We start from the raw sequence: 144,179 nt of genomic DNA, 5'->3' as shown, positions 1-144,179 counted from the left end.
AAACAATATATGTAAAAAAAATACTTCAAGATTTATATTTGAAACTAAATGTAATAGATTTCTTCCCAGCTCTCATCAAAAGTATAATTGCATGTTGCCAGGGAGTTCTTTCAAAACAGTCTTCCATGTCTTTGTATATTTCCTTCCCTTGATACTCTGCAATTCTCAAAAATAGTACAATCATGTCAAAGCGACCTGCCTGCATTGGTCTTTTTGACATGGCTCCTCAGCGGTATAACTTCACATGTGATTTTGTGTGCCACTGTGTGTGTGTATGTTTTTTTATGCATGTCAGGCCTGGATCAGGCTAGGGAGATCGCGTGTGTCGCTCCCCTGACACACCTCACAGGCAGAGGCGAAGGACTACAGCAGAGCTGACAGTGCATGACTAAATGCCCCCCATGAACCTGCCTGAATGAAGCTGACTGCTCCAATGAGGCAGGGCAGACAAGACAAAGCACATGTGGGTAAGGGACCAGAGAGCGATGGAAGAGGTCGGACTGGATGTGTCAATCTTCCTCGCCAAGGGACAAGGAGACTTTGTGTTGGGGCTAAAGGATGGGAAGCTCGGCATTGACCTGGCCATAGTAGGACAGTGAGAAACCGGAACTATTGTTCCTGATTTGGTTTTGAGGGCGTTTTGTTTCTTTGGAGAGATGGAAAGCTTGGTGACAATAAGCTTGATGGATGTCCGCGCCTCTGCCCTCTAACATCTGTGGATGATTATTCTTTGTGCCACGGCAGTTTTGTGTTTTGTAGAAAACTGCTGAAAAGGAGAGGTTTGATTCCTCATCTGATGGGCCTATTGTTCACAGAAAAATCCTGAGAAAGGGTTGTTCTCACAAGCTGTGGTCTGTTCCTACATTATGATTTCTTGGGAATAGTTTATTCTACGGTCCAAAAATCATGACGGCAACCAAGAAGATAAAATGAGGGTAAGTATTTCAAAATTCCACCTTCTCTGCATCGTGCAAAGTCAAGTGGTAGTGCTTGAAACCAGAATTTGGGCAAGCCCATATTGAACTAATCAATCACCTAATTCAGTTTCTCGTTGAAATTGGCTAATTATCCGGCAGCCCAGAGGAAAAATCAATCTCGCTGATGACTCTGATTGGGCCAGCCACCCTCCAGCTGATTATAAAAGGGGCTTGATTGGGTAAGAGAAGGTGTCGACTGCCTGATGCAAGTGGGAAAAAAATAAAGAACACTGGGCTGTTATTCATGGTCCAAAATACGAAATGGCACTTAAAACAGTGCATATCTATTTCTTGTGCTTAAGTGAGGAAAATTACAGCCACAGAAACACTTAACTGCTGAACAGGGATACAGCAATTTAATAATTTGGAACTTTAGGACATGAGGAACATCTCCTCCATCTTAATGTTTTAATTGAACTGATGAGCTGGTGTCAAATAAACAGAGTTAAAGGGGCAGGAAACTGGAAGACTGTCATCAGATCTTCACAAGCAAAAAAAAAAAAAATCACTGAATTGAACAATGTCAGCACTCCCGGAGTTTTTTACTATTACAAAACAAAAACATGGTTTCAGTAGATAATTTTTTGCTCAGATGTGTTCACGATCAAGGTTAAGCTTGTCGCAGTCTGCAGGGTCATATGTCATTGTATTTCCATGTCACCAAATAATACAATTGGATTTTTTCCCAGAGTCCTGTCATCGTGCTTCAAACTGACAGGCTGCAATCTCAATTTCATTAGTAGAGAAGAAGAGGCACTCATATTATTCTGCATGCTCAGTTGGCAGTGGGCATTGCATTGCCTTTAAATTTTGCTGTTTTTCTTTGCATGCATTTTGGTTTATTCATCATTTTGAAGCAAACAACCAATTATGCAAATAGCACTCAAAAGCAACCCATTCAGCAGATTTCAAATGGTATTTTCCCTGTCTTCTTTCAGCATTTGTTGTGCTCTTTGTGTATTTTTGATAAATCAAGAAAAGCTACAGGCTATGCATCACTCTGTGTCATCTGTCAGCGGGAAATGAATGGTAACTTGGAGCTTTACTCGTTGCTTTTGTATCCAGTTCCCTTGGAGGACGGCTAGCATGGGAGAGCAGGCGAGCCGAAGTGAACAACAAAGAAAAATCTGATTTAGAGAGTCTCCCCTGACAAATTCATCTGGGATATTAGCATGTGATATCAGAAACATGACTGCGTGTGTGTACATCGGGACAAAGTACCCTTTAAATTTTCCCTGGATGTGCCACTGATTCTGGATGGGTAAGTAAAGCAGAGAGAGAGGAAAATCAATGCTAAACACTGGGGTCTGTCGCAAATGAGGGAAAGGAGATTCATACAGCAGTCCACTAAAAATAGATAAAAACCAACAGAGTTGATAGGAGCCAGGCAGCTCAGGGCCAGATTCTCCAGAGTGGGGCGGTCGTCTTAGGCCTTTAAATCCCTGATCATGCAGAGCGGGCCAACGGCAGCCGCCTGCAGTGTGCCACTCCCGTCCCTCCCCTCCACCTTATCGTTTATTCCCACTCTTGTCCTTGGAAGGTCGTGCGATCTTCACATCCAAGTCCTCTCGCTTTCCCTCCCTCCTCTCCCATCACTAATCCAAGAGTCAACATTCGCCTTGGAGCACTTGTCAAACACATAGATGGAGCCTGCACATATGGCGAACAGCACATAGACGGAGACAACACATTCATGCACACACACACGCAAATGCACACAGATGGGTCATCTGACAGAGCTTTCAACATAAAGTGACCAGAACATATGCCTGTCAGCACATACTGACAATTAAGGGCCAGATTGCGATGGGAGACAGTTGGGTTCCTTTCTTTTTTTCTTTAAACCAAGCTCTGAAAGATGTTTCCCTCTTAATTAGACGTTTATTTTACAATCGATTCTTAAAAGGGCCCCATCCCTCCATTTATGCAGATTAACCATCAAAGGTATAGCATGAAAACGCTGTTAAATCCAACTTTAGAATTCAAGGCTCATTCAGAAGGCATTGCACTTTGAAATACGAGCTCTATTATCCATTTTAGGCATTTTAATCTAATGCCAGGAAGCAAATCGGAGCTGAACTTGGTGCTGATTGGCTCCTCTGGATTGCAAAATACTTCCAGGTTTTCAGTGTTTGGACAGAAAAGCCTCCGTTCACTCAGTCTCATTTAACAGATGTGGAACACCTGTGTGGCATTCTTCCTCCTTAACAATTTCTTTTCTCATTTCCACTGGCATTTTTCAATCAATACAGAATCAACAACAGCAACCTTATGAAAACGCCACACAGATTTAAAAAAAAAAAAAAAAAACTCCTGAACAAGCTACATAATGAAAAAAAACTGACCCCAAGGTGATGGGGTGACTTAAAAATATTCATCGGAAACTTTAATGCCATAACCAGAAGCGTGCATGTAGATGTTCAGGCTCCTCACTGACAATTCTGAGTTTAAGCAAAAGACCATTAATGAAATTAGTGGTCTGGGCAACATCAATATTAAAACATGACTTGCTTTTTAAAAATATATGATGAATACCTGTAACCAGTAGCACTGAGCACATCCCTATCCCTGGTGGGAATGATTATACGTTGAGTTAGACATGTAGAGAATTCTGAAGCAATTTTATTCCTGACCGGACAATCTATTAATATAAAGTCGGCAGATATTTAATTTTAAAAATCATTCAAGAAACTATACACTGACATTTAGAGGTATATAGCAGTAGCTCAAAATAAACCCAGATACTTTCAAGATTACAAAACACTAAGTAGCTGCAGTTTAGTTACAGTATTATTGCTGATGTAAAGTACAAGATGACACCACCTCTGCACCTATTTTTGTCTTTCCTATATTATATTTATGTGTTTTAAGTTCATAATTACCAAAAGTTACATCTAAATGTATCTCCAGAAGTGTGTTGAAACCACTGACTGTCTATAAAAATGGACAAACCATCCATGACATCATCCATAGGTTTGCTAAAGAGCAGTTTGGAAGTTTATTGTGGTGGTTCTGGCCATTTTGGCAGTGACAGACTCTTCCAAACTTACAGCTAATCAAAAAATAATCAAACCGATGGAAAAGGAATGGAGATGAAGTGGGCCAGTCAAACAAACCTAAAGTCCCAGTGTCCTTAATTATGCATAACTTGACCTTTTAATACTATTGAAATCGGCGCATTACATAAAAAATGGGTAATGTGAGTGGGTAAACTTACGATAAAGTCTGAAAGTCTTTTTTGTAACAGGCTCTAAACATGTGTATTTCTGCTGCAAAGCTGGTCAGTTTAACAGGATCTGTGGGTATTGACTCACTTTTGAAATGAACTTCAAGTGGCCATTTGAAGAACCACAGTGTTAGACACTTGTCTTTTCAGGCCAGAGGTTGCCACTTTGGTGAAGTGATTTGTGATGAAAAAAAAATTCTAGATATTGTGTTTAAGGCTATATATGATCAGATGAATTAAACAGACAATCTTTTACTGAATATTCAGGTGTGGGACATGAGCAAACAATAACAGCAAAATGCTAAAAATGGCACCTATGGAAAAAAAAAAAACAGCAAAGAGACACAGAAGTTGACAAGGTTACATGTCTGAATCACACATTGTGCATCCTTGGTTTAACAACTGATTAACTGTAGTTGTCCTGAAATATAAAATCTGTCATATTTCAGGACAACTACAGTATGCCCCCTCCATCTCTAGCTGCCCTCAATGTGAAAATGACTGAACATACAAAATGGATTTATTGCAGAATGTATATATGGTGTACATGTGTACAGACATATTTACTTTGATGCCCATTTTTGATGCATTACATTCTGTACTTTGTGACTAGAAATGAATTAGGGAGAGCTAATAAGCTGTACAGTAGTACATACACACACTCTCACTCAACACAAAGTGTTACATTGAAACTGGCCCTCCTAAAGACAGACGTACAAACACCAAGACAGCAAACTGTCTGGAAACCAACGCAAATACTGCTACCACATAATCCCCCTGTGCTTTTTTCACTGTAGTTAACAGAGCTTCAAGGTCTCGAGAACAGAGTTTCATGCATACATAAAATATGAGCACTAATGACCAGTTTCACCATTACTGCAACGTGCAATTACCATCATAATGATTTGCCATTCATTTGCTTTCGCAGCAATGTGAAGAATTGGGTTTAATTAATAATTTGCTAGTGAGGAATTAATTGGAGGATGCGGCTGTCGCAGCTGTGTGAATGTCCCCTGCCTTGCACGGAGGGCACAATTAAGTGATGATTGCCAGGGCTGCATGTTGAAATGTGACCCGCTTTGAAGACCAACAAGAAGAGGGAGGACGGGAGTTTGGGAGAATGAAGCGACACTGACAAACAAATGGAGGGTGTTGGGTTGAGGAACTGTCACTGTGTCAGCATTCAGTGACGCTAGCTGCTGGTTTGGGACAACATGCTGAATATTAATATTTGTTAAACACAGTGATACATGCATTTAGATGTCCTTCACCCTTATTTACATTAGATTTGCATGATGAATCAGTGTAATTTATAAATGACCCCCGGCCTCTTTATTTCCACCAGCAAGGGAATGTTTCTGCAATCCCCAGTGGCCTTTAAAATTCTGAATTGTGTCACTTCTTTCATTAATTTAGAAAAGTTTGAGCTCTGTGCCCAAAACTTTCCTCTAAATTTCAAGACAGAAGGAACACTGAGAACATGTTTCTCAGGGACAAAGAAAAGAAATTGCCCGCCTAAAAACAAACAACAGGCTGATTTGCACAGGATTAGTGTTGTCATCTCCATCACTGTCACCAGCAGAGAATGGCAGATCATTTTCTGTGGATTTTTTCCCCCACATATTCAGGGAGGATTAAAATCACTGTCCACAATTATCATAAATTAGCAGACATTTCTAGGTGAGTGCAAGTTATTTAGACTGTTTTCTCTCTCCCTCTCTAACACACACACAGTGGGTGCTAATGCAACACTAAAAGATGGCTTTGGGCTTTTTATTAACTCTTTGAAGCCTTATTTTCCCCATTGATGACTCCTTGATGATACATTTTTACAACACTGTTCAATGTTACGACACATTCTGTAACTGCTGACTCAAACTCATAGTTGTAGTAGTTATGCATACCCTCACAGCACAGAAACAATAACTTATCTGGGAGGTTTTGTAGTCTATACTCTGGGGCCTCAATTCATTTGCGCAATTTTGAGAACTAAATCACACAGTGCCATTACAAAACAGCATCCAAAATAAAACGTATGAATTTTTTTCAGGCTTCAGAAAGGGAGCATACAGAAGGTAAGCTAAGTATAAATGATGCTAGCAAAGTTTGGTGGTGAGTTACCAGTCTCGCTCTTTACCAAGCACCAGAAATCGCCTCAGCATGCATTTCAAGAGATTTCCAAAATATTTAACCTACATATCAGCCATTTATGTTCAGTATATAGTGTATGTTTCAGGGCACTAAACTGAATGATAGTGTTCATGTTCCACATTTAACTGCAAGTGTCCCATGCAGTGTGGGACAGATCTGGTTCTCGCTTTGATCCGGCCTCACCCTGCCTTGGTCTCTGTTCTATAAAGTCTTGGTTTTGTCTCAATAAACTCTGGTGTTGGTGATGACTTGGTCCTGGTTTACGTGGTCCTGAGTGTGATAGAACCTCCTCCATCTACCACTGGTCAGCTCGGGCTGAAGTGCACATTGATATTGCATAAACCTAACACCACCTTGCTGACCTTTGGCTTCAGATCACTGATTGCATACGGTAAAGCCGACACATAAAATATAGCCATGTATCATATGACACCTTCAGGACAAAAATAAACACAGATTCAATCAGAATTTTATTAAAAGCAAAGAAAAACAGCCAGATTGTGCCCACCTGCTGCCGAATGGCGGTCGCTGACCTCAGCACAGTCAAACACAGAGGTAATAACCAGGCACATTCCCTGGAGGTCTCCTCTCTGTCCTCTAATCCATCTGAGACAAGCCGCATTGCTCCAGTGGAGATGAATAACCACAGCACTCCGTTCAACACTCTCATAGGGGTCGTGTGTCAGGATCACACACCAGCAGCCTTTCTGTTTATTACATGAGTTACCCCGGACAGAGCAAGAACAAAGAGAAAAAAGGAGAAGAGTAAAAAAAATGTCAAGAAGTGGGATCAACAGTTCAGAAGTGGACACGCTCCCCTGGACAGACAAGTTGGAATTTGCCATTTTGGTCCCAATGAAGGACTGGAGACGCCGGAAGTGCTGCTTGGGCACATTGTTTATTTCTGCCACTGGTCCGAGTCAGATAGAAATTTAAAAGGATTATGCACCTATCCAAACTCTCCTCTGTAATCCTTAAAGAGGACAACAAACACCTGAGGCACTACGCCTCCACAAAGTCCACAAAGATGAGTGTATACAGCGCTGACAGGATGTTTGTGACTTAAAAAGCTGCTTTCCTCATTTACATCTTTTACAAGTTTTTTTTTCCACTCAAGGTCGGACATCTTCCCGTGGGGAAACTAGCAGTAGCACTGCAGATGAAAACAAGTCCAAGTTGTCTTCTCTAAAAAAAAGCTGTCAGATATAAGGGCCAAGATTGGATGAACATGTCATGTCTTAGAAGAGAGTTTCGTGAAGACATTGTTTGCTTTTCTGCTTTTAGAGCTCTTTTATGTGCTTGAGTGAATTAACACAAGCAGAGATTTGATGGGTAAATATTCTTTTTCCGCCATTCTGCAAGCACTTGAAATTGAATAGGATGTGTTTGGTGTGAACAGACACATTTGTGCACACGCAGTAATTGGTATGACACTGACCTGTAAAAACATCTTTGCACTTAAAAACCTCCACTGGTGTGGAGACACAGTTGCCCTTGTAATTTCTCTGATGTTTCCTTTTAAGCAGCTTGTTTTATGGATCATTGAGAGGCTGCCGACCCAAACAGCTCCAGATACAATCAAGGGAGTGCACTCAGCTTTTCTTTTTTTTCCTGACTATTTGTTGGAGGTTGAAGTAGTGGTCTGTGCACTCTACTCAGCATCAAATTAAGGTAAAAGTAAGTGGCTGAGGCCCTGATTCAATTTTGACAGAAAAAAATAGAGCTGAATTCATTAAATTTCGAGATCTTCCTGACCTCTGAATGTCCCTGCTGAAACACAACGTTCAAAGTGGTCTCACAGTGACCCATGTTCCCAGTGCAGCACGGCACTGTACCAGTGCAGGGCACTGGCCTCTCAGAAACAACTGTCATTCTGAGACAAAACATTCTGAGCTTGTAGGTGAACAAAAATCCAAAAAGCAGATGAATGACAACATTTAAGCTTTTCACACAATTATTCCAAACCACCTGCAAATAGCCACAACAGCAGAGAGTTGCCATGATTAACCATGAATAATTAATGACATTCAGATCAATACCATTGAAAATGCCATGACATTTTTTTAATTGAGGCATGCTTTTAATTTTAAAAAAAATGTTTCAGTTCAATGTAGGAAATGTTCTTCTTTTGCATCCCAACATAACTGCTGCGTTATGACGTCAGCATTTTTTGGTTCGAATCACTGGTCAGTTACACGCAGAGCTACAGACTTAGAAAATAGCATCAAAGTCTGACCTGTAGTACTAGTAGGTAGTTTATACACTGTGCAAAGTTTTGAGACTCAAGTCTTGCTTCACAAGATTCTTTTTAACTCAAAATGTTCACTAAGGTGCAGAAACAGGGATATTTTAATCAGAAATACAAGCATTCAATGGAACGATGGAGTGGTACGATATCTCTTTGTTTCCAAACACCTGCTGTCACAGCAAGAAGCAACCAACAATGCATTCAGGCAAAACCACTGTCAATGAAGATGAAGCTGCCAACTGCTTTTCCATCTTTCATCACTGTCCTCCTCTCTGTCTTTCTTTATGTGTTCTCTCCATTTCTATTTTCACACATTGACATTATCTTGTTTGCAACAGAGCTAAATAGCTGGTATGTCACATATGCAGCTGCAGTGGGCAGTGATGTATTTAACTAAATGATTTATACCTAATTTTAATATTGGTCATTATTGGCTACTGCAGGTTTTTGCTAAAAGCTTCAAGGAATCTAAGTCTCTAAACTCTCCATGGAAGACAACACTGTACTACAGGGGAGATGCACTGTTCATTTTAATGTAGCAGGTTTAGTTGTGTATTTTATGCAGTCTTAAGGTATCTACTTTGATACCTGCAAACTATCCAGACATGTACAGATTGCATTTAAGCAGTTCACAAATAACAACATTTGTCACATCCTTTCCGTTCAAGAGGAGCAACAGCAAGTTCTCCATGAGAAAGAGTGGCATTTTTAATTAGACAGAGCAGATGGTGTTGTGGCAAATCTGTATCACTGTTGACTTGTGGCAATTTTTTTAAACACGCAAGAACTTACACTGTAACACGACTGAATGCACAAAGCCCTGCTAGTGCATTCTAAAGGCTGGCGCACGCTTTACACCAAGTAAAACAGTCACAACTAGCTTGTTGACTGCACTTTTGTTCACTTGTAGTGCAAAGAAGAGAAATTAGTTCAACTATAGAAGTAGACAAATTGTAGTCTTGACTGCAGTTTGCTCATGGTTTCAAGTAGTATCATCAACACACATCTTTATAATTATAATGGCTTACCAAGTGGTTTTCTCATTTTGTTTTCCATCAGGTGAATGAAGGTTGGCAAAACGGCACTTTTAAATTGCATTGTGGCTATTCTGAAGCAGCTTAACCGACCACTTTATTCCAGCAATAGATTCAAACAAAAGAATGCTTATGCTGAGCTTTTGATTTGTTTTTATAGTTACACCATTAGGAGTAACCATGTTCATGTTTGCACACAAAAAAGCTTTGAGCTAGGCAGATGTATGTACCGAACTAATATAACCACTGCACAGGTTGTACTTTGGCTAAGGCAGATCAATGACCAACTAGAGTTTCAATGCCTTGACTATTACAGAAGTCTGTTAAGGAGCATTTCAGTCTCTCAGTTAACTACGATGACACAAAGACAGGTGGGTCAGATGAAAGCTACATGTCAGCAGTGCTCAAGTGCAAACAGGTGTCACACTAATGTGAACATCAGTGGTGGGAAAAAAAAATAAAAAATTGTGAGCGCCATGTAAACGCAGCGTCAACTGCCCTCTGGTGTTTAAGCAGCCTCTTGCTCACAATTCAGACCAAGCCAAAGCAATAACAAATGCAATGGATGTTTTTAAAGCAGCAGATACACTACTGTTCAAACGTTTGGGGTCACTTTAAAACGTCCTTATTTTTGAAAGAAAAGCAGTTTTTTCAATGAAGATAACATTAAATTAATCAGAAATAAAATCTAGACAATATTAATATGGCAAATGACTATTCTAGTTGGAAATGGCTGTTCTTTAATGGAACATCTAAACAGGGGTACAGAGGAACATTTCCAGCAACCATCACTCCTGTGTTCTAATGCTACACTGTGTTAGCCAATGGTGCTGAAAGACTAATTGATGATTAGAAAACCCTTGTGCGGTTATGGTAGCACATGAACAAACGTTTTACATGGAAAACATGAAATTGCCTGCATGACTCCAACCTTTTGAACGGTAGTGTATGTGACCACACTGTACCGTTCAGAACATGGGTTTTATACATATGCTGAAACTAATCAAACCGCATTACAAAGTTCCCTCTCATCCACATTTTCGTCAGCGAGTGATACCAGCCCTTTAAAAACATAAGATACGGCTATCCACAACTAATCTAATGCATCTGCTGTTGGTCTCACAACCAGTGGTTGGACATGCAGGGCTACTGAGAGTTACCTGACATTATTCGGCGCAGTGCAAATAGGTTTTTCTCCAAATGCTCAGCTTTGATAGATATTTAGCATTTTTATTTGAAGGAATAGTTCTACAAGAACAGTTCATCTTTAGCACAATTCATTTTCTGAAGGCCTCTATTTAATGGATATTTATAATACTTGTTTTGATGAATGCGTTTTAAATATTTCACTTTACTAGTTGGTTGCAGCCACTTACAGCTGTATTGACAGACCTTTTAAAGAAAGACAGTCATAGTCTGTTTCGTAAAGCAGTTCAGTGTTTTGTATTACTTGTTTTTGTAGGCCTATATGCTGCACCATGATTTTCCCATACCAATACATCTCAATTATCCTCTGTACAGGAGTTCTTAACAGACCTTTTGGTGAGTCACTGGAATTTAAGAGGCTGAATTGCCAGCTACAGGGACAGCAATTAATCAACCAATCAATTACCTGCAAAAATAATACATATTAAATCACCTATGCTGAAAATCTATTCATTAATATATATATATATATATATATATATATATATATATATATATATATATATATATATATATATATATATATATATATATATATAAAGACTTTTTTGCATGCTTGCCTTTATTAGATGGTGATAGTAGCAGGAAAAAGAACAGAGGAATGGCATGTATGTATTCAAGGACCAGCCAGTCAGGAATTGAACCAGGGACACGATGCTGATGGCATTTGTGTCCATATATGCACCCTTACCATTTTGCTGTCAAGTTTGTCAGTTTGAATAATTGAAAAAATAACATTAACATTAAATTTCAATATTTGCTTTAGTCCTCTGTAACATTAAAATGAATATCTTTGGGTTGTGGACTAAAGTCATTTGAGGATGCCATCTTCATTTTCCATTATTTTCTGACATTTTATATGCCAGAAAACTAATTGAATAATTGAAAAAAAAATCTACAGATTAATTGACAGTGAAAATAATTGTCAGTTACAGCCATAGTGCCAGATCTTGGTGTAAACTCTAAATTCTACTGTTATACGCATAGGAAGCCTCTTTGTGACAGTGCCAAGTAAATGTAGGAAATGTAATAGGATGCATAGCAAATCTTGTTACCTATGTACTGAGAAAAGGGGCTTGCATCAAGTACACAGCAGTGTATCTTTTGCAACAGCAGTCATGTAGGATTATGTCACAGTGTGCACCATTTCCTGTTCAGATGTTACTTTAAAGTACCACTCGGGATCCTGCACTTATAAATGCCAGAGAGATAAATGATTTTTTAAAAAGGCAGGTATAACTCCGGCGAAGCTCAAACAGAAGAAGTGGAGCATGTAAAGCAGGAGAAGTAAAGGTAGAAGCAAGATGTCCAACTAAATGCCTGAATATATGAAGCGAGGCACCCAGCGTGTCCGTGCTGCTCCCTGTTTCCAGAGGCCAGTGATGGATGGAAGTCAGCAGATTGTTGCAGCCTCGACCAATTCATCCAGGAATGTTGTGACATCTATTTCTAATGGCATCCGTGTTCCATGAGAATCAAACCTAACACCGTCTGACAGAAACATATGTCTCCATTGTGCCTGTATGACTCCGGCTCTCCAGGCTCAACTCTACTGTAAGGATGAAAAGGGAAGCTTTGTTTCACAGGTACTAGTTCAGATGTGCCGTAAGTGCTTCTCTGATGTGCCTGCTGTTCAACTGCTGACTCCTTACTACTGGCAGAAAGGGGTTAAGATCAAGAATCATTTTGCTTTACTCTAGATATTATAAATTAAAGCAACTAACGCTACAGCAGCTATTGCAGAACTGTCTCAGTCAGACGCTTAAGGAGGTAAATATTAACTGAAAAATGATAAAAAATGTAACTTTGGAGTTTTTAAACTGGTGGGACAGCTTTAAGTAAAATACATTTATTTGTTTTTTTTTATATTATACATCAAGACACAGGACCTTTGTCAGAACAGCATGGTTTATATCTGGGATTGGGACTCTATTTTTCTATAAATTACTTTGGAAGATGGAAATGATATTTACTCCCTGAATGTCTCTCCATTTATTAACCGTCTTTCATTCTATTATCACTGCCCCACCACACTCACTGTAAACACAGCTGCACAGTGAACAGTTGTTTGATGTGGAAGAATATAATTTCAAGGTGATAATTTGTTTAAACTACTTTACTCCAGAGTCGCCTTTCCTGGGAATTGGTAAAATGCTAATTAAAATCATTTTATGGATTTTTTGTGGGTTTGAAATCTGTAATAACAAAAATGATGAAGCTTGGAGGTGAGGCAGCAGTGTCATCTGAGGTCAGCACAGAAAAAGCTTTAATTTGTGCAATTACATTAAATGTATAAAAACTGAAATCCCAATGGCTTCTATGGTGTACGTATGTAAGATGTTTGTCTTGCAATAGAAGGACTTACTGCTTAGTAGCTGTTCAACATGATCACCATTTCAAACTGGAAAAGTTTCTGACTGGACATGTATTCATATGTCCATAAGACATACAAGTTTGGATGAATTGGAGTGAAAATGTTTTCAGACAATCATGGTCCTGAGAGGATGAATCTGTCTGACTCCGGTGATCCTCTGACACTTTGGAATATCTCAGGATCTAACAGATGGATTGGCCCAAAATTTGTAAGGACAAGCACGGCAGATTAACTCAGGCTGTTAAAGATAAAACCCTGTTTGTGGCAATTGTCCTCATGTGTATCTAACCATCAAAAGCAGGGTTGCTCACAGTCTGGACCTCAGTAAACATCGAGACTAAACAGCAAATCAGTCCACACCCCGCCCATACCTCCTGCTATAAATAGGCCACATCGTGCAATGAAGTGAAACATTTTTCTGTTTTAAAATTAGTTTTTAATCATGATGAAAATAGTTTGAGAAAGTTGACTGTAGAGTGTAGATGGAGACTACTCACATCAATCCTGTCCCCTGATGAATGTGGATTTAACACAGACTGTGAATAAAATCTCTGGATTTCAGTGTAGCTGGTTTCCTTATTGTTGATGGAACTGTCAGGGGAATGCTGCTACTGAAGAGAATGTTGTGTGAAAGTTCACACTTTAACATGAATTTACTGTCAACTCCTAAATCTCCGGTACAGAATGTGCAGTATGAGTCAGATGTAAATATAGACTAACAGAGCTGTGCAAGCCTTCGTTTCATTCTGGCTTAATCATCTGTGACTTTTGTGGTGTAAACAGAGGTCAGGGGTCACACTGAAGCAACGGATGACAAGCAAACAATGCCATTTTCAGTCACTAGACTCAAATGTATCTGACTATTGGTCTAGAACTTGAATGTGCAGTACCTATGATGCCTCGGAAGGAATTACAAGCTTGTTCAAAGAGACTGTGCATAGGGAACTGTTGCCTAGTCTTCACCAATAAAGTTTTATGGGAGAGTGGCAAAAAGAAACCCACTGCTGGGGGAAAAAAAAAAAAAACTCATCAGATCCTGACAAGAGCTCACAAAAGGCATGTGGGAGACTGCAAAGTCAACTGGAAGAAGGTTCTTTGGTCTGATCGCACCAAAATTGAGATTTTTGGCCATCATGCCGGACACTATATTAGGTGGACACTAAACACTGAGTCATGTCTAATGTACCATCCCCATGATGAAGAATGATGGTGGCAGCATCATCATGTGAGGAGCCTCTCTTGCACCAGGTCCTTAAAGGCTAGTAAAGTGTAAAATGAATGCAGCAAAGCACGGGGATATCTTCGAGGAAAACCTGATGCAGGTCTGCAAGAGAACGGCAATTTAGGAGAAAATTTGTTTTTGAGTGACCCTAAACATACAGCATACGTCGCTTTGGATAAAAGCGTCTGCTAAATGAAACGGTAGAATTGTAGCCACAGCTACCCAGAAATGGTTTAAAGAAAACTAGGTGAATATTCTGGAATGGCCGAGTCAGAACTCAGTGACCAAATATAAACAGCTGACTGAGACCAGTGCAGACAGGCTCAATGTTGCATCTACTACAATGAAATCTATTTGTTGTCAAAAAAAGGCCTTGTATTACTGATCATGATTAAAGGTTGAAAATCAGTACAGGGGGAAACTTCCAAGACTGGTGAATACTTGTATGCACTCTATGTTGTTCAAAAATGAGAAGTGAGTCAACTGAATGTTATTTGTTGCTGCCAGTTCTTCTGGATCTCTGAATGAAAATCAGATGCAAACCCTTTGAGAACCCTTGCTCGAAAAAATACACACATATAAATAAAATAAATAATAGGAAACAGTGGTTTGAGGTAAAACACACAGAAATGTCTTACTACATCACAGTGTTATTCAGCTCATTCAAGCTGCAAGTTTAAGCCAAGTAGAATGACTTTTCCATATTAGAATTAGTAAAAATGAAAAAAGTTATTTTTCTTTTCCATGTAGCTGTAAAATGTTAAATGTCAGATTGGGGAGTTAAGGTCATATTTGTTTTGCCACATACCTGAATTCATTCTGCAGTGGCAGGAAGTGACATTTGAAAAGCAGGGAAAGTGTCAGGGATCCTACAGATCGAAGCCTGTCTGCTGTGAGGGACTGCAGAGGAAGAGTGCTGTGTCTGAATGATCAATGCTTTGTCCTGAGCCGCTTAGAGAATGCAGTCTGATGAGGTATCTCTAATGACTAATGTTTAATCTCTCAAAAAATGACCACTGATTTATCTTTGAACGACACATTCAAGCCCCAGTTCTGTCCAGTGGAGTTATTCAACAGTTGACAGTTGAATACTGCGTTTGCTGCAAGCAAATCCCAGGTGTTAACACACAACCACTGCGTGTGTACGTGTCTGACTGTATTAATGAGATTGCGGGGTCTTGCCTGTCTGACATGTCCCACACAGGTAGCCATCTATTTAAGGATTTAGACTCAGGTTTTCTGATGGGCTGAGGAGGTTTAGGGCTGTGTATGTATGCGTAATGCCATCAAACTATTTTCCCACATGCTCTGTCAATGAGGGTATAAATACTAGAAATTTCAAGGTCAAATGCGTTGAAGACACGAAGCAGTATGCTTCGAAATACTGACCTAAAATCTAAAAAATAGGATTGCAGTCAACCAAAAAAAAAAAAGTTGTTTGACTGAAATCTTACCAATTTGTTAACCAATTGACTGGTTGAAAACAAAAAATCTGCACATAAAACCACAGTGCTGCTGGAACACATTGGTCCAGTGCTTTTGCTTCAATGAAGGAAGTTGGCAATTTACATCCAGTTCAAATTCATATACACTTCTTTTTTTTAAGATAGGAGATCAAATCATTATTAAAGCGAATGTCAAGCATGAGAACCAATACAGAGAAATGGTCTGAGGTGAGGTAGTCATATGTGTTTCTTGCATGCACTGAGCAACATGCAAGAAATAAGGTTAGAAAAAAAAAAGATAATAGTAATACAATAAAAAAGGTTCTAAAATGTAAGGGTTATGTATGCCTGTTTACATCAGTCTTTACTATTACACTGGAGTCTATTAGTGTTGCAACAAATGTATTTACAAAAGTAGCTACATTAGGTTGTCTGTGTACATAAATACATACACAACAGTTATTTCAAAGGTTAAAAGATACCCACAGAATATGGACATAATCCTTTAGACGGGAGTATTAAGCTGTTGTTTTTGTAAACAAACGGGTTGCATAATGATTACTGCATTAACTATTCATGAAGTCAATCTACAACTCCATGGTGTGGTCACTTAAGCTCGACTAATACACATAAATCCCCTGCACAGGATCAAAATGATGTGATATTTTGGTCTTTACCACAGGAATATCAATTCTGCTGATGTTTCCTTTTTTTCCTCAGAATATTTAATGATTGTTTTGAAACACAGACTCCACTCTGTCAAAACTGCTAACAGCCAGAAAATTCTTGCCTCCTTTTAATTACAGACAAGGAACGAAATTTGAATAGTCTCCTCAAAAAAGCTTGACGCAGACAGCATGACGTGATTTCTATGACAGCTGCATCTGTATTCACAGAGATAAAACACTCTGAGAAAACACTGGTAAGTACTGTCAGCATAATTTATTATCTGGAGTGAATTCTCAAACTAAAATAACGGTTCTACTGACTCACAGGCAATCCTAATCACCAGTTGTTAATCTTGCTCTGAAGAAATTGTCATTTCAGATCATTGAATGTTAAACGTTATCAGTGTGCTTGGTCTGATTTTTCGATTTCTTTCTTTTTTTGTATCCGACAGCTTTTCTTTCTAAAATGAGCATCTATTCTTGATGGTTCTTGTTTTATTTATGTAGACTGCGATAACCATTTTATCAATGTTTGTCTTCTCTTTTTTTCCTGCAAACCCCTTTGCAAGGAAAAAAAAAATCATTTTTCAGGTCATTTTTTCTATAAAAGATTAAATGAAAGCAAAGTTGCTGTTCAAAACATTTTTAATCTAATTTTTCCCCTCTTCCCTTCGCAATTCTCATTATAGTTGTATAATGCATTTGAGATCTGGCTCCACACCTTTTCCTCTGAAAAGCTCTTTATTCATTCAGAGAAGTGCCACCCCCTGCTCCCACTTTCCCACTGACTCAGCAAGGCGGCATGAAATAACACTGCTTCAATTTAGACTGCTCCTCCAATAACCAGATAGAGTTCAAAGGGTGCTTAATCTCACCTGTCACTCAAATAGCTGGGAAGGAAGTCCGACATGAATGAAGAACAAAACAGCAGCTGAAAGTGTGTGAGGGATGAAGCACGTCGAGGTGAGCCAGAGGTCTATGATTACTTTTCACGGTGGACGTACGCCGTGGATTCATCGTCCTCTTTAGGGAACACGGCTTGAGTTATCGGGTGATTTTTAGCTGCCGAGTTCATTGTCCGTCCATCACTTCCTGTTGCAGGACACAAAAACAAGAGAAAAACATGCTGTGAGTGTAATCAACATGGATTGTAACGCATGCATGATGTCATTTTTTTTTTTTTAAAAAAAGAACACAACAGTGAAAATATGGATATTTCAGTTGATTGAAGTCTGCATTTGCCTCCTCTAACAGATGAAAGTGTTCTTGTTTATGAGAGAGAACATTCATATTCAGAAGACTAAGACAGTGATGCACTGAACTAAATGCTAACGTCAAAGGAGCACTGGAAGAAAAAGTTGTGTGATCACCGAAGTCATACCTTATCCACTGGAGACTATAATGTCTGTGCAAAATTTCAATGACATGTGTCCAGCTGTTGAAATATTTCTGTTTAGAACAAAGCTGGCAAAAAAATATGACATTTTATACTATGCTATTTTTTATTTCTCAAACATTTTAGTTGCCATGTGAGAAATAAAAAAGCAAAATTGCACAGATTTGCAGGTCAGATGATACAACAGTACAGTAGTGTCTGTAAACTTCCACTTAAAAGATCTGTAATAGAATGGTTTAAAGGTCCCATATTTTGCCTCTTTCTAGAATTTAAGTTGAAGTCCCACAAGCTAACATAGCATGTCTTACAGTTTTTATGCTCAAAATACTACAGAGAGATGGTTCATTTTACTTTTATTGTTTAACTTCTGGTTTTAGGGCTTTTCTAAATGGGCTGTTTTGCTCTGAAAACCAATGAGCTGTTGTTCCCGTCCTCTTCAGGAGGACAGTTCATGATTGACTGTCAGACTGTGATTGATACCTGGAGCTCAATCTGATCTGGGTCAGTTTGATTTTAAGGACTATTGTTAGGTGTTGCGTAGCACCTGGATGGAGTTCTTACCCACTTGAAAAGCAGGAAAGTTAATTTGTTGTGGGGGCTTCATGAATGGCAGTGGTAAATGTCCTCATATCTTGCGGCTTTATTTCATACTTTCAAGTGTGTACAGGCCATAAAACACAATATACATGGATTTTCATCTAATGGGACCTGAAAGCAACCCTTGTTCCCCTGTAAATGTTCCTAAAATTTGAACCAAATTTCCATAAAATCCTCAAAAAAGTGCATTATTTTACATTTTCTAAGCAATTGTTGCTTCATTTCCATTGCCATCGAACCAATGCAATAGAAAGGCACTGCACGATTATTTCAAAAAAGCACCAATAAAACCTCAAATGCCAGAAAACTATGCTTGGAACATGATTGAAATGTGTCATTTTTGGTTGTTTCATTTATTTATTTGAAAAGCATTTCAGTCTCCCAGTCACTCCACACTGATCTGATATTTTCATTAGCTGCAATTTTCCACTGACGATTCAGTGGATGGGGAAATTACATGCCTCATATACATTCTAATTAATTCAGTGCATGTCTGTTTTCATTGCACTTTGTTGCCTTTCGCTTTTATCATCGCACCAGTCGTTTGACATCAGCCAAGGTGAGAACATCTTGGCAATATTGCAGATTTTTTTTTTATGCACTAATTGAAAATGCGCTCTGAAACTGTTGACCTAAACACCCATGCTGATCTCCCCTATAACATTTAACCACAGTGCAACAACAACACATGAGCCAGTCAGACAACAGTCACTATTTGCTTGACTGGAGAATGGATTTGTTTAGATGCCGCAGTTTTTCTGGATAATGTAGTCACCGCTCAGCATAATTTACACCAGTTTAGTGACTAATTACAACCACATTAACATCTGCAAATGAACTGAAGCTACATCCGGAGTACATAGCTTTTTAAAATTCTGATGTTACAGGCAAATTAGGGTTTGTTTCATTGTAATGAAAACAACAAAAGAGGGATTTTCAAACAGCCTTATACATAGTGCTTTGCAAAAGGGAAAAAGAACTGACTAAATAATATCTTCCTTTTTAATCAAGGCTTATTCGTGACCTAAACGGGCCCTTTCTTTAAAGAGGAATGTCTCATCTTTTCATTTCTAAAATTGGTCTGTCTTTGCCTTCGCATTGAAAGGTTTAAAGGTGAAGAGAGAACCATTAGTACAAAGAAAAACTACGTTTATACTGCTCAATTTAAATTTCATTCAAGTCAAAGTGACAATAGCTGTCTTGAAAGCCTTTCAAGCAAAAGTATTTAAGTAGTTCTTCTTACGTGGGGTTTAAGTAGGATGACCATGATCACAATGAAAGGGCTAAATATGATGCATCCTAATGGTAAGCTTGTTTTTATGTAATCTTTTCATTATCACCGACCACCTTGCAGAAGAAAAGACACTCAAAGCAAGCAGGAATGAAAAATAAAAAGTGTTGTATGTCATTCAAAATAAGGACTCGAAAGCAGATATGGAGACATGCAGTTATGGCAAAGTCGGATGAACTTTCATGAAACTTACTGGAGATGAATAACAAAAGCACTGCAGGGTTCTGGCAGGCAAAGTCCAACAAAAGACCTGGCGAGGCTTAACACACCAAGGTAATGGGGAACAAGTGGAAACAATCTGGGAATCACAGGGGAGGGAACACGGCAAAGACAAGAAGTAAAACTACCAAGACACACAAGAAAAGTCACTTTCAAAATAAAGCATTGATTTAAAACAGAGGGTGAGTAACGCAGCTACAGGGAAGCCCAGAAGACATGAGTGCTTGTGCAGCAGCTAAAACTGTATACTGCTTTGTAATTGCTTTTCTAAAAGTTAGATCTAATGAATTAGGTGGGCGGAAAGTGAAAGCTAATAATAAAAACTAATTGCCGCATCAAGAGTAATAATTACCACCTCTGAAAATGTGTAAACTGACAGATCACATGAGCATCCTATACCTCTGGTACTAATTTTATTCTTGCAAATAATAAAGACTAAACTGTAAAGTAGAGATTTCTGGGTAGGGTGTGTTTTACCTATAAATGCGTTTGTGTTCCTCAAGAATTTGTCATTCAACTCAGGATCCGACTGATCCTCAAGCGGCATTCAAACCGACAGTTGCCTTGTGTGAAAAATGCAACTTGCTCATTAAATTGAACTTTGCCAATGTGGCAATGCTGTGAGAATGCTAAAGCAGACGGCTCCAGCAAAAAATACAGGATTGACCACAAAGCAACATTATCCAGAAAGTTGCTCATGGCCACTCAAACACAGACAAGCAACTATGGCAAGCTGTTTGAGTTTGACTACCCAGAAGTAAAAGTACAAGCCAATGTCATGTCACTAATTAAATGGCGACTTGTCAGAATTTTTTTTCTAGGTATCTATAATGTCATAAAGATAAATATATCTGTTATTCAGCTTTTAATAGTCAATATAATAGTTGCAGTTATCTCAAATGTCATTATGAGTAGTTCAAACTGTTGTGCATGATACTGAAGATAGAAGGCTTCCCATCGGATACTGGCACAGCGAAGCAGCCCGTTGTTAGAAGTAAAGGCAGTTGCTGTGGTGAATAAGATCATTAGAAAATGCAATGGGGAAGAGGAGTTTGTGGGGAATGAAAGCTTGGTTTATTAGAGACTTATTGCAGAGATTTACAAGAACTTGTGCCTCAAGCTGCAGTGAAACACTGTCATTTGCGGTTACAGTTGCAGCACAGTAGTATGTCAGAAAAACCAACTCTGCCTCCCACTTGCTGTAGATTCTGATGCAGCTGCAACTTCATTCACTGCAATGAAAACTCTAAGTAAAGACGTACTTACACCTTGATGAGGCAAGGTCTCTGTCTGAGATATCTACAACATCATACTGACTAGTTCAAAAGTAAATATACTGAATTGTAAGAAATTAAAGCTATTTTGAGGTAGAATTATGCATTGTTAAGTTAGATTGTAGATATCTGGAACTGAAATTAAAACTAATTCAGTCCAATTCAGATGCAGTTATACAGAATGTGAATTATGAATATCTGCGTGAAATCTATTATGAGAAGTCTCATACACATGAAAAACATGGTAAATGAGGCATCATTTATCTGAGAAAAACTGATTTTGTGGGTATCTGAAATTATATATTTGATAAAAGAGAAATAATTTACAACCATCTCCAGTACATATCCAGTCTAACTTTTAAATGTTAAGGCTTGCCAAAAGCAGACACTCCTTTATAGTTACATTGGAAGAGGAATGCTGCATTTCTACAGCTAATCTTCAGTGAAAGATACATAACTGCTGCCAAGATACAGACATTTAAAAAAAAAGAGAAAAAAGCTACCTCAAACCATTATGAAACTATTCTGAACTTTGGCATGTGTTAAACTTTAAAATTAATCAATCTGTTAGTCAGAATGGACAACCTGAATCTCATTCAGTACATGAAGCAAATCATCTCCAGCACTGGAACCCTGCACTTATACATAATTAATGTATACGACCATGATGTCAGTGAATGTTTTGTAGATGAATTACATAGAATGGGGAGATTTGTACTGAATTATAACAAAACCACTGAAAACAAAAAGGTCAAAGTTGAGACTTCTTTGGAAAAGACTCTGACGGCCACATAAAAGTTCAATCAGTCAAACATTTAGCATTTCAGAACTTGAGTTATTGAGTTTTATCGGCTTGAAACTTCTGTCTAAGCACAAATAATGAATGCTCTAAGGAGCAGTGAAGCGAACAATAATGGTATTATATTTCACTGCAATTTTTATAGTCTTGCAGCTGTATATATTATCTCTGTACCAATGAGCTAAAACCCCCAAGATTAAGGGTGGAAGTTTTCTAGACAACCCACATTTTTCTCTAATGGACAGCCTATTATGTGAAGTGTAGGATCTGCATTAACAGAGCCATACCTTTGTCTCAGTGCGTGCCTCAACTCCTTAAGACCCATCATTCCTTTTTGTCGCACCCTGATAAATCAGGGCACCTAATCAGTGAATAAATATTCATGAGTCCAGCTCAGAGTGCTTTTGAAGGTGTAACTCTTCACAATAGCTTGGCGTGCAGCCTCCAGTGTGCCACAAATCGTGCATCCGAATGGCAAAGTTGAGAGGTGAGGGAGTGGGATGGGTGGCTGAATTCACCCTTTTAGCATTTAGAGTTTTTCATATGTGAGCACTCTAAACTCTTTTTTTTAAATAAAAAAAAACCTCACAGGCCTACTTTCCTCTCATTCATTTCCAAGATTGAAATATGAGGTGTCAAAACATGAACAATTATGGAAAATCATAAATTTGTGACCAATTTGGGAAAGGGAATGAGGTTGTCAGCTATCTGAGATGTATGCGTTTTCAATTTGGCGTTTCTTAATGCCTGCCAGCTTCTCTCACCGTACCGTTAAACTGCCATTTCTCCTTGTACTAATTGAACGCTCCCTCCCGTTCTCGGCCCACACCATCATGTATTGCTCATCTATCATTGTTTGTTGGGAGCCAGTGTGGTTGTCCTTTCCACTGACTTTGAGAGAGCACTTCATCTTATTTGTTTGTTCCCTGACATAGGCATGATGCACTCGACCAGGCTAGAAGCTGGGTACCGTTCAAGAACAAGCCTCCTTTACCGTATTGCGTTACCCAGCACATTGGCTTTATAAAGGGCCTGCACACTGAGATCGTTTGTCATTTGTAAACTAAAAGTATTTACCATTGGCATCTAATTTACTTAATAGATAAGCTACAGAAACCCCACTCAAGTGGCACAGAACTGCAATACATAAAGGACTTGAACTGGCTCAATTTCTCTGGAGCAATTTGTATTTTAGCGATGCTAAGGAACACAGACAAGAGTATAAATTAGAAAGATAAAAGTTAAAGACAGACTGATATATTTCCCCCCGAGGGCACAGGAACATTACTTACAAAGTAATGGTGCTCATATTGACCCAACAGAGAGGCATCAGGGCTTTGTGAATTCAGAACAGCCACAGAGGATTTGCATCGTGCAATTTATAGTAAGGCCACTAAAACCCTTAGATGAAGTTAGTCGTGAAGACCATCAACTCAGCTCTGGCATTTTCATCAATTACCTCTTGCTAGGTTCAGACTTCAGCAGTTTTAAAATAACAGATTATAAAATTGGGTTGCATTACACGCATAAAGAGAAACTTCACAGATATTCTTCTTCCCCCTCCTCAGACATTCAGACACTACAAGATCAGAAAATATGAGTGTATCACACAGGACAGGATATTATTAGGATTATCATACTAGAGGGAGCAGTAAGGGAGCAGAGTGCTACCCCACATCATCTCACAGGGACGCAGATGTAAATAAAATAGAGATAAAAATTTGCTATAACACTAATAATATATATTTTTAAAATATAACAAAAGCAGAAGGTTCAATGAGTGTGGATGAGAAAATGGTTGGTGAAGATGTAGTCGACTAATGTTAGCTTTAAGGGGCTTGAATGTTCAACATTGGTTGGGAACAGTGTCTGCTGCTTTAAGCTCCAGTGTAATAATCGATATCATCCAGATTTCAACTCAGAAATAACCTGGCTTATGTAACAATAACAATAATAATTTTCAGTATTTGTGTTTTCAAGACATTTAAAGGCCCTCCTCAAAGTAGACAAGAATGCAAAAAAAAGGAACAAAAAGGCTGTTTTAGTGATATGTTTAAAAGGTCAAAGGAGAGTCAGAGACAATGCCTCCATTTCCTTTGGGAGGGAAGGTGAGTGCAGTGACTGTATTTCGGTGATACTGTTGGTAGGGGTTGAATAGGTGATAGCAGTGATTGCTTTCTCGGAGCTATAGAGTTGAATGTCATCGGCAAAATGGCTGATTAAGTGGCCAAGGGGCAGCATGCAGAGGATGAAGTGGATGAAGAAGAGGGGGCCGAGAACTGAACCTTGAGGAACACCAAGAGGGGAGCAATGGACTTGCAGTGGTTGATGCTGATGAACTAGAGGCTGTCAAAAAGGTAAGACTTGAATCAGGATAGCAGCTTGTGACAAGATTGGGGCGTAGCCGGATGATGGTCACCCCTCTCCTGCCTCACATCGCATGTTTGTGGGGAACCTGGTGTTAAATCGCTCGCAGGTGACCTGATTCTGGGTAAGGGTGCCGTACGTTGCAGAACAGCTCTCACGTTGCAGGCAGTGTTGACAACTGCCAGAAGGCCAGAAAGAAGGTAATTCCAACATTGCTCTCTGTTAGCTCAGATTTGTCTCTATTAACTCTTGAGAGAAAGACCTGACTCTTTGGCGGCAAATTGCTAACTGTATCCAAGTTTTTTTTGGACACAAATGCTGCATGCTGAAGCCAAAACCAACACTGTGAGGGCAGTCAGAGCGAACCTGACAAGTAAAATTTCGAGCCGGACAGCTAAACAACGAGCTGCAATTTGCCATAAGCTTCAGTAAAGTCTATGGGATGTGTAGGTGGTAATTTTCTGAGTTTTCATTACTATAGCTGACTCCTTTTACATTGTAATTTATACATTATCACAAAGATATTGTTTATGGTTTCTTGAAACAAGTGCCCGATCAGCCACAACATGATGACCACTGATAGGTGAAGTGAATAACATGGAACATCTGCAATGTTCTGCTGAAAAATCTTAAGTCACGACATTCATGTGGATTTTTGACATCTACCACTCACTAAAGCTCTGCAGATCAAGCAACCCCCCCAAACCCCCACCCCACATTTTGCACGGACAATTTGCAAATGCATTCAATATAAAACATTTGTGTATTACTGGAAAACCAAAAAAAGCAATCCCAATTGCATTATGCCGTCTACATCTGCAAACCATATTTGCTTGTACTAATTATTTAAATACAAACTATTTATTTATTTGGAGGTATCGCGAACCAGCTGCATTAGTTTTTTTGTGTGCAATATACAGGGTAGGTTAGACCAAACAGAGTAATTAAAGGTATGTCCAGATTAAACATTGCTAAGACAATCTGATAAAGAAAAGCTATCAACTGTAGCCCTCTAACTCCTGGTCATAGAAGAGATCAAAACCTGTCGCTTTCAGGTTGTAGAACTTTCTTACCATCTGCAGCTCTTGTTAAAAACTGTACCTCCACTAACAACTAAAGTGCAATAACAGCTGCTACTTTCTATGTTCTGAGATCCATGTTCTATGTATTGCTGGGTGGTAATGATTTGCAGAGAGCCCCCAAACTGTGACTGCCTATCCCCTTCTGAATTAGATACATTCAAAGCCTTAAAAAAGCTTTAAAGCAAATTACCAATATTTTTCACTCTCAACTTACTGCATTTCCAACCATCAGACATCAAGAAAATGTAGCACGGCACCAGGTGATGACAGCTTATTATCCTCTACAAATAGCAATCCGGCTGATTTTCAAAGCTGTAAGTATGATTGGCACCTGAGCATGGCATTTAGAAATAGTCCTGCAGCTTAAAATCCACCCATTACATTTCTCAGCATTATGAAGTGTCTGTGCATTAAGGTCACCCTTCTGATCTGGACTGTAGCTTTGGGGTTATAGTGGAGAGACAATTCGGTCATCCCTCTCGGAGTTGGTTCATGTTTATCTGATGATGTTCATTGTTGTCAGTGTTGGACAATGGTGCTTTTATTCTGACAGTTTGTCCTCTCCCCTCCAGGAGATGCTGTGGAGGCGGAGCCAGCACTAATCAAAACTGCAGGGCAGCTCTTCGCAGGATGCAATAGCTTCTCCGAGGAACAGAAGCCTGGGATGGAGGCGAGGTGACCTCCGATGAAACTAGCTCAACCTCCGACCACTGAGAGTCGCTCAGGGCAATGAAGCTGCAGCCAGGCTGAGACGGTATGAAGGAAAAAGGAATTAACTTCAAGGACAGCACAGATAAAGTGCACAAGTCAGAGGAAACATTGCTGCAGGATTTAGGTTGCCTGTGGTGAAGTGTAACAACTCTGTTGTTATATGATATTTTCTCATTAACATCCATGTATTGGATTAGAATGTGCTGAAACAGCCAGTAGCCTTTAAATCAGCTAAACAAAACATTTATTCCAATGAGACATTTTCAGTCACAGAAAAACTTAATGAAGCACTTCATAGTTTTCTTGTAGAGAGATGATACAGTAAAAATATATCACAGTAAGTGGTTTGGGGATTTTTGGGGTCTTATTGGAGTGTATTATTAGCAGTAACAAAGAAAAAATGGGATAGATTTTTTTCTTTTACAATCATTCATAGATGTCAGTAAAACAATTGTTTAAATTCATTAACATTTGTCAGTGTAGCCCACAGTACCAATTGTGCTCACCAACTGAATTAACATATTGTAGAAGATAAACAGAAATGCTAGGCTACACCCATACTAATATATTTTCATTTTCAGGTAGCGCTTCAAAATGAATGAGGGTTTTAGCAGTAAATGTTTGAAAACATAAATCACTTGACCATCTTGCACACTGGGTATGTGGCTGCCAGTGTAAATTCGATGCAGGGGGTTGGTTGCGTAGTTGTACGTACTGAGATTTTCTTGCTGCTAGCACAGACAACAAGGTAAACAACGCATGTAATTCGTTATCCAGGTTAGATTAACTCCTGGTTGTTAAGGCTAGTGTCTTTTTTTCTCCTAGAAAGAGGTCACAAGATACGAGTGCGACAAATTACAGAATTACAAATTTTACAATGAGAATCCAATCAGCAAGCGGACATTTGTGTCTAATTTTCTTTCTGTCCAACCTTAAAATTTTAAGGCTATATTGAAGTCAGGTCAGGTTTCCAAAAGACTCTGTTTTAGGGGTTCTAAACTGTCAGAAATACGGACACTTGGCATAAATGTAGGAAAGTTATGTGTTCTAAAATGAAAATATATAGTGTGTATGTGGCCTTAAAGATACAGAAAACACTGAGTGGTGCAAAGTTGAAAATGTGGGGTGCTTGATATTCAGCAAAGCGAGGAGGTGAGATCTTTTCTTTATAAGGTATAGGATGTATTTTTATAAGCTTTAGAAGTTTTAAGCTTGTATTTAAAGGTGGTCAGATCAGTGTCTTAGCCTCTCTGCTCAAGTTTCCACCCAGTTCTCTGGAGAAAACAACTCTGCTTATCCATTTTAGCTGACATTCAGCGGAAAGCTACCAGATTATGTCCACAAATGACTATTCACTAAACCCCTCCCACATTACTGTCACGATGCCTGTCAAGCTTCTACTTCTCGTGCGTAACACAATGCACTGCACATTGGCAACAGATGTTCTTTAGCATGCATACCTGAGAGCAACTTTCACAGGAATGAATAGGAGCACCATCTTTCAATGCAGTATCCGGTTTCCTAAATACATCTGTGGGGTTAAATACAGTTTAATCCATTCCTTACAGTTTTGCTCTTAAGCTCATGCACCCTTACTTCAGCATGTTGAGAATCCCAAAGCTTGGCAGGCCTACTGTGTCTAGTTATTGCCACTAAGCTGCGACTGAACAATCACTGTTTGGGGTAGCACTTTAGCAAAGGGTCAATTCTGCGGTGAGCCAAACGGGCGTTCATCCAGTTCTGTCACCCACATTCAGTTTTCTTTCTAATGCCTAAATTCCTCTGAGATTAAACAGTGTAATTACTGTGTCTACTTCAAAACAAGAAAAGTAATGCAAGCATTGTCAGTAGGTTAATGAAGGGCTGCAATTACACGCACAGAAGTAATGCAGGTATTTGCAGCGCACCAGTTAAGGTTTTATTTGGATTAAGGTCTCTAGTTGAGCCTGTCACTGCGTGAGATCCAGTGGCTGTGCTGGTAAAAGTGCAGCAGATGAGAAAATATTTAGTTTACCATCCACAAATAGAAGAGCTTGCCAGTAAATCAGCAGGAAACCAAGAAAAAATGCATGGACAACTGCCCCCTGCTTCCTGGACTGAGCATTAGGTTACTATCTATATAAAAGGGATAGAGTAATGATGCTAACAGTCAGTCAGAGTGCAGTAGTGAACCTCGACTTAAGGTTGACTTCAGTAAGCTGAAGGTGTTAAACTCCTGTTTTTGTTTTCATGCATTCACCCTAAACAATTGTTGTCTGATAACATGAGCCAGATCAGGTGATTACAGAATTACATACATCCTCTGACTTTAGTCTGGTTTAGAAATGTAACAGATTACTTGCTGGTCTCCAACCAGTCGCTTGCAGAACAAAAACTAACTTGTGTAATCCACTTGTCTGAGCATCGCATGAATAAAACAGAAAAGATTGTCTATCTTTTAGCAAACCATGTTGTGCATGAAGGAAAGCTCTTCTCCTGGTCAATGTCAGTCTTTACTCCAGAAACAAGAATGTGGGCTTGAAAGTTCATCTCAGGTAGTTGATTTAAACCTCAAAAGTCATCTCTGCGCATCAAAATTTCATACAGTACTGTTCAAAAGTTTAGGTTTACCTCGAGAATTTCATGTTTTCCATGAAAACTCAGTTTTATTCATGTGTTAACATAATTGCACAAGTGTTTTCTAATCATCAATTAGCCTTTCAACACGATTATTTAACACAATGTGGCATTAGAACACAGGAGTGATGGTTGCTGGAAATGTTCCTCTATGTAGAAATTTCATTAAAAATCAGCCACTTCCAGCTGGAATAGTCATTAACCACATTAACAATGTCTAGACTCTATTTCTCATTAATTTAATGTAATCTTCAAATTTTTTTAAATGCCTTTCTTTCAAAAATAAGAACATTTCTAAGTGACCTCAAACTTCTGAACGGTGGTGTAAATTCCAGTGTTTTTCCATGAGACTATCCCCTTTCTGCTTTAAAATGACTGAGATCTGACTACACTGCTGCTTCCTCTTGAATGCACTCATCTAGGTAGTCCCTGTATTTCTCAGTGCAGCGCTCCCCACTCACAGCAGCTCCAGCTCACTAGCTGACTGACTGCTCAAACCCTGTAAAAGTAATCTGCCCAATGCAATGGCAAGTTCTAGTAATGGAGTAATTCAGCGATCCATGTTCAAACCGGAAACCGATTCTAAAGAAGAATAATGACACTGAAAGCTGACAGGATTGGTTCCGAGTGTTACTTTTACACTCGATTTTGATTACATTTTAGTCTTTTGATGAAAATGTGTATAAGTTTTGATCAAATTTCAGTATTTGATCATTAGGTTTAATCAATTTTTACTCAACAAAAAAAATAACATTTTAGTCTACATTTCATCAGTGATATTTTAGTCTTATTTTTGCATTTTTAAATATTTGTATCATACAGACACTTTCAGGCTGTCGTCGGTATCTTTGTGTGTGGTCACCATGGTTACAGGTGTTATTCTAGTCTATGGTGAGGCGAATGGAAAAGCTCAGTGTCCATGTCCCTTTGCTCTGCAGTGATACAACAGATGGACTCAGTTAATCCATTTATTATTTCCAAACTCTGAATGCTCTCTGCTCTTCTAGCATTAGTACTAACATTACAACAACTACACGCTCTGTCCACTGAAGAGCAGCGGCTCATGCAGCAGGCGATTCACTCACTTGTTTACTAAAATTGCGGATGGACAACATTAATGCAGCATTCCAACCATAGACTGTATATATAGTGGACGTAGCATCTGGCTCCAAAAATGAAGCCCACCCGGAAGTGTCAAAAACTTGCAATATCTCGCCGTCCGCTAGGGTTGGATCCAAAAAGCTTTTTCTCCATAGACCCCAATTCATTTTTGGAAAAAATAAAATTTGATAGAATGATTTTCTACAGCTCAGGATTTTTTTCCCGTTAGTTTTCATGGTCAAAATGAGAGATCAGGTGGCCGATCTTAAAATAAATCAATACTGAATTTTAAATAAATCGTTAAAGTTGGCGGACCCAGGGGGCGTGGCTATACTTGATAGACAGCAACAGAAGCCTCTGCGGTAAAATGTGGGCGGGATAAGAGAGTCCACAGCCAATCCTGCCCCTAGTTGCTCTCTGGTCCAGTCTGTTTGATGACGCTTTTTACGTCACTGGCTCCAAAAAATCCAAAACGGCGACCAGGAAGTAGCAAAATCTGGGCTTCATTTTCTCGGCGTTGAAACCAACGGGTGATGTCACGGTTAGTTTACGCCTGATTCCAACTTTGTTTCTTTTGCGAACATCTCAAATAAGCTTTAAACAGAGTTCCATCACTAACCCTGGGACTGACACTTTCCTTCTGACAACAAAACAATCAATATCACAGTAAAATGAACTGTTACATCTGTGTCATCTCTTTTACACGTTAGTGTCATTTCCCTTCACATTCACTTGAACACAATGTGGGGAAAATGCTATGACTTCTTGTATTTCTTTAAACCAATCACAGTCGTTGTAGGGGGTGCTGGCCGAAGGATGTGAGTTTCTGTTCAGTTAAATAGTGACTGATGAAATTGTTTTGGGGGAACCGTTGCATGCAGGGTGAAAAGCACTGTCATTAAAAGAGATAAACCACTGATAAAATTCACAGGTCTGCCTTACTGCATGACCCAAATCCTCGTCATTCCTGTTGCAAAGAAAATGGTAGCACATAGATAGCGGAAGGGAAGGAAAAAGCCAATTGAAATGAGCAGCCAGTGGTGGGCTAATACTTGTATCCTACATCCAATAAGCCAGACTACACATTAGCTTACCTCTATATTATTGTCAGCTGTTGACTGCGTGCTAGTATTTCTTGACTTTGGTGCTGCTCCATAAATTTGTTTACCTTCAAGGACCACCAGATAACAGTATTGCCAGACACGATTCATTAATTCATGTAAGGATCTTAATTAACAGCAGTGCAACAGTTCAAACTGATAAATCTACTGAACAAGTCCAGTTTGGCACCTGCAGCGTGTTATTTCACAGATGCTGCAGCTCATTAGAAAATGATTTGTAGAAATATGATAATTTCATTTGTTTTATTATATTTAAGTTGGTATTCATTGACAAAAAAAGGGTAAAATATTTCGTCACATTTCCCGTCCATAATATTTAGTTTTAGTTTTGTTTATGTAATGAAAAATAGGTCATCAACATATATTCTCCATTTTTCTGAATGTTTTCCAATATTTTTAGACAATGTTTCTTAGATTTGTCCCGTGTGAAAGCCTGGAAGTCTGAATCCATGTTGTTGTGTGGCATCACTACATTGATTTTTCCATGGTGTTGGCGACTTATTTCACTCATTATGTGTTCTCGCAAAATAAAAAAGTCTTTCAACATGTTTTCATTACAAGTATCTATCTTAAGAACTCTGAACTATTACTGAACCCTGAAAGTCCTTGTTTTCTAAAACCTAGTAAAAGCACAGAAGGAATATATCAATGTTTCAAATACAAAATTGTAATTTCCTATAAATTACACATGATATTTGGGTAAGTGATAGTATCATTAAACAAAACCATTGGAGCCAAAACAGACAGAAATTATCTCCCTGTATTTTCCTCACTTGTTTCAAAAACACAAGGCCGTTGAATAAAATGACATAAAGATGAATATTCTTGCGATGTATTTTCCTGGTGATATTTACATTTTATCAGCCACTTGAGGGTAACTTCTTGGTGATAAATGTGGAAATTGACTTTACGACTTGACATTGAGCGTCTGAACGCACCATTAGTTTTCAGCTGTGCCCCAGTTCCACATTACATACTAATTCTAAGCAGGCTTTTGAGTTTGTAATGTGCTCACAGCGTAAATGTGACATTATGAAGTATAATATTAATAAAAGAAGGCATGACACATATATAATAAACATGCAGTGTGGGATTGAGAAATAGTATTTGTCTCCATGAGGTTAGACATTTGGGGAGGAAATGAAAGCTAACATGAGTCTTACGGTCCTTTAAAGGACACGTCACTGCAGAACCTAGAAATTGTAAATGGTGAATATACTGCTCTTATAAAATGATTTTCCTCCTTAGCAGACAAATCCATCATCCATTCACATACAAACTCACACACTGATTGCAGCTGAGCCAAACTAGTCATTGGGCTAAACTTACTGTTCAGCATCTTCTGGCAGAGCCTTTGAAGTAGTTCACAGCTTATTAAAAAAATAAGTTGGACCAAAATGCAGGGCACTGTCTGATTCATGAATAAAGTAATATGAAACCCATTCTAAGAGGGGGAAAAAAAACTGCCTCTTTCTCTCAGACAGCATATTTACAATGCAGCGCTAGACTCAGGCAGAGCTTTTGTTTACAAGCACCCTGATCTTAGACTAACCTGCAAGTTGGCAGAGGGAACACACTGAGAACAGAATGTAAAGGACAAGAAAAGCATGATTTTTTCCCCCTCCTCTTTTTGTCGAGGTTCTCATTAAATGTGGAAGTACATTTCTCAGCAGAGGCTTGGCTTTACATCAGAGGCACGCACGACCAAGGGCCTTTGTCTCTGCATCACTGTAACCCTCATAAGATGATTTAAAATCGTGCCGCTGACACAAAGCATAGCAGTGTCTGCGGCTTTGTGCACCTACTCATGAAGTCAGGCTGTGATCTCCTCTATACAATATCAATATGATATGCTTCATAGCCCACCGTTTGAGAATGGCATTTCTGAAAGCTGCAGTTGTACGATGCTGTTGTCACGCCATAATGTGATATGAAATGCTACTTAATGTCTAATGTCAACATGCCAGTCCCTCCAGCTTGAGGACGCCGCTCTCTCGGACTCCGTGGAATCTGGTGACATTTCAGTGGATTGTTTGTCCCAGAAATGCCTTTCCCACTGCAAGAAAAAAAAAAAACAAGATAGGTCAAGACAATCCAGTGGGTGGGAGGAGTGATCAAGCTCAGTGTTTCACGGTAAGTTTGGTTGCTGCGAAAGGAGAAGACAAATGTTGTAGAAGGAGAATCTGGAGCCCTCTACATGGATCGGGCTGCTACATGAGCCACGGGGGGTCGTCTCAGGAACATATTAGCATATGAATCAGTGTGGTATGACTGAGTCACCGCTGACTGAAATATGTGATGAACCATATGAGGTCTGCTAACGGGGCAGAAGTCAGACGAAGACCAAAAATTCAGTTTGAAAAGATGAAAACTTTGCTGCACTGTAGCAACTCCGAGTGCAAAGAACGAGTGACAAAATCAAGCATTCTGTTGATTATGCCATCGATTAATTGAGCAATCTAACAGAAATACAGGTGTTTTAATAAAGAGCAATAACAAATTATGCTCCAAAGTGATAAAGTAATTGGCGTTGTTCATAAAAATATTTTTTATCATTTTAACTACAGAATTCAGACAAGATCTTAGCTCTCCTGGCAAAGTTAGAGGACATAAAGAGGCATATTCTGACAGGCAGAATGACAGGCAGGCTAAACATCCATCATGGACCTTGAATCCACCAGGGATACAAAAAATGACACCTGTTACAAAACGTCTGTGTTTAGCGGTGAGCTATTAAACAGCAAGCCGTTAGAATTAGACTGGAGTGAATGAGGTTTAAGGCACGCTAGCTAAGCAGAGTGTCAGATAAATCTGCACTGATGTTTATTACTGATGGTGGCTAAATCAATTTTGGTACATCTGGTGTGGATGGTGTTCTGCTCTCTACATCTGCAAGGGATAGCATGATGGAAATTTTTGGCATCTCCTTCAATTTGTGAGAGGCCTCTCTGCAGACATCTGAAAGATGGAATTGTACAATTTTGCAGCTCAAAATTTATGTAGAAACCGTACATACTTGCTTGTTGCCTTCATCTCGGCTAACAGTCAAATTGATTTATACTAAATGCTTAACGTTACCTTGAGTAGGCGCTCTGTGGACTGGATACGTAGATGTTGTGTGGTGGAAGTGGCCGGTTCGGTTTTAAAACACATGGATGCAGAGCTTCAGTTTTTTTCTTTTGAAAATGATACTAAACTTTGACCATTTTCTGTTCATTGGTACATCTCTTCACCTCTGGCTCTTTTCTCATCTTTTTTTCTCTTTGCAATTGCAAGGGAAATTGTAAATAGTCATGACAAAGCTTTGATGTAAAAATCTGCATATGTGATTTGTAGGAATCAAATTACTCAAGTTTCTCGAGAAATCATTTCAGCCCTTGAGGCCTGCACTGCCAAAAGTGTAATTTTGAAATTTGTAACTTTTAAATAATGTGCATAAAGAAGCACTTGCCAATACTGTGTGGTGGTTGGATGACAACTATAAGATACTTTTCTTCCTAAAAGATTGCTGTTTATTTTGCCACTAAGGTAAAGTACAGCAAAACATCTCTATTGCAATAGAAAAAGCTAAAATATGTGCAGGTAAGAGAGGAGAATATTCTACATCCCACAGCCAATTTTCATAAACCATTATTATCATTATTTATTTTGGTGCTGGTTAATGGTTACTGGCTGCTTGCATTCAGAGCTGCTCGGGGACGTGTTGAGCCTCTGGTCATTAGCGTGATTATCAGCAGGTGTGCAGATTCCAATTAGTGCTTGCTACATCAGTACATGCCAGGAAAAGCATATTTTCCAGATTCTACAATGAATTGTGGAACTACAATGGAAAAAATACACTGCTGTTATTTTTTTTTGCACTTGTGAGCACAGAAGTTAAAAATAATGCCACAGTGATAAAAGGCAAATGTTTGTTACTACTTCTTTTAAATCTTAATCACGGTGCAGACTCCTTGTCTGTTTCCTCTCCAGATACATTTACACACAGTTTGGAACTGAAAGTGAAGAACAACAGCATCCCAAGTGAACCAAGCCTTCTATCAATAGCTGAAGCACCTCATTAACCCTGTAATTTACAAGTAAAAAGGTGGGGTGTCTTTGTAATGCCGCCATGCTTCAATACAGGAGACCTTTGCAGAGCATGAACAGACTCAGACTAGGTGTGTTTTCAATCAGAATTATCATTTTGTGATCAATGTGAAACTTTTCCCTGTGTATATTAGACATAATATAAATGCTAGTTCAGAGAAGCTTTACACCTAATCACAGTAAGAAAAAGCCCTACACAGCTCATAGTTATGACTAGTAAAGTAGAGATTAGGCTGAACTAAAGCAAATTACATATTACATATCTTATTCCTGATCATTATACATATAATATGAGAAATACTGATTCAGTAATTTGTCAGAATAAACAATCTGGAATATAAAAATAAAAAGAGAAAATGTATTCACAAATCACAAATTATCTATTTGGAATATTGGCAGAAAAATGAAGCCAAAAACACTAAAAAAACAAAACAAAACAGGAATGTGTTTTTATTTGCAAAATCACAAAAATGGCCATTGTGAAAAAATAAACCCAAGAGATGCAAGTACCACCCTGAAATTTTCACAAGGCTCCAGACAAACAGAATATGTTGGCCATTGTATCATGATTGATCTTCATTGATCATGATTGATCGATGTGCATACAGACTAATGCGGCGTGAAGTGTAAGAGTGCAATCCAGGTTTTTTTCTCAAGCTGCAATTTACAGAGAAGCCTCTATCTCTGCTTAGTTGCTGCAGCACATGCAGCTACGACACGTCTGTGGCAAAGCAAATTACTTGGAAAAGAGTGAAATAAGGCATTCTAATGTCAGATTTACCTAAGATGAACCCATGTTATTTTATCTACCTGTCAGACTGCCCAGGACTGCTAAATGTCAGGTGCACCAGAGCGACCAATGAAAATGCTAGGTCGCACTTGACAGATTTTCAGCCATTAAATTAAATTAAATTTTGTTTATATAGTGCCAATTACAATCCAAATTGTCTCAAGATGCTTTATAGAACCTAAATGGCCTGAATCCCTCATGGAGGGCTGTTGAGTGTCAGAAATTACTACAGAGAGCATTCAGAAAATCCAGTTCTCCCAGTCTTTTGGAGTCAGAGTTATGTACTTCTTCGTGAAACTCAATCTCTTCTCCTTCTGCAGTTTGGTGAGTCACGAGGTATGCTGCCTCTTGTAAGCTAAACGTAAAACAATCTCACTGGTGCTTTCCATCACACATTTCACCTATGGGTTAAAGTGTAACTGTTTCAGTTTCAGTAAAAAATAATAATAGATACCTCGTCATCCCAGCACCGAAACCTCACCAAAAACAAAACAACTGAAATGATTGAAATCTTCAAAATACCAACCTCAAATTCAGCTTTGATGGCCACTCAAAGTACATTCAAAAAAGATGGCCATTTATAAACTCAAAGAACTTGATGCCACCTCATTTCCTCCCACTGTTGTACTAAAATGTTGTTCTACACATCCTACTCTATTTCTGCACCTGTTTCCTCAACGTCCTCTTTATCAGAAACCCTGCCAAACTCAAACAGATAGCCAGTACTGTCAACAAGATAATAGGCCTCAACCACACCCGACCTCTCAAAGCTCAATTGTACAGCCACTGCACATATTGTAAATACCACACCACAGGACTTCACGCATTCATGTAACTGCCACTTCACTATCCTCCCCTCTGGGAACAGGTACAGGTCCTTGAGGTGGACAAGGGCTCCCTTTACAAAAGCCGTGAATCTACAGGCATAGCTGCCCTGAACAGGTCGACCTGTGGAAGGAATCATACAGAATGGATTTCTGTTGCCTGGAAATGGGCATATGTTCTGAAATAGCAGAACTCGGTCAAGCCAGGCAGTTTTACTTGGAACTAAAAGATTAATGTTACTAATAACTTTAATGATAGCTTGGTTCTATTAGGTGTACTAAACCAGGACTCCAGATCTGGCTCACCTAAACAGAATTCCATCTTTATCAATTTCATTAATCATAACTGTGCTTTTTCTACAGCGGTATGTCAGAAAGTCTGCCAGGAAAAGTCAATTTTCCTAGTTTCCAGAAGAAATTGCAGGAGCTTGGCCAAGAAAGGCCAAAGCCAATGCATTCTGGTAGTGTGAGAAATTAACTTGCTTTCGTACTTGCAGATCCTCGTTTCAGGTTTCGGTCTCACAAGCTGAGTTGTGCAACGGTAAATCACAGTGTTGTCCAGTGGAGCCAAATTAATGCACATTTTATAGCATTTAGAAATATCTGTGGATAAAGCATATTTCACATCAACAACATACTCCTTTTCCAATCCATCGTGAAAGAGATGAAGTAAAGGATGCCTGCATGCTTTAATTTCTACTGTGTCATTAAATGATATTTGAAACTGGGCCAAAAAAATAAATAATCAGAATTTTTAGCCACAGCAATTAGTTGATGTATGCAGGCTTTGCAGATTACTGAAACGCAGATGCAAACGACATGTAGAAATGAAATACTTCAGAAGTACACTTACAGATTTTTTTTTTCTGTTGAAACACTTCAGTCACATTCACTTGTTTCCTCTGAGAAGATTGTAATGTGTTTTTTTTTTATGTCAATGGAGTTCATTTGGTCAATTATAGTTATTTATATATAGCTATGCATATTTATTTCTACATGAAGATCGTTATTGTAAGTTGCTCCACAGGCCAAACAGGTGACAAGCTTGAAACCAGCACTTAGTAGTGCACTCTGGTAGCTTTCTCTATTTTCCCAAAGGATATGTAACTCTCTGACATCAAACAGTTCTGCATGTGTCTGTACAGATCTACTGTGGATGGGGAAGTCACAGTGAAGTACACTGTGTGCCACTGCGCATGTATGAGAGACGTACACTTTGCACATTGCCTCAAGTGTTACTTGCCACACGCCGAAGGTGCAAGACACTTTGGTTTGAAGTTAGGTGTTAAATATATGACAGCAGAGCAGATACTCCAGAGAGGGCAGAGAAACTACAGCTTCTACACAACACAGAGTTTTCTTGGGACTTGCTTCCTTTCCTGACATCCTAATTAGGGTTATCTTTGGGTTATGCTAGTGCAGACATCCCCAGGTTCTGAGGACAATTAGCATAGCTAAAGTGGATAGTCTTAAAAAGTGTTATAAAATAGACTGACTGCAAAAACACTGTGTCTGGGTTGTTAGGATATGGGGCTTCACAGACACAAAAAAATGCTTCAGTATCTTGGATTTGTCAAGGAGATCTACCCGGTACACTGCTAAAAATATATTCACTGACTGCCACTTATTCAAATCAAACAAAGAACAGTTTACATATGTTTTTAATTCCATGTAACAGCAGATTTATGTTTCTCCTAACAGTTGTTGCAACATACGTTTTGCAGATTCTAATTTTCTTGCAAGTAAGACTAATGAAGCAGTCATTGAACGTCACCAGACAACACTACAGGTTGAGGGCCATGTTCAGGTGTCCGTTAATATATCTGAGTGACTACTGGATGAGTTACCTTGAAACCCGTTCCAAAGGTTTCAGGTTTCCTGATGACTAATCCTAATGACTTTGATAAGCCTAAAACCTTGTACCATCACCAGATCAAGATTTTGAATGTTCAGTACTTAAGTTTCCAATCAAATAATAGCAAATTGTGTGCCATTCTAATCACAATCAATTGTCACGCATGCAAGTAAATTAATAAAAGTACACATGCTGATGATCTCAACTAAGATGGCGAACAAGACAAACATTTTACCTTCTAAACGTATGCATTAGCTGAGAACATATAAACATGGAGCTCAGTCTGACACAAAAAGTGTGATGGCTATTTTGATCCACTGCACAGAATGTATTATCTTTACAAAAACATGAGTAAAATCATGAGATGCTTACATTTTTTAGGGGTCATTCTTAGGGCATGACTCATCACCATAGCAACACTGAAAACAACCAGAGCTTTGTGTTTAACATTAACATGGATGCATTTTGACCAACCCATCATTACCTATACACCACTTAATCCTCATTAGGGTTGAGGAGGACTGCAGTCTATCTCAGCTGACTTAGGGTGAAGGCAGGGGACACCCTGCACAGGTCACCAGTCTGTCACAGGGATACTTATAGAAAGAAGCAAGCAGACTCGCATTCACACCTATGGAAAATTTAGAATCACCAATTAACCTGAGCATGTTTTTGGACTGTGGAAGGAAGCCGCATGCAGAAACCTGGAGAAAACCCACAAAGGCCAGGATGCAAACCGGGTATCTTGGAGCTGCAAGGCGACAGTGTTAACCTCCAAGTCACTGTGCAGCCCGTGCCTTTATATACTCAGGTATTTTTGGAGTAAAAACGAAAACCTATAGTGACTGGAAAAAGCGCTTGTATTAGAGTCTCTGAACCCAAACCGAGATCTTTTCCTCGGTATAATCAAGTAGTTTTGCTGCCTAAACTTATTAACAAAATAGGTTTGTTGCATAAACAAATGGAAACAACAACTAAAAACAACATTAGTCAACAGTGAGCAAAAATACAACAAGAACAGTGGTCTGGTACAAGACTTAAACCCCAGTCTTCTGCGTAAACATCCTGTGGCTTATGCCTCACAGCCTCATTATGGAGACTGTTGCTTTTTTAACATGTAAAGTGAAAGACGCTCACGTATCACGATATAAGAAACAGTGTGAGAAAGTGTGCACTTTTTACATTTCTATTATTCAGGAAAGTTGAACTATTAAATGTAACATGGACCAAAAAGGATCAAGTGGATTATCAGCTGAATGTTAGTCTAAAAATATATTTCTGAAACACTGTCATATGCTTGTATGGCATCACATACTTTTCAGTTGTTCCTTTCTGCTGACAGCCTGGCCACAGAGTGCTAAATCACAACACTGCCATTGTCTTTGTAGGCGAAAGAAAGCTCAGTTAGGTAACAAGTAGTGGCAGGTGAAAGCCTCCCATTCGCAGCCTGACATTCTCTCTCTCTCCGCGCCGATGGGCAGCTGGGTGACCTTGACGAGAAAGGCAAGGCGTCGAGTTAGGGGAGGAAGGGATGCGGTTGAGGAGCTGGAGCCAGCCCTCCACTGTGGTCTGTCAGACTGTTATCAATGCTGCTGAGCCGCATTCGTGGGCACGGCGGGGAGGGCAGGGAGGAAGGCAAAGACAGTGACAGAATAACCACAGAGAAGACGAAAGAAAGAGGGAAGGTGGGGGGAGGTGAGGATGGATGGCGGCAGGAAAGGTGTCTCCAGGAGATGGTGAACATGCAGGGTCGAAGGATGCTGTTTGTCCCCCTTGCTGCCTGGCTGTCAGCCGCACAATAATGAAGTTAAATGAGGGCACAGGCTTGGCAAAGAGCATTCGCGAAATGGGTGATCACCGGTGGCCAGAGGAAAAGAGAGCAACAAAGAAAATGGTCCACAGGTGATTGACAGAGTGCAGGAGACGCAGTGCTGGCTGAGTCAATCAATAACTCCTTTCCTCTCAGGCCGAAACCCCCTCACCAGCCTCATCAGCGGCTCCCATCTCCGACCTGACAGGGGTCTCTTTCCATGTGTCATCACACTGAAAGGAAAAGTCACCTTCTTCTGTCGTTTAATGGGATTCTTTAATAATGGGGAGATCTGGAAGCCACGAAAGAGACCTGCCTTTTCATTCTTTAATGGAGCCACTCCTGGTCGCTGCCGCCAGACTTGGAGATCAGGGTTTTCATTATTTATACTGTACAGCACCGGCTTTGGGACAAGGTGACAGGGGCGGACAGGAAGCTTCCGCAAAATGTAGTTTTTGTCAGCGCAAATATTGGAATAGAATGCAAAATTAATGAATAGGGGAGGTTTGTCACGGTGTGGTCATAAAACAAATCAGTGGCATATGCAGCCAGCTTTCAGGTTATGAATTTGTATTATTAACAGGCAGTTCTGGTGATTTGACTTCAGTTATACATCACCTTTTCCAAGCCCTGACACGTATTCAGACGCAGGTTTTACATCAACAGCAAATATGTCATGTCTTTTTATTTTTCTGATGAATGCTTCAGTATTATTTACAGCTTCTTCCTGCCAAGGTAGGTTCTCAGTAAGCATCGATTTACCGCATAAACAATGAAGACATCAGCATCAAATAAGAACAGAAAGTCAATCAATTTTACAGCATAGATATTATGCACAATGGTTTTCACAAAACTACAGGCACACGCGCACATTTTTCATTTTATTAAATCAGTAACAAAGTAAAGTAATTTCCAGTAAGGCACATTTGATCCAGACAGTGGGACAATATGGGCTCATTAAACTTGAGCTACCACTAATGACTATTTTCTATCAATTCATCTATCTATCTATGTTTTATCACTCAGTTAATCTAAGTGATGTTTTTTCCTCCAAAAGAAAAGTAATATGATATTTATGTATTTTGAAAAACTATATGTATATGTGAAATGCAACACAGTCAAAAATAAAAACAAAGGTTTACATATTAAACTGCAAAACGGGAGGGTTAAACTGAAAACTTCAACATAACAGAAACAAATTAAAAATACAGCATATTATTTCAGTAAATAGTGCAGCTCCAAAAGAAAACCCAAAGAAAAGTCTTGATTAAACCCCTTACCAAAGAGCAAAAGTTTGGCTTGTCAATGTATCAAAGTGCAATGTGGACACATTTGGATATTTAGTTATGTAGTTGTTCTTTACATTTGGTAGTGGCTTTTGGTTCTGTGACAATATATCTGAATTTACAGCACAGTCGCTGCATTTGACTCATATGTATGTAGAGTTTTTCTGGAAACATTGGAGTTGTAAAATCCAGATTTAGCAGTGCAGAGTAGCAGCTGGAAAGCGAGTGCTGGTTAGCATAATCTTAATGGGCATTGCTACCGTCACTATTTCATACTCGTTCCACTGTCTGACCAGAAACAGAAAAATATATAAATAGACAAGGATTTTCTTGGAATTCAGCTGTAATAAAATATGGTATATGTGAGCACAGAGAGTAGGAGTGAAGCAAACAGAAAGTCCCACCAAATATCATGTATGTATTTTAGTGCTGCTGTGGCAGCAAGTCAAACATGTCACAGTGTACTCACTGTCTTTCTATTCTGTGATAATTTGAAGTACTCATTTACTTTGGCAGCCTTTGACCTTTGGAAACTTTTACACCAAACCGAGTTGGATTCTGTCACCGCCATTATCACTGCAACGCTGACTGCAGCAGATTAATGACTGGAGCCTGATCTCATGACACCCCAATTATGTAATGATATGGAAGAACAATATTTATTGCAATAAATCGAAGCCTGTCTGTTTTAAATATTCACATCAACGCATTTTTAGCAATTGCGCCAACTAACCAACTCACTGCACAGCAGCCCTACACTAAACCAGTTTACCAAGACTTGTATTGCTGGTTTCTTTAGCTTTCTGTGTCCATCTTGTGCTAATAAAAACAAATCCAATGCACTCATTTAGAAATAAAATAATGGATGATATATTAATATATGAGCTGTGAACCACTCATTTCTTTTGTCTTGTTTTCTTTCCTCATATGGTTTGTGTCTGTGCTTCAAGGATATACCTGGACTGTTGAAAAAGCACCTGCCCATAGGCACTGACTGAACTTCAGTCAGTTTGAGCCCTTAACATCTTAACATCAAAGTCAGTTCCTTTTTAGTGTATACCCAGCTTGGTCTCAGAGGTCAGCAGATCTACTGCTGCTTGGTTTCTTCCCCTCCAATTAGTGTGGTACGGTCAGTGTGAACTTTTAGGCTGTTTAATGATATTTGGATTGTTTCAAATAATGAAAAATGTATGTGAACTTTTTAGACTGTTTAAAATACAGACAGCATTTCAGATGTATTCACGAAGCTGTAAAAAATAATCTTTCCAAACAGCTTGCACACATGAAATTTCACCTTATCGGGATGTTTTCATGTAAAACTTCTGGTCATGTTGCGATTCAGCAAACTCTTTTGGAAGATGTTCCCTTTTGATTAGTTAAATCACTGTAAAACAAACACACTAAAAAAAAACAATCAAATCACAAATGAGAATTTCCGAGAGAATGCCAGACTGCATGGTCCAGCTAAATATTTTTAATTACCTTGAAGCGCTGTGAGCTCAGTTGGGCCTGTCAAAACATCCAGCTCTCTCCTTTAGCCCTCTAATTACATTTTAATTGAGAACAAGGTTCAATTTGCACCGACAACGAGGGGGAAAAGGTTTTCTTTAGACCTTCAGGTGGCAGGTGGACAAAGCAAATACTAATATGATGCAATACAAGCATAGATCAGAGTGCACATTCTATAGACGTTTCTTTGGAAAACCTTAACCAATAATTTACAGCCATTTTCCCCATGTCTGTGTTCTTTGTTTGTTCCCTTTATCATCCTTAATTTGCCATCCATCCAGAGGTGATGAGGAGTCTCACTTCACTTGTTTCATTAACTTTATTGCTAATAATATATTTCATTAAGGCCTGTTATTGTAAAGAATATTGCAATCTGCTCATGATAGCTCACATCCAAAATTGTTAATTAAGTAAATGAATGGTGAAGCCTGAATAAATAAATAAAGAACACAAATTTGCATAGCATAATTGAATGTCACTCTTGGTTATTCTGCTCTTTGAACTGATGGATGGGTACCATCCACACCATAGGCTGTAATGGGAAAAAGGACGAGTGCTCAGCATACATGCACAAACACAACAGACAGTCACACAACTGTAGTAATTTACAATACTGAGAAATACACTCAAAACATGAGGAGTCTGAAAGCAAATAACTTATATCTGATGTGTTGTACATATTTATTCATTTCTCAACATGCTGCTTTGCTGTCAGTCAATGGAATACCCAAGAAATGTATTCCACAAGGCCGTCTGTCACACACACACAAAAAAACATCCTTGCTAACGTCGTTTAGTGTTGGTCAGGCAGCCAACAGTAGCTTTATGAATGGATGCTTGGTCACAGCTGCCTCTAAATATACCTTACTCCACTAAATATGCTCCACAGTAAGAAACTGGATAAAAATGACTATGAAAATTAATAAATGTTCTTTGGACTGTCCTTTTGTATCTTAGACTGCAGCTATTTTCTACACCCACACCTTCAATTTGCAAAGAAATGCATTTTCCACAGACAATCCTAACCCTGTGAGTATTCTTAAGCTGTGGTTCGTCAAATTACTTCATATGCCGTCGCCCGTTTAACTCAAACAATGGATTGAATTTTATGAACTCATCACCTGCTTTGAATGTGCAATCTGCAAAGTAACAGTTATAGTTCTCAGATAAAAAAATATAGAAATGCAAAGTACAATATTTCTCTCACATAGTGGAGTAAAAGTCTCACAAGATAAAGTGCTGCACCTCAAATTACTAGACTGACTGCGTGGCATAAATTCAATTCTATTATACAATCTTACCCGAATGGAGTTTAAACATGATATACGTTTCAATTTTTCACCTTTTTTATGTTGCCAAACTCTCCTGCATCCAGATGGCAGTGAGTACATAATAGCTAAACTAAATACTTTCCTTCTGAAATGAGAAAAGAATAACTACCCTTGCAGAATTTATAGGCATGCAAGAAACTGAAATGAGCTTTAAAATGGGAAATGATGCCTTGATTAGTAGCCATTTCTGCTGAAATTAAGTTGGCTCTGACTATGAATACCGAGCCGCAGGATGTGCGAGCTCAAAAAGCACATTCATTTCTTTTTTTCCCGCAGAAGTACCTTTTTCAGAGCGTCAGTATCGCCGGAGAAGATCACACCCTGTATGGCACCAGCTCCATCACAGCTCCCGCTGCCTGGCCTGGAGACAGATTTAAGAGACAAAAGCAGGCGGGATGGCCGCAAGAAGAAAAAGGGGTTCTTTGCCTGTACCTAATGAGGATAAGAAAAAAATATGGAGTCTTTTCTTTTCATTCTTAACTCCTTGAGATGCCTGGGCAGGGGTGATAAAGACGTCGAGAAAAAATGGAGTTCATTTTATGGAGCTGGCTGGCTGCAACAGAGATGCAAGTTTCCAGAAATAGAAAGGTTTAAAGGTGCTGTCACTTGGACTGATGGACAAATTTGCTGGGACGACCTTTAGGTGCAAAACTGATGTTACCGATCATAGAAAAACTGTTCACCTAACTATTTTTCTCCACCGCAACTGAATTGAAAAAAGAGTGCAGGACTTCACTTTGGTGGTTGGCAGACAAAAACAAGCATTTTAAGTAACTGGTGCAGTTGAAAATTTCATTATGGGACAAGAGCACATATAGTACTAACTATTAAACAAACAGGTATGGAAGGAATGTGCTTGTCCACCATATAGTTGATGAAGACTCATAACGGAACAGGCAGTTAAGCTCTAAATCAGCTTATGAAAGCGCCTCTATTCAATTTCAAAAACAGGTTGAAACACTGGGACACTGACACTAACGTGAAAATCATATCCCCAGGTGATGTCTGTGCGCTGTAGTTCAGAGGCTTTTTCATCAATAGATGAGAAACAAGCGAACACCAGGTTGAAGTGGCTGCATCTGTAGCCTCTCACTGCCCTTGGATGAACACACACTCCAGACTTGCCTTGTGTTGCATATATGGTGTATATTTTAGATTAGTTTGACTATCCCTTCTGACGTTCCTAAACCAAGATATCTAGATCGCATCTTTGCTGCTTTTTCCAAGGTCCTAATCCTGTGTATCCATCAGATATGAAACTAAACTGGGGGTTTTCTCCTGTCAACAGCAGTGGGATACCAGCAACTAGTGACTTATCATACCTCCACCACTGTGGACTTTAGTGACTGGCTAGACTTCAGAAATGAGTAAAAAAAAAAAAAAAAAAACTCAAACAAGACACCACCAAAGATGTTTATAAGATGTTGATCTAACATAAGTCCCAACCACTTCAGTCCTCTTTGGTATACATCAGTTACCCTCAACATTAAAATGGCTGACTGGTCAATTAATACTATTGATCATCTTGATACAATGCAATTTCCGTCTGCCACCCACGTGGATGTTAATTTATGATATGCCACCCAGACCACTCACATCCCCAATGGCAACAGTATCGCCCAGTCAGACAGTGCATCCCGCTACACTGCACAAACTGTCTAGAAACAGCTTGAGGAACACGATAAAGAGCCAAGGCTTCCAAACTCCCCAGATCCCAGTCCAAACAAGCTACTACAGGATTCAAGCCAAAACCATGGAGGACCTACCCCACAACCAATGGAACCCAAAGATCTGCTGCTTATAACCGGTGACAAACACCAGAAACCCCAAGAGTTCATGGCCTGCTGGATCTCAACTGTTTTGGTGGCACAACGGGAATCTACACAACACTAGACACGTGATTTTAATGCTGTGGCTTCTTGGGTAGATCCTCCGAATCTCTGTGGTTGTTGTTCTGTGTGGATAAGCATCCTTTATCAAACAGATATTCTCTCCTTTAGTGTTTTGATGATTACTTCAAAATCTTGTTGAACAGAAGACTCTATGTAAGAGGGAAACTGTCATAACTACAACAACTGCTCGGGGTCTTTGCTGCTTGAACAAGACCATATGTTGTTTTGGGGAACTATTTAGTTTTCCTTTTTTCAATGAGTAAAGCAGACCAAAAATTAAAACTAGAGGAGTTTAAACTTGGTGGGAGACAGTTGAACAGGTTTGACAGTGAATGTGCAAAATAACTGCTGAAGAAGTGTAACCAGATTACTCAACAGATGATTTCAGTCTTCCTCCCACACAACATCACCCCTAACATTTTCCTGGTAAACACTGTGCCGAGTGAGATACAGGTGCTGTCCTGTCACTTCCAATTAGATGCCAGCTATACAAATGTAGGGCTCTGCTAAGCAAGTGTCAGGACAACATTAACAGCGGGTCAAACTGCATTATGCTCCGGCACCCCGATCGTTACGGCCAAATAGGCTGGTTTGTCCAAGGCACACAGAAAACAGGTGTCAGTGGAAGGTAAATGAGACTTGACTCAAGCATGCGTGGAATTCCAGGCAAGAGTTCACTCATAGAGTAGTCATAATCACGCGGTAAGCACTATTTTCTCCGCATGAAGCTTAAACGTCCGGCTTCAAGTACAGCAGCAAGCATTTGAGCAAACACGTTGTCTTGTGAAGCTAAAGAACATGTTTGATGTCCTGCCAAGCCTCAGCAGCATAAGGAGTGCTTCACCAACCTCACGAGTCTCCAAATGTTTACAGGTAAAGCTGCTCACTGATGCTGGCTGCTCACTGAAACCCAGAGAAGTCAGCTGAACCAACAGGATAAGGCAGGATGCACATATACAGTGTAAGATAATTAGCACACAGCTGTCAGAGCTGCAACAAGTAAACACCAAAAAAAACAAAAAAACAACTCCTCTCTTTTACAACCTACGCTGCTCTCAAAAAGCAGTATCTAACACAGGATTTCTTTATATTTCAGTGGTTCCTAAATTCCTAAATACGACTTTGTTTAAACAGACAAAACACACAACACCTCGTATATGACATTAATTAATCACACACCCCCATACACTCACATATTTACATGTATTTATGTAAGTATTAAAGAAGAAAACTTCTCAGATATAGATATATAGACTGATCTCATTTCATTTCATAATGAGAAGAGATTAAGCATGTTGTTCAGGTCTATTCAAATTATGTGTATGCATCTTGATGTGTAGGTCCATGCTGATATATTTCACATTGCATATATTTAAATTGATTAGTGTGTGTGGTAGATGTACTATTATGCATTTCCTTGGGTTGGTTGAGTGTTATACTTTTGGAGATTTGGGAGAGTAAAGCATGTGATTAAATACTTAAAGGGGAACTTCATTTTTTTTCAACCTGGGGTCTGTTTTCATATGTCATTTCATACAAGTGAGTGATGCAGAAATGAATTTTCGACATAGCTCCAGTATTTAGCCAGGCAGGCAGCTTAGCAGCTCAGCTAGCAGCTCAGCTAGCGAAAAGTATCGGGCAACTGGCCCCCCTGCGTCAAAGTCCGCCCTAACGTGCTTTTTTCCCCCACACTGACCGACTCACTCACTTGTATGAAATGACATATGAAAACAGATCCCAGGTTGAAAAAAAACGAAGTTCCCCTTTAAATTAAAACTACATGAGTGTAGTTATTTAAGTATGTGGACTATTGTGCATCTACTAAATGCCAATCTTAGTCTGTCAACACTCTCACAATATCTGTGGCATTAGGCTCATTTTCTGTTGAAGATGTTTTCGACTTTCATCTTTAATGTGGCATGTCAGCATGCTAGTATATAAATATAATGTTCTGCTGTGGTGCTACCACCAGGAGGATTAGTTTAAGTGCATTTCATAGAAGCAAACTAGCAATGACACTGCCTTCTCAACCAAATAGCTTTTTACTAACAGAGCTCATTTATTGATCAAGTAGTGGTGTATCAATCATGCACACAAACTACATTTTAGAGAAGCATCTCTGAAGAAACAAATATACTGGAGCTTTCAGTTGAGTCTGAGAAGAACTTGGATCCCCTGGACAGTATGCCAGTCAATCATAGTGCTAACACAAAGAGACAGACAACCATGCACACGCTCACACCTATGGCCAATTAAGAATCACCAATCTACATACTACGCATGTCTTTGGACTGTGGGAGGAAGTCTGAGCGCCAATGCAGTCGGTAAACACCAGCAGGCAGCTTTTTAACAGCTACGTAAAAGCAACAGGTTTATGAATAAATTAAACTTGACAAGTAGAAAAAATAAAAAATGGAAATGTAACACGAACTCATTTTGCCTTGTTGGTACAGCTTAGCGTCTTACTTTCCTCTGGGAATTGTTTCAGTGCAGTGAACCTTCATTTAAACTTAAAGCAACTGCTACCTGAGCTCAGTGCACTTTTCAATTACCTTGGTCAACACGGAAAATGTTAACTTCAGTTAATACCAACTAATGGGAACGTCATTACTTTTGCAGGTATTTGGTTATAAACCAAAGCACTGAGCAAAATGAAACAGAAGATCACCACAATTATTACAGTTCACCCTGGCAGCAAAATGAATGTGTGCAAGGAATTCCATGACAATTCATCCATTAAAATGTCAACCCAATTACAGGTCTGGAGGAAAAAGCTAGGAGAAGAAAGGCAGTGCCAAAATTCATGCCAATCTATCAGAGACTTGTTGAGCTTTATCAGTCTGGACAGAAGTCACTGATTAAACATTACTGACCGTGACACTAGTGTGGCTAATAAAACGGAATAAAAATATAATCACAGTAACAACAGATGTCAAAGGATCGCATCATCTAAACCACAGATAGCTTTGACTTCATATAGATTTTGGTGCAGATTAAACAACGAGAAAATATGTTAGCAGACTGCATGATTGACTGTTGAATGCAGCCGATTAAAAAATAAACCATAAACTCTAAACTTAAACAGGGCAGACGACACTGATTTCAATCTTCTCAAACCACAGCATTTATTATTTTAACTTTGCCATTTTCTTTTTGCTTTCAATCAATTTTCAAATCCCACAGTCCTCATCCCGTTGACTTTCCACTGACTTTAGTTTAATTAGAAACAGTTACATCAGATTCCATGTGCTGGAAAGGGGCATACACCTATAATAACTTATAATAATCTCAAAGCAGCTATCAGTCACAGAATTCATTAGTAACCATCCCTTGATGTTAAGTGATCTGATGTTTTGCCTTGAGGCACTTTCCATTAACCTTCAGCTCTTTTTAAAACACATCCATTAATGATAAAACTCCCTCAATGCAACTTCCTATAACAAATCTATTAGTGCCCATTCCTGTATATTTCTTCAGGCACGCCCCAAGCTAAACGATTTTCAGAGCTACCATTTCTCATTACAGTAGTAAACATTTGAAACAGGATGACCTGTTAACTCGAAAAGCCTTGTAAACTGCTGTAGGGCTCTATAATTCTCTCTATTAAATCTACTACCACTATAAGGCTGCAGTCAGATAAAAACCTTGTAGCATCAAACAAATGTGATTTTCTCTATTGTGGGGAAACAGCCCTATTTCTTTTCTCTGACTGATAACATTACTGAACGTTCATCAGGAGTTCTGATTGTGTTTCATGAAACTACTACATGTTGCATTTGTGGGGGAAAAAAGGTATGAGGCAGGTACCTTTCCTCTGTGTGCCTGCACAGGAGAAATCGAGCAGTGCAACGAGAAAAACAGCGGGATGTTTCAAAATGGATTAATGCTCCCACTGTTTGAGGTTAACAGCCTGTCGCCGGGTTTCCTTATCAGACGGCCAAGATCAATGACACAAACACATCCGCTCCCGGAACAATCTGCCAGAGTATGGCTGGACACTGCAACGAGAATGAAATAAAATCATTATCCAGCAGCTCCTGAAGCAATTTTACACCCATTCGTCTTCTGAATCTTACACAGCGTAAAGAGCAACATCCATTAACCTGTTGAGGAAGACCGGCATTCAGTTTCAAAACTTGAAAACGAGATGACACCTGACATAAGAACAGAAAACAGTCTTTTTCCAGACACAAAATCTTAAATGTACTCTGCGTTTCAAATGGATTTGGGGTCTGAAAATAGCAGATTTCCCAACAAGTATTTAACCCATAAGAACCCATGGGGACACCAGTGTAACAAGCACTTTGAGTGCCCCAGTCTCTTCCTTGTAAAGCTTTATGTCTGACCTTAACTCATTAAGTCCTTTAAGGAAAAATAGGTCTGGGTTCTTATGGGTTAAGCCCACCATGTACCAAATACTAGTTACCTGTCCAAATCTCTAAAATCTATCTAAATACAACAGAACCCAACAGAATTTGACAGTTTTCACACAGACACACAAGTATCAGTATTCTGTATTAGTAATTTCTACATATATAGATGCTAAAGTACACCATTTCCTCCAAGCCTTGCATTTCAGCTGAATAAAACTGGCATCGACTGAATCTATTTAAGAATACACACATATCTTTATTCCAAACCCGTCTTGTTTCAACCCTCAGGAGTTTTTTTTTCAACTGAAAGTACAAAATACAAAAAAGGCCCTAGTTAAAAAAAGAAACAAATAAAAACTGGTTTCTGAATTATCATCCATCCATCCATCCATCCATTCTCTATAAACCGCTTTATCCTCACTAGGGTCGCAGGGGGTGCTGGAGCCTATCCCAGCTGACTCGGGTGAAGGCAGGGGACACCCTGGACAGGTCGCCAGTCTGTCACAGGGCTACATATACAGACAAACAGTAAATGTGGCACATGCAAACTATATATGACTACTACTATTGAAATACGCTAACTAGCTAAATGTCAGTAATTTGTCTGTCAGCAGATATGCTTACTGTGTTCACTAGGGATCAAGTTTTCTCCTCTGATCCAAATCAAGTCATTAAGTCCCAATCAGTGCCATTTTCTGAGATAATACACTAATTCTTGAAATTGTTTAAAGTTATTCAAATCAATCACTGTATAGGCTTGACAATTGAATAGCTCTACAAAACATTAAGAAAAGAAATTGCATTTCTACATTAACGTAGTTCCTTAATATTATGAAGGTGGCCATGAAGCTTGTTGTAAAGCTCCAGTAGGACACTTGACTTAAATGTGGTCATGAGAGCGTAGAGTGTACCTTCTCCACAAGCTCCAAATGACATCCATCCATCCATTCTCTACACACCGCTTTATCCTCCCTAAACTCGCGGCTGGAGCTGGAGCCTATCCCAGCTGACTCGGGCAAAGGCAGGGGACACCCTGGACAGGTCACCAGTCTGTCGCAGGGCTACATATACAGACAATCAATCACACTCGCATTCACACCTATGGGCAATTTAGAGTAATCAATTAATCTCAGCATATTTTTGGACTGTGGGAGGAAGCTGGAGTGCCCGGAGAAAACCCACGAATGCACAGGGAGAACATGCAAACTCCATGCAGAAAGATCCCAGGCCGGGATTTGAACCGGGGATCTTCTTGCTGCAAGACAAAAGTGCTAACCACTACAGCACTGTGCAGCCCTGAATTATCATATTTAAAAAAAAAAAAAAAAAGGTAATTATCTCATCAGTTGTACAGTATTATAGTAATCATACATGAAACAACTTGGGGTTGCAAAAAAGATCGATTTGTATCTTTTGAAGCAATAATTGGTATGTGTTTATCTTTCAACCCTATGTTTTGTCATCATTACGTGTGTTAGAGTTTAGTTCTCGGTAGAAATTACTCATGATGCAGATTTTTGGGTCTTGTGTTATTCTTTTGCGTTTTTGTCTCCACTTTAATGACACATCAACAACACATTGAAGCTCAGCTGTGAACTGCCTCAGCATCCTCATTTATCTCCCATACAACAGAAAAATATGAAGTACTTCATCATGAGAGGGAAAAAAATGAAAATCCTTGTGTGCTGCTTCAGTCCCAGAGGCCTGACCAGGACAATTCAGTGAGAATCAACAAGTGATTAACAGGTTGTGTTGTGTACCTCTTTCATTTGATTCACTGTAAATACATTGATGCAGCTTCAACTTAAATATTTTTTCTGATTATGTTAAGCTGCATTGTGTTAAAAGTTGTCTTTGCACATATGTCAACTTAAATACACCACATCACTTTGAAAATAACACGAGGCTTTTGAGTAGAGCAGGAACAACTCAACTGAGTGCTGTGATCACATCTTCAGTTTTGTGACATTAATCTTGAAGTAATTGTGTTCACATCAGTTGGTAAGGTGCTGCCCGTCTCTTGGGAAATCAAACAGGGACTCTGCTGAAGCAGAGAGTGCTATGTTGTTGAAGTGGGACGTGTAGATGAAAAAGAAAACGTTGCGAACCTTGGTAACAGAGTACTATTCAAAAAAACATCTCCAGTATTGAATATTTCAAAACAAACTTTTCCCCATTCTCAAAATATATATGCACAATAAAACATATTGCAGGTGGAAGTAAACAAACAGCACTAGTATAATAAATATCACTATATGAAAAGTCCTCATTTGGATTGCTGAAACTAGAAGTCCAGACTGTCCACACATTTTATGTGCTGGTTTAATGTATTTACATCACTGAGACTGACCTAAAAGAACGAGTGGCAGCACGAGTCAATTCAGCAAAAACAGCTTAAGTGTACGTTCAAGAGACAAAACCCCTCTAGCAGCTGTAGTACATGTGACGGAGGCAAACAAGGAGGTGGGGTGATGCTGCTTTATAGCCACAAAGTCTGGGAGGAGCTTGTGGTGGATGGACGGGTCAACAAAAGATCTGGCAAAGGCGACAATAGCTCATGTCCATTTTTATTCCAGTAATCATTATTGTCCTTGGGGTAATTTCACTGCTTTTACTTACAAGCTCCTATCTTGAATATTAAAAGCTGTTGAATCTCGTTTTTTAGGCTACCTAGATCTTCTATTATTCTGTGTAAATCCTTTGAGATTTGAAAAAAAAACACATTCCTATTATGTAATTGGGGAAAATATCCGTTGTGGGATTAGTAACCTAAGAAATATTATCCTATTAACCTAAATGTTAACATAGAGCAGCGTAGTTGCAGAGATGGCAAACCAGCCAAATGTTTATTCAAATCAATTTTGGGGATTTTTTTTTTAGTCTTTATTATAGTTGAAAGTGGAGAGAGTCAGGAAACATGGGGGAGAAGAGTGGGGGAAAGACATGGCCATGGGTTGGACTCGAACTCATGGCTGCTGTGTCGGGGACTAGGGGTAATACAAACAATACTAACAGATGTGGTGCATGGATGCAAAGCTGTGTGCAGGTTGTATCTAGAATTAAATTTGATGAAAATTCAACATTGTTTTTTATTTTTCTTACCAACAAACTTGAGCACAAACAAGTAACTAGTGTTGTTATAAAGGTGTCATGCAGTTTATTTTGACATCTGCTACAACTCATTTTATCACTAAATCTAACCCGCTTGATTCTAAACCTAACCAAACCTCACCATGGCACTGACAACATACAAAACTGTGTCATTTGTAAATGTTTTGGAAGGACAAATGATATCATCCTGTAGATATGGACATCAGATCAGAGAATGTTTTTGTGTCATTTTAGAGGGAAAACAATGTACTTGTGGTGTGATTTTGAGCACTTTTTTCTATTGTCACTTTTAATGGATTAAGCAGAAATTCCATTTGCTGAGGAAAATGGTTTGAGGTCACCTGTCTCACATGTGTTATAGATATTGCTTTCATGTCGTAATGGAACCAGTGGAAGATAGAGTGAAAATAAATCCAATATCTAGCTACCCTTTTAGCTTGGATTTTTTTTTAAATAGCCAAACAAACAAACAAACAAACAAACAACACATTTCTGCTGACCATTTCCCCACAATTTTAAATTTAGATTTTCAGTCTGATTTTAGGTTTCGACTGTTTCAAACTGTAATTCATCCAAATAATCATTTCTTGCCTTTATCTATTATCAAAGCTCCATCATAATCATCTGCTCCTTCTGCTGCTAGCTGGGATCATTTTCAAGACTCCCCTGGGTGATGTATTCGAGAGCACTCCAGCATGCAAAGGAGGTTCTTATTCTACAGGTGATTCTGAGAACAAATAGAATTGAACTCCCATGAGCAGAATCCTAGGAGCAGTTTTAAAACAACTACACGGCAGCAAAAACAAGAAATCTTTAATGTAATGAAACAGCATCAAGTCTCTGCAGATTATTTTCCACAACACAGTGAAATAAATGGAAGCCAATGACTGCCTAGAAGGCAAAAAAAAAAAAAAGACATTCCTGAGACATTTGCTATTTAGGTTTTGCAGAATAAATTGCTTTTCAATGCACAATCTCAGTCCGAGTCTGATTCTTGTTGTGCTCACCTTGTCCAGCCGGCATCAGGACAAGTTAGCTACTGAAGGGAGGAGTCCGGCTAAAAGGAAAAGGTCACCTGGGAGTGTACAGCAGTGGGATGCCTTAAAGGTTACTTCCATCGAGCTCCATCAAATTTTAACGGCATCTGAGCCCCTGACAAGGCCCCCCTGGCGGACAAACAAGTCTATTTAGCAAAGTGGGTGTTTAAAGAAGCCATGAGCATTGTGATGCAACACTTTTCTGTAGCTCTGCTTCAACTTGATCCCGTCTGTTAGATTCTCACTCTGTGCAGCTCTATTTGGAGCTTCAGCAAAGCCTCGACAATCCTGTACTGTAGCATCCATGTGGCACGAGGCGTTTTCTGATGCTGCATTCCTGAAATTCTCTTAAAAGGTCGCAGGCAGGCGGACTATGACTTCTTGCCCTTATATTTCCTGTATTTTGTATTAACTTATTGATTCAGTTATGTCAACAAGAGGGGCATAAAGGTTACAGCCAAGTGTGCTATCGCTGCACACCTGCCTTATTAACAATGCAGCTGGTCTGGAAACATCAAGCCGAGTAGTAAAAAGAGCCAAAACTAATATTTAACTGGGAAAATATGCCCATAAACAGACCCGATGTTGTTCCTTCTATAATGGAATATTGGCACAGCTCCTTACAGATATAATCTGAAACAGTTTCTCTGATTGATTCCAAAAATGGATATTTTACCTCAGAGAGGGCAAGAACGGTAAATGCCGCAATAAAAGATCAAAATGTGGATTCATATTTTTCCTGGCAAGTCACAAAACAGTGCACTTTTGCTTACCTCTTTTCAAAGTTGATTTTCACTTGCTGTAACCTGAGATGAAAAATGTTTTTATTTGCACATTATTCCAATGAAGAAATGCAGCGGAAGATGACAGATGTGAGCCAGATGTTCACGCAGAATGCAGGGGGATGCGTACAGCGTTTCTGCTCTATATCTGTCATCGATGTTATTGTTTTTGGCAATGCCAATTAGATTTTCTTTTAAGGATTCGGGCACACATGGGACTTATAAAATCATTGAAAACCCACACTGAGTTTGTATACAGTGAAAGCCACCGAAAACACAGTCACACTTTATTTACTTTTATGGCAGCGGCTCTCTGCTCAATGATCAAAATAACTGCTCCATCTTTTCATGCAATATCACAGATGTCACAGACTTAAACTGACAAACTCTCTACATTTTGACATATTTCATCCTTTATCTCCATACTTAATTTATATCTCTCTATAAATTATATCTTATATTGGAATTTCATCTTATAGTTTGCCTTAAGTACGAACAGCGCAAAGAAATCTGGCATTCAGACTGAATGCAAATCAAGTGATGCTCAGTTTGTTGCTGGAGGCTTTCTTTGCACTGTTTTCTTTTCGCATCCTAAGCCAATGCTGGTGTGAAGAGCCTCAGTAGTTGTGCATCTTGTTCGTTTGAGAATCATCTAAATATTGTATTTGATGTTTTTGTTACTTGAAGGTAGGTGTTAAGTAGAGACCAAACCTACTGCAATGACAAATATCTGTACCTTAACAGGGACTCCTCTTAGAACAGACATGAAAGGGAATTTTTTATTCACTAAATGGTCTAAGTCTACAGAAAACCACAAATAGAAAAACAACACAATGACATGTTCGGAGTCAGTACAACTGCTCACTTCATGCTCCTTTGAGCAAGCCGAAAGGTCAAAAATAGTTGCTATTTTCTTACAACAAACTAGCACCCTTCCTCCAACAACTAACACCACGATAAGGTTGTAAAATGAATATATTCCCTCCATCTCGCCTTTACCTCCAACCCATTGAGATGAACTCTGTCGACCCCAGCAGTCCTGCAGATGCCCTCATCTTCCTTCAGCTTTGATCCGCTGCTTAATAATAGATCGCGGTCAGCTAGTCAAGTCTTCCTCTTGCTTTGGGGCCCCTCCAAGGCCTTCGGTTACAAGAGTGCCTGTACTGCACCTCTCTTCACACAGCTCATGAACAGGGAAAACCGGCTTCCCTGCCCACGGCTCTACAATGTGCTTTCCTGTTGTATAGTGTATAATGCTTTCTGCTGCGGCTTGGCAAGTGAGTCGGAGGTTCATGCAGCCACACGGGAAGAGTCTCCGCAGTTCATTTCCATGTGAGGAAAATGAACCGAGAAAAATAACCACAAGGAATTGCTTTATGTAATCTTTTATGTCTGAGTCTGCATCCTCAATTTATGAAGCTGTAAACAGTATGCACATATTTTATCGCGGCGAGGCGAGAGTGTGTGTGTTGGGGAGCGTTTGTGGCTGTGGGTGCATGCGGAAGAGAAGGGAGCATTTGTAATATCACCGCAATATTAGAATGTGAATAATGCATATAATCTCCCTTTCAGTGCCAAATAAGACTGGGCCATTAAAAAAAGCTCCAAACTGAAATTGATGATAAGCATCAGAATTGCCGAGCAATCCAGCATAGCAGAGCAACAGCGGTGAGAGGGGTCTCTGAGCAGCTAGATGAAGCTGTTGGTCTGCAGCTGCGTGAATGACTTACAGTTTAACAGTGTATCTAGGACAGCTATAGCCTCAGTGCAGTGTGGAAAGATATCCCAGGCTCGCGGACATTTGTGTAATGAACTCAGCTTCTTCAGTTTAGAAACATGCTCCGAGGAAGTGAAGGGTTTCATTATCATCAAAGATAGGAGGAGCTACAACAAGAAATAAGCAGAAGGAAAAATGTTGAGGTCACTGTTGGAAAATGGGTTTAATTTAGCATCTTTCCCACATGCAGTTTTTGAATGAAATTAGGATTAGAGGACTACACATCTGATATGTATAGACACATATGTTGTTATTATTGTTTACTATGATTTCAAGGAACATCATTCAACCCTGGAGTTTGTGTGAATCTATCGAAGCTCTCTAATGCCATACATTTCGAACAACAAAAAATGAAGATTAAATTCAGGTAGGAGATTGCATTTGTGTGTAATATTACCTCCAGGGGGCGACAGTCAAAAAAGTTTGGATGCTACTCCATTTATTGAGCCAAACTATACCGTAACACCACACAGTAAATGTCACCATGAGGCGTGCCCAGTTGCTTATCCGTTCCCATTATTTTGCCTAGGGTTTCTGAAAGTTTGTGTTTAAATAGTCAAAGAAGCCATGTCTAAAAAATATACTAATGTGCATACATTTCTAAAACATAAAGCTGAATTCTGCATTTTAAAGTTTTTGTTTGATTTTGTCAACATATGAGAGCCAACGGTTTTTACAACGGGGACTTCAGATATCTTTTTATTTTTATCACTCTGTGAATCACAAAACACACTCAACAGCCAGCAAAAAATAAAAATAAAAATCAATTTTCGCCATGTTCAGAGGAATAAAATGTTCTATAAATCAGCCTATGAATGATACATGAACAAAACCCACAATGAAAACCTTCAGAATATAAAGAGGATTAAAAGTGGAAAGTTTGGTGTATGTAAGTGCTACTAAAGTGCGGACGTTTGGCTTAGAGAATGAGAAAAAACACATTTGGATTTCACAAAAGACTGTAAAATTCCAAATAATTTTGTTGGAAGGCATGATTAATGGGTGAAAAAAAAAAGATATTACCAAGGAACTTCCCCAGTTCATTACTTACATTAAGAAAATTATTTTTTTGACAAATTTTCTAAAAATATATATGTTTAAACATGCTAATGCATTTTCATTAAAAGTGATAATTTGCATAGACACCTGTATTTTAGAGGTTTTCTTTCTATTTAACTTAGAGAAGACATGAAAACAACATGTCTTAAAATCCCATAACTGACCAGATAAATTATGTCTAACTGCAATGTGTTTTGCATTTTCTTCCTGATAAATGAATCCATAAATAAGTAAAGACAGAAATAAATGAATGTGTATAGATCACTTCTCCAAGGAGTTACAACATGTTCTCTGCTTTAAATTGTACATAACAAATTGTCCAGTCAATTCAAGAATTTCTTTAATCTGCATCCTAAATCAGTAGTTGATTCTCTGATTTTCACAGTGGTTTGGCTAGCATGTGGCCGTTAAAAAAAAAAAAAAAAAAAGTACCTAACTGAATCAAACTGTGAGATTGAAAAGTGAAATGCACAGATCAGTAATGGTTGAGTCTGTGCACATACACGTTCATTTTGTTTTATATTTATAGGTGTTTATTTAACCCATGCTGGACATGATTTTCTGACTGTGCACTGTGGAAGCCTGAGTAGAGCGCATTGACGTATTGATGTACGAGTTAAGGTGAGGTTGCACCATGGGAAAATGGAAACCACATCCTGTTTACATATGAATCGATACTGTTACAAGTCTAAATGGTGAGAAACCTCCGGGTCAGAGTAGAGAGGATGAATCCGGGATGAGGCTGCATATAGTAGGAGAGTGGAGGCGAGAATGTTTGAGAGTACATGGTGTTATATATTCATAAATAGATATGAGTAGAGAGAGAACATTGTGCTCTTTGCCATCCTGAACACAGTGATGTGATATAAGATAACTTTAAAGACATAAAACAACACTGTGCTTGCTGAGCTGGATGACAGACCACAGCGTGGGGAGAGCTAAATTACTGCAGCATACACAGGCTTGTGAGAAAGCTTTATGCGAACAAAAGCCATCAACTTTTTTATCGCTAAATTTCAGAGGCAGCATCAGCTTCTCTAATTAAGTGCCAAAACCATCAACAACAACCTCTACAGGTCTAAGAAATGGTTCAATAACTAAGTAACAGTGACTTTTTTAGGGTGCCGTCATCCAGACAGAAAACTAAGAAGTTCTCACTTTTATTTCCTGTCAAAAGCATGATTTGCTGAGCACAGATGCTTTTTTTAATCATCCCTGTTTTACATTTTCTCTGTTTTGCACACATAAGAGCCCGTACAGCTACAGATTTCTGCTGCTGGTCAATGAGCAACTGAATGTGAAGAGCTGGAATTTGTGACTCTTATGAAGCACCCTGTGGAGTTGTTATTAACATGTTTTGTTCGCATTCAACCTTTCTCCTCAATATTGAATTTGTGTGTGATTACAACCGAAGAAACTTGATGAATTCTCCATCCTGCAACTGGCCTTTATTCTTTCAACTGACGGAGGCAATCAGATACATTCAGCCCAAACACACTCCACTCATGCTTCTCTTTTCTTTGCTTAACATCAAATGGAAAATTTAGACATGGCTCACAAAGGTTGCACACAGCATCATCTGAGTAGATTTGTTGCTGTAGATACGAGGCTGATGAAAGAAATTAAAGGCTTGCTTACTTTTTCCAGAGATTCTGGCATCATTCAGTTAAACACATCGCTTGTCAGCCCCTTTAAACATGCAGCCCTGTCTCCAAAAAAATACTTTATTGAATAACTAATTTGCATTCCTAATTATGTATTTTCTCCCGGGTTATATTTGTTTGCAACATATCTCAAATACGTGTCTTAGTCCTTTATAATATTGAATCTGAGACTTCAAACATCTTGCTAAAAGAGCATATTGTAACCCAAACCATGGGATATTCTCCTAAATCTAACCAAATTTTGTTTCCTATACCAACACGCAGAAAATAAAAAATTAAAATAAACAGCAGGAAAATAAAAAGTTAGTAGTGGTCACACACAGAACATGAACCTAACTTGTGCCTTCAGCCTCTTAAAATGGAGTTTAGGGACTTCTTCAACTGAAAGCATTTCCTACTACATCAGTTATCTTTCAAGGAGAAATGACATGTCTTTCAAAATGTAGATGAGAATGCAGTTTAGCTGAATGACAATGTCATTTTTGTCACGAACGAGCGGGTGGACCCAAGCAGAGAGCCACACTACCAAGGCTGGCTGGAATGAAAGTGTTTATTGTTGGAGGAGAAATGGTGGCTTGATGGGGGGAAAATCCAGGGTGCAGGAGCGGCTGGTGTAGCGGGGGGGTTTGGCCAGAAACGGGGGGGGGTCCAGGCAGGGGCAGAAGGGGTCCGGGCAGGAATGGGGGTCCAGGCAGGGGCAGAAGGGGTCCGGGCAGGAATGGGGGTCCAGGCAGGAGCGGAGAGGTCCAGGCAGGGAAAAACCGGTGATGACTGGGTTGGGGAGAGCCGGAGGGGAAGGAGGATGGCAGGGATCCCGGACAGCTGACCTAGGTGAGCAGGCAGGAGAAAACAACGTAAGAAACAAAGACAGGAACTCAACAGAAAATGCAGAAGGCTAGAGAGAGAACTGAACTGCGTGGTCTTAGTTCAACACTCTGGCAGCGAGTGGAAGGATGAGCCGGTTCTTATTGCAGGGGTGATAATCAGCGTGATGTCTCTCAGCTGTCCGGGAGCCGTGGAGGTGGTTGATTGCCTGAGTGGAGTCAGCTGAGAAGCTAGACTCCACTCAGGCACCGAGCTGTAGGGGGAGAGACAGGGCAGAGGAGCGGATGGGAGACAGGCAAGACAGACAGGGCAGGGGAACAGGAGAGGGAGGAAGAACCAGATGGGAAAAGGGTATTGGGGAGGTCAGGTGGGAAGGACGGGGGTGAGAAGGGAGCCGTGACAATTTTTGCGACACAGAATCAAAAAATATCCTTCAGAAAATATTTATTTGAATGTTATCTACCCTCTGCAAATGCTATAGATAAAGTCAAGGTTAAATTTAAGCACCTGCTAATTGGTTCAGGTTAAAGCCAGAGGGTTGTTGTGGCCGGCACCTTTAAATTCTCTGTCAACACTCACTGGTCCTGCTTCCAGCTGCAGCACTTTTTGAAAACATTTGTATTCTTGTATTTCTGCCACCAAGTGCTACAGGCGTGGACTATAAGGACTGGTAGATGCCTTTTGTCAGTATTAAGGGCTCAGACAGAGATGCTGATACATTTATTCAGTGTTCTTTTTGTCTTTTATGAGATTGTTAGCAGGTTGTCATATAAGGAATCTACCGCAGTAAGTCTCATTTTTGCTTTATTGCTGTACCCTCAGCCAGTGGGAAAAATAAAATGTACTTCACACTAGAAAAAAAAAAAAAACCCAGCTGCTAGGCAGGTAGAGCACAAAAGTATTTTGGTGTTATAGAGCAAAATATATGAAGATGTATGACAACATATGGCTGACTACCTGACTTAGTTTGCCAAGATGCCAGAAATACAGCTCAAAATGAAGGTTTTAAAAAAATTTAGTGCACACGCAAGGTTTCAGGACAAAAGTTATCTCAATTTCATCAATGGATCCAATATTGCTATTTGGTGAAGCACTTTAAAAAAAAAAAAAGATTGCGAAGAAGACGTATCTTTTTGATCTGGCAATGAAGACTAAACAAAACCCGTAGCAACTACCAGTGACATCTCTGTTCTCACCAACCAGAACCCAGGGTACAAATCGGGAAAACACAAAAACAAAGGAAGAAAAGCTTTCTCCGGTACAGTTTAAAACATAATTGATATACGGACACACAACTATGAAAGCATTGACTTAAAATGTAATGCACTGCAGAATGAGTTCGTCTTTCCACTGTTTTAGTGAACTCAATCAGTCACTGCTCAGAGGAGAGAGAGAGGTTCCTTTTTTCCCACCATAAGCTTAAAATCAATTGAATATTCAGAATTATACTGAAATTTCTAATGCTGCTCTCATGTAGAAACTTGCAACAGAAACAGGAAAACATCACACACACATGCTACGCGTGAATACTGATTACTTTACACACTGACGATTTCCTTTAGTTTGTAATCAGAGTGCTGTTGCTGGGAGTTGAGATAGGGAGTGGTGAAGAAAGATCACAGATAAAATATGCCAAATTTAAGGTAATTACTGCAAAAATATATCAGAAAGTTTCAGCTGAGTGCTGAATAATTTAGTGTCTTTGTGGCATGTGACTGAACAGACGTCACAAACAGAAAAAAAAAGAAGAAAAACATCTACACAAGCCAACATTTATAGTTGCGTGGGAAGAAACGGAAACATGGAACAGCATTACATAATCGGATGACAAAACAGATAACTGTATTCTAATGGATAGATTTCATTAAAAAAATGGGAATTATTAGCAGGATTATATGTCCAAAATGCATTTGTAAAGAACAATGTACGAGTAAGCCAAAGTTGCCAACTCTCAGAGTTTTGCAATGACAGACTAATTTTCTAGTCTCTGCCCAAATAAACAGCACTAACGTTGGGATATCCAAAAACATCACACAGGTCACACAAATAACCTCAGTTCACATACCTTTAGTCGACAAAGGCACACTCATACAACTCCTTCATTGTGAGTTTTACCTTCTTTTCACGGCTGCAGCTACTATAGATTTAAATATCTTAAAAATACAGCTTTGATTGATAAGAGGTCAGCAAAGGCTCACTAATAATTAATACATTCTGACAAAATGTCAACAGGCTCTGAAGTTTAATTTGTTGCTTCCATCTTTATGTAGGAATTTTTGCTCTGAGATTATTAAATTCCTGTAGCATATGACCACGGGATACAAATGAGCGTACGCAACAAAAGAGTTGCACACATTTAAATACACAACAGCGGTAACTCGGTTACCGATGATTCTAAATGATCCCTGTGACAGATTTGATCAGGATTTAACAGTAGAAGACACTGTATTTTTCTTCAGCTCAGACAGGTGAGCTGTCAGATACTTTTATTTTGCTGTAAAGATTTGATCTGTTTGCTCAAAACAAAAATATTTTCCTATCATCTTATCATTTCACAGTCTCACAACCTGGCATTTGCAGTAGTGGCATTACAGTGTGTTAGGATCCCCCAAATCTGATGATTTAATCTAAAGACAGACACACAACAAGACTTCATATAAAGGATGGAATGCAGCCTTTTCACATTGATTGGTAATAAGAAAATATGAGCTGGATAATATAAAATGAAGTCAAATCCTGGTTTCCACAATACAGGAAGCATGCATACCCTCACTTCCTTGACAACTGGCAGTGTATGCCCTCAGAATATTTAGTTACAGTACAGCCCTGCTGGCTAATACCACTTGCATGATTCTGATCCCTACATCAGCATGGATTAGCGCTCTCATCTCTTGTGTGTTGTTCAAAAGAACGAGCTGGAATGGTACCACATCATCAATTAGTCATGTAAATGTCATCATCATTATTTAGACTGGGTTCTGATACCTCTATTCTGAGCGGCAGGGTTTAAATAAAAGCTTAAAATGAAATGAGAGGAATGAGGAATCTCTGCTGATGGTATCCACACAGCTGCGGATAAAATATTAAACAGAGACCTCCGGGGCATGACGGCTATCTGATTGGCAATAAAAACCACTCGAACAATTTGAAACAGGACTAATTGGTTCGAGAAAGACAATGAGGTATGGCAGGAGAGGAAGCGCAGTGAGAAAGTTCAGAGATAACATGCGATCACAGATCAGTTTGCATTACGCTTCCTTTATTACCTCTGATTTAATTTTACTCGAAAACAATATGCTGCGTCTTCCTCCCTGCTTCGCACGCCTCACCATCTGTTGTTTCTCTTACTGAATTGTTCTCTTGTGTTGCACTTCGCTCTTACAGTGTCCAAGATTGTCTAACTGTACCTCAATTTCTACAGAGATGAAAAAATGAAATGAACAAAAGGCCTATTTCTACAAAGATATATTTTCTCTCAGCCCAGAATGGAATGAGTCTATCTGCAGCCATCACAGAAAATGTAATCACACTTGAAGAAAAAGGAAAAAAGAAAAAAAAAGAAGCGGCCAACTTTGTCTCTGGGTGATGTCAAACTCACGATGAAGGTGGATAGATAGAGCTGCATAACTCCTGAAAATCTAAGCAGTGTCAGAGCACGGCGTCAACAGAGTGCTCTTCTCGGTGCTTCCTCCGAGGTCTTTGATATGCTTTAATAAATGTTAATAGAATACAGACTGCTCGGGGTAGAGTTTAGGAATTACAAATTGCTGAGCTCATTCACAGGCATCCTCTAGGGACGTCTTGGACTCCAACACCTTGACACATTCCCCCGGGGGCACAAATGGGAAGGAATGAGAATCGCGCAAGAATGTAAATTGACTGAAGGGAGAGGCTGCCAAGCGAACGCGCAGATGGTTGTGTCAAGCTGGCAGAGGACAGTGGGGGAGGAGGGCTGGGTGGCACGTGGCTGTTTTTGGCACACCGCAAGCATCTGGCACCAGCGGCCCAGGAAGAAAAAAAAAAGTGCATCCCACCAACACTACTGCCACTCTCATCACTGACGACACCTCCCCCCTCCCCTCTATGTGGGATTTATCTCAACACCCAGCATCCAGGAAGACAATGGCGTTCTGAAAATCCAATGTGTGTGCGTGTCTCCTCATTTCCGGTGCCTCTCTGTTTGTGCTGTGAATGGGCATGGCGCAAGGTTTATGGTAATCTCATGCCAGGGTTGACAGTGTCCCGCAGGACTGGGTGGTCACAGGCAAGTGAAGCACGGAGGAGATTTGCTGCCGCAGTACATGAGAGGTTTTGTTGAAACGATGGCAACCTTACTCCTTCAGCACAGCCTTCTTTTGAGGGAACGGATGAAGTCGTACACATGGAGCTCCCCAGTGGCAGCTTCTTACACACTTCACGTTCATCTTGCAGACCTTGTTAGGCGTAATGATTTTAATTATTGATCCATTTCCATGGTCTTCGATTACTAACATTTAACATATGGTTGTAATGTAGATTTTGTCCAGTCTCAAGCACACAAAAGTCAGAGACAAATAAGAGGTTTTTGGCCTTTAAATGAGAACTCAAAGTGTTATATATTCAAATGAATCTGCAATGTTACAGACAACAGACCCATCATCAAGGCAACACCTGACTAATCTATGGAGCTTTTGCAAGTATTATTCTGAAAGTACAGTATTTTTTCCTGTGCAACATTTAAAAAGACTAATGAAGATTTCACAGAGAAAACCTAAACTGAATTGCAGAATTATTTGCCAGGTTAAACAACCACGAGTCTATCAGGATCAAGAGGTGATGTTTCATTTGTCACTGACAGCATTGTATCAACCAGCAGGGAAAATTACACCTTCAAACTAAAATCATCTGTCAAAATTTGCAGTCAAAACACACAACAGGACGTATCTTGCTCTCTAGGAGTATTCCTAATAGGCATTGTTTGTCTGACCCACTGCACCCCCTGTTGTCATACCAGTAAACCAGGCGATTATTTTTGTCTTTGCTCGTGTAAAATGAAGAAAATTAGCGTGCCCTGCAGAGCAGAAAATCAGGATGCCAAACTCAAGAAGCAACACCACGAAGTGAAAAATAATGGATAGAGGTCAAGCTGTCTCTTGGCATTATTAAAAGCAGCTGCCTTACGTGACATTAGTTTGTCATTCAAGTTCTGCAGCGAAGGTATCACAGATGAACAGAATTACTTAAAGTGGCAACAAGCAACTTTTCAACCCCTCTCACATTTTATGGTGGTATTACTACTGGTGCTGTTGAACTTTACATTGTCCTCAGAGCCTAAAATGTACAGTACAAGTACACAATGAACAGTATTTAGGAAAAAAAAGCCAGCATACAGAACTTCCTGTTTTCTGTAGCAAGCAGTAGCGTTAGCAGCATTGCCACTGTGAACAGTCTGGCTACTGCCCAAAGCAAGAAACAACTGTAACAAACAATCCCTATTTGAAACAGAAACCCAGATCTCGGTGCAGTGAGAAAGGCAAAGTGAAACAGCTGGTTGTATCACACGATGTGAGGTTTTGTTCCTGACTGATGTAGTGGAAACAACATCAAGAGAATGATGGGTTTTCACTAACGATGGGAATTTCGACTAATCTCCCCACCGACTAGTCTCAAATTTTATTTGCGACTAGTCGACTAGTCTACAAAGCCACATAATGACAGTGAAGAAACGTTTTCATTTATATCCCGCTCCGTAAGTCTGGATGGGATCTGTAGTGACTTTGCGCATGCGCGATTCATCTGCCGTCTGGCCGCGGAGTGATGTGGGTCTCCTGAGACACTGGGACTGCTGCGGGGTTACTGGACTGACAGCCTGTGCTTTGGGACGGGCAGGAGCTCACAGCAGCACCTGCTGCTCGTTGAGGACAGTAACTGCAGAATGATCCGAGTTTTCCTGTCAGAGTCTCCAAAAAGGCAGAAAAAGTCGCTAGATTTGTCGCTAGTCGCTTTTGACAAAAAAAAGGCGCTAGGACGCTTTGGAAAGTCGCTAGATTTAGCGAGAAAGTTGCTAAGTTGGCAACACTGGTTTCTGCTTACACAGCCGACAGGCGACCTTGTTGTCATCTACGGTGCAGATTTTCTTACGCGGGAGCGTCGCCATCTTCCCACTTTACCTTTCCAAACTTTCTTCCCCAAACTGTGTATCCCTGCCCCCCACTACGTGTGCGTGTGAGGGGAGGGGAGGAGGAGCAATTCTCTCCCTAGCTGCTCAGCCTGTTTACAAAGAAGCCGAGGCAGAGGCGCGAAGAACAAGGTGCATGATGCTTAATGCAGCGTTTAACCGACTAGTAAAATACTAAACGTTTAATAAATGAGTAGGTGGTTAAACGATTAAACGACTAGTCGCGCACATCCCTAGTTTTCACCTTGTCAAGTTATAGAGCTTTCTCCACGAAGTCAATGCCCCTCTGACGTTAATTCTTGTATTGACTTGGTTTAAATCACTCTCCCTCTTCACCTACACTACCAGTCAAAAGTTTGGACACACCTTCTCATCCAATGCTTTTTATTTATTTGTATTATATTCGACATTCTAGATTAACACTTTTTCTGTTTACAAGATAATTCCATATGTATTCCTCTATAGTTTTGATGTCTTCAGCATTAATTTACAATGTATAAAATGACATATAAAAAAACACTGAGTGAGAAGGTGTGTCCAAACTTTTGACAGCTAATGTACATTGCCTCCTCAGATAACATAGTAGTTTCTACATTCACTCTGGTTGTTTTTTGTGCCGTAAATGAAGTTTTACCATTTTCCTGGGAGACTTCAGACAGGATGAAATAATGAAAGCAAGGCTTATAGGCAGGGCTTGACTGGAACATAAATAAAAAAATAAATCTGGCCAGGCACTTTAGCCCCCTGAATATTAATACCAACCAGGCCACTCTAAGGAAGATTAAGAGCCTGGAAACATGACGAACACCTTCAGTGGCACTGTGAAATTGTAGACCTAACTGCTATGAATCCTAAAACAAGTGTTGGCACCCAATGTGTGAGTAAGAGCAAAAACATTGACATGATAAACGATTGATCGGATGATCTGTGTTTTCCAGACAAAGTGCTGTTGGATAAATTGTAGACTCACTAAGTCAAAAGGATGCTTGTGTACTCCCTGGAGGAATTCTTACAAAAAACAACCGAGGGCATCCGGAGTATATGAGATAGAGAAAAAGAGTGGATATAATAAATGATTGATTTGATGACAAGTGTCTTAAAGCAATATACAAGCTGGCTTCCAAAAGATCACTGTTTACCCTATATCCTAGTTAATCAATCAAAGTTGATTTATTAAAGGGGAACTTTTTTTTTTCAACCTGGGGTCTGTTTTCATACGTCTTTTCATACATGTGAGTGATGGAGAAATGAATTTTTGACATTGCTCCAGTATTTAGCCAGGCAGACAGCTTCGCAACTCAGCTAGCAGCTCAGCTAGCAGCTTAGCTAGCAAAAAGTATGGGGCAACTTGCCCCCCCACGTCAAAGCCTGCCCCAACGTGCTTTTTTTCCCACACTGACCAGCTCGGATAGTCTCAACGAGTGTCCCACAACATACTAGAGATGAGAAGTTAACAAAAACCTCCACATTAGCTATCGCGCAAATTCGGAACGAGATTTGCTTTCTAGCGTCCTGAGATTTGGATACAGACCACAACAAATAGCAATCGCCACGTAATGTGGAGGTTTTCGTTTTTTAGTGTGGGAAAAAAAGCACGTTGGGGTGGACTTTGATGTGGGGGGGCAAGTTGCCCCATACTTTTCGCTAGCTGAGCTGCTAGCTGAGCTGCGAAGCTGTCTGCCTGGCTATATACTGGAGCTATGTCAAAAATTCATTTCTCCATCACTCACATGTATGAAAAGACGTATGAAAACAGACCCCAGGTTGAAAAAAACCGAAGTTCCCCTTTAAGAGATCTCGAGCAGCACCAGGCTTAGGGAGGGAGGCCATCCAGTGAGCTAGTGTTTATGCCGGACAAACAAACAAACAAACAAAAAAAAACACAGAAAACTGTTGTCTTGGTCCACCAGGAAAGTACTAAGTGCAGTCCTGCTAACAGAGAACCGATCTAAATGCTATAGCCATCAGTTTGTGCAATCAGCATTTATTTTAGAATGATTTGTCAAAGCAGAAACTTGTCTTTTACCACTTAAGCAAGAAGTTTTGAAAAGTATCACAATATTTATTAGTTACAACAAGTTGTCCTTAATTAAACCTGCAATTCTATACTTACACCAAAGGTACGGAGAAGCGGCCAGTAGGAAGCATGACTCATATTCCTTCTCATGTTTTACATACAGAGAAAACACTGCTTGTGTCGGCTCTCGATTTCATTCTTTTCCCATTGCAGCAGCACTCATTATGGTACAAGCTCAATAAAAGGAAAATATCTACCAACTTGAAATGTTTCACACCCACAAACTGCCTAACGTAACATATTATTTGCAAAACTTGCTCACTTGCTTACGAGGTGTTCAATGTCAGTTTCATCTGTAGGAGCTTACTCAAGGTAGCTCTTTGTTCGGCCCAAGTACTGTGATTTACAAGTGGTGTGCAGGTCAGACCCAGACAAGTACAGTTTTTCTCTTCTGAGCAATTAAAAATGAATACTTTAGAAAGACCATATTGAAAATCCAGATGCCAAAGTGAGAACTCAATTCAACAAAAGTGAATACACCAGTGACTACTGACATACAAGTTAGAAACCCTGTGAACAGTGAAACCAGCCTGAGTACAGCTGTGATTTCTGAATAGCCTAATTCAATCAGCTTAGTTATGAAATGATGGCTAAACACTAGAACTTTCTCAGTTTGGGACCTTTGGGTTGTGTCTATCTGAATGTCTGCATCATGGCTCCACTTGGAAAAGAAACGCCAGAGGAAATAACTGATATTGGGAGCATGTTCTTTGGTGAAATGAGACCAAGATCAATTTGTTCACTTAAGATGGGGTCTAGCATTCACCACAGTGAATGCATAGTCCTGACAGTGAAGCACAAAGGTGAGAGTGTGATGCTATGGGGTTGCGTGATTTCCAAAGCTGCTGGGAGGGTGATGTTTATAGATGGATATATCCAAGTAGTGGCTAAAGATAACTCTCAGCCTCCTGCAGTCTGGCAAAGGAGAAATATTATGGCATGACAACAATCCAGTGAACACTTAAATTCAAGAAAGCATCTTTGGGCTATTTTAAGAAGTAATACAATTGTTGCGGCAAAGACTAGATGAAAAAAAAATGTTGATAAAGAATGTAAGATTTGGTCTTTGAGGAGGATTTAGTTTGTCATCAAAAATAAAGGAGTACACAAAATGAAAGACTAAACTTGTGTGTCTGCAACCACAGGTGTATATACCAACTGAAAGGTGTATTGACTTTATTATATTGAGTTTCTACCATGGGAACTGCATTTTTGCGATAGTAATACTAATGAATTGGTTTGAAAATTTACATAAGAGCAAATATCCTGCATTTAACTTGGAATAATGCAACTACTGAAAGGTTACACAATGTTAAATCATTTGACATGTAAGGAAAACCGTCAAAGTAATGGAGGTTTGCAGGCCATATACTATTTTCTATACATGAACAAAGCCACAAAATGTCATTTTAATTATATCTTTGTGCAATTGTGAGCAGCTCACATGTTTATCAGTGAGGGATACTGTTGGCCTAAAAATGTTCACAATATCTTGTATGTTCCCTATTATTATTTATTATTGCACTGCATACAGAGGCTGCAGCACAGACAAGCATCTTGGCACTTAAGCATGCATCTCATTAATGAGTTTAAATATATGAGACCAACAATCTGGTATCCATTTACCGCCTGTGAGGAGATTCCTGCTACGACCCAATCACTTGGCAGAGACCCGGCCTCACAGCATCCAAAACCAGCCGCACAGCAATACATCGAGCACACTGGCAGCACACTCAGCAGTGTCTTATCTACATTGGCATGCACACAAATTCACACATTACAAGGGCAAAACATCCTGGCTGGCATATCCATTTTATAGTCAACAATGTCTCACACAATTTTCATGAGTTTTTTTTTTCTTTTAAACGAAACACTGTGGATCTATTTTATGTTACTTGAACACAACCCTTAAGAGGTTCATTATTTCTGAAGTGAGGTGATCAACATGAACATACATGAAAAAGAAGATAGTGGCATTTGTATGTGCAGACATCACCTTCAATCTTCCCAAAAATGTTCACCGAGACTGAATCTAAATAGTATTAATCACAATAAGACATATACTATTAATGCAACTGTCTGGGTGTCAATCATGTCAAAACATCACCACATAATCCTCATTAGGGTTATGCCAGCTATTCAGGCAAAGGGAGAGGACATCCTGGACAGGTTGCCAGTCTATCACAGGGCTACACAGAGAGACAAACGAGCAGACTCGCATTCACACCTGCGGACAATTTAGAATTAACAATTAACCTTTACAGCTTTTTAGACTATGGGAGGAAGCTGGAATATTCAGAGAAAACCCACTCAGACACAGGGAGAACATGCAAACTCCACACAGAAAGATCCCAGGCCACAACCAGGTATCTTCAAGCTGTGAGGCGACAGTGCTCACCACCAATCCACTATGCAAAATCAAATAATACAAAAAATGGTTCTCTTTTTGTCTTTAGCAGCTTTTCCCTCAAACATCAAATTTCCTAAACAAGAGTGACACTGCTGCAAAGATGTGCTGTCAGTTGCCAGCAGATCCTGATACACGCTGTCATGAATGATAAAAGGACCTCCCACTGCAGAGGGATAGCGAGAGTCAAGTTCAAATTTTTGTATCATCTGCTCTCCAGAAGGATCTTCAGAGACGGGGGATTATGGATCCCGTCCCAACCCACGCTGCTGGACTGCAACACCAGCCACTGTGCTGGGAGGGGGTCTGCAGAGTCAGAGCATTTCAAGAGCTTTCTGACAGAAGCACTGCGCTGGTTTATCCAGCAGGGGGTGTTTAACCAGCTCATCATGCTTCAAAGAGCTGCTGGGAGTCATCGGCTGCCAGATGACCTGACCTGTGCTGCAGGCTGTGGAGACTAAAGGACAGTTCTCAGTATAAATATCTAAATATGTTGTATCAGTGATTTCAAGTGGATATTCCCCTTTGAGTTCATGACACATGATGGTTTGGTGTCAAAAAACAAACATCAGTCACCACAACACCAGCAAAATCCGTTCACTAAGGCCATTTTAGCACTTGGGAACTAATCCAGAACCAGTTTTGTAACTTGTCCATCTGTGAGAACACAACACGTGAATGTACAGAGCATCATTCTGAGATAAACTGTAAAAACAGAAAGCTTTGGAAGTGTGTTAAGGTTGTGTTTCAAAAGATCCTGAATAGTTCCAGTAGTGCCATTTTCTATCAGCTAAGGAAACCTAATGAACCATATCAGCAAACACATGAAATGTAGATGTTCTGATACTTTCCTGATGGTGTCTCTGAAATAATAACAGAGTGGCAGAGGACCGTGTGGAGCCCATTATAACCCATAAAGCATTTCATTACCATTATCATCGACCTGCTGGTAAGAATTCTTGGGTTTCAGGCTGTGCTAGATGACAGCTTGTGACAAATGTGGTTAAAACTAAGACTGAAGTTCATCCATTATTTCAGTGTAAACAATACTTCAGCTATGATCTCCAAGACTCTGCTGCATTGTTGTGTGAATGATTTACGACACGTAACGCTGACTGAACTGTTTCACCACTGGAGGCTTGTGTGTTTGCAACAATATACGACACAATTGCATGCACATAAAAGACACACACACACTCCCTCTCTCACACGAGCAGGCCTACCACAGCCTGGCTGCGGCCCTGTTTTAAATTACCTCTTTGTGATGCAATTACCCCCCTCGCTGCGACGGTTGATGTTGGCTTTTTGTTTCACCACCATTTGTTTTCTGTGTGTGTCCTCTCTGGAGCATCCTTACAAAAACTCCATGACCTTGCCTCCCATTTAGATGTCGCTATCCGACCACGCAGAAACCAAAGGCGCTACTCTTTAGGGTGAGAAAAAAAAAAAGATCACGATTGTCGAATGATTCCCAGCGGAAACTCGAGGAATAAGAATAGGAAATGGGATGTTCAATGATGTGCTGAAATGAGTGTGTGCAGGCATGTGGTGTGAATAACTGTGTGTGCATAGTGAATTTGAGCATATCTGCATGTGTGTGGCAACAGCAGACTAGAAGACAAAGAGAAGCGGTGAACGTTGAACATCCTTGTGCCGTCTTTTCTTCTTCCTACTCTGCTGCGTGGTCACTGAAACATTCCTTGTTGAGAGAAGAAGAACTGCTTCCTTCAGCGTTTGTTCAAGTTACTAAAATAAAATGTAAAACTCTGCATCGCTTCACACACACTCTCTCAGTGTATACTCTTTGCCAGCCACTTCACAGAACCAGACTGTAACTAGGTCTGTTGCCACTTTTGGAGTCTGCAAAATTGGAATTTACAAATCAAGGTTGTGAACTGATTTGTATAAATCACATAATAAGCAACATGCCAAATGGTTGCCATTTATGAAATTACACTCGAAAAGACATCCTGATATTAGCATAAAATCAGAACAGGATTGTTGCCAGTGTTACTAACAATGTGCACAATTATCTGCTTTTTAGTTTCATTCAGTCCACTGTGAGGTGTTCGGCCCATAAAAATCAGTGTGAGCAGATGGCAGATCAGTAAATTACGGATAAAAAGCCAGTTAATGTCGAAACCCACCGACAGAAAACAGATAAAAGGAGCAAATGAATAAAGCGCTGATTGTCATTATCACAATTCATTTATCTATTTTGTCACCCTCCTCTCTCCCCCCGTGTCCTTACTTCACCCACCGCATGAATGCGATGTCTCCTGCCTGCTAATAACACTAGCAAGGTGTGAAATCAACACAGAGCTGCAGCATCTGTTAGCATTCTCTAGTTACTCCAGTAATAGCCTAATGCATTGCTTGGACAGAAAATGCGCTTTCTCGGCAACTTTAATTTTGTTGACACGATGCCTTTAGAAAAATGTTCTCACCTAGATCAGTCAAGTAAAAATCAATGCACCGTGTCATGATATAAAGGAAGAACACAATGAAGTATCTTTAATATGCATCAAATAAAAGGCCTGTAGAGAACTTTCTCCAAAGTAGATGACAGTACAGTATGACTAGTTTATAGATTACTGCACATATAACCAGCAAAATATGACAAGTTTTCTACAATAACAAGCAAAAAACTTCATGGTTAAAGTGAAGAAAAAAAATCAGGCAGTAGCTGACTGATTGTTTATAAGAAATATGAAAAACTTTTCAGCCCAAGTCATATGTCACAAGGCTTAGTGACTCTATAATAATGTCACACTATTAAATGCCTTTCTATGTGAAGGACAACATTCACAGAGATCACTGAAGGTGTTTGTCAGGTATACTTAAATCTAGATTGTTCAGGAATTTGAACATGCGAATAAAATAGGCTTTAAACCCCGAACACAGAGAGAGAGAGAGAGAGAGAGAGAGAGAGAGAAAAAAACAGTGTGGAGACTAAAGACCATGAAATATCAGTGATATTCCACAACATGTAGTGATGACAAGTGAAATAACCACTGGTGATACAACGTGATCAGGTATCCAGCACATGTAATTTCATCTTTTGAGGCAACAACCAACAGGAATAAAGGATATTCCTGACTGACACATGATGCCATTTCATTAAGCACAATCCTCCAAGGGTTTGACACAAGCACCCAACAGACTGGCTGTTTTCCCCTCTAGGGTTTGACTGATTGGTGGCCCGACCGATTATTGGATCTGATATCCTTTTGTAAAAATGATTCTCGATAAAGTAAATACATTTTTTTTTTAAATGTCTCTGACGCAGCTGCTACTTTCTATTTGTGGTCGCAACTCTGTGGTCTCAAGGAATGTCCCACCCACATGTCACATGTCATCAGGAATAGTCTATGAAGAACAAACTTTAAATGTTGCAAAGTTAATTTAACCAAACACATGGGAAATATAACTAAACAAAGATATTTCAACAAAGTTTTTCTGAATTGTGACACTAAGAATTAAATTTTTTCTGACCACTAATAATTTGTATCGACATTGCAAAAAAAAAAAGAAAAGAAAGAAAAGCAATCCCTGATCCCAAATCTTCAGCCACATCAAATGGAAGAGCACATCATTATAGCAATCTCCAATTAACCCATATTGTATAATTGTATTGAAAACACGTAAGAACAAAAACCAAAAACATGCTGGGAAGTTTCACATTCCTGAAATCATTGGAATATGGAAAGCGTGTTGTGTGGGTTAGATGGCTATGCAGCCGTCGCAGAATTTAAAAGCCAATGATACCTTTCTTCACTTCAGACAGATGAGCTGTCAAACACAATCATAGTTTCAAAAGAAAATTTGTTACCCCTCAGGTTGAGCCCTGAGCTTCACCACAGCAGCTGGGATATTATTTTAATGTTCGCAAATGACTGATCGATTTACAGTATGTCCAGTAACAGAAAATAGACGTGACTATATTCCTCTGTTGAAGCGTAGAAAACATTAGGGGTGAAAAACATATAGGAGAACTAAACAGGCAACCAGAGCCTGAAATGTCAGCTAGTGACCAACTCTTTAGGCTTCAGGTCTAAAATATAGGTCTACACTTCTGATACTACAGAAAAGCAACATTAATGACTTGCTGTCTGTGCATTACAAAATCAATTAATTTGGAAGCAGTATCCAAACCATGTTTTAAAATGTTTTACCAGATCATCACAGAACATTTTCGGGACTGCCGTCTATTCCGGGCCAGTTTTATTGTGAGGCGGTGTATTTTTTCATTTCCGCTTACTACAATGCAATTTCTAAAGCATCATTGCCAAACGTCAGGCTTTGATGTCAGTCACTCAGAATCAAAGAGCCAAGGGCTTGTTTCTAATCTCACAATGCCGCACTGAGATTCAATAATCAAACAGGGAGAAATCCATCATAGATGGCGCAAAGAGACTAATTTCTCCACCAACAGCAGCCCCAAGAGAATGATGCAATGCAGACACATGTTGTGCTGGAAGCAAAAGGAAAGAATCACACAAAGCCAAGAGCTATACTCCAGAAGTCCGGTCAAGTTAATCGACCAATACTGGATTGTGAGGTGTTTCACTCGATGAATCGAGCAGACTTATAGGACTGCAATAAACCCATTTGTGATCAGATGGTAGAGCAAAAAAAATATTCACTACTAGGATTCACTTCTGACTTTAGGAACGGATGACCCAAGGTACACTCAAGGTTTACTCAGCTATTCTTGAAGCTTTAAGCCGTAAATGAACTTTGAATTCTGCTTGCTCAGTAAAATAATGGGTTTTTAAGGGATCAGTTCACCCAAAATGACATGAAGTCCGTGGATTATTGTGAGCAGCCAAATCGCTGTTATTACAAAAGTTTGGAATATGTTGTTTTTTTTTAAATCTGCGAGTAACACAAATAAAACACAGGTCACTTGTTTGGTGGTGTTTGCTGAAGTCTGAGTAAAGGTAGAGACATTAAACCAAAGAAATACAAAATATAATTAATGTCTTTCACTTAGAAGTCCTGGTTTGGTGCATCTCGTGGATGTATTATTATATATGACATCACTGGATTATTAATGAAACATAAGTGTGTCAGCAGCATGTTCCCATTGTATCTGCTGCAGGTGGAGCTAGACTGAAATCATTTATATGCAGTTTTATAAATCAGAAATCTGTTCTCAGTTTTTGGATTGTTTCTCTTGGCCTTAACTTTTAGGAAACTGTTGAAACATCTGAACATAAAAAAAAAAACAGTCTAGAAGTTTAGAGGGAAAAAAAAAATCGATATTTCCTAGAACTGCTAACAACTAAAAAGACATCTGAAATGTGACCCTGACAACACACTGCTTCTTTTTTTTTTATGTTTGATGCCAAAAAAGTCAGAAACTACTGGTTTAATCTTGCGTTATATTTTAAAAGCTTTCCATCATATCCTCTGTGCAGAACCTTCATCTTAAATGTAACTGAAGCCGTCAGATAAATGTGATCTAGAGAGTACAATACACCCCTTTGAAATATAGTGGCATGGAAGCACAAAGTAGCGTAAAATGGAATTACTCAAGTAAATCTATTTAGTTACTTTCCACCACCGGTGTGCACGGACAAATAAGGATGCCTCTCTGCGTACCATGTAGACTCTGTCTGGATCCTGTATGTGACCTTTCAAAGTGTGCCTGCACCACTTGTGTGTTTGTGCGAGTGCATACAGGGGGTGGAATCGGTACACAAAACCACGTTAGAGCTGTCACAAGCAGAGCTGAAATTGGATTAGTGTCACCCATGATAAGGCGAAGGGGCGAAAGAGGGAAGAGGAGAAAATTGGAAGAAAGGAAACGGCTATTTCACCACCACTGCATCCCTCTCTACCTCCACAATAATTTCATTTCAAATTCCCGGCACTGAATGCATAACTGCGCTGCCGTGCCGTTATGGAGCCAGCAGAAGTTAATCTAATATTTATATGCAGACTGTAGAACCCTGAATTTCCTTTCTTTTCCAAGCAGTATGAACCCCCCCAATACACACACACACAAACGTTGCTCCTATCTCTCGTTTTAGAATTGCCTTTGTTACAATTTGACACTATTTTTACACCTCCGAGAGAACTGTGTTTCCATTGGCTGCAGTTGAAAGGGCCTGTACAGATACGGAGTAAATGTGAGCAGCTTTTGGTCAGGTGCTATTAGCTTCACCACAGTACGCCTCATAGAAATAGGCGTAACAACGGACAACCCACATCACATGCTTTTAAACGGCAGTGGATGATTCAATTAAGCTTATGCAGAGAGAGAGAGAGGGAGGGAGGATACAGCTGCACGGGCATGTGATGAAGCATAAGAAAAATCTGGACTGATGCTGCCAAAATGCTGCATTAAATAATGACAGAAGGCTGGAAAGAGTCGGTGTTAGAGGCGATTGAGAAAGTGAAAGAGGAAAAGTAGCAGGTGCAGTTAAAGGATTCTGGGAGAAAGATAGAGATGCTGACAGGTGAAACTGAAAAGAAGCAGAGAGGGAGGAAGCAAGGAGGGTGGGAGAGAGAAAGAGAAACGGGGGAGAACTCATAGGGGAGCTATAAATACAGCGAAAGAGAGGCCTTTGGTTGCTGCATAAAGCCACAATAAGGAGCCCCAACATTGTTAGCATTCAGCTAGTGTAGCAATAAGGTGCAGCTCCTGCTGTGTCTACAGTAAAACCAATAAGAGGAGGGTATCATGGGATTGTGGAGGAGAAATGTGGCACATTTATTTGCAGTGGGGGCGTGGGGGCTTAGGCGCTGAGAGACCAGATTGAGAGATAGGATGACTGGGATACAGATAGACCGCCATTAAGAATTCAACCATGGGGTCATAGCAGTTACAGCTCCTCCACTGAGACTGATATTTCCATTTTGCTACATCCCATGATTCATACTTGTAGCTTTAGTGCTGTTACAGTCCTGCAAAAGTGAAGAGATGTAGGATTTTATGTGTAGGGGCTGCTGGTTATGAACAATAAGAGGCAGTTTATGATGCAAACTTGCCACTCGATAACTTTGTGGTCTGACTCAGTTGAAATGCTGCAAAAATGCTTTGTGTTCATGTTTTAATCAGCTTCCCCTGTTTGAATGGTGAGCCCTTTTCCTGCTTTGATGATATAAAAATGATATAAACCGCTCACATTTTGCTGGAACTGAGCAGGTGCGACTATGCATGGTTTCCTCCAGTGACCCTGATTCTCCCCAGAGATTGGATCATCCCTCTGTTAGGCTGGCTGAGCCTGATAACTCCGCTACCAGATAACAAGCAAGGACAGAAAGGAAACATATATGAGTGAGAGCGAAAAAGATACCACCTGTACGTGTGGCGAAGGAAAGGGAAAATCAGGCCTGTGTGTGTCCATTTGTGTGCAGCTGCATGTGTTTGTGTTGTTCACATCAAACAATAGCAGGGAGGTGTTCCTTGGCTCCCTGTTAGCGTTTGAAAAATGACATGAATGGACACCTTTTGAAACAGCAGCACCTCTCTCTTTGTGGGAAAGGAAGGAAGGCAGGGTGTAATACTGGCGGAGCGAAAGAAGATGAGTCATGTCATCTTTAATGAAAGCGCCGGCAGCATCTGTGTGGAGTTGGGGTTGGCACCATCAGCACATTGTTATCTCCCTGTGTTCCCCGGCTAAGAGGCAGCAGCAGACCTCCCAGGCCGCAGTGTGGCAAAGTCGCACTAGAGGCCATTAAAGACAGACGGCTGCACCTGGCAAATAGGGCAACGCTTAGAAGACAGAGGAAATGGGAGGGAAAAAAATAAAATAAAATAATGTAGCTGCACAGGAAATGTAACAGAGAGGTTATCATTCAGAGCAGGTATTACAGGTTAGCCCTTTGAAGTAACCGAGAAGGAGAGCAGTGGCTTGATAAAGTAATTCTGCATGTTTTTTTAAATTAAACCTACAGATGATCGGTGTGAACCCCCTAACCTTTCAGGTCAGAATTTTCGACACAGAAAAAAGTAAAATTTGAGTGTTATTTTTTTTGTCCATGACTAAACATGCTCCTTTAATAGAGAAAATTATGTTTTCATTCAGGTTTGTATATTTTGCAACGGGGCGATATAAAAGGCCACCGATGTCATAAAATGACAGAATACCTGATTTTCACAGTGCAGCTTTACCAAAAGGCCAGAGTCACATATTTCTTTTAACTTTTAAGCTCATTTCTCCCATTGGAACCATCGGATAAACCGTTAATAAATCAGAGGTGTTGTAACAGTGCCCCCTAGTGGAAATGGTTGAAAGAATTTGCATGTGCACTGCAAGTACAGTATCTATCTTTGCTTGAAAACTGAGCCAGCCATACTATTTATTTTTTTAAACAAAGCTTCTCCTAGAATACATCCTCAGTACGTAATGACATTTTTTAAAACATAAGAAGTTTCTGCAGGCCACAAGAGTAATCATGATCTGAGTCAAAACACAAATGTTTGTGACACTTCAACCTTTGCTGATCAGGGACAAGGTAAAAACAGCTTCAACGTAAGGCCCAAATGTTTTGACTAGATTCATTCAACTTCACTTCACAAAGCAACAAACAATACAAAACCTTTCAGATGCCAATCTCCACATAATGCCTGTCAGTTCAATGTGCACCTGACTATAATTATGCTAATTTAAAGTAATTAGCCAAGAAATCTGCTAGCTCTAATGAAATGCTGCAAAGGTAATTCCAGATAATGAGTGTCACATTGTGCACCCTGGTTTACGTAAGACTAACACTAAACAGCTTTTTAAAGAGATTCCCATATACAGTCACAGCAGCCCACAGACGTCTTTTTATACAAATGCTGTGCAAAGTGATCTCAGTGCATTTTCTAATCCACAAAGCTGAGACTCTAGAAATACATTTTCTTTTGCCCTTTCTTTACTGCCTGCCACAAACATGCCTTGGCGCTGCTATTTTGGCCTGGGTCACCTGTTGACCTGACAGGCAAGTGCCAGGGGAGAGCACACATGTCAGCTGCAGGTGGAAACTCTAAGCAGGGAACAGTGCTGTGGTTCTGGCTGGCACAGTTGGAGCCTAAGACGACACAGCGCCAAGTGACTGCAGGTAAGGGGGCTTCTCGATTCACCATTGCATGCTTTTTAGTGCTTTGGCTGTATTTTATTGTGATTAACTGATAGGCTAAGAGCAGTATGGGCTGCTTGATTTATAACACTACGTACAGTGCAGACAGTCACAGCTGCAAGGTCTTTTGTCTTTTTAAAGCTCTGTTGACAACCTTACCCTTGTCTAAGATTTTGCCTTGTGTCTTGGCGTTTACCTAAAAGTTTCATGAGGTTCAGTGTGACACAGATAAAAAAAAAGATATTTCCTTCTTTCCATTATTGCACATGTAGATTGAATATCAGTTGTATGTCTTCTCATGCGCAATTAGCCTTAAAAGTCATATTTTAGTCTCATGAGAAAACAGTGATAATGATCTTGTCTATCCCAAAAGAAAACATTCGAGGAGGTTTTTATCATCAGTGTTATTTTTAAGACGACTCCAGCCAGTATTTCGGACGTGTCATCTCTCACCTGGTCTCTCCTCAATTAACTTGGGCAGCAGTCTGGAGGTTTCCCAACCCTCTGAAGATGTACGGCCTGTATTTGGAAGCAGTGAACGATTACATTAACGAATCCTACGGAGAGGATGTGTGGAGGCTGATAGAGAACCGAGCAGAGATACCCCACCTCAAGTTTGTCAGACATCAAATGTACAAGTATGTTTTATGTTTGTTGCCCCATTATGCTGCGATGACTGCCCGATTTCAGGACATACTGGGAACTGTCATAGCACACAGACCTAATAGCACAGCAATCCTGCAGTGCTTAGCCTCTTGTTCAATTCAGGTGCAGCACTCTGTATGATTAAAAAGTGCAAGGATCTAACATTTTTAATCTCCAGCTTTACTGACAAGAAAGGGTTGATATAGTGAACTAAGACAATACACACAAAGTGGACAGAATATATTAAGTACAATATAATGCAATGTAGCACAGCAAGGCTGCAATAACCATAGATTTGCAAAGTTTGTTTGCTAGAAACTGTTTCTACTGTTTATGGACTGTTTGGAGACTTGATGATGTTGTGCCCACCTCCGCATTTCATTTTCATTGCCTGAAACTACAATTCATTATTATTATTGAGCTTTCTATATGATAGATTTTTATAAAGTCCACTTTAAATCTCACTGTAACATTAATTAAGCAAGAGCAACTCAAAACTAATATAATAATATTAATAACATCCCTCCTTTACAGTGACAACCTGATCCTGCGGTTGGCAAAGGCAGCAGGCGAGGTTCTGGGAAAGACCCACGATGAGCTCATGTACGCCTTTGGGGTCTATATGGTCAAGAGGATTGGAAACTATGGTTATGAGCGGATCCTGAAGGTGATGTAGTGGTTGTCATTAGCAAACAGCTGCAAAATATAAACGTAGGCTAAACTATGACTGGTAATATACTGATGGAAACTCAGCTTGCATAGTTTTTTTTTAGGGTTTTTTTCCCCGTCACAAATCATGTTTCACATCTGAGAATAAATGGAATGAGAATTGGATTATTAGCATACCTGGTTGTAGCTGAATAGACTTTAAAAAAAACACTCAAAAATAGTGTGTTTGAATGAAATTCTCTCAGACAGAGTTTTATAGTCTACCACCAAATGAAGCAAAATCTGAATGGAAAATTTTGGAACACACTGGCTCATCACAATGGATCACACACCACAAATCCTGTCACAGTCTATGAACACTAAAGCCAGGTAATGAGTAGGAGGGAATCAAGGAAGCTCAAGAGAGAAGAAATGTGATAAATATCTTCTAACAAGTGGTGTTGCAGTATTCTTAATGTAATAAATGGTGAAGAAAGCAATGGCATCCTGTGCATGTGAGACAGAAAAAGAACATATGATAAATGACTGATCAGATGAGTGTCTTCCAGATAAAAGTAGCATTTGAGTAAAGCCACACAAAAGCTAGTTCCCAAACACATTCTGTTCGAGGTCCCAAAAGAGCTCTGTTTAGCCTCGAGCCTGATAAATAAATGAGTAAAACCACAAATTCTGCCAGTTGTAATGTTGATACTGAGAAATGGTAGATAACAAATATACTGTTGTCCTCCCTAAAGGAAAATGTATCCGAGTTGGACTAAATATAGTTTTAGCTTTCCAAGAAAAACACATTAGAGTTAGTTTCCTAGCTATTAGCAGCTCTTGTTAGCTAGCACTGTAATTTCAATACCTGGTTATGTTGTAAGTAGTTCGGTAACAAACACCATCTGTGGTAATAAAAGTGGCAAACTAGTCGAATTTAAAGAAACTCGAGCAAAGCATGCATTTTTATTGTGATATTTTATCTTTTTATTCTGCTACATTCACTTCACTGCTTGTTTAAAAAAAAACTTTGACGATGAAGAATTTAAACAGGTTCTAATGAAACAAGCTGTGAAATACAATTTGTTAAGGATTAAGTCGGTGGTTTCCAACTTTTTTGGCACCTTTCTAAAAAGTAGCATGTGGTTAGAGGCACATTTTAGATGAGTTTTAACAGCTCTATCAATAGTAATTTTCCACTCTAAACTTCCCACGATTTAATTTGAATTATGTTCACATGATCCAATATCTCCCCAAAAATCTGACTTAAAAATTAATTTTCATTTTGTATCACAACCACTGTTTCTTCTTTCCTCTCCTATTAATCCTTTCATGTGTCCTCAGATTAATCTGGTGTCCTTGAATATAAAACTGCATATGATGTGGTTCAAATTAGCTCCACCTGCAGCAGATGCAGCAGAGTAACATCAATCAGAGGACCCAAAGCAGTACTTTTACTTCAACAAATTTTTGCTCTGAATTTTTCATGAATCACTTTAATTTCTGACTGAGTGTGTTTGCATTGCTGTATTGGTACTTTTAAGATGTTTCGTCACTGGGTATCATATACATCTGTGGTGGGGTTGGATAGTGATCTTTAAGATCAATGAGTGGTAAGCATCAAAAAGACTTAATCAGAAGTACTGAAACATTCTCTTCCTCCTTCTTTCCCAGGTATTGGGGCGAAATGTGCGTGACTTCATCAACGAGTTGGACAACTTGCACGAATATTTCCGCTTTTCCTTCCCCAAAGTGCAGCCTCCGAGTTTCTGCGTGGAGGAGGAATGCGAGACCAGCCTCACTCTGCACTACCGCAGCACCCGCAAGGGCTTCACCCAGTTTGTTAAAGGTATCAGAAGCACAACCAGTAATTCCCCCAGTTGTGGAAAGCAGTTTACCACAGCAACAGGAAACTGGGTTTGGCCCCCAACCTCAGATCTGTCTGTAGCGTGCAGTTTGCGTCTTTCCCCTGTGTTTGTGTGGGTTTTCTGACTGTTGCATGCTCAGATAGGCTACAGCCTCATGAGCCCCAGTGTGATCAAACTTATAAAAACAAGACCTCAGAGCACAGTGAAGAAGAATTACTGTCACATATGGGCATAGTACATATGCTGTATCATCATTTTGACAGGTTTGATTACCCTTTACTGTAAATTGCATGCGTTTTAAATTTACGTTCTCCAAAACACACTGCAGTGCTTCATATGTTAATTAATTTTTTTCTACTTTCCAAGAATCTTCAGGTTTTCCTTTCATTACAGTGCAAAACTTGACAGTTCTGTGAAATTTCTTGAAATAAACTAATTGCATATAACAATGTGCGTGTTTCACACATAAGGAAAACAAATAAGGATTACAAACATGCAATATAAACATGATAAAAGGGTTAAATCAAGTCATGTCAACACCCTATTGTGTTATCTATGGTATGATTTAACCAGAGTAATTCACAAATTTAGGATGAAAAATTACATACATATATAAAATATTATTTAACCTGATTATAATATGGATTAGGATTGAGACCCTACAATATTATTCATTATGAAGGAATAACTGAACAAATGCATTAATGTAGCAAACGCTGTACAATAATCTAAACTTTGGATCTTAAATATAAATAATATTGCTTGACCATACAAAATTATTAATTATAGAGAATAAGTTGACTAATTTAGAGTTCATTTATCATTAATCCTTAACAAAAATGTAATTTAAATGTAGAACCTCTATTAAAGTCTATTTTTGAGGGAAGAAAACATCTGACTGGCACTCAGACACTGCTGTATAGGTCTCAAAGCTGATTGGGTAAACTCAGAAAAGAAAAAAGTTAACCGGTTAAATTGAGAGGATGAGTACTATTTTCTGCTTTCGTGTTGTCTTTTTTAACGAGCTGTCTTGTTTTCTCAAACATCACTATCCCAAATGGAAAATTCATATAGGACAACATAAAAACCCTCCATTGCTCTACTTCCTAGCTGCTCAGAACAAGAATTGGAGATCCATCCACTGCTTATTATTTGTGTTTGTTTTGGTGCTTTCGGATCCTTCACTGCAATGGAAACAGAAAGCCTGGAAAAGGCTAAATACTGCGCAGCTCCAGTAAATGCTCACACCATCTAACACCTGCTCCGAGTTACTGCAGTAGAAAGATGTGTTGTTCGATGACTTGTCATATATTGTGAAAATAGCTTGCTGAAAAAATGGTTTCATCTAATGTGCTTTTTACAAAATAATGTGTAGTATACGGATGCCAGACATGCATAACAACTTTTAAGCTGACTGTACAATTATTAGTTGCAGAATTAGTTTTACAAAGCTATTTTCAAGTTGTTTGAATTTCTAGTCCACTTTCCTTTCAACTTCTCCCTTTGAAGAAACGTGTATTTTACAATCAAAACATGAAGAAATTCAGGGAGAAAATACACTTCTATGTACTATAATGCATTTAAAAGTCAAATTATTTGGTTCATGAGGACACAATAGTAGCGGCACCCCCAGAAAAGGTTACCCTATCCAGACAAAGTCACTGATCAAACAGAAAATGGAAGTCTCCTTAGCACTACAGTTAGCTCAAAAATGAAGCTTACAGAAGCCTATTCAGATTAAGTCTCTTGAACGCAAAGTTGACCTCCTTGACCAGCGTATGTTCTTGGCTCCTGCAGGGCAGCTCTCTCAAGTGGGACGACAATTCTACAACACAGACATCGAAGTGGAAATCCTGTCTAAAGAGGAAACCGAGAAAATGACGTATGTGGTATGTACTCAGACTGATCAAATATCAGTGGAGCTATTGAGTGCCTGACCTTGACCCTTTGCGGGTTCAGTCAGTATGGAAATGATTCCATCACTTTCAATGAGACGTCAGGCAGAGTTCTTGTTTGCACTCAGACAGCAAGTGTTTATTGGATGGAGATAAGTGTTTATTGGGATGGGGCTTTGGGTAAGCTCACATTTACAACACAGCAAATATGAAATCTCCAATCTGGCACACCTGTGGTAAGGATGTCGGGCATCAGACGACATCAGTGTCACCCCTGCTGTTCTTGAGATATCCCTTAAGCAAAAAGGCTGGAAGAGCAACCTTGTAGCAGATTTCAATACAACAGTAGAATTTTTATTTATTTGTTGTTTTTTTTCACAGCAGACTTGGCGTATTATTTGAAACTAACAAACCAATTTATAAGAGCTGATTATTGGTTAGAAAGTAAGTCTGTAATTGTTAATGTGGAAATGACTGTTCAAAAGTGCATCAAGACTAGACACTCTTGAGCCCTTTTCCAAAACTTGTATGAACGAACTGCCTTAGTAATTATATTTAGTAATAAATATAATCAGAATATACAAAGTATTATAGTAAATGGTGTATCAAGCATTAACAAATACATTTATTGTATCATATAAGGCCCTACTGGTGGTATATTTTTTTAGTTCCTAGAATTGTACTCCTCTGCTTTTAATATATTTCAAAAATTCAGAGTCATGAAAATATTCCATTACATTAGGGATTTTGCTTTGTCAAGTGCACTTAAAACTCTGAACCACAAAATCCATCTGAGGGTTTAAAAGGGATCATAGCTTTAAAAATGAAATCACAGATATTGCATTTATAGAAGCCAGCAACTGTGAAAACAGAATGAATCATCAGATATTTAACTTTCTGTCATTCTATAAAAATAGCATGTGTGGTGTAAAGTCTCAGCAGGAGAGATAGTCAAAAAAAATCAGCTTAAAATTGTGAGGTTTCATCAAAATCAGGTAGTTGTTCAGAAGTTCCCTATAAATAAACCATTTGCGTCAGCTTGTGCAAGAGAACAAAAACTTTTTTGTTCCTTGACACAACTAAAAAGAAATAATTCACTCTGTCATTGACAAAAATTGAGAAACGTTTCAGATGAACCGCAGACAGCGTTTACACAAAGCAGAGATAAGACAAGAGAGACTGAGAGGGAAATGAAACCTATTTGATCAATAAAATATTTACAACATGGCTCAAAAACAGTGTACATTGCTGGAAGTGGTGGATGCATTCATCATGGTGAAATATCTTTCTACAGTTGACATAAGTGTGAAAAACAGTTTGCAATTGGCTGTAAAATACAAGTGGTAAAGCTATCTATAGGATGTAGAGCTGCATTTTGTATTCTAGCATTAGTAACATCTGGGGGCACCTGGTAAATTACAATACATACTGATTATAGGGTTTTTTGTACAATAAATAAGCAAAGAATTGTAACTCTTCCGTTTGTCTTTTAAGGAATTTTGGCTTTACAAGTGTGTTATACTACTCAAAAGAAAGTTTTGACTTCATCTTCTAGCAATGGAGCTGTTTGCATTAAAATGCAGGAATCGATATTTCAGTGAAAAAGTCCACAATGACTAAAGGTGACAGGAAGAAACTTCTCCACAAAAAATACTTCCACCCATCAGCTCGTATTTCAGAGGTTGCTTTTCCTTTTTTTCCCGGTTTAGGTTTATAAGATGAACTTCGACAACGCTGCCTTCAAGCACCGCATGCCCCAGCAGAAGACAGCGCCGAGCTACGAAAAGCTGCCAATGAAGCGAGGCATCTTCTTCGACATGTTCCCCTTCAGCGTCATCTTCCGCCGCGACATGACCATGTATCGCATCGGCGATGGCCTGAAAGAGGTTTTTTCTGACCTCCAGGGAAAGAAGGTCAACGAAGAGTTCACTCTGGTCAGACCCATGCTGGAGTTCAGCTGGGATAATGTGAGTTTGGATGAGGTTGTCCAATTACTTGTCATGATTCTAAATGGTTAACGTGAGTACACTCTCTTCTCTGCATCACTATTCTAATCCACAAATATCGTACTGCTTGCTTTCATCAGATCTACACCCATTTGAACAATGTGTTTGAGCTTTTGTCTAAAGCTGTGGTAGAGAGCAAGCAGAAGGTCAACATCCCCAAGCTGAGCAAGGAAGAGCCGGACGAGAAGGAGGAGAACGAGAAAGCAAAAAGGGAAGAAGAAATGGGTACCGGCCCCTTTAATTCAACTTTTCAAATTATTTCAGACCAACAACGTATAAAAAAGTTATTCCTGGGTATCTACATAGAGCAAAATGAAGTATTTATAATCCATTCTGGTGGAAATTAATATCAAACTGATTTTAATTTAAAAGCACTGCACCCTGAAAGCACATTCAACTATCCTTAAATACTATGAATTGATTTGGACATAATCCTGCACACACTGAAGCATCATACTGAGGCTTTATCTCTCTTCTTGACCATTGCTCTACTGCTATTGCCTGACTGTGTGACTGGAATTCACTGTAGCATTTTCAAGCACCTACGACCTTGTTAACTTGAGTGGTCAACTCATCCTGGTTGCTTTGCCATCTATCCTCTGCCCGTTTCTGCTGCTCTCCCTCCATCAGAGCCAAAAGCAGCGGAGGAGATGAAGGGCACAGACCAAGAGTACAGCAGCGCTCTCACTCAGTACAACAGTTCTGCCAACTCTGGAGGCGAGGACATCGAACTGTTGGCATTCCAGACAGTCACCGGTCAGAGCGTTTTACACTTTAAACTTTACAAAATGTTCACTATTAGGCGATATCTGACTAGCCGTCTTAACACGTTGAGACAGACTATACTTTATGCAGACATACATCTTTCTTTTATTATTAATCTGAACGCTTTTGTTTATTGAGTCATAATTCTAGTAACTTTTCCTCCATGCTGCCCAGGAAAGTGTAGCGAGACCATCTTTGAAGACATGCGGGAGCCTCCAAAGAAACCTTTACATCTGAAGGGCCAGATGAAATATGTCCCTCAGTGGGACTCCCTCATCTTCCTGGGTACACCCATGTAAGATCATAGTTTGATCATCTTTCAAATTTAATAGGAATAGAGGTTGTGTCATTTCCACTCCTAGTAACAAAGACCTAGCCTAGGATCTAAGTTACGCTGGGTCCATTACAGTACGAGTCATCTTCTGCTTTACAGTGCTTCTATACTTTTAAAACCAATCTGTAGTATCTTTGTACCAACAGCTGCCCCTGGCTATTTGGGATTGAATCATTTTTTAATATTGGCCATTATGTGATCATTTACTGTTAAGGAAAAAAAAGGGGCAACGGATCAACATATTCATGCTCCACCCTGGCCTTCATTTGCATGTCCTGACACCTTTACTCTTCAGTTTTAGATGCTGCACTTCTTAATGACCGACATTAGGAGCTACGGGTTAGACATTTGTATGCCAATTAATGCGTCCCCATTTATTCTCCTTATTCTTGCAGCATAGAGACTGTGGAGGACATGATAAAGATGGGTGTGTACGTGAACGATCTGAATCTGCACGACTCCAGCAGAGAGCTGATTTTGGCCGGGACACAGCAGTCAGCTGAGCTGCAGCTGGCCCTCGATCAGGTAAAGAAAAACCCTGATTCCTCAAGTCTTTACAGATAGACTATGCTGCCAGCAGAGCAGTGTTGTGTGAAACAGAGAGAACTTGATTCTACAAGATCATGAAATATAAGGGGAGTCTGAGTTGGTTCATACTATCAAATAAAATTTCTTGTTGTAACACTTGTGTGACTTACAGCATAAGTCATTTTATATGACACAATAAGTGAACAAAAATGTCACAACTGCCACTTCTCTCTATGAGGAAACCTGAACAGGTGAGCTCAGGTGAAAGCTCTGCTCCCCTATTGATTTCAACCATTAAATCTACTTCAGTCATGTAGGAGCAGTGTGGATTAAGAGGATTAAAGAAGGCAAAGAGGGATTCTTGAGCTTTAAGTGAGGTTTGACTGTAACTGTAGACTCTTGTATCCTGTTTCTGATCCTCTAGGAGCAACAAAAATATGCTCAGCTGCAGGAAATTATCAAGAAGCTGGATGAAGAAAAGAAGAGGGGGGATTCTTTGCTGTACGCCATGATCCCTAAAGCTGTGGCCGACCGCCTTAGGAAGGGAATCACAGCTCTGGAGACATGCCAGGTACAAGAGACGAGGGTTTGTGAACACAGATAGCAGTGCTCACGAAAAATGAGAAACATTGTGTTCTGAAAAATGGCTAAATTGAGTTATTCTAGCTAATAGGACACTGTGACCAGAGCTCTCAAGTCAGTCAAAGAGAGAGCACATCCTGCATCTTAAGTATCTTCGTTTCATCAACCCACTGCAACTGGGGTCAGGGGTTTGTCATGCAACAGTAGCCATAGCCTGGCAGCCACATGAAACAGAAATACTTTCTCCTGGTGAGTGCACTGGTGTGAGATTGTCACAATTTAGAACGTGTGTGTGTGTGTGTGTGTGTGTGTGTGTGTGTGCCCCAGGTCTTCCCAGATGTGACCATCCTGTTCAGCGATGTGGTCAAGTTTAATGAGATCTGCATCCACATCACACCCATGCAGGTGGTGGACATGCTGAACGAGATCTACATCGTCTTTGACACGCTGAGCGAGAAGCACAACGTCTACAAAGTCAGTCCAAGAAAGGAATACGTCCGACTGCATATTACTTTTAACTGTGACCTATTTATCTAAGACGTTTGTAGTTTTTAGGGTCTGTTTTTCAAGCCGAGGAACAGCTCATGATTATCTTTACATATGGCCTTTTTCCTGTTCAGAATCCAACTTTACTGGACTTTTACTTACAGTGCTAAATGGAATTTTTGTCAGTGGACTAAAACCTGTAAAACAGAAGAAGGTGGAAAATTTGATTTACTGATGTAAGTGATATGAACACTAAACAATGATTGCAAAAAAAATTATAAAGTTATTAGAATTTTGCATCTTACTTAAACAGCTTTAGTCAAGATGTAGCCCATGTCATACTGTAAAGTATTTTTGTATGTGTAGACAAAATGAGTCAGACTTTTAACAACTTTTTAAAGTCAATATATGTTTAAAAAAAAACATGTCTTAGTTTTTCTGAATGCAAAATTCAGTACAAAATTTGTGAGAGCAAATTTTAGCTTTAAAATTCACATTTTGGTGTGTTTTAGGCAACTTTCATGAAATTCTAAAGTAAAATTTGAACTCCAATCCCACTACTCGTCACTGTCCTTTCTGTCCAGGTGGAGACGATCCGTGATGCCTACATGGTGGTGGCAGGCGTTCCCAACAAGACAACCTTTCACGCGCACCATATCTGCGACATGGCTCTGGACATGCTGAGCTCCATCGACCACCTTAAAGACCCCTCCACCGGAGATAATATCCAGATCAGAGTCGGTGAGACGGCAGAACTGTCTGGAGCTTTACTGGCTCCTGTGTGATAACGCATCCAGAATATTTGGATGTTTTCTGTTGCTGTTTATAAGAGGTTAGGGTTAACCGCAGAACTGGTAGATAATCAGTGACTTGATCCTTGTACTTCAGAGAGCTGAAGTTTAGGCTTTTTATCGACTCAACCTCTTACATTTCAGCAACAGTCCAAGAGAAACATGATTTTAAGCTCTTGGGGCATAGTAGAAGGATTTTCCCTGAAGACACAGATTGCTACTGCCACAAGGGGTCGCTGTTTTGAGTCAAAGTGGACTACTGACATTTTTAGCGCAAACAGGAGCAGAGAAAAATGTCAATCATTTGTGTATCCCTCACTGTCTTCAAAATATTGTAAAATTATTATTTTAACTTAAGACCATGAGACATCTAGAACTGAAGCTGTGACTAAATGTTCTGATTTAAAGTCAGAAACCCGTGTTACCATCATTTATAAAGCACATTTAAAACAGTGCTTTCCAATTGAGAAATGACATTGCAAATTTACTAAATGAATTTGAATATGAAGGTGAAGACCCTAGTGTATTATTTAATTTGAAAATTTATACAACCAGTGCAAATATTACAGTTACGACCCTGCCATGCTATATAAAATACAATTGCCTGGCTATTATATAAAAATATATGAGGTCAAAAACACTACAGATGGTAAACAGAACAAAGTTAAAGATTCCCTAAAAGTAAACGTACTTCTACAAAAAGAGCCTTCCAACACAGTCAGGAATATTTAATAGTGCATGACTAATAAAAAACACTAACGAAAATAGAACATCTGCTTTATACAGTTTTTTACTGTCTGTAACCAAATAAAAGAGCCATAATGCAGCACTGGAGCTTGACAGGAACACAAAGGTAGGAGATAAAATATCACTGTACTAAACTTGCAACTATCAATGTATCTATTGTGTGAAATGCTTATTCTAATCAGGTTCTTTGGGAAGTAGACAGTAAACTAGGGCCCAGAATGGACAGAGCCATAATAGCTTGCCAGTCTTGATACTGAATATCACAAGAAAACATTGCTGTGCTGAATACTTTGTTTCTCCAGTGGCAGAGAAAAAAAAAAAGTCAAGACTGGAAATCAAACACAGATTTATCACAATCACTTCGGCACAAACACTATATCATGGTTACGTTAAGCAACAATAACCATCAAATAAAACAATCATGAATAATTTATGACTAATTTGCATTTTTTTGCTACATTTTTTTCATGTCTGTATGTAAATTTGGACAAAAACTGCCCTAAAACATGGATTCATGCAGTTTCGGCATGAATCATCTCATATTTGGATCTATACTTTAGGTATTCACTCTGGTATGGTGGTGGCTGGAGTTGTGGGTCTGAAGATGCCTCGCTACTGTCTGTTTGGCGACACTGTCAACACAGCCTCAAGGATGGAGAGCAATGGAGTGGTGACTATACTAACATTGTTAATAACCTACCATCCAGCAAAATGTGCTAAATAACCGCCGGCTGTAATCTAAATAACTGCAATGGCATTCGGATTTCCCTCAGTCAAAATTCATGTAGATTGGAATACAAAAACCATTTTCTGCTTAATGATGCCACTGCGTTTGTTGCTTTTTAGTTGATGCAACAGGCTAATCACTTCATTTGCTTTCCATTACTTACAGTAATGGGAGTTGATGTCTTGTTGTGTGGGAGAATGGTTTTGTGACCGAAAGAAAGTAAATTAAATAGGAAGCAGTTTTTGCAGGCTTAATTTCACCCCCAATACATTCCCATGAAGCAAGAAAACTTTTGTGTTTACATACTCAGCTTTAGCTTAGGTTTCTATGTTTGCGTCTGTCTGAGCAGGGCATGCAGATACACATCAGTCAAACCACCAAAGACCACCTGGAGCATGAGCCCTATATAATTGAGGAAAGGGGCAAAATCTTTGTAAAGGTGAGTGGTAGCCAAGGACACGGATCTTTTGCTACCTGTCATGTTCTCTGAAAATTATGTCTTCCCTTACCACCTAACTTTGATTGAAATGGCCAATATGATTGCCACTTTACAGGCCATTACATTTCCAGTCTTGCAGCAGTAAATTCTAAGCTCTTAATTTCAAGATGAGACGTATAATCTTAAAAAATGGGACGCTGTTCTTTATGTGGACAATCAGTGTTGAGTATTACTAAAAATATTCACTGTCTTAAGCCAACTCAGCGATACTTTGAAACTAACAGTCCAATAGTTTAAGCATTGGTTAACCAATTTTTACATAAAACTGGTCTTTTTAAAATGTATAGAGAGCATGTTCATCAGCTTATGCTATAAATTATTAATGCACATGTCGAATTTTGATGAAAATGTAGTTTTTGTTCAAACAGTAAGATTCTTCTGGCTTGAAATGACAAATAAGCAACAAAAGATAGCAAGACCTTGTGTTAGAGATTTTAATTATAATTATTAAATATTTGTTTGTTTACATTTTAACTAGGAATGCCATGAACTTTTCTCAGTAATCAGTGCCTATAGTAGCACAAGCACCAACAATCAAACAGATCTTATAATTACTAATCAGCTTTTTTAATGTCCTCACTGGGGTTGCGTACCACTCCTCGTTCATGACGATCCCCAGGTCTTTGAGGGTCCACAACTTCTTGATAGGATTCGGGTCTGGACTCTGGCTGGACCACTCAAAAATGCTGATATTGTGTTAACCTTGTTGGAAGGTTCAATGCAGCCCAAGTCTTTCTGCACACTGCTGAAGTTTTCCTCCAGAATCTTAATGTTAACTCTTGACACCAATCACTTTGACAAGGTTGCTTGGCCCACTGGCTGAAAAACATCTCCAAAGCAATTCATTCTCATCCACCAGGCTCAACCTTTGCGACGGTGTTCTTGAGGTGGAATGCTTCTCCGTTCTTTTTCTGAAACAAATGATGCATTCTTGCGTCCAAACAACTCCATTTCTGTCTTGAAACTGATGACCGAAAGTTTTCGTCTTTGTCCAGCTGTGCTTTAGCAAATGTTTGTTAAGCTTTTGAGTGTCTGTCTGGAGATGTTGGGACCAGTATTCTTCAGATTCCTCAGGATGGCTTTGGTGGGGATCCTTGGATTCTTTTTGACCTCTTGCATGACCATTCTGGCCAGCACTGGGGTCTCTTTCAAATTCCTACCACGCCCTTTGAGATTTTTCTGTGTCGAGCTCCTTGAAGTAGAAAAAAACTTGGATAAGACTTAACAGCAGCCACAATCTTGCTCTCACTGGTGAACCCCTAAAATCAATCTCTTTTGGTTTTAACCAAGCTTTAATGAACTGACTATTAACTGATAGGGAATTTTATTAATCTATACTGTATTATAATGCTTTCATTTTTTGTTGTTTGTTTATGCCATTTCCAGCCAGAAGACACATATTGATGTGAATAATGTTGTGTTTAACTGTACATATCTTCCTGACATCTTCCAGGGTAAAGGCTACATGAAGACCTACTGGCTGAAAGGAAAGAAAGATCTATCGTTCAAGACCCCGGCAGAGCTGCGCTACAGCAGTGAACAGAAAGACTCTGAGGACAAGAGCTCTAACGGGTGAGTAGAGAAAAGATGAGCAGTCGGCACCAAAACACCCTTCTCTTTGGCACACAGTGCGGACTCAGTTTGCCCCCTGTTGATTCAGCCAGAGCTGTGCTCATTGTCCCCTGCAGCACAAGACCGCAAACAAACTGGAAGGCTGTTTCAGCTGCTTTCGGTTGTTTGATGCTGCTCATCAAAAACACATTTCTGTCTCACATGGGGCAGTACAACCCCCTTGGGTTACCAAAGCAACATAAGAAATGTTGAAACAAAACAGGCGAGACACAACACAATAGCAAACACCACTTTTAACAGGTCCTTTAGTCTGATATCAAGCCTTTGAGATTTATTTTTCATAAAACAAGAAATGTTTCTACTACTTTGGTCACTTTTTCCCAGTGCTGTCTTGTTGCAAGTATTTTCTTGAAATGAGGCACAAAAGGACAAGAAGGTCCACTGCTAATACACAAACTATACTCTTCTAGAAAGTGGCCGTGCAACGTATTGATTTGTTTGAAAACAGATTAAATACTGTCACTCTTAAGACAGACTCACTGATGCTTATTTGAAGAAAATGAAGCTGTGGTACTTTAACATACAATTCTATGCAGACCGTCATAAATCAGTCAATCGCAGTTAGTTCAGCTACTGTTACTGAGGAAAAATGTAAACATGTTTGATTTCAGACATTAGCTTTCCAAGTATGTGATTCCTATGTGATGTTTATGTCATATCTCTGTTGCTGTGAATTCAACAAATGTGCGATTGCTTTAGTTCCACAAGCACCGACGCCAAACGCAGGGCTTCCAACCTCCACGTCACTAGCAGCGAGGAGCAAGCGGAAGGGAAACCAAGCCCGAGCAACCTCCCCCTGGACACCCTGCCCACACCAGAGGCTGCTAACGAACCCCCTACCATTTCATCTGAGTCTCAGGAGAAGGAGAAAGCCAAAAAGACTAAAAACAACAAGGGGGCCAAGTTGGATGTGCCCCAGGGAAATGCAAATCCGGAGTCTTCACCGGCTGCCGACGGCCTGGAGAACCCAGGTCCTCTGCTCAACAAGAAAAACAGCCTAAGACAGCAGTACGCCAAGCTGCCCGTCAACCTGCCCATGCGCAGTGCTGCCTGTTGCATTCTGTGAGCAGATTGTTGTAGGGTGAGACAAGTCCAGCATGTGACGAGGGTTTAATACTTGAAATGTAACTGAAACTGAGTCACAGGCAAGACAAAGCAGGCAGCATTGTCACTGATGATTTTCATTTTAACAAATTCCAGTTAATTAAAAATACTGAGTGATATAAACCACCAACATTTCCCACTTGAAACTACTTGGATTAAGGCAAACTTTGTGCAACATTCAGTGAATTGAAACAGGGTGCTGTTATGTTGATTGCTTAATAAAAGTCTACTACAGTCAAAAATACTGGATTTAATTTTTTTTTTAAATAACAGATGGAGAACATTTTCATGTTAATTTGCTTCAGTGATTTCATGCATCTGAATTTCAAGTGTTTTTTTAAGATCAGTTCTACCGTCACCCTGAATACTAAGAATTTTACAGGTTTCACAACCTGCTTTCCTTATGTCAACTGTTTAAAAAAAAAAAAAAAAAAGGAAGTACAACATCCTCAACATGAAAACAGCACACACAAACAGAACACATTTGTACAACTGGTAATGGAAGCCATGAGAATGAGTTTATTTCTATCTTCCTTGTGATGTTTGCTTTACTATTTTATAGTATTCATAAATGCACTGCTATTACTGCTACAGAAAATGGATTAAAATGTATAATGAGAACAAATTACATGATGTTTTTGGAAAATCAACAAATTAAAGCAAGCCGTTTTACACCGTTTGCATCTGAGCTGGGAGCCTTCACAGACAGTCTATGGATGCTTCATGTAATTCACTGAGAGTAGCCGTCATCAGAGGTTGTATTCTATCTTGTTTAAACTGGCTGTATGGTATTTCTGTAGACATTTGGCGCCACAGTATTGTCCTAGATTTCTGGTAGTACTTTTTGTATGTATCTACATTTGATTCACTGTCTGACAGGGTTTCTTTATATAAAACTGTTATGTCAACTTATTATTTTAAAGATAGGAGGTCATGACACCTTTTGGTTTCATAAATCTTTGACCTGTCAGTTACAAATGTAAACAAAACTCATCTGTTTTTGGCCGGTGGCTGGAGCGAACTCTGCATCCTGATTGCTGGGTTTCAAAAAGGATTGACCTACTGTACTACAGCTGTAAAAGGGTTTTGTCGCTTCTGTTAAAACATGTGGTTTGAAGGTATTTGCTGAAAGTACTGATGCTGTCTCGTAGGGTAGTCTCGATGACATAAATAAAACCAACACATAAAATGTGTCGACAGGATGGGCTCCTTGTTTCAGCAAGTTAAATAATGACTCTTCATGCAGCTAGTACATTTGGTTTATTCCAATTGTTGAATCAAACTGCCAAAATGTGTTTCACTGTGCAAACTGTATCTTAACAGGCAGAACTCCCTAATAATTCCATAACATTTCATCAAAAGGACTCTTCAATAGAATCAATTCATTATTTGCTTATTAAGAAGCTCTACCTATTTAGTCCCGTACAGACATGCACATCTTCCCATTAATCTGATTGCAACTGAATGTGTCAGTTCCAAAACAAAATGAGCGTCCTGATCATTTTTCCGTTATAGTCCCAATTACAATCTTACCAGATCCGATCAACAGATATTTCTGCATCACCTTCAACAAAACAAGTCTCAACTGAATGTCGTCGCTTTAACTGACAGGGTGCAAGATAATCAGGGAGATTTTATCTACATTTCAGCACCAGTGTGGGTTCAGGAAGACCATGTAGAGCACAAAAGACATATTTCAACCAAAACCACAGAACACCTTCCTCATTCACTTTGCTCTACAGTTTCACACCTTACAAACTGACAAGTTCCTTTAAAAAAAAAAAAAAACTTTACAACTTAGCAATTAAGACCGAGTCTGTAGGCAGTCAGATGAATGAGACACTGAAGTCTACTGTTTCCAGGCATTTGCAAGATTTTTTTCCTCTGAATTTATTACATATCTGCAGCAGCAGCAGGATCCATTTGAGCAGAGTTGCATGCATGTACTCACGTGGAGCAACAGAATTAACTTCATCAATCACTAATAATTCATTTTTTTTCCCCACATGAAGACAGGGATTAGTCAGGATCTAGTCAGACTGGGTGCTTTCTTTTACTCAGACACTGAGCTGTCACACACAGTCTTAGTTCATATGTTTACAGTCATAGTTTGTAAGCTCCAATTAAATCACTTGTTACAAAGTGAATTTAGATTTAGTCTTTTGTTTATTGTTGCTTTATAAATGCATTACACATCACTTGATGCGCTGTCAAATCTCACAAGTATTAAAGTATTCTTTGTGTCCCATGGCCTTCTTAGTCACAGAACAGTAAAAGAGTCAGAATGAAAGAATGCTTTCACTTTCAGGGATTGATGACGGCTGCAATGTCACGTATCCCGCACGTCTAAAAAAAGGGTTCCGCTGTCTTATAACAAAGCATGTATTTCTGCATATCACATGAGCTGCTGTGGACTACAGTAGCTAACAGGTTACAATAGAAACTAACAGACAGTAGTTCACTAAAAGTGGACATTATAGCTATTGGTCTTTTTTTTAAATCTGTGCCAGAGAACATGCTTTTATCTACAAAAGGTCAAGGAAATTATTCTGAAATCGCCAGGTTTACTGAAAAAGTACAGAGCTGCAAAGAGGATGTAGATAAATGACTGTTTCAGTGTCATCTGTAGACATTTTAACAACCAGTAGGAGGTGATATGTCAACCACAAATTAATGAACAAATAAACTTGCTAAAAAAAAAAAAAAAAAAAATCAGGCACCAGGGACAGTGAGTGGATCCCTTGGGTTCTTCACAGAAAAATAGAAACAAGTGAGAAGGAAGGACTTTACAAACTGAATCCCTGTTAGCTACAGGCTGATCATATTAAATCTTTGGCAACCCCTACACCAGCATCTGCTCATCTCGATCTGTGCTTGCCGTCTATCTTATAACAGTGTGAGCATGAGTGCACAGAGGGCCTAAGCTCACCAAATCCGCAGTCCAATTGAAGCTCCAAATCTTCAGGCGCAATTCTCTGACCTCAGTGGTTGTGAAGTTGGTTATTCCTGTCTTAGTCATCTGGTGATAACACACTGCCATTATGTGAGTGACTGTGTGTTTGTGTGTGTGGAAGGCTGGAGGCTGAAAGGTTCCTGTGATCTCTTAATGAAGGATAAGTGACATAATTTAAGATCCTCATATTATCTCATAACCAAAAGAGGCAAGTGTGTAAGCTGTGTTCAGTACGAAGGTGAGACAGGTAAGGGCTCATTTTAGGGGGTGTGCGCTCCTTCACGCACACACTGCCTCCTATGCACAAACATATACAAGCATGTACACTCACACAGACAGATCTTCAGCTGTGTACTCCCTGCTGATGTTTCCTTGTGAGATGTCATTACACGATAAAGAGGAAGCCATCAGGAAACCGCTTAAGCACTATTTCCTGTCTGTTGCCACGGTGACAGACCTCATTCTGCAGTTGCAAAGTTTACCGTGACTTTACTTGAGTTAATTTCTTGCAGAAGGTCTGAGTGGGAGGCAAAACAAAGAGGCAGGTGTGTTTGGGTCTCCGGTGTATTCTGGTGGGCTGTATCCTATCCAGACACTCCTCACAGGCCAGCTGGGTCTCAGTGGGACCTTTAACCCCAACATCTGACAACAATTAACATTTGCGAGTGTTCGATGGACATGTCTTTTTATTTTTTGAATGGCCCGAGCCTCAGCCAACAGCTTTTCAGCACAGCTGGTTGCCATTCAGATAAATATATAGATAAACACACGACTCTTGAAGCAGTGGACACTTCCTGATTCTAGATGAATCATTGAATTCACAGCTTCGGACCGGCAGACATGTTTACTGCAGCTGTATACACTGACTGCTCTGTTGTTAAAACTACCAGGCTCAATACTGTTTACTTAGAATTACATTCTATATTATCCCGCTTGCATATTTAGACTTTAGATAAGACTTTAAAGGCTTGACAGGTTTGATGTTAAACAAAGCTTCATTCATTAGAGAGATCTTAGGCTTCTGCTTTTTATTGCTTTTATTAGCTTGATGATGTGATAAGGGGTCTAAGGGCAATTACTTTATGTGTATTTTTATGCCATGGAAAGTTATTCATTAGGGACAAAGTTCACTAAATTACAAAAGATTTACGATGCCAATATGCAGATTTGGCTTTGTTTATCAAAAAAAGTGCTGAAATGTATGATTTCTTTAGCTTCTTACATGGCGAAAGAGACTAACAGCATTTAGCTTAGTGTAAAAAAAAATGACAGCATAAATGAAATCAGTCTTTCAATTTCATCAGGCACTTCAAACAAGTGTACCTTCACTACTAGAGACAACTATAAACGGACAAACTTGGCAGATGGAAACACCTTTATCAGGTATTATTTGTCATGATGCAACTGTGCTTTGATCACAAGCCTGAAATCAAAAGAGCCGTAGGTTGTGTAAAAGCACGCAGGTCACAGAACAATGCCTTTCCTTGTGTACGTCAGTCAGAGACACACTCCTGGCTACTCATTGTTTTGATTCTTAAACAAGAGAGACACGGGGAGGGACAGAGCGCTCGGCAGCACTGACAGCAGCCGCATTCCAGCGAAGGTGAACACAAAAAAAGGGGGTTAAGCCGCTCCCCTTTCAGCTGGCTGCATCACTGGATCATTGGTAAATTCTTTCTGGGGTTTTCACTTGTCAGAACAAGCAGAGGCACAACGTCAGCATTACAGAGGAGAGCTGGGGGAGAGAAAGATAGACAGATTCAGAGTGAGTGCCAAAGTGTGAGGAGTGAGAGGTAGAGAGAAATACGGTGAAGAGTTTTGAATTTGAATTTCAGAGGGAAACGCAAGAGCATAGTGAGAGGGAGGGAGAGAGAGAAAGCGAGAGAGAGAGAGAGACATTCACACAGGCTGAGGGGTGTGTCATAGCAATTTAGTTCCTCAAGGAAGTACAACTCAACATTATCTTAAGACAGGGTGGTAAGCACTGACAGAAGCGCTGCAGGAGGGCTGTTTTTTGGGTTTTTGGTTCAGCTCGTGGTGGAGATGAAGGGATCTTTTTAAATGAACCGGTCTGTGCTGTCCACCTGATAAACAGAGAAGAGTGAGAGAGAGATATCTGAACCAGACAAGGAGGGAGGGGGACTCAGTACACACACAGGTAAGACACTTCTGCCATGTTCACGTGCTGTTTTACAGGAAATCTCTAGGACAATATATGTATAATCTCTCCTTTTTTTCTGATATTAAAAATATTAAAGGGTATTCAGAGTTGGCGCACAGACAAAGTAGAGGGATGGAAACTGTGTGACTTGTTTCCACTTCCCCATCTTGAGCACGAGTTGGGAGACATGCATGTACGCTCACAGTCATGCTGGGACAAGCACAGTGACAGGCACAGATGTAGAGCTCACATTTTTTGTTTGCACAGGCTGGGAGTTGCTCAACTCAAATCTCAAGGCAGTGGACTTTCTTTGCTGGCCTACTTTGATTTGAAGCGCGTTAAGCCAAAGACAGTGAAAGGTTGTAATGTCACTTACACTGCTGTGCAGACACAAGGGGCAAATACAAACTGACTCCTCGCCACAGCGCCAACTGCTCTGTTTCGCTTCCCTTTTGAGGCATTTGCAGAAGGGTGGCAGGCTTCAACAACGGCGCTTCTGAAAAGTTGTGCAATATTGAAAGAGAAGTTGCAATACGTGCTTTTACAGGATTTCAAAATGCCTGCTTGTCTGCTGCTTTATTGAGGCAATTTTGTTTTAACCAAAATATGGGTCAAAAGTGGTCTAGGCTGCTATTAAAATAAATATGAAACAAAACGAATCCTAACAAACCTGCATGAAGAAGTCAGTGTGCAAGTGAAGTAAGACAAGATTAAGATCAAGTTACACAAGATGGTAAAATGAAAAAAAGAACAACTCTCAAAGTACAGTTCTTCAGCCACAGTTCAAAACGCACAACGGAAGTGACATTTCATCCTGGCAAAGTTCTCTTCCTTTTACAGAAAGGTGCTGAGTAAAGACACAGAAATTCTGTGTTTTTCTGGTTAATGTTTTATCTTCCCTGATTTTTAACCAGGAGAAATAACAATTTCAGTCAGTTCAATACAACCACCAACCATCCTATCCAAATATGGCCTCCTTGTTGTGCTTTATCCTGGAACATTCTCATTGTTCAACTTGATCAAAGGCTGTAAGCAACCGAAAGAGACCTAATGCTCTCAATATCACAAGCTACAACCCTGTCTGCCCAAACCCAGGCCTGGTGATGAAACACAGTGAGGATATCTTAGTCAACGCAACAAGGCCCTGCTGCACTCTTAGAACAGTACAAAGCACATTTTTGTATGCTCGGTGAAAAGGGGGCTCCTCTGAACCCTGTGAGAGGAATTATATTCCTAAACACAAAAACAGAATGAGCGAGCACACAAATACCCGTGCAAAATCCTGTGCATCCTTTTATTTGCTAATACCTGCATGCAAAAACAACCAGAAACCTCTGGTGCTCAAAAATGCACATCCACATGCACATACATGTACACAAACACTGATCCCCATGCTGGAGTCATCTGAGGAATGCTAAATATTTACCTCTCTCGCCTGCCTGGATGGCTCCACCAATCAGCAGTCTCTCTTCGACTGTCCATTAACCTAGCGGTCCAGGGATAAGAGTTGAAAATTAGCTTAATGCTACACACTCTGTATGTAAGACATCAGATGTTTTCCATGTTAACTGCATGGTCCCTGATCAAACCAACAAAAAAATAAATTCTGCACTGCCCGGATGTACAAACTATGAAACTCATCAAGACCATATCTATCTCTGCTTTTTGTTGTTTTTCTTACAATGTTAGATCCTCACACAGCACACAGATGCTCAGTTCCAGTTCCAGGCATTTGAGAGAGGAAACAAACACTTGAACGTGTAATGCTGCCTCTCCCTGGTGGGTGTCAACAACAAACTGATAAATGCTTAAAGGCCCTCTTCAATCCATCTGTACCAGAAAATTGCTACCCAATACTGAATGTGTCCTCGGCGTGACCGACTGAATGATGTCCATTACAGTGGGAAAAAAAAAAAAGAGTAGTTTTATGGCTATATGCTGCTGTAACACAGACATGTTTCAGTGCTCTCCAAACAGCCTCGACCCCCTGATAGAGCTGCATAAAATAAACAACGCAGATACACAAAAAGCCAAGCAGCGAGCCGTCTCCTGCTGTGGGAGTTTCACAATGTGGAATACTTGCTGATGACTGCACAGTGTGCACGTCCCTCAAATCCCTGTAGTCTTTTTAGCAAATAAATGAGATTGAAGCTTGAATCTGAAAAAGCTATCGCACAGCTTCACTTCCATTATCATTGTTAAGGGAAATTAATCTAATGAATGTTCTTTAATTCCCCACAGGGAACGCAAAGTTTTCGTAATGAAGGGAGCCATTAGAAATGTGACACTTGTTCAAAATGAATGGTAGTGCATGTGAAATGGGAACCCACTGAGATATATTATAAAAGTGACTGTGCCCTTATTATGAATGTTGCAGCTGGGATTGGGGTGCACACCAGAGATGGGAAGAGACGCAGGGAGGGCTGCACTATTTGCATGATATGGTAGTTAATGTGACCGGATCAATTTTTTGTGTATCGGTGAATAGTAGAGTCGTTTGCTGACTGCTGACTGTGCATCACTGCAGCTGGGCAACTAGAACATCATCTTTTGCAGAAGAAAAAAAATGCATTAAAGCAGCTATCAGGAAGCCACTTAACTGACAGCTTATTGACTATCTGCTGTTGCTAATGCACAGGATGTTTCAATAACAGAGGAGCTGATGTTTTACCCAGAGGCAGACCCAGCGACAGTAGCTATGGTAGCCGCTGGGTTCAGGGTGCTCACTCTCTGTTCTTGCCCTCGCACTGATGCAATGTGGAATCAGCAGGCACGGACCTGCCTCAGCTATGCAGTCTACCTGCTCCTCTCAAATACTTGCCCACACAGGCCAAAAGTGGGATTCAGTGCAGAAAATTACACTGAAAGATGTTCGGGAACTGTCCTCTGAATTTCAGTCTTGTTTGCACAGTCAACTATGACACACAAAACAATTTAAGACCAAATGACACAGAGAGACGGTGAGGATCCACAGTTGTCTCAGTGGCACTGATGTTTGCTAAAGATACTGTATGTCTCTGTTGATTCTGTCTTACTCATCACACATACTGTGGATTAAGGTGAAGTGGAAACTAAGCATTCAGACTTAGACTTAAGCTGTTGTCTTTCTGGAACTGAAGATATAACTAGGACTTATCTATTTTGCATAAGTATACCACAAAGGCACTTATTTGCTTTATCTGTTGTAAGAGTCATATTGCTCTGATAATTCCCATCTTTATTTTGGAGATGTGGGAATGAAACTTTATTTTGCTTGCCCAGTCTTGCGTGGCTCACTCATAAGAAGATCAGATAAACAAAATGTAAATGTAGTATTCCTCTGTGATCCTCTTCAAATCTGCCTGCTTCCATGTTAGAGATTAGACGGAAATTAAAGGGAATTAAAATAGAATTAATTCAAACTGTGTTGACAATCAAAGATAAAGAGTGGATTTTGTCGTCCTGTCGTAGCGTGTTGTATGCATGCTGATGACCTCCCAGGGGGTTCACGGTGATGGATGCTAGGTGTGGTGAGTGTCTCAAGTGGAGAAATTAAAAGCCTCTGTGGGGCCTCTTCTGTGGCACTTTTCCCTTTTGGCATCATGTGTGCATGTCAGACACAAAAACAAACACTGCACATAAAAGCTGGGTTACAAATTTTGCACAACATTTACTTTATTTTCTTCTGTTTTTTTTTTTTTATAAAAGGACAAATATACATGCTTGAGTTGCTTATAATGATGATGCTGATATGGACTTCAATGATGTGGAAGAAGTGTCAAAATGAGTGACAATCTGAAGGTTAGAGAGTCAGAGTAATGACTGGAGGGTTGTCGCTTCGAATCTCTATGATCTGGAAAATCTGGATGAGGAGGTGAACATGTGTTGCCCTCCACAGCCTCCATAACAACCAGCAGTTTCACCTTGAACATAACACTTAACCTCCAACTCTTTGACTGGAACTGCTGGGTTTTTGGCAGTAAAGGTTTTGCCTAATGGCTGGTCTTCTTGGAAGGGGGAACCCATTATTAGTTTTTTAAAGTCATTTTTCATCTCAGTAAAACCTACTTTTACATTTAACACTTTTTCTCCAAACTGAGAAAATGGTGTGTTTACTCCTCGTTGCAATTTACAATAGTGCTTTGGATTTGCTGTAATCTAATGTCTGGTATGGACGGAGGCTTGGAAAGCCACAGAAGGAGAAGCTGTGTAAAAATAATGAGCAATCAGTTCCCTCAGAAAAAGCTGAAATTTTAAATCTTAAATCTTTTGCCTCTGTGATGTTAAGTGTATACTGATGTTCTGTTGGGCAATTTATAAGCACTAAGTCAGAATATTCAATTCTGCCCCACTGCTGGAAACCACTGATTTGCATCATTTATTTCTTCAGTTTTAATCACTCAACTGCCTGTCTACATGCATAATTTTAATATTCTCAAAGAGAGCCGTAAAATTTTTAAGTGAGCACTAAAACAGTCAAATGGCTTTATAATTTCTTTATCAAGATTGTGATTAAAATGAAAAATCCTTTTCATTGATAATCCAGGCAACCATGGACGCATTCAGCTCCAAGGAAATGGCCTTAAAGGCACAGAAGAAGATCCTGAGCTCCATGGCCACCAGAAGCTCTGTGCAGATGTTCATTGACGACACTACGAGTGAGATTCTGGATGAACTGTACCACGTTTCCAAAGGGTACTCGGGAAATAAGCCTGAGGCTCAGAAAGTCATCAAGAACCTGATCAAGATCGCAGTGAAAATCGGCCTGCTGTTCAGAAACAACCGCTTCAGCACAGAGGAGCTGGCAGTGGCCCAAGACTTCAAGAAGAAGCTGCACCAGGGGGCTATGACGGCCATCAGCTTCTATGAGGTACACTTGCACATATTAACTTTTCAATGTGCGGACTTTAGGCAGGCTTCAGGAAGCCAGATGTTATCAGAATTTAGATTCAAGAACTTCCCGTTACTCAATAACTGTAATAGAGTGCAAAATACTCTGAAGTAGGGGGAAAAAAAGTTTTGTTTGCAACATATATGTCAAGGCTGGAGGTGCTGGCAACTGCAATATGTTCATTAAAAAAAAAACAACCACCACCAAGTGTTTGTGACCTCAGCGTTAGCATTTTCCAAATTAATGCAGTCTACTATGTCCAACACAGACAAAGAAATGAATGAATCATAGTAAGCCCTACAGAAAAATAATTGTTTAGGAACAAAATGTCTGATTAAGGTCATTTAAAACACATATGATGAACACAAAACAAAAACTTATGTATTCAAAAGTGTACTGTATGTGTCTCAATTTGCTGTGAAGGGTGTGTTAGTTATTTTTTTTTAATACTTAACTGCCTATTTCTTTCTCTGCTTTTAAAACCTGTAACAATTTCGTGTCACACTCTGAATGTCTATCAAAATGAAATCTGTGAGAAAAGTTTCCAAAACAACAATAAAAGCCCCAAAAAAGATAACTTGTACAAACTATATGCGGCTGAATTTAAACTTATGAAAGCATTTTACTCTTTTTTTCTAAGGTACTTGCAGACATCCTGCTATATAGCTTTAAATTGCTTTCCAGTTGTTGATTTAACCCCTAAAAACATCATCTGAGTCAGTTTTATTCCTACCAAAGTTAAAATGGCTTAGACGCACCTCTAAAATGGTGTTTCCTTTGGAATGCATAAATCCAGAACAGACAAATCCATCTGAAATGTGTTAATTGTAAAACTACTCCACACAACACAATAGCAAGCTGTGATGCCGGAGTGAGATTCTCAAGGAGAATAATCACAGGTTCAAAAAACACCCAGCAAATTGATGAGGTTGGTTCCTTAAGTTATTGTATGTATGATGTCTGAGGATTCTGAATCCGTTTTTTGAGATGGTCATCAGTACACAGCAGCTTCAATGCAGAAATACTCAGCTATGATGACTGCTCAATTCACTGATAACGTCTTCTTGTTTATAAAAAGCACCATACGGTAATGTTTACCAAAAAAATTTTATTTTCATCTGAAGGGGTCTATAATTAGTCCACAACAGAGGAGCTTTGCTATATTGGCTACTTCTTGTGTATTTACAGTCACAAATCCCACTCAAGCCAATGTTCTAACAAGTATATCTTGTGACTAATAGGTGGACTTCACCTTCGACAAGGCAGTGATGTCAGAGCTCCTGTCCAGCTGCAGGGATCTGCTGCTGAAGCTGGTCAACACCCACCTCACGCCCAAATCTCACGGCCGTATCAACCACGTCTTCAACCATTACTCTGACCCACAGCTCCTGACCCAACTATACGAGCCCGACGGCCCCTTCAGACCCAACCTCACGAACATCTGTAAAGGACTCAACAAACTGGTGGAGGACGGAACAATATGACACATACAAAAGCAAACATTTCAGACAGACACTGGGAGATCAACAGGCACTCACCACAGACTCTAAACTGTTGGGACAAAATTCGTCTTACCTGCTGTTGAGGACCAGCAATGTAAGACAAGTGATTTGAGAACAAATGTGCTGCCGGATAGTTCTCAGAGAACATGTGGGAAAAGAATAAAGATTGTGGAGTCAAGTTTGTATTGTTTATAGGTGATACATATAAACTGTATAAATGTGATGCCTACTTGTCTATTCAGACATTTTAGAAAGCAAACTTGAACATCAACGGATTTATACTATATCATTTCTATTACTAGCATATAAAATGTCATCTGATGTTTAATATTTGAGACCTTGAAATGTTTTAATCAGAACTACTGATATCCCGGGGAGGAAGAGTTCTATTGCTGGACCGGCAGCATCTGCAGATAGGACAGGGAACTATGCCACTGTAATACAACACTGCCATCTGGTGGTCAAGGCGATGCTTCAGAAACAGGGAACTGTATTTACTGGTGTATCCAGATGACGAGGCAGCCAATAATAAAGCAAATAATCCCACCATCACTCTGCAGTTTCAAAACATATTTAGAAGCATCTAAAAAAAAAATACTGGCTGCATCAGCTTGACCAGTTATCCTGTAATTCATGATTTGCTGAGGACTGGATCGCAGTCACTGGCTGAGGTAAAGAAACATGTTATTCTTTTAGTTTTGCATGACATAGACTTTAAAAGGTTAGAAAAGGGAATTTAAGGCCCAACTTTGATTTCCACAAGATCGTACAAATACTGTAATTTAGCATTTAATTGCTAAAATACTTCCTTCATATAAAAAAAGGAGAGAAAACCTATCCAACATGAGATCAAATATTTTATTTTAAAAGAAACTAAGACAAAACTTGAATTAAATCAAACAGACCCCTAAAAAACACTGCTGCAAAAATATGTTCTAAAAGATGCATCTCTTCTTTTTTTAACCTTTAGCTACATTAGAGTATAAAGCTTTTAGCAACAACAATCAAAAACCTGCATTTTGAGCTGGTATTTTTACAGTGAACGTGTTTTATACACTTTACATTCCATAGCTGAAGGTTCTAGCCTGAAATGTGTGGCAGCATTTCACACAGACCACTTGCTGGGTTGACCATATGAGCAGTCATATGACTAAACCCACATGTGACTGAATTATCATTTGTAATCTTTCGTGCTCCTATTTCCTGCATGTGAGAACAAACTAGACACAGCTAGAGAGTACATTCTGCAGTTTGTTTCAACAAATAAATAAGGCTAAATTTGCAATATATATATATATATATATATATATATATATATATATATATATATATATAAAACTAACCAAACTACATCCTGTCGTAATGACTATACTAAATGGCAGTGTGGCAAGACATTTAAACATTAACTCTACACGGCAGCAGTGATATGACCAGGGTTCAGTTCTTTTCTCCGCAACGCTCCGTTACCCTGGCAGGAAAACCCTGCAGCCTGGCTTTCTGGAAAAAGTTTCTTTTGAAATTAAAATGAGACGGACGAAACAACGTGTCACAATTCAAAGATCTCGTCTTCCCTGTCTCTGAGTGTCTTGGTGAGTTTGGTGATAGTGAGGGGTACTGCCCCCTGTGCCGCCTGCTGCTGCATTCTGGAAGATGAAAAGACACTCTGCGACCTTGTAAGCGGCCGCCAATCTGGTGTCCTGCTGGTGCAAGCTGCTTCTAGGGCTGCAACCCTGCCAAGAGAAAACAGATGAGAAGATAGAGTAAGTCTCCAGTGATTCAGCATGTATTCATCCTTGGCTGCTTTCACTGATACTCTGAAAAACTGCCTCTTTCTATGAGACAATGAGTGCGGCTCACAGATCAACCAGCCTGCTAAGAATCACATTCACAGGCAGAATTAACTATTTCCTTTTCAATGCCAGCATTTACAGTCACAGAATGAAATGTTTCAGGGTGGTGGATGGATGAATCAAGAGTCTGAATTGGCAGCAACATTTTTGTATATTTCAGCTTGTAGACAACACAAAATTTGCAAAATACGGTGAATATGCACATACAATCTTAACATGAACCTTGAAAAATAACTGTTATCTAGGTGGCAAAACATGCTTTAGTAATGCCTATAAATATAATGCAAATTCTAAGTGACACAAAAAGAAAAAAGATGTCCGTAAGCAGCACCAACTGCTTGTGACATAAATAAACAAATGACTGAATGCCGCTTATTAACCAGATTACATATAAAATGGCAAACCAGAGCAGAGAGTCACCTACTTTGGCAAGACTAGAACTCAAAACAGCAATGTCTGAGCATCCAGTGCAAGTAAGAAAACGGTAACAGCCATGTAGTTATACCTTTTTTCCGCTTCCTGACATCCTTTGACAGCAGCCTCCTTGGACTGGTTTATCAAGCCATCCAACCTCTTCAAAAAATCCTCTGGAGTAAGGTCCGATTCCGCTTTTTTCCCATCTTCTTGCTTTTTCTCAGATGTTCTCCCTCTGTGTCCATTCTGAACAGAAGCACTGCTCGTACTGCCTCCATCACCGCCCTCCTCAGCCAAATCCACCCCATTACGGCACTCATCCATGTCTGACAGCACAGGGATCGACAAAGACTTCTTGAGGAATATTGAGTCATTGGTGTACAGTCTGTTTGCTCTTTTGATTTGCTCCATCTGGAAGAGAGAATTTCCTTGTGAGCCATGTGCAAACTTGTGTTAAATCTAACTTAAGCTCTCCATTTTAAAAAGCTGCATGATAAATTTTGCTCAATTTTTATACGGAACAAACATCGCTCCCATTAAACGGTGCACTGATACTTCTGGCAGACTTTGTCCCTTAGCATACAGAAAGAAATGAATAAACAAAGTATTTAGAGGGCTGTTCTATAGATCACCAGGGTTGAGGGTATTAATTCAATTACAACTTTATTCTGCAAAACCACTGAGATAGTGCAGTTGTTATGTTACAGTTAAAAATAGGATGAATTAGGACCATAACCAAAATGAAACTGATATTAAATTCTGACACATTTCTATGCATCATGTGTGTGCCTTTTCTGCATCAGTTTACGGTAGCAATGTCTCTGTATAAAGGAAAACACATCATTCAGCCAAAGTATAGAGAACTTTGATCCATTTTGACTTTCAGGCATTCTCTATTGCTGTACACTCCCTGCTGAATCAACATGCTTTGTTTTTTGCTCTTCTGCCCTGCTTTGTGTCTTCAGTTTGTGAAAGTTTTACATTAAAGGGGTCGTATCTCCAGCATCCAAACAAAAGAATAAAGATTACTAGGTTAGCATTTTGGAAAGTCATTCCCATGAGATTTCAATGTTTTTTTCCCGAGTTGTGACTTAGAAAGGATGACAGGGTAATATAATCACATGTGAGTTTTAAAGTCTGCCTTGAAAATGAGCAATAAAGAAATAAAATTGACTTGAATAGTTTCAGAAAAAAAACGGACTCATACTTACAGACACTCCATATTTCAGGGCCAGGCCTTGTAGTGTGTCTCCTGGTTGAATTGTGTGTTCAATTAGTTTCTGGCGGACCGGAGAGACTGGAGATCGAGTCAAACTGCCGTAGGACCTCGTACGGCGGCTCCCACGGAGTAGGCCGTCCCCCCCGCTGGGTAAAGGTGCTCGCTCTCCGGACATTGCCGCAAAAAATTTAACCTGATAACCGAGCGACTGGTGGTAAAATGCGGCTACGAGCACATTTTACACCTGATAACATCACTAAAGCAACAGCTTACTTTAAGCCCGCGTAGGGTTTAAGAAACAAACGAGCAGCTTAGTTAGCCTGCTAGCTAACTTATCAACTTAATCAATGTTGACGCTCGTTCGTTATTTCAAGTGTCACGCTGTCGCCGCATCTCGGAAATAACACCTGAAGAAGCTCTGCCGCAGATAAAACCAAACGTTTACCTGACTAAGAGTTGAGGCTATCTTATGTGTCAAACAAATTCCGCAAAAGTTGAGAAACTTGTCAATGTTTTCTTGTCAGCTGTCTGCTCGCATGTGTTGCCATGGCTGCTGTGTTGAGTGACGAGTCCCATGATTCGTCACAAGCGTTGCGTTTCTAACAATTGGAATAACCAGAACCAACTGGAGCATCAGCACATATAAAGTCCCCAGAGCTGTGTTTAGTTGCGATAGAGTATGGCTGTCTGGACTCTCCAAGTTAATAATCATTACAAGTCATTGGCATACATTAGCAAACTCTGAGGCCAAAATAACTTCGTGCTATTTTCAAGTTGGACTCCCATATCTCCCATTTTCTTCTATGCCAAGAACGCAGCAATGCTATCAGGAGGAATTAGCCTGTAGCTGTTGTGAAACAGCTAACCTGCTACTGACATGTTTAAACAGATTAACTAGCCCAGTAACTATGTCGTTTAAGCGTGATGGCGATGACAAGAGTCAGCTGAATATTCTGAAGGTAGCAGTTAATTATTCATCCTTTATTTTATTTATTAGAAGAGACTTCCGATAAAAAAATATATATGTTGTTGTAGTTAGCATCCTGTTAGCTACCACCTAGCTGCACTGAAAATGTAGGCAATTTTTTTTAAAGAAACTGTGAATTTAAACACTATTGCTAACCAAATGTTGTTGTCTCAGAAACGGCGTGTGGCAGACCTTCTGTCTAATTTTATTCCCGAGGATGAGGCTGCTCTTATGAAAAATGGAAGGTAAAATTAACTCGGATACACCGATATGTTTGGAAGTTTGGTTTGTTAATTTTAAGTCATTGACGACTAGAAGATGAAATTGAACCTCTTTACTTGTTTTTCAGGTATACCTGCCTCGTGTGCTCTTACCGCCCTGTGTTTGATACAGTTGACATGCTGGCAGTCCACAGGAAAGGGAAGAGACATCTAGAAGGTGAGACGCCGTGGTCAAGCCCTGACTTGTATTTTTTAATGTTTGGTCCGTTCATTCATTAAATTACTCTGACTTCAAGTGTTTAGAAAGATTGTGTAGATTAATTTATCGATAAACAGCCTTTTAAACACCTGTAACAGAAGATGTTGTTTTTATTAATTTAAAAATGTGATTTTTTTGACTAATAGTTCTACCTTTTGAAATTTCTGCACTTAAAATGCTGCCATCATTTTGGGGGAATAAGAAAGCCAAACTCCTGACAGGCCAGGTTAGAAATTACAAAATTACACAAATATACCTGCAAGTAAGAGTTATTTTCATTGATAGTCAAAGTAGTTTTAAGTAATTTATAGGCTGACAAATGACAGCTGATGTGACAGACAGGATGCCTTTTTTATTTATTTTTTCAGACGGAAATGCTCCATCACTTGTTTTTCTCTTTTTTGCAAAGTATTGAACTGAAGCTTGACTTTATTAAAATTTGATCACTAATTAAATTGCTATATCTGTCTGAAAAATCACATTTGGATATTTGCTCCAATTCAACCCTTAATGATTTTATGTTGTGTGTTCTGTTATATTCAGGATTAAAAGCATTCTATGGCAAGAAAGCCCAGCTGAGGAATGAAATCACCAAAAGGCGACATGAGAACTACGTCGAGGCTGAAGACAGTCGACAGGTTAGTACCTCTGAACTGTGTCAAGTTGCAGATAAGTTGACTCCCTAAGCAAACTTATCAGAATCTCTTGTCAAACATACTTAGGCAATATAGTTCATGTTTTATCCCAGAAACAACAGACAGCAATCAGGTGGATCCTTCAGCAGACAGAGGGTGGATGAGTCATCATTGGAAAACAACATGAGTGGAACAATTTGAGTCTTTCTGACTGACTGTTAATCCATGTTGTTGTCTTATATAAAACACATTAAGTGGCGGCATCGTGACTGCCATATGACCCTGGTAAATTACACGCTGCCAAGTTTTTGTTGGAAAACATGAACAACAGTAGAGCAGAGTTAGCTTGTAACTTGTGAGTGTGTTTCCAGTATACTGTCCACTTATATCATTGTGTTCTGATTTCAGGAGCCGTCCAGTTCAGCACCTTTACTGACCCAAACACGGAAGCTCACCCATCATGCTTTGCTGAAGACTGTACCATACAACAGCTGTCACAGGAGAACCAGGTGTGTGGTCATTTGATGTGCCATTTCCCCGTTTATAATGTCATTAAAAGTTTTAACCATAGTTCTGTCTTTCTTTTAAAGTACAAAATCTGAAAAAGGAGCAGGGAGCACTAGCTCAGATCCCAGTGGCAACAGCTGCAACAAAATGCCATCTGCATACTGGAAAACTGAACTTTCACACAATTTATCTTCAAGCATTTCTAGTGAGTGTACAACAGGTAGAGTTGTCAGGGCAAATCTTTTCAGTTTTTATGCTGAGGGAAACTCTTCTTCAATTGTCAGAGTTTTTTTGTTTTTTGTTTTTTCTCTGTAGCCAATGAGGAGTTGCATCCTTTAAAAGACACAACAGGATCTCAGGCTGCAGTGACACAGAAGGAAGAACCAATGACAGCCGACCGGAAGAGAGAGCTGGAGCACTACCTCAAACTAAAAAGGTGCACAACAGAATTTTTTTTGTTGTTAAAATTGAAGCTGAGCATCATCAGCTTGCTCACTGCTGTGTACATTTGACTGTATCAACCTCAGCGTTTTAGTGAATTTCATCTTGCTTTGTTTATTTCTTAGTGATGGGTGGCTACAAGACCCGAGCGGGCAGTGGATTAAAGACGAGAATGTGGAGTTTGATTCAGACGAGGAAGAGCCTGTATCACTTGCTGCTCCACCTACAAATCGCTGAGCGGACTGAGAAGTACTGTGTGAAATCACAGATAAACTCGTACCACAGTGGTCGGTTCAGGAGCCACACAGCTGCTTGAAACAGCCACAACTCCCACGTGTGAGGACTTTCTTAAACAGATTTGTACTATTCATCAACCTTTCATTAAACTGCATTGTTTTCCTATTTCCTGGTTCTTCAATGCCTGTTTACTTTGCTCTTCCATTGTGGTAGAAGCCTGTCGGTTAGCAGAAGCCATCACTTGCATCTGTAACTAAGAGGAAACACTCAGTTTACTCATGAAAGCTGTTTTCACTGCAACGTCTGGTTCTGTACACACAGGGAAATGCCAGGAAATTCTTATTTTTATCTCAAATTACCCAAATTTACTGAGAATGTTGTATTTTATGTGGTTAATCCATTTAACATCAAGTAAGCCAAGCCGACACTGTATGTTTTTATCTCAAGTCATGCTTTAATTTTGTTTATAACTCACAGTAAAAGTTTAATTCTACAACCTCATGCTCACACTGATCAGGCTGTACGGTCAGTTGAGCGGTCATGACACGCGTGTTCTCAGTAAACACGTAGATGAAACTGCCCAATGACTTCTTCTTGCTATGGATTTTCAGCAGACTTCATGCCTTGCAGTGTTTTCCTGCCTTTTACAGCGCTACAGAACGAGTTTGTCTCATTGACTTTTTTTTTTAAAGATTTAGCTCTGGGGCACGTCTGTTGTTTGTTTGTCTCTGTACTCGCACAAGCACAGAGTTAACTTCATGGTGAGTTCTGGGGAAGCAGACTGTGCAATTGTTCTAACCAAGATAGCACACCAAACATTCAGAAATACCCAGTGTTGAAGTGATTAGCCAAGTGCCAGATTGTTGATCAGTTTGGGAATTACTTAAGCACTGTGATGACTTCAAACTACACAAAGAATCAACAACTGATTTGGCAGTTATGTGGCCTGGGATTAATAGTCATACAGACTTCATTCTAACGGTGAGGAACATGCAAAAAAAATCATATTGCAATATGCACAATGACATAAAAAATTATATGTTTTCAAACACATTCCATTCAATCTGTAGAGTGTGATTTACAAGCCAGGGCATCTCTCTAGCACCACCACAATTAAAATTATATGTAGTGATATATTTTGAAAATGCTGCTGCGGTTTGCATGCTACGCGCCATTTTGAGATTTCGATATTATTTTCGGAATTCAAACTCGGAGTTCACCCCCATCAACTTTGCAATTGCTGTGTCTTCATGTCAAACATTTCGGACATATTTCTAGTTTATTAGAGCATATTTTCTTGCCCGTTGGCCATTTTTGTAGTTTTGATCCTTTTATTCAAACAAAATATGTGATAAATTAAGATCATTGTCAGTTTTGAGCCTCACCATGTTCTCTTTTGTCATTCTTTCCAACATCATCTTATTTATGGAGCCTTCAGTGTCAAAAGAGCAGCATTAACAGCTAAGGTAACACTTTTCAGCTGAATGTCTCTCACTGCCTACAGAATGTTAAAGGCTATTTCCATCACCCTTTGTTTACCCTTTCATGTGACTTCAGTCATTTCCTTCTGGTAGGATCAATCCACAGTCACAATACTTGACGATAAATCAGCCGCAGACAGGATGTATTGGTGCTAATCTGGGTACCGAAGCACCAGTTAGCATTCGTCAGAGTGTGTTTTCTCAGAGCTCCTCTCAGCACAGTTGGTATAAATTGGATAACACATTGAGGGTCATTTGGAGAAGCCACAGGGAATTAACAAGGGTTAGTTTCTGATGACACCACTAATATGTGTCGAGAGCGTGTTGACGTCAATATTTTGGAGCTCAGAGCGTCACCGCCACATGGGGGAAATTTATATCTTGAAAATCTTTCTCATTCATCACATCGACTTGGCATTATCACGTGTAAACACTTGAGAGTGTTTGAGGACAAATTCACAGATGATTAAATAGCGATGACCTTTAATATCACGCCTGCTCCTTCGGCGTTACAGTTTTATAGTCGTCTGACACGAAATTGAAAACAAGAAAAAGGGAACACAATATGGTGAATATATCATGTCACAGCATTTATGGCACCCAGTGTTACAGTCCAAAAATACACCTGCGTTTTACTGCGAACGATCAAAGGGAAGAGAAACTCTTGGAAGGGATTGTAGCAAGGCAACGCTGACTTTAAATCATTTCAGGATGCCAAATGTCAGTGAAGCCTTCAGGGCTTTTGGAATGTGACCTTTGAGGAGTCTGAAAATCATGTGGTCATGTCAAATTTGACATTAAGTGAGCGCGCACACAAGAAATGAAGAAATAGGTTAAAGAAATGAGCGTTGGAGGGCAGGAACCCGAGCAATGCTGTCAAAATCCTCAGAGGTTAGCAGCTGTTTCTGTTCGTAAATCTCTGCGGGTGCACTCGGGTGCAACCCACTTGAAGTTGGCTCTTATATTTGGAACAAGGTAACTCAAGCTCAGTGGGCCAGGTTAAGTTTCGGGTTGGGGAAGGGTGTGGTGTAAAAATAGCTCAGGTGTTTGGGGGAAGTCAAAGGATCAGGAGGGACTTTAAGGATTAAAGTGCTGTGATTATTTATATGAAGACCTCAGCTTTAAAATGCGGTCGTTGATGTAACTTCTAAGGCGAAATCATTGGTGAATGTTTGTAATGGAATATGGAAAGAATGTAGTATTGGTAATGCTGTAATTTTGTATATAACAAACATAATTTGCAGCAAAATTAATGTCACATTAATATCTCTTTTTTGTTTGAAATGCAATGTAGCACACTTCAGAGTTCCTTTACAATCCATCCAGTGTCGGCTGTCGATGCTTAAATGTACCAAAGTGTGTGCCACTCAGGTGCATTTAAACCGACATTTGCTGAGAATAGTGTTCATATGTACAAAAAAAGATGTAGAAGCAATACAAGTAAACTTGCCAAACATTTCCAAAAAATAATTGAATATATATTTTTATTTAAATTATTTACAGATTTTTGAAACCTTCCCACATATAATGTAGCACCACATTGAAAAAAAAAAGGTTTTCATGAATTAAAAGAGTTAACTTTTTGTTTGGGATGATGTTGGTGATGCACAAATTTTTAAAAAAAAATCACAAAGAAGACACTTCACATTTTGCTTGTGGCCTATACATGCCTTTATGATGATTTCAGCAGTCTACATAAAGCTCGCTGCAGTAAATGAAATGAAGTGGATGTTAGACACGGTTTCCGCCATGCACAATGACCCAGAGTAATTTGGGAGGATTCGTTCAGCTCTGGTGCAGCACGGTGAAAAAGCCGACGCGAGGCCATCATTGGCAGTCTGTGCAGGCTCCGAGGGGCTGAAGTGATCGTTCTCCTGTCTGCTCACCGTTGCTTTCATCTTAATCTCTGCTGGCGAACTGCAGAAAAGAGAAAAAATCAGATAAGAACAAAATTACGACATAAAATGTTTGATGTTTGGATTTGTTCAAGATAGATTTACTTTCCCTAAAATTAAGCCCAAAAATCAATATGTGAAAACTCCCTCTTTACACATCAGTGGCTGCAACTCTCCCCCCACATTCCTAATTTCAGGTTAATCTTGCCAAGCCAAACTTAAATATTTTCTCCCTTCATTCCAGAGCTTTCAAAGATTTTCAGAGTATGTGGTCCGATGGTTTCTTACTCATGTCGTTGTTTCGTGTGATGGCCATGGCGGCTCTGGCACGGGGGCCCTGCTGGGTAAAGTGGTAGCCGAACTTGAGGATGCTGGAGTTGTTCTCCAACATGGAGGCGATCTCCATCTCAACAGAGTCTCCCAGCTTTTGCCTCTGTACCAGAGAGAAGAAGATTGGTAAACTCAGACAGCAAGTGCTATACTTTACAATGCATTGTCAATTCAAAAATAGCCCTTTCAGCCAATTCAAAATGGAGCATTCATCTTACTGTGACAAAAATGAGGATTCCTTCTTGTTAACATATGCTAACTATGGGTTTGTCTATCTTTAAGCACAGGGTTGCAAGTAATATCTACATTATAGCTCCATTTTATCCCAACAGAACACTTTGCTTCCACAGTGCAGAGTGCTCCCAGTTTGTGTTCAGCAGGCAGATACCTTCGCTACTTTTACAATTAGGTTCTTTTATGATTAAATTTAACGGCTCAGGTGACCCTGAACCACCCCTTAGTTATGTTACTTTCGACTGAGGCTGCTTGGGAGCTTCCTATGACCCACTGAGCGGCTTTTCTCTGATCTCCTCGTATTCACTCTCTATGCAACCACTGCATATCATCAACTTTGTGTCTTCTCACCCTTGTAGTTTCTGTTTTGTCCTCTTTGCAGCTATCTCTGACTCTGGAACTGTACGCTTCCAAACCGTAGTTACCTGCCTCACCAGTCTCCCCAGTGCTTGTTGTGGTCTTATCCATTGTTTAGTTTTCACTGCTACGGTGATTTCTCACCTCTGTACCCTCACCCCAACTGGTCGAGGCAGATGACTGTCCTCCCTGAGCCTGGTTCTGCTGTAAGCTTTTCTATTAAAGGGGGATTTTTATGTCGCAACAGTGCTGGCTCAATTTTTTGGATTTATTAAGTTTCTTTATCATATAAATTAAAATTTCTGACTGTATGATGTGAATTGCCCTGAGAAGACATATTGTGAATTGGCGCACTATAAAAAAAAAAAAAAAGAAAGAGTTACTAACCGGATCTGCTGCGTGATATTCATAGTTTCATTTTTTATTTTCTGACCTGGTTGTCAATCTTGAGCTCCACCAGTGTGGCGTTGTTAGCCATAGCTTTGATGACAGCCATCATGCCGTCTGAAGTGATGAAGTTGGACTCGATATTAAGACTCTGCAAGCTGGTGTTCTCCTGCAGCATCTCAGCACATGCCTGACCACACACACACACACACACACATACACACACACACACACACAGCAATGCACACAAATGTTTCCAATATCCGCCTGTCAGATACTCTGTGTCTAAAAGTTGGAAAATATTGCTATTGCCAAGTTTCTTGATAAAATCTGCAGTATATCTGTCTTTAACTTTATGACCAAGCGTTTGAATTCTGTGCACTCCATGAGAAACTTAGTTTGCTTAGGTTTAGAATGATGGATGCTTTTATGTGAGATGTCATAAACACATCGTGAAGTACAACAGTGTCCTCACAGTACCAGAGTAAAAGAACCACTAACCCTCTTAATGCCATGGGATTATCAATTCTTTTATACATAACACATTTAAATTGGAGAGATGAAGAAAATATAAGGAAATAGAACAATTATATAGGACAATTATTTCCAGTAAATTTTTTACACCAAAAGAATGAAGAAAGTAACAATAAATATAAAAAAAATTGTGCTTTCATTGGCAAGTCATTGATATTTTAAAGGGAGGATGTACTCACATAAGCTACAGGGTCGTTGCTACGGGTTGCAGCGATGCTCAGAAACTCCACATGAGAGTTTCCCTTCATCGCCTCAAAGATCTCTTTCAGTGTTGGGATGGGAATGTCCTTCAGTGAAGATAAAGGGACGTCAGCTTTGAAAGGTATGGTTTCATATTCTAACTGATCAATACAGCAGCTGAATAATTCACACTCTTTTTCAACTTTTGTTGTTATAAGGACAAATAATCCCATCAGGTTGGCATCGGACATGGTAAAATGGCACATGTAAGGCAAAAAGTAGAACTATGTGTGTTAGAAAAGAGATTTTATCTTTCTTCTGCTCTGTTTTGTGGTGTCCCACTGGGCTGACCTTGATGTTGTTGAGGTTGACTTCAGTCAGGCTGCTGTCATTGTTGTGGATTCTCTCCAGGGTTTCTTCCACATTGGTGGGGTTTGGAGGCTCTTCAGGGAAGATCTTAAAAGGATCTCCTTTCACAACACCTGAAGGAGGTACAACATCACAGCTGAGGCTACAGAGTGGCAGCGGAAGATCTATTACAGTCACACAGGGAAATACATTTTCATGAACTGTCCAAAGGATGATTGAGATGAAGAAGAAGAAGAAGATCAAGAATGCGACTAGCTGCTTCTTCTGAATGTCAGTGGTAGCTCAGAATAGAGCTTTATAAAATGGCGTTGCACATACTGTTGATGCCCTCTGTGTTGGCGATCGTGCCCGTGGTGCCCAGAGCGTCGTAGTACTGCTTGTTACTCATCAGCGTGTACATTCCGAGGATGGCTGCAAGTACAAGAAAACAGTCACTATGAAGACATGTCACGACTGAATTTCAGATAACAATATCTGTGATATTTGAATACGATCATATGTTGGAGTTTCAGCTCTTGTCATGTTTGTTTTTAAAGTCTGCGCTGTTGCTGTGTGCCTGCACTGATATCCCCAAGTAAAATTCTTATGCACTGCTCTGCTGGCTAATTATTTTTTTCTGATTTGGATTCAGTTCTGAATCCAAAACAAAAGGAGTTTGGTGTTCCTTCATCTCCTATATATGTGTGTCTTCTCTGTTTATCTGAGATAGGGATATTGTTATCTGAGCTCAGTGGAGACCTCAGCTGTAGGCTGTAATCTCAAAGTCTCCAGGGTCCTAAAGTAAGTAATGATATCTTGCAGAATATATGAGTTTCAGGGTCAGGCGGTGGCCCTCTAACATTGTTACTGTTATTCTATCTGATATTGACTCGGTAATAAAAGACCACACAAATTCACAGTATCTACACTATGTACAAGGTCAAATTCTTGGTTCATAATTGCCCTTATAAACATATACTCAATGCTAAAAATAATCCTCCTAATGACTGTTTAATCTAAGAAATCAGCCGTGGTGAAGGATTGTTTACTTGGATTAAAGTATCAGTATCTTTGTTTCATTACCACTGCAATCAAAAGTTCTGGATTTAAAATTTTATACAGTATTGTATTTTCAACAAACTGTCCTTAAACCTGAAAAAAAAAGGTATTTTTTTTGGTCAGCCTAACAAGCTATAAACACAACACAAAGCAACTTCAGTATTTATTTGAAGTCATGTTTCTGGGCAAATTTAAGTCCAAAATTTGCTTTGATTTCGCTGTTTTTAGCTCAGTTTTGGGAACCACCAATTCTGTCATGTTCACCAGCAAGTTGCTAACCATGCATGTATGTTATTTGTACTGACTAACAAACCTGAGGAACCAGTCATGTACTTGTGAAGTGGACGTTTCCATATCATAATTCTTCTTCAGAATCTGTGTCTGGTTTGAACATGTATGCCTGAACTGTGGCACCATTACAACCTGCCGTAGTGTAACTATGACTAGTTTTACAGTGTGTGAGCAGAGCAAGTTCACTCCAGCTTGGGGTGAGTGGAGAGATTTTAAGGAAATTCAGGGCATGCACACAATTATAATGTGCACAATTAAATCTACAGATTATATAGAGTGACCTTTTCCAGGGTGCAACATTTTTTTCATTTATATACTAATTCTTTTTAATGGTGAAACTGGATGACATGTTTCCTACTTTGCAAACTGGTGAGTTTTAATGTGCAGCCTGGAAAAACCTTTATGAATTGATCATACGCTGCATTTTGTATATAAAATGTGAATATGCGTAGTTAGAATTTCATGTGTTATAGTCATTGATAATTAAAAGTTTGCATTGTGGTTATGTTATTCGTTTTTGTTTTTTTATTGATTTGGTGTTTTGTCCACTCGGTTTTATTCACTGTATTTTAAAATTTTCAAACTTTTTCGAGACAGGTGCTATATAAATAAAGTAATTAATCATTGTAATTAATTTAAAGTACATAGAGAGGACGTTGAGCACCAACTTAGAATTGTGTTATTTTTTCAGCAAAATGATCCGCTAGTTAGTGAAATATTTTAACTCATAAGTTTAATTTCAATTAAGGTACTAAGTCAAAATTACTAAAAAAAAATTAATTAATGTTTAATGATTTTAAAGCTCAGAAACAATGAAGCAAAAAGAAAAAAATTAAAAATTTGATTTCTTTTGTCTGAATCGACATTTGTTTGGACAATAAGTGTCAATATATTGACAGGCAATAATAATGTCTCAAAAATCTGTGATCATAAAATGTGTCTTATTTTGTTTCACTAAAGCATATTCAGTCTTTCTCATTTTTGCATTTAAACCAAGAGTGGCTATGCTTGTAAAAGTAAATATTTCTTCTCGATGTTCCTGTTTATGACCAGGAGGAGGCAGACATGTTGGCTCTGTGAGACTGTTGCTGTAAAGTGGCAGCACCAAACTGTGTCACAAACCAACTGCTGTGACAGCAACCTCCTCCTCCCTTCCTCCCACCCACCAGCCTCCTGACCTGGTGTGGGGAACCATGGGAAGGGCCTTGTGACGGAAGGGGAGGCCAAGGGGACAGCTGCCTGCTGAGGGGGTAGGGGTAGGGGTTGGGGTGGGTTTTTTGGGGGCGTTACGAGCCATAAACACCCACACGTCATCCGGTTTGGCCCTGAGAATAACCCACGGTAGATTTACGGCACAAACTAGGCTGCAAATGACTAACAATCTCAATATAGCAACGTGCTAATATCTTAATTAAAATCAAAAACATCAAAATTCTGGCTTGACTTGTTGGGTGCTCTCTGAGCTTTGGCCAGCCAGGCTATTCAGCTCCTTTCGGTCTGTTTGCCAAAAAGCCCCAAACAATAGACTGACAGAGGCTAACCGAGGTTTAATCCTCATCTGGACCCTGTCCAGGGTTAAAACGGCAGTTTCTCTAACAGGCTGATGGAGCTGGACAAACAGGCCCTCCTGCTCTGCCTTTCCGGATGCCTGCCTGCCAGTTTGGCCTGTCAGATGAGTGTGGCCGGGTGCTCAGGGGATCACACTCAATAAAGCAACATGTTTTATGGTTCACTTTCGGCCTGTTTAAAATGCCTGCCAGCGTTTTGTCTGCAAAGAGGATTTTATAAAAATGTAAGGTTTTCAGGTGGATTAAGAAGGATTTCTCATAAACATACACTAATATAACATGTATCCATTTGCTAAACCAATCTTCCAAACAGTGCTCATCCAGTCACTGATTAGCAGCTGTAACTAGGTGAGGAAGAGGAGAACTTGGCATTTAGGTTACAGTAGTTAAAGGGCTAAAAGTGAGTAAAAACAACTAAAAATCAGTTCAGTCATGCTCTTGTTGGATTTTGTGTGGTTTATACTCCAGTGACCCATGTAAACATTAACCAACCTTACATTAACTTTCACAAACATTTCACTTTTTAGTAGTCATTGAACTTTAAGATACATAAGTACATTAATTAAAATGATGACCCAACAGTCAAGTTATTAGAATGCAAATGAGTCCCTGGTATACTTCACATCATTCCCTTGCTCTGCTTCAGCAAATGTCGTCTCTGTTCAATTTCTACCTATTAAAGGCAAATACACAGGAAAATCATATTTGAAAAAATAAAGAGTCAAATCTACAGTATAAATGAGGCCCTGTCTAACACAGGACACTGTTAAACACTTTTCCAACATTACCCACATTACATTGTTGAGTTTAAAGTCCGGTTACATAATCTGAGCTTCAGGAAATATGGAAAACTGTGTCTTTATCTGTGAACACAGTGGCTTCCCACTTGTCTGTTTTCAACAGATACAGTATCTTTGCCCCCACCATCACCATGTCCACTCCACCCTTCCTTCAGTGGCCCGGGGCCAGGCTTATTTATTTTTGTGTTGCTGAGCATGGGGAATTGGACCTCATTGCATGTCTGGCCATGTCTGTTCGCTTGGGACGAGTGAAAAGTGTCAGTTTTGAGGGAAAGAATATGAAGCTAACAGTAAAGAGACAATGGCTCTGTATAACAGAAATATGTGGGTCAGAGCTGTTGTGATGAAAACACTGAGGTCACACTGTGCTGGGTAGGTCATAATGGGTTAATAAGCACCTGCTGATGGGAGGGAGAGACTTTTTTGTGTCTTTTTTAAAATTTTTGGCCCCTTTGCCTTTATTACAGTGTACAGTGCAGATAGAGACAGGAAACATGGGGAGAAGACATGCAGGAAATGACCACGTGTCAGACTCAAACCCATGACCGCAGCGTCGGGATTATAGCCCTTGTTTATGGGTCGCCTACCCAACCTGTTGAGCTACAAGGACACCCAGACAGGTAGACTTAATTGCTCAGCTGCAGGTTCAGCAGTGAGACAGACTCATTCAGGAAACAGAGTTAGACGGAGCTGATTGGCATAGCGTTGTCTAATGAGCTTCTCCTCTCCGATGCAGTTGTGAACTGAGACCTGGAGGGCAGCCACACAGTCCAGCCACACCAAAGAGGCGCCAGCTCACCAGTCTGGCCATCGTTTTTGTGCCATGGTGTCTCCTGTTGAGGATAGTTATTTGTGTGCTCCGAGCTGGGCAGCAACGAGGAGTGCACAGTGTTTGTGTTTCTTTGAAAAGTGCGGTTGGAAAAAAATAAAAACAGTTTGTTGCTTTAGTTCTGCCTGAGGCTGAGTTTGTACCGAGGGAACCCGCAACAGCAGCCTGTCCTGCTGCCGTAGAGTTTAGTTTTTTATTCATTGCTCTATTTTCCAATACTTTGTACTACTTGAAGTTTCAAACTGGAGTTTTGTTGTCTCGGCTGTGCAATCATAATAAAGTAGAATCTAAAAAGAATTGTTGAGTGTCTAAATTTGCGATTCCCAGTGTTCTTCTGTCATTTACCACTTTATCAATCTTACAACACTATTTGGGAGACTACAAATAAAAGCAACTTTCTGAGAGTAAAAATTCCAATTGCAATGTTTTAGTAGTCAGAGTTGCAGTCATTTTTCACCGCATATGGTTTCGCGGGTCTGTAACTGACTGATGTATTATGGGGTGTTGGACAAACATGATATATAGTTTCTTGTGCGTGAAAATAATGCTCATTAAGCCACTTCATTAAAAGCGATTAAAACACTTTGTTCACACATTTCAACAAAACACAGTGTCTACTGCTACCATTAGCACTACTAGTACTAGTGTTTGTCTAACCTGCAATATCACACATCTCTGCATCAGTGGCGTTTTTCAGAGCCTCCTCCAGCTCTGGCTCCAGGATCACCTGCTCATGCTCGGGGATGTCTGCTGCTTTCTTGGGCACAAAGGTCTTTCCTGGAGATGGAATGAAAAAAGAAGATTAGTTATTTTTTCTTTTAATCCTGATAATAATAATAATAATAATAATAATTAATAATAATAAATTTTATTTGTACGGCGCTTTTCAAAACACTCAGAGACACTTCACATATAAAATCAACAAACATTAAAGTAGAGGGCCATCATCAAACAAGTCATAAAAGACATCATAAAAATAAGTTTGTATTATGTATTAAAAGCAGTTCTGAACAGGTGGGTCTTGAGGAGTGATTTGCGTTGTGGGATAGGGAGCCAGTGGAGGTTTTGGAGGACAGGGGTGATGTGTTCACAGGAGCGGGTGAGGAGGGGGGCAGCAGAGTTCTGGATATACTGAAGTTTATTGAGGACTTTTGAAGATGAACCATAAAGAATGCTGCTGCAGTCTTAATGAGGTTTTGGAGTCTGAATCTTTCAAACTATAAACTTGGACCTGTTTTTGTAAAAGCTTTCTTCGAATCATGTTTCCCAAAACACGAATAAGTCGGGGCTTATCACAGACTTACGGAGCAGCTCTAATAAACTCAGTTTTCCATTTCAGCCAACACTGTGCCAAGTCATTGTTTTTGTCTGCTTGGCTCATTTATCTTCACGATTTCAGTTGAAAATCCTCTCAGAAAAGAAGTCATTTTAGACCGGGCATAGATATCCCTGCTGTATTATTAGTCTCTGTTTATTGGATTTGTTGTGAACAAACTTCAGTATGAATATTCTCAGCCAAGTCAATTCCCCATGTAGGTCTAAACATGTCAGGCTGTGGGAACATAATGGAAATGGCCCCAAAAGTCAGTGAGCTGCAAAAAAAACCCCACACAGACCTGAAACTAAGGGCCTGAGTTGCTGTGCATTGATGCATCACAGAAAGCAAAACTGTATATGTATCTGAAGGAGCAGGGGGAAAAAAATCCATGGAGATTCAGAATATGCATGAACTGTAGCTGAAGAGCTACTGTTCTGAGACAATTACATCCAGTATACATATATAGAAATCCTATAATTCTTACTAAATACCTGGAGATACAAATATTAAGTAGGTTCCACACCAAAACTAAGGAGAATACGTTCTGTATACATAGGGCTGAGTGATGGAGACACACTTTGACTGTGTGCAACTACATTATTCTAATTAGCTTGGATATTATTAAATTTTTCTTATTTTATTTTATGTCCTTCAACCATATCTAATATGACAGACATTCAGGAGCAGTATGTTGGCATGTATCTGTTATGAAGGCAAAGACTCAGAGAATCCTGAATAGAAATCTGTAGGAAAATGCTCTCACAAAAAGCCATTCATCTGCTTTGTAACAACCAGGAAACATCCAGCTAATTGGGACACAAGCACAGTGTCAAGAAACTTTTTGCATGCAAAGCAGAAGAATAATCTGTGGGGGAAAACACCTTAAAATAATATTTTACACAAAGTTTTACACATTTTTAAAAATCACATTTGACTGGTGTTTCTGTACATGCAGTGTTTATGTCCCAGTGACCCCTAAAACTACGGCCATGACTGTCTCATCATTCATTTACACGGACAACTGGTTATGTTAGCCCAAAATAACACTCCAGGGGGGTAAGCAAAATGGCTGCCAAGTGGCAGGACTTGTCTCTCAGGACTTTAGCTCACTTTGTTCAAAACTAGTGGCATTATATTCAGTGTCTGCAACTCTATAGCAGAAAAACAAAAGTCAGTGTGTGCATTTTCACAGTTTTGTATCAGTTCCTCTGGAAATTTTTGTCTCTGTATGCCACAAGAGACATACAACAGGTTGTTCATGTGTCTCAGTGTTAAATTCCAAGACTGAAGGCAAGATTAAAGATGCTGTTCCATATTTTGTCACAGAGAACCTACAAGAGTCATCATATGGAGCATCTGCTCCTCCCACCTTTCTTTTCTCCAGTGAAAGGTACCAGCTCCTCTCTGTCTGGAACCTCCAAGGCCTCCTTCTCCAGGTGCTGCAGCAGGGCGTCACGGTCAAAAGGCCCCGTCGGACTCTTCTTCGTCTGGTCTCGCTGCCTGAAACCAGCTGGCAGCATGGCATTCTGGGAGAACAGGAAGTCACATATAATGTTGCTGTGGCATTAAGAATACAGAACAGGGAAATGGATTAATTGTTTTTTCAAAGAGTGGAAACTGAATCAAAGTTTTAGTGACATCAGATGATTTTCTACAGCATGTAGCAGAATTCTTTGAGTAAAAGATGGGCAGCATTTTGAAAATACTTTTCTTAATTACTGACATCAACAATACTTTGTGTAAAGAAAGCAAAAATGCATTTTCATTTTTAGGTAATTTGCAAACTGTTTGAGGTTTTCAATTTTATAATATTATATAATCCAAAATTGACCATTGTCATTGTTTTTTGAATAAGAGGTTGGATCATTATGTACTAAGGTGGGTTGAAAGTTGTTACGTTTCCAAAAGGTTTTAGGTTTTAGATTTAGTGAAACAAACCATTGAAGTCAGAGCTCTGCATACTTTTCTGCTCTTAGTGGAGCAGGATTCTCCAAATAGCATCTGACTCCAAATAAAAATATTATTACTTGTGTTATATTGCCTTTCCTATATTCCAAAAGTACCATACTGATCATAAAAAAACTGTTTGAAGTAAGAATAACAAATTTTCTTTCATTTTATGTTGTTCTACTATGAAGGAAACTCAGTCACTAAAATGGAACTGAATACACCATTTGTCTTGAATGTCCCAATCTGTGTATTTTTTAATCTCTTAAGTCAAAAAGCTACACCTGGTGCCATCCTGATAACAAAAACCTGCAGGACTTGTGCACCTCAAGCACCAGATCTGACCATCAACACTTTGTGAAGTGGAGAAAGTGGTCAAAAGCTGACCCCTTGGAAGACAAATCAAGCTCTGCTCCATACCTCAGGGTCCATCTCCTGCAGCTCATACTCCAGCTGATCCAGCTCCTCGGCGCTGAGGCCCTTGAGGATGGCATCCTCGTCGATGTCCCTGGGATCTGACATGGCTCCTGAGGCTGTGGTTCACATGCACACACACTCACTCATGCACACCGCTGCACACCCCTGGGGGAGACGGCACTGTAGGTGAACCAAGGGAGAAAGACAGAGGGGGAAATCACAGTGATTTTTTTTTGTAATGGTGTCTTCTCTTACGTTCTTATCAGAATTATTCGTAAACTGTTTGACTGGAGTTAAAATGATCACGAATGTAGACTGTATTTAAAGATGGATGAACCCTTCTTGATGTCACTTAAAGGGCTTCTGAAGTCCAGGCTAATCAAAAAAATACACAAAGAGGTAGAAAGTAAGTGGAGCTGAGGCAGGCCATGCAAATATCTGGTGACCATCTATTTTTTTACTAAATGGTTAAGTTATACAAAAAATCACCTCCCACAATGATGTCATGAGTGGAGAAATTAGCCACTGAGGCCAAAACATTTTTGTAAAAGGCTGTTAACATGTTTATTTCTGCTGCAAAGTTGGACTTTTTAACACGGGGGTCTAAGGTACAGACTCAGTTTTGGATCCAGCCTCTAGTGGTCACTTACGGAACTGCAGTTCTGCAAAGTGGCTTGATTATTATTTTTTTTGCCCCAGTGGTTTAGCCTAGCCATGCTAGACAACCCACAGCAACGAATTTAATTCTCTGCCAGGGTGGGTCTAGTTACCCTCGGTAAGGCTCGAGGTTGGATGTTCCTAAAACTGGCCGACGAATCACCATGAAGTGTAGAGTCAGAAGGCGGGCGTAACTAAGTGACGACAGAGGCACGACGATTCTGACAGAAACAACCGGAAACAACTAGCCTAGCCGCGCTAGACAACCCACGGCAACGAATTTAATTCTCTGCCATTGACTGTATAAACAAGGCTTCACCGAACTACCGCATCCTCTGATTTCCAGCGCTCTAGGAGCCTATTCGTTGCGCTGATTGGTTGTATACCTGCCCAATTGCTGCAGAGTGATTTGATAGACAACCTTTCAGCCCGCCTCCCTCCCTGTCGAGAGTTCCTAGACCCTTGCGTCTTCCAGATCTGGGTCTAGCGTGGCTAGGCTACCAGTGGTTTCTATTTGAGCACAACAACTTGTGACCCAGAAGTGAATGTATTAAGATTTTTATTGCAAAAGACTTTACTTTGACACTAACTTATGAAAGACAAAAACTATGCAAGATACTGAATTATCATAGAGTATCTTACATATAATATAAATATATTTGTAGTTAGTAGTTGTAAATAGAAGAGATGAGCACTGAGCCATACACTACTGATTGGTGAGATTCAGTCCTATATGAGATTTCTACTACACATTTAACACAGCAGAGAAACAACTCAAAACTCTGATCACAATATTAATCTATCAAACCTTTTAATTTTCATTTATTTATCTGGGCATGCCTTTACTGAATAGCTGCTAGGAAAGAAATGACATGAAACTAGACTTTAGAGATGAGATAAGATCGCCAGCCAGATGCCAACAGGGGATGTTACGGTTCATGGTCAGCCTCATAGTCCCCAGTTTTTTTATTTGAGTAATCAATAATCCACTCTGCCCTGATGTCACCTGGGAACCTCCTGGAGCTCTGTCAAGGCCCCCATGGGTGTACCCCGCCCCGCATTTTGTCAACCACTGTCCTGGCAAGCAACTTCATCAAGCTTATCGGCTGCCTATCCAGAGTGCTTCAATAATGAGAGGATGGTAATAATAGATGCATTTCCAATAACAAATCTGCAATACCCAGGAGAGTAGAGTCTGTACAAATATGCTGCAGCAGCCCCCTGGTCACATTCTTACATAATCTTCATTTTCACCTTAAAGCACATGAGAGGTGAACAACCGTCCACTGATGTTCTGCAGTTTGAAAGACGAAGAGGCCGAGCAAGGCAGAGAAGCGAAGGAAACGAAAGAGAGAGAGAGAGAGCAAGGTCTTTGTAACTTTAAACCCTTAGCTCACCAGACAGCGACTAAGAATAGCAGAATAGAGAGAAGGGAGGAGTGGAAAGTGCAGTCCCTTATTTATCATTGACGGACACTTGCTCATACAGTAATGGACCCACCCGAAACATGTCAGTGATGAAAAGTCAAACACGCAAACTGCAAACACCCAACAGCTTCTGGCACTACAAAGAGTTTGCTCCACACAGCAAGAGTTGGAAAACTAGGAAATACCACAGTGATAGCATATGTAAACCCCTGGGTCAAAGTATGAGTAATGCAGCTATCACGTTTTGAGGGCCAGTGTTTTCATTTTCAGGCCAAATTTCTCCCCAGCTTGGACAGAAAAGAGAAACCATCAGAGAACAAATCACAGAATGTGGTTTCATTCAGCCAGTCTGCTTGTGTGATGTCAGTAACAAATCACATTTTTAATATGTGTTGGGAACAAGTGTTTTACAGCAGGCGACTTTATGTGTCAGTATATAATCACATTTAGCAACATAGAGCATTATGAATGTGTGCTTTTAGCGGCTTTTGCGACTCCATGTAAGTGTTTTGCACTAAATACCTCACCAACAAACTGAATAGCTTCTAATTCAAATTTCCAATAATGTGGGATGTTGCAGTTGGCTGGCAGCGAAACAAGTTTATTCACTATGAATAAATTTGCCCTGGCAGCTTATAGAGCAAGTGATGACCAGGACCACTTCTACTATCTAAACTGACATGTTTCAAGTTATTATAAGTGCTACAGCTAACTATCAAACTGATGTTAGCAGTACATGTTTAGTACTTTAAGTGTGGCGCAAAACCAGTCCAAACCTTAATGATTAAGCTACTGTGAGTTCATAGACTGTCTTTAAAAAATAAACGTAGCCTCATGGTAAAAAACTAAAAATGAAGCCAATGAAGAAGTAAACTCTAAACTTGCTCATTTTATAACAACCAGCAGGGGGCGACTCCTCTGGATGCAAAAAAAGACGCCAGTTTATACAGAAGTCAATGAGAAAATGACTCTATTCCTTACTTGACTTGCTCTTCAGTTAATATGTCCCTGCTGAGTTTATGGTCTCAACAGTTAGTTTCAAGTGCGCTTCAATACAACAGAGTGTTCATTTTGTAAATTAGCGTCCCATTTAGAGTAAAGCAGGACATAAAGTAGGGTTTGAGGTGCATAGTGTCCTCAGGCTTTTACTCAGATCCACTCCTCTCTTTGAATGTCTGATTTCAAAAGACCGAGATGATATATTTGTTATACAATTCATACATGACCTTGAATTTTACAAAGCAGATCAGCATCTGAGGCAGTAAAATTGTAAATCCAGTTGGAATCAGTTAAGTATGTACTACAGCAGAGTTTACTGCCAAGATGATCCAGTGATATCCTGTTAGTGAAGGGTTTTCTCACATTTTAAAAAATGTATTTATTTTTATTCAAATTAAATTAATTTGAATGTAAGGCTTACAGGTGTGAATTACCACAGTCTGTCTCTCTGCTTCACAATACAATATAGAGCTGCTGTATTGTAACTGCAATCTATTCTGGGTTTGATTTTCCACTTGTTGCTTTGAAAAGGTCCAAACTTTGTCTTCCAAGCTCAATTTAAGCTCAGTTTCTGCCAGGAACAAATAAATTCAGGTACATTGTTTTATGCTGACTTAAAAGGAGGATGGAAAGGCACAAGCTGTGTTTGTTCGTGTAAATGGAGATGGAAGTTAACTGTTCTTTTCCAAATTATTCCAGGACTTGTAAATGACAAATAATGGGCAGTCCATTCTGTTCTGTTCTATCTCATTCATAACAAACAGCAGCTATAACCTTGTTCTTTATGTGATCTTGTTCTTGTTCTTGTGTCTTTATTAGAAAGGACACACACACAGACACACACACACCAAAAGTCCATTACTTCAGAGGACATAACAAGGATCTGCCTTCATTTCCGAAGACCTAAGCCACCCTTAAACCAAGTCCTCCTGCTAAAATTGAACATTTATGATGTGGGTATTTGCTTTTTTGTGAAGTTGTGTCACCACAATGTCACCATGTAAAGGGATTCATGTTCCTACAACATGAGTAGTACCAGTACACACACACACAGAGTCAGAATACACACTTCTTGTGACTGACTGTACCTACATGCACATGCAACATATGATTGGCACAATGCTTGTCACAAATCAGCGACTGACAAGTATGGGTGCATATGGAAGTGCTGATGTTTCATATGTGTAGTATTTTACTCTGAGCCTGAAACTTAGCAAAGAGGAATGACTTTGTTTACAAATCTACAGTATGTTCTTGGTATTGTAACTAATATCATATAAAAATTGCTTCATTAGAACATAACTGTTATTTCCTGATATTTAACTGTAGATCAGAATATGGGCAGAAAATATATAGATGTATAAATGTATAGACTACACTATATATTCGGTTGCATTGGCTGAAAAACTTGCATTTCAGCATTAGGCCTCCTACATAGTACATCTAACATGAACCACATAGATGCTAAGCTTGGCAGAGACATAGAAAAATCATGCAGGCCCTGCAATGCTCCTCTTCAGGAAGCTAAAACTGTAAGAACACCTGTTTAAATGTGTTCCTGTGTGCCTGCACCGCACTGGCAGCTTCTTATCTGGGCTGTGTGGCTCTAATGTGTAAAGCCAAAGACGCAAACAGTGGATCACACAGCTGAGCGTCGAGGAAGATGGAGGAGATTTAAAGGATGAGAGGAAGGAGGCTGCAGCTCAAAGGACCAGGTGGAGGATAAAGCTTCCTCACTCACTTTTTATTGCGTATAAACGGTTTTACTGCCCTAAAGCCGAAAAAAAAACCCAGCTTTTATGTCTGAATCAACCGCTCTTGTTGTTTTGTTGTGAGATCTAACTTAAGGTTTCTGGTTTAAAACCGGTTTTAAGTATCCTTACTGCTAAAGGATGAGTGTCACTCGAGATTTTAATCATTTTCTTCCTATTAATTGTTCATTTTTATTTATTTAAGACCTGAGGTAAGTACAGGTCATTAAAGAAAATTATCATACTAACATAAATATGACAAATATAATCAAATATATTGCAATATTTCCAAACATTTTATCCTCTCTCTACTAACCTTTATTTCGACCTAAAAGGCTAAAAGAAGTACTATTTCAGTTTGATAATCTAGAAAATCTATATTAGACTTTCAACAAGGTGTACAGTTGTGGGTTCTCCATAACCAAAAGAAAAAAAAAATATTTGCAAAACCTGATAAATGTGATCATGTTTGGCACTTTTCATTCCTATGCATGCACATTATATACAGTAAATCTTTATTTTAAGGCAGCATGCATTGAAACATATCGCAGCATGGTAACGTTAAAAATACCAGCTGGACCATTAGTTTTCTCCCGTATTTAACGTGGAGAGCAGTCTGTGACTTAAGAAGTGGACGTGGCACGGGGCTCCATCCAAACAAGGCTCATGTGATTTGCCTGCAGTCAAGCCTTTGAGCCTCGCTTATTGTTGAGCTAAATGCACGGCTGTTTTCTGACACTTGAGCTAATAGTGAGGGCTCAGACAACTGCATACCAGCAGCCAACCAGCAAAAGGAACCGAAGAACATATTACTTTAAATAGTTTAACTTAACTGGCAAATGTGTGACAGGATATTCCCCACAGACATCTTCAAATCTGGATCAATACTTTCACAGTTCTTGGGGAGCAGGATGCTTTGGAACATAATAGAAACTGGCACTCTGGTAAGCTGACAAACAAGCTGTCTGTTTGGTGGTTGTGAAGGTTCATCTGTCCCCAGCAGTCCCAGCAGGGTTTCTCTATGAAACAAGACCAGCTGGGAGTGGAGCAGTGTGGAAGCTGTCACCTGCCACTGCCAGCTTGTTCCGGACAGACTTCTTCTTCCTGTCAAAATCTCACCCACCCCCTGCACCTGCAGCTGCTGTTTTTAGTGGACGTTGTGACCTCAGCTGGGTGCAGCTATAAATGTCTGTATTTTGTTGGGGTTGAATTAGTGACAGTTACTAAAAGAGTAGCTTCAAATCCACCTTAAAATATGCCAGGCTGTATTTTTTTAATTTTTTGTGACACCAATTTGATGCCATCAATTGTTGCTGTTTGTAACTTTCTATATTACAAGGTCTAGTAGTAACATTAGATGAGGATGTAACCTTGACCATACTGGCATTTTAACCCTATTTTTCAATTGACTGAGCTTTTTTTTTTTTTTTGATGAAGTAGGGAAGACGCACATTTGGATGGGTTAAGTTCACCTCCACCCGTAGCTGCCACCGGCCTGCTCTTCTATCAACACCAAAACAAACCCATGTGGTCACATATTTCCCATTACAACCTGGGATAAGGACAGAATTCAATAAAATCAGACAAGTGTGACTCGTCCTAGCAACTCACTGACGTATTTCTCATCATTGCCTTCCCAGTAAGGAAATATGTTTAGCAATCAACTGTGATAAATGGCATAATTGCTCCTATTACACATAATGAGACACAAGAAGGGGCAGAGATCCACACAGCCAGCTTAATAAACATCTAATGGGAATCCTCAATTCAAGCAAAGCCTATTTTACAATTCTACAATTTCATTTAGCAGACGCTTTGTCCAAAGCGACGTACAATTGAAGCATTATTGAAGTACTATTGAAGCATCATGTGACACATGTTGCTTTTTTAGGATAAATTATGCATCTTTGTGGTGTGACTACGTTTATATGAGGATAATAAGATATGATATGATTACCTAAGTGTAGATTTAAATGTTAGAAATGTTGTTCTGCAAAAAATCCTACAAGAATACATAAAGCCTTTTAATCTTTAATAATAATTACTTTGCTTACTCATGTAGGCTAAATACAATAACATTTTATCATTTACGATAATAATCAGTGCCCTCACTGATCTGTAGCTTTAACCTTCAACAGCTGTCTGACAGATTTACATAACTTCATGCAGATTGCGAGTTCACACATTCCAGTGTTTCTTTCTACATTATTCTTTGATGACACAAAGGTTAAGAACATCGAAGATTAGGTCCAAATCTGACACAGACTTCAAGCTTTGCAGAGGTTGATATTTTACCAACTTTAGATCCAAAGCCAACAATAACATAAACCAAATTTCCAGCTCAACTTCTAACTTGAAGGCCAATTTTCACCTTTTCCAGTCTTGTAAAATCAGGTGGTGTTCAGCATTTCCCAGCACATAACTGCTCTCCCGAACTGAAGGTCTCATTAGTCAGAAAAAATGGAAATACATGTCTGTGTGCAGGGATTTTGCAGGAATAATGATGTGACACTGGGGTCAGTCACTCTGCTTGGACACCCTTTCGTTATCAAACATTTCAACTAACATTACAGAAATCACATGAAGCCTGTGTTTTCTCCGATTACAACTAAAGCAGCGTTCCCAACTGCCCTGACGATTTTGCCCATTGTGATCCTTCCATCTCCAGCAATCTGTTGAGATTCTACAAACATGTGCACAAGCACTTTGGTCACAGCAGTTCAAGTATTCCGAGATTTCACAGCTTGTGCTTCAGTCTGATTGGGTAAAAGCTCATGGAGTCATTTGAAGAACACACTGAGGGCAGCTTCTTGATTTTTTGGCAAAGACAGCTGGAATTCTGAGGCAAAAATGCTTTTATTTTGGAGATCGAAAGCAATAAAAATGTGATTCACTGCATGTCAGCTGGTAGAATTTCTTATTGTACTTAATGAGAAGGAGCTCCAGCATTGCATGCAGCAGAGAGGAGTCTGAAGGTTTTATATGTAAAAAGCCATCGCAAGGGTTTAGATTTCAGAGTGACAAAGGTTATACACTCATAAATGGTCCAAAGTTATTTACACCCTGCTTCTGTGTCACGTTGCTCGCTTTTACTGAGGCAGAAATAAACTTAAACACTTGTTTAAGTTTCCCTGTTATTTGTGTTCTTGCTGAGTTGATCTAAATTTCTGTAACAGTAGCATGACAAGACAGGCTTTTTAAACGAGCCCTCATTCTGGCCCTGACTGCTCAGAAGATTTGCCACCATCCGTGGGTCATCTTCTCCACGTCTTACCGCCCAAGTGTAACATTCCAAATCAGCCCTCAGCTTAATTTTAGCTTCACAAGTCAGCTACTTCCAGTCGTGTGAATCCTCCCCAGCTTGGGTTGCTCCTTGAGACCGTGTCAGAGCTCCATTTTGAGGCCTCAAGAACAACTTGGATGAGGAGTTTCTATTCACCAAAAGGGAGGTTTAAAGTTTTTTCATGGAAATGAGCATAAATGTTTGCAAGATATGCAGTCATCACAATGTGTTCTGGCAGTAACTGAGAAAAATTAACAACAAGGTCACATCTACATTGAATACAAGCTTTGTACTTTTACACAATTAAGCCACTAGATCCAAAAAGACAACCTGATCAGGTGATAGATTTGCAAATGTCAGGCACTAATGGATCCTAACTGGAGGTGATGAGCAGGTAGAGGGCAAACTTTAAACTCCTTCCCAGTTTGCAAACTCAACAGCCCCCCTGAGACAACATCTCCAAATCCCCCATGACGAATTAACTACACAGCAATGGACAGCCATTGGGTGGATTATCCCCTCCACATACCATACTGATAGATTCATTTGAGTGACAGTATTCTACTTTTCGACTGACACCCTGCAGAAGGTCCTGCTGGGAAAAATAGCCGCCAACAAAGTGGGACATAGCTTATTTCAGTTTCAAACTCAAATCAAGTCCAGTTCAACATCAAACCATGAAACCTTTACGGAGAAACACTACATTTTTGGACAATAATGCACCTATACACCCTGTAACTTTGCCCCAGAGTTCTACAGTCAAACAGCAGACTATATTTAAAGGAATTAGAGCCCCAGAAAGAGGTGAAGAGGATGATAAAACGTGCCGGTGAGAGTAACTAAAACAGACTCAGAGACGGAGGGAAGCAGCCTCACACCTACCTTCACAGAAGCGCAGTGCTGAAGCCTCTAGGCAAGGGAGAGCCTGCAGTTACAGAAAGTTGTCTCCCTTTTTTCTCCCCCTCCCCTCTCTCCCTCTCTCTCTCTCTCTCTCTCTCTCTCTCGTGTGTCAGGCTTCAGGGCTGCTATGCTGAGACAGGCATACTGACAGCACTTTGAGAAGTCAGCATTTTATTATTTTGGCTATGCGACAGAGGAGGGGGTGAGAGAGGTATGTAGAAAGAGAGAGGGGGAGAGAGAGAGACAGAGACAGACAGAGAGAGAGAAAGAGAGCGAAGTGGGACACAAAGTAAGTTCATCATTCATTCAATTAAAACTTAGTGAAGTCAAACTGAAGGAGACACTGACATCTAGTGGTATAAGCTAAGATGTGCATTAGAAATGACACTCGAAACTCCTTGTGCTTTCTTTTAGGGATTTAGCTAACTTACTTTGGGTAGTCTGATCAGTTTAGTGAAGGTGATCAAGTTTAATTCATGTTTCATTGCAAATTTTCGGATACTGTTGTATGAAAGTCATTTTCTGATGCATTTTATGCACAAACTGAGCTACAGAAATATATACATATATTTTTAATTATTCTGATTACTTTACTCCTATCTAAGTCTAACAGAGGCCTCTCACATTTCGATTTCCTCTTTTCCTGCTTTAATGGGCAAAACAATGTCACATTGTATAACTTGTTTGCATCACTGGATGTTGAGGTGGAGGTGCATGCATAGCAGGAATTTTAATATCATGCAAACGTTTATTGTTTAATAGATTTTGAGCATCAGTCAGCCTTTTTTAAAGACAGTTTATCCTAACAGATGCTAACATATTGAAGTTTAGGAGAAGCACTGTTTAGCATTTAGCATGTACAGTGCTAGCATGCTAACGCTTGCAAACTATGTAAACTATGTAGTGCTTTCAATTATGCCTCAGGCTTAGTCACTTATGAATATAATATAATATCGTATAATATAATTTAATAGAATAGAATAGAATAGAATAGAACAGAATAGAATAGAATAGATCTGTATGTCATCCTTATACAACTAAAGGCAGTTTAACAGCTCTTGGAATCAGTTGCATCAATAAAAAAACTCAGTCATTACAAAAGATATATTAAGAAAGAGATTGCACTGCAATAAAAGAAGCACATTGAATGCAATTAAAGATTACACTGTAATTAAAAACAGGCTTGCACAGTAATAAAAGAACAGCTTATAGTGCAAAGTGTCACAAGTGTTAAGTGATAATAAGTAACTTAGTAATTTTAATATCTAAAAAAAAAAAGAAGCCTGGATCGAGAAAGGTATTAGGCCTATAATTCGGCCTCAAGAGGAGATGACAGATGTGCAGATTCAGAAATAATATTGCATTCATATGTGCTCAGAGTCACATCTTTGAGCACACATTAATGCAATATAAATTAATGTGAATCCATGACATGATGAGAATTAACAAAGAACATCTCCAGCTAAAAGTTCAGTGGTGCTAAAAGTGGGTGAGCGGCCATTTTTTTTAAAACAATCTCAGAATGTTTTGATATATCAATCTAAAATTTCACAGATATCATTTTTAATATCCATCATTTATTAGTTTAAAAAAATTCAACCAAATTAGAGATGGGCGAGCAGAAAGCCCCGGATGATCTGATGGAAAACTCAGCTGAATTGACTTTATTATGGAAATTTCCACAACTCTGAGACTTCCACATTCAGTCTGGGCTTCTTCCTCCACCCTTTTGATCCCTCTGACCCTCCTCTCTCTCTGCAGATGGCAGCAAGTCTACTGCCGTTTGTTTGCATCTCTTCTCTTCTACAACTTTGTCTACTGAATTTTTCCATGCATTTGCATCCACCCACAACCTCATCATCTCTGCCGTTCGCTGGAGCCTCCACTCCTCACCCTGTTCTCCTTTTCTCCCGTGTATCATCACTTCTATTGTGGACAAAGTCTGTCTCAGCTCCAAGTCTGCAGTGTCACATCCATGTGTATCTTTACTGTCTGACTCAGTGCTTACTAAAATACATTGCTTCTCCTCCTGTGCTCCGGCGCTCTAGCTGAGTCTGACGCCCTTTTAAAGCTTCCATGCTGTCCTGAGGCGGAAACTGCTTTGCAACATTCAAAGTTCCAGACCTCCAATTCAAATCCCAGAAAGGCAGAAAAAGGTCTTGTCCCTTCTCCAGCCTCCACCTGTTTCCCTCCATCTGTCCAAAGATTTTCTTGCAATATGTGAAATGACAGATGTTCATGTATGCTTCTCATATGATTTCTTTATGGGATGTAGAGGGAGAAGTAAAGTCTGTCTGACAACAGATAGGAGAATTACATTTTGCAAAACAGGATGTCTAATTAGGAAGTTTTCCAGTGGCAGTTTGAGCAAATGTGTAAGCTCCTCCTGTGTTGACACGAGCAGTTTTATTCACATATATATCTTGCGAGTAGGAATGAAAAGTTTTATGCACATTATTAAAAAAAATACAACTTGGACAATACTGAATTCTACTAATTATTTGAAACACTAGTTAGATAAATTACAAGTCAGTTGTGTGATCTCTGTCCTTGACTAAAGTCTGATTATATTGAACTCAGATTCAAGGTAAGGCTAATGTTCAAACTCAAGGTTTGAACATTGTTTCATGCTGGTTTAAGTTGGTTACATTAATCTGTAAGAGGGATTGTAGAAGAGATTAAGTGGATTAAGCTTTCTGAAAATCTTATATTTAAAAGGGCTTTACAGATTTACAGGAGATTGTTGTGAAAATGTTTACAGCAATTTAATGTAAACGTTTAAATCCCCCACGCCTCAGTCATTCAAAAGCCTGCCAAATGTGGAAAAGTCCAGCAGAAGTGAATGTCTTATGACACACCTCACTGACAAACAGGGACTTTTTTGTATTATATGCAACAGGATTAGAGAATACACTATATTTTGGTCTCCTGTCCAAAAATAACTTTTAAGTAAAGCAGTAAATCCAGATTTATAGAAATGAACTTGTAACTGTCATTATACAGCAGAAACAACAAGACTGTGAAAATTTGTTAGTTTCTGAACATTGTGAAGATACAAGCATTTTAGCATCCTGGAGACCAACAGAGGTGTGGAAAAGTTTACACATCGCACTCCAGAGGAGACTGACATGGTAGATAATTGTGAGTAATATTTGAACGTGAATGTGTTTAGTTTATATGGCAGAATAATAGTGATACTGCAACCTTGTGGTTTACAGTAAATGAGTACCTTTATACTCCAACAATAAAAGTGAAAGTGTCTGGACTTCACCGGAGTTATATACTTGTAAAACATGATTTGAGTTCTCTCCGGAAAAGTAGGTGTTAGTGATGATTACAGTTATAAACGCATCATTTCATGTATCATGTTAAAAGTCTCTTCTTGCAAAAGTGTTTTTGTACTTATCTTTCCGCTCTTATTGCACTTGACTTCCTCATCTCCTTTTGGTAAATGAATTACGTTTATTATCATGGGTTGTACTTCTATTTTGTATCTGAGTATGGATTTTATTTTTAAAAAAATTTAAAAAACATATTTTGCAACTGCCTTTAGAATTTCTGTAATTTAAAAAAAATCCCAAAAGAAAACCCTCTGAGATCAGGGACTACACATGAAAAATTTCGATATCAGAGGTGCAAAATCTCCCCTGGAGGCAAAATGATTGGCTTGTAATTCCCCTGTTTTCCCTGAACAACCCTTTGGAAAGTGTACAAAAAACAAAACTCATGGCTTTACAGCTTTGAGTTTTGATAGTAGTTGCTGGCATTTACAATGCATTGTCATACATTTTCAAATCAAAAAAATCTTTGCATCTTTTTCTGCTTTGTATAGATAGCTTTTCATCACATTTCCATACAAATCAATCCTCCTCTTCCGCCACTAGGTGGCAGCAGGTAGACACTAACAATGTAAATGCAACCGCTTTGAAGTTCTTACGAAATCATTGCCTTAAGAAGGCAACTCTTCCTCCTCACTGTGTCTGTTTTGACTGTGCTGTGCCCTCCAGTGTTTGGCCCTGGGTTACAAATGAATCAAGAGCTGCACGAGAAAAACAAAACATGCGATAAGCTACACTTACTGGACGAATGAATCACCTCGTCATGAACCTAATTGTGTTAATAATTAATTAATCTTCAAAGCAATTGTTGGAAAATTCCTCTTGGTGCAGCCATGATCAGACCTCGATTCTATTACGAAGCAAAAGAAAAAATGTCATTCAAGTCCCTGAAACCCAGGGTTGGATGCTTGACATGCATCTCATACATTTCAGAGACACCTGACTGCATTCTGTTCTGTTCCTCCTAGAGATGCCATTGACAACAAAAACAAAACAAAGACGTTCTCAGCATTCAGTTAATTTCTTTAGAGTGACTTTACGCTGCACAATATGATATGAATGTGCACAGAGAGCCGCCTCAGTTCTCACATTGTTGTTCCACCATTGAAGCACTTTTGTGTGCAGGTTCTGTTTTATGGCAGGTGTGCAGCACATTGCACCGGCAGTGTTTGTAAGCAGATGAAGGGGACTTTCTTAAAGACACAAAAACAACTTCCATTTACAGTAAAAAAAATACAGAATCTGTTTCACTGAGGCAGCTGAGGTTTTAACCTATCTATTTTTGAGACTTTTCCATCAACAACGATGCAATTTAAGTTAACTGAATAAAGCTTGTGCTGCCTAACATACTTCAAAAGGGCATTTGAACAAAAGGAACTGGGTCACTCTAAACATAATGTACTAATTGTTATAGATGATCCCCAGATTTATCTGTGGATTTTTTTTATTCTACTACATTTATTTTGTTGGAACTAGTTCCTACCAATTATGAAAAGTTTCCCAGTCTAGGGAATTTTCATAGTAACCACAGCAGTGTTTACAAAATAGAAGCTTTTTTTCTTCATCCAAATTCTCATTTTAAAATTAATTTGGGTTTGACGTACATCATTTAAGATCCCAAAAGCATCACAAAAAGCCAAAATGATGAATATTACTTGACACCAGTGAAAAATGATGTTTTTGCAAATGTGTTATTTGGCAGAACTACCCGTACATTTCTTCCGATGTTCACTTAAACTGCATGACAGCATCGTCTTGATGCAACACTTCTCTGGAACTAAATGATAAATTTTCACACTAAGTGAGACATTCAATCACATGATATCAGGAGATCATAGCTGACAATGTTGACTTTTATTGTCCAACAAAATCTGCATTGTTTGATAGCAGAGGTGTCATCAAAGTGATACAGAGATGAAATATGTTGTTCCCCCACCCTCTCAAGGTCAGTTTCCTACTTACTCTCATTTTCAGTTCGACTCAAAAGAATAGTAATAAAAATGTTGAAAGGTGTGCGATTCACAGTAAGTCCAAGCAAATTGATCAGGGATAGGAATTTCCAGACCCAACCGACAGACCAATGGAATCTTTTAACCAAAGCTGTGGGTCTGTAGGTTTTTTGTGCATACGTGTGTGTGTGTGCGTGTTTTGTGCGTGGGTGTTTCCAGTTAAAAAGCCAGTGAACCATCGAGAGGGGGAAGTGCAGCCTAGCTTAGATCTGAGAGGAAAAAATGTGTAAGACTGAGAAAAGAGCCAGACAGAAAAAGGTGTGATAGACATGACACCTGGACCCCCAATTCCAGAAAAAGAAAGTTAGCTATGAGTCAAATACCAGACAAACTAAAACTAAAAATCAAAACATCCAGCAATGTAGAGACCAGACTGATTGGCATCTGAGCAAGCAAAGTCATTATCACATGAATTAAACACAGTCTGAGCATTGTGACTCAACACAATCAAGAAAAACACAGGCTGGTTAGTTCTGGTTTAAAAAAAAAAGAGCATGACAGAGCAACACATCCTGCCAAAATTAACCAAAACACACTTTTATTTGTACAGAGCATATTTCTGAGCATGTGGCAGCCTCAGGGGAAACCACACACACATGGAATTTTTTAAAAACGTGACTCCCCAGTCACCTTTAGTGGGTATTTCCTTTTTCCTGAAAACTAAATGGCTGAATTGATATGAGTCTCGCATCAGTGCTAACATGTGAGAAACATCCTCATGTGCAAAGCTAAGTTTATGTCATCTCATATAAAATACAATTTTACAGCAATTTTAGGGTGAGATTGAGGTAATGTCTGCAGTCAGCTGCTCGTGGACAGTTGAGAGAGATAAAAAATATGTTATAAGTAAGCTTCAGAGGTGTCGACAAACACCGTCTTGCCAAAAGTTATGAGAAGTTCTGAAAGGACACGTTCACAGCATAGTAAACACAGCATCCAGTTAGTTTAACTTAGCACGACTGGAAACAGCTAGTTTGGCTCTGTAAATGGTAACAAGAATCCGGTGAAAAGCTTTTCCTATTACCATTACCACATTTAATCTTTTTTTTTAATTCACTGTGGACCAGCTAGCTGCTCCTTGCCTTTTCTTCATGTTCCACTCCACAACTGCATTTTGCAGAAATTTACAGAGAAAATCTACCTACGAGAACTTTTAAAGGTCACTAGCCACCAAATTCAACCAGGCTTTATAGAAATGTGTTAAACAAAATAAAAACTTTCAAAATAGAATTTTAATTGATGAATTTGACATGTTTTGGTAGGCACCGTTTATTACCATTTTCACAGTGCCAAGCTAGCTGTTGTGCCTTGTTCTTCATGCTATACAAAAAATGTTGTTAGACAGAGAATCTGACACTTGTAAAGGTCACTAACTAACAAATGTAATCAGCATTTATACAAATATGATGAACAAAAACTGTGGCTAGTAAAAGTGTTAATTGATGAGTTTCAGATGTGGAAGTAGGTACACTTTGTTGCTATTTTTTTACAA

General features: G+C 39.5%; 5 protein-coding genes and 1 long non-coding RNA gene across 9 annotated transcripts in view; 3 read left to right on the top strand and 3 right to left on the bottom strand.

Annotated features, from left to right (window-relative positions):
• The window catches only part of LOC127536497 (uncharacterized), a 26,516-nt gene extending 6,380 nt beyond the window's left edge, over positions 1 to 20,136 (bottom strand). The window contains exons 1-2 of the long non-coding RNA XR_007945486.1: positions 20,029 to 20,136; positions 17,427 to 17,643 (exon numbers count right to left, since the gene is read on the bottom strand). This is a non-coding gene — a long non-coding RNA (uncharacterized LOC127536497). The remainder of the gene's footprint in view (positions 1 to 17,426; positions 17,644 to 20,028) is intronic.
• Positions 20,137 to 80,702: 60,566 nt separating this feature from the next.
• On the top strand, positions 80,703 to 97,305 carry LOC110963438 (soluble guanylate cyclase 88E-like). Of its 2 annotated transcripts, none has more exons than XM_022211812.2 (17): positions 80,703 to 80,837; positions 81,337 to 81,493; positions 82,035 to 82,167; positions 83,823 to 83,997; positions 85,814 to 85,905; positions 87,621 to 87,878; positions 87,998 to 88,142; positions 88,548 to 88,673; positions 88,857 to 88,977; positions 89,412 to 89,541; positions 89,969 to 90,115; positions 90,454 to 90,600; positions 91,197 to 91,353; positions 92,711 to 92,820; positions 93,227 to 93,316; positions 94,830 to 94,948; positions 95,708 to 97,305. In XM_022211812.2, the coding sequence occupies exons 1-17, from the start codon at positions 80,741 to 80,743 to the stop codon at positions 96,072 to 96,074; spliced, it is 2,571 nt and encodes an 856-aa protein (XP_022067504.1). In that variant the 5' UTR covers positions 80,703 to 80,740; the 3' UTR covers positions 96,075 to 97,305. The 2 variants fall into 2 exon arrangements, with proteins under 2 accessions (XP_022067504.1, XP_022067505.1); XM_022211813.2 differs by having other exon boundaries at positions 80,712 to 80,837; positions 81,340 to 81,493.
• A 3,418-nt stretch (positions 97,306 to 100,723) lies between these two features.
• Positions 100,724 to 108,150, top strand: tnfaip8l2b (tumor necrosis factor, alpha-induced protein 8-like 2b). The gene is made up of 3 exons (XM_022211808.2): positions 100,724 to 101,223; positions 105,752 to 106,075; positions 107,338 to 108,150. The coding sequence occupies exons 2-3, from the start codon at positions 105,758 to 105,760 to the stop codon at positions 107,578 to 107,580; spliced, it is 561 nt and encodes a 186-aa protein (XP_022067500.1). The 5' UTR covers positions 100,724 to 101,223; positions 105,752 to 105,757; the 3' UTR covers positions 107,581 to 108,150.
• Positions 108,151 to 108,442: 292 nt separating this feature from the next.
• On the bottom strand, positions 108,443 to 111,802 carry lysmd1 (LysM, putative peptidoglycan-binding, domain containing 1). The gene is made up of 3 exons (XM_022211807.2): positions 111,074 to 111,802; positions 109,954 to 110,273; positions 108,443 to 109,328 (listed from the first exon to the last, which is right to left on the bottom strand). Exons 1-3 carry the CDS (start codon positions 111,254 to 111,256, stop codon positions 109,145 to 109,147), a joined length of 687 nt encoding a protein of 228 aa, XP_022067499.2. The 5' UTR covers positions 111,257 to 111,802; the 3' UTR covers positions 108,443 to 109,144.
• A 74-nt stretch (positions 111,803 to 111,876) lies between these two features.
• On the top strand, positions 111,877 to 114,513 carry scnm1 (sodium channel modifier 1). 3 transcript variants are annotated; one of them, XM_051957077.1, is made up of 9 exons: positions 111,877 to 112,040; positions 112,223 to 112,293; positions 112,398 to 112,486; positions 112,731 to 112,754; positions 113,072 to 113,166; positions 113,572 to 113,672; positions 113,754 to 113,890; positions 113,986 to 114,106; positions 114,237 to 114,513. In XM_051957077.1, the coding sequence occupies exons 1-9, from the start codon at positions 111,885 to 111,887 to the stop codon at positions 114,346 to 114,348; spliced, it is 906 nt and encodes a 301-aa protein (XP_051813037.1). In that variant the 5' UTR covers positions 111,877 to 111,884; the 3' UTR covers positions 114,349 to 114,513. The 3 variants fall into 3 exon arrangements, with proteins under 3 accessions (XP_051813037.1, XP_022067497.2, XP_051813038.1); XM_051957078.1 differs by having other exon boundaries at positions 111,884 to 112,040; positions 113,754 to 113,875; XM_022211805.2 differs by lacking the exon at positions 112,731 to 112,754 and having other exon boundaries at positions 111,883 to 112,040.
• A 2,783-nt stretch (positions 114,514 to 117,296) lies between these two features.
• On the bottom strand, positions 117,297 to 137,537 carry tmod4 (tropomodulin 4 (muscle)). The gene is made up of 10 exons (XM_022211804.2): positions 137,323 to 137,537; positions 128,327 to 128,503; positions 127,329 to 127,485; positions 125,299 to 125,418; positions 120,434 to 120,526; positions 120,098 to 120,228; positions 119,746 to 119,853; positions 119,079 to 119,222; positions 118,013 to 118,157; positions 117,297 to 117,746 (listed from the first exon to the last, which is right to left on the bottom strand). The coding sequence occupies exons 2-10, from the start codon at positions 128,426 to 128,428 to the stop codon at positions 117,724 to 117,726; spliced, it is 1,023 nt and encodes a 340-aa protein (XP_022067496.1). The 5' UTR covers positions 128,429 to 128,503; positions 137,323 to 137,537; the 3' UTR covers positions 117,297 to 117,723.
• Positions 137,538 to 144,179: the final 6,642 nt, after the last annotated feature.

Source organism: Acanthochromis polyacanthus, chromosome 12 (assembly GCF_021347895.1).
Source record: "Acanthochromis polyacanthus isolate Apoly-LR-REF ecotype Palm Island chromosome 12, KAUST_Apoly_ChrSc, whole genome shotgun sequence".
In the NCBI taxonomy this organism is placed as follows: domain Eukaryota; kingdom Metazoa; phylum Chordata; class Actinopteri; family Pomacentridae; genus Acanthochromis; species Acanthochromis polyacanthus.
This window is presented reverse-complemented; position numbering and strand designations above follow the sequence as displayed.

Excerpts from the sequence above, each read along its gene's own strand:
- tnfaip8l2b (XM_022211808.2), top strand. The coding sequence starts at position 105,758 with ATGGACGCATTCAGCTCCAAGGAAATGGCCTTAAAGGCACAGAAGAAG. Across the intron at positions 106,076-107,337 it reads CGGCCATCAGCTTCTATGAG|GTGGACTTCACCTTCGACAA; the intron begins GTACACTTGCAC and ends TGTGACTAATAG.
- lysmd1 (XM_022211807.2), bottom strand. The coding sequence starts at position 111,256 with ATGTCCGGAGAGCGAGCACCTTTACCCAGCGGGGGGGACGGCCTACTC. Across the intron at positions 110,274-111,073 it reads CCCTGAAATATGGAGTGTCT|ATGGAGCAAATCAAAAGAGC; the intron begins GTAAGTATGAGT and ends TCTCTCTTCCAG. Across the intron at positions 109,329-109,953 it reads TGTCAGGAAGCGGAAAAAAG|GGTTGCAGCCCTAGAAGCAG; the intron begins GTATAACTACAT and ends TTCTCTTGGCAG.
- scnm1 (XM_051957077.1), top strand. The coding sequence starts at position 111,885 with ATGCCAAGAACGCAGCAATGCTATCAGGAGGAATTAGCCTGTAGCTGT. Across the intron at positions 112,294-112,397 it reads GCTCTTATGAAAAATGGAAG|GTATACCTGCCTCGTGTGCT; the intron begins GTAAAATTAACT and ends CTTGTTTTTCAG. Across the intron at positions 113,167-113,571 it reads AGGCTGAAGACAGTCGACAG|GAGCCGTCCAGTTCAGCACC; the intron begins GTTAGTACCTCT and ends TTCTGATTTCAG.
- LOC110963438 (XM_022211812.2), top strand. The coding sequence starts at position 80,741 with ATGTCAGCTGCAGGTGGAAACTCTAAGCAGGGAACAGTGCTGTGGTTC. Across the intron at positions 80,838-81,336 it reads ACAGCGCCAAGTGACTGCAG|CAGTCTGGAGGTTTCCCAAC; the intron begins GTAAGGGGGCTT and ends TAACTTGGGCAG. Across the intron at positions 81,494-82,034 it reads GTCAGACATCAAATGTACAA|TGACAACCTGATCCTGCGGT; the intron begins GTATGTTTTATG and ends CCTCCTTTACAG.
- tmod4 (XM_022211804.2), bottom strand. The coding sequence starts at position 128,428 with ATGTCAGATCCCAGGGACATCGACGAGGATGCCATCCTCAAGGGCCTC. Across the intron at positions 127,486-128,326 it reads TGCAGGAGATGGACCCTGAG|AATGCCATGCTGCCAGCTGG; the intron begins GTATGGAGCAGA and ends CTGTTCTCCCAG. Across the intron at positions 118,158-119,078 it reads AGCTCAAGATTGACAACCAG|AGGCAAAAGCTGGGAGACTC; the intron begins GTCAGAAAATAA and ends TCTCTGGTACAG.